A 144,179-nucleotide genomic window follows, 5' to 3' on the forward strand; every position below is an offset into this window, starting at 1 on the left:
AATCTTTGGATACTATCTTATTCCGTTTGTACGATCTGTATCAGACTTTATTTGTATGTATCTTTTAACATTTTAATTTACGGATTGTACATTTGCTTAGGGCTTGATCCTTAAAAAAGAGAAAACAAAAGAAGAGAGTACAATTAAACTAATACACGGTGTCATGGAATCTCATGGCTGTGTGCCTAGTCTACCTACATGCTAGGGCACTCTGATTGGTCTGTCCACTTGTTTGGTAATAAATGTGGGTATAACATTCCCGAAACATTAAAATAAACTATAACTTTTTCTTCAAAAAAAAAAAATAAACAGTAACTTTGTATAATATATATTGGTTATTAATACAAGTTAAACGAATGGTTGATCCATGTCATAAATTTGCGAACAGTCTAATTTACATGCTTTTAAAACATTAAAATATAAAATTTCCCCATAATAAAATGAATATCAAATTTTAGTCCGAATCAAGCAAATCAAAATCAACTTTCAAAATCCGAACAAACTTTTATTATATAATAAAAGTACACCACTACTCCTAAACTAATTCACAAAGAAATATTTCTCTAAAACTAAAGGCACTCTTTCTGACAAGCAGCATTTAAACTTTAAAAATTATGTTCTTGTTTGATAAATCCAAAAAATGTTTAAAAAAATTAAGCATTAAACTTGTAGTATGAATTTTTTCAATATCGAATTTGTATATGGTGCAAAATATAATTATGTTTTTTAATGATAATTAATCCTGATTTTATTTAAATTATTTACTTCTTAATTTTAAATTTTATTAATATAATTTTTTATATTATTTTAAATAGTTTTAGATGAAAATTAAATATAATAATTTTAACATTTTAATTTTTAACAAAAATAAAAACTAACTTATTTCAAATATAATATTTTAATAATAAATTCAACTTAATATTTTTAAGGATAAGAGATAAATAATTATCGGAAAGAGAGTTCTCCAGATCTAAATATTAGACTTAAGTGACAAATTCTTAAACTATAGGCTTGAAGTCAATGCAATTCTTTACTACTGCACTATAACTTAGTTATAAGTAATTACTATTTACGTACTTATCTTATTTAGTTATTTTTAAATTCTTGTTAAATAAAAATATAATATAGTTATTTTTTATACCATTCTTAGTACTACTTTACTTTTAAACTCATAAATTGAAAAAAATTATGTTTTAATATGTTGGAATCCACATCTTCTAAATTTCCACAACAATAAATCATGCCTACTGACCTAAAACTCTATTAAAAATATAATTACTAATCAAATTTAAAAATAAAATTTTCAGAATTTTTAATACACCTTTAATATCCTTTTCCCTTTGTTTTTTTTTCTCTTCAAAAAGTTAATGAGCGAATTAGAATCAAAATTTTACATCACAATGAGTAAGCAACATATCCACGTGGCAACTTTGCAGAGAATATCCATGTGTCAAATGATTAAAACCAATCTTAAGCAAGCTTCGTGATCTTGAAACGTCAAAGTTAAAAGAACGCTTTTAGGGTCTTATTTGAATGTATGCGATTTGACAAGAATCTTAGGTCTGCTTTAAAATAAACTACACTAGGATGGTGGTGGGGTGGGCGTCGTTATAAATTATATTTTGTTGAGAAAAAGCAGCCAATGCTTTAAGACTTATAGTCACTGAGAATTTCACTCAACCTGGGCAACGCGTGAACCCCAAGTACAAGGACAAAGTGATTGAGAAAATATAAACGTAATAACATTAAAACATATTGTTTTATAATATGATTACATTAATATAAATATTTATATGAGTTTATTCATTCATTAGGCTTAACGTAAGGAGATACTACAACAGTATGGTGGTAGCATGGTTAAATAGATTAGACGTTTATTCAACAAGAAAGCACATAAATTTGCTAGGTTGTCATTTTCTTTTTATTGTTGGATGTTGTTCCGAATGTTTTAGTTTCGTGATAGTAGTAAAATTTTGCTGTGTTTCTATAAAAATATATATAATAAGTTATTAATATTTATATCAATATCTAATATTTAAAACATAAATTATAATACAATACAAATACATATATATTATGATATCTAGGGAAAAAAGCCTTGGAATCTATAATGAGCGGTTCATTGGCTGGGTATAGCGTATGAAATAACAATAGCTACTGCTGAGAAAAGCACCCGGTGCTTAAAAGGCCTTATTAATCAATAAGAATTTGACATGCATTAAGAAGATAACATGATTAAATTATGCAAGTATTAATAAATTTGAGTAAGTATTTTTTATTTAATTTTCATATTCTTAAATTGCTACTTTAAGTTAAAATAAATAAAGAAGCACAAAGCCGTAGGTGACGCGTGAAGGGCAAGATGTGTGGAGAAAGTGACGAGCAAAAGCCATGGAATCTATCATGAGCCGACTCATTGGCTGGTTAGGGACTTGCGTTGCACTTAGCACATGAAATGACGAAAGCTGTTTCTCAAATTCCCCCCATTTAAGTACAACTCATATAACACACTATTAAACTATCGCACAAATTATGTTGTAAATCGATCTTACATCTTGGGAATGGGGTAAACGTACTTAACCAATGAATCCGATGTTGAGGTTCAAACATTACTAATTCTTTTGATAAGGGTAATTGTTGATGGATTAAATTTTATGTTACTTGAAAACTCAATATCAGTTTTTTTTTTATCACTATTAAAATGGTAGAAGAAAAAAACACTACTAATATTTGGGATAATTAAAGTTTAGGATTTAAAAAATTACTAAATTCTAACTTCAATAAAACAAATAAAATTTCACAAGTAACAAGGTGACGGAAGCAAAGAGATTAAATGTTGGAGAGCATCAACAACTTAGGACACTCCAAAAAAAATAAGTATCAAATGAAACCAAAACTCCCTTAATAACAAAATTTGGACACATCCCAAATTAAAATTCCTTATACCACAAACTTAGGGCGTATAAATGTTTTAAACGCCACTAATATGGTCACGTTCAAAGACAGGACACCTAAACTTGTAACAGTCTAACCATATTATAAAGATGAAAGTGATTGATGTTACAACCATGTGATAAAAATGTATAAAGGCTTGTTTGAATCTTGGCTGCGTAAACTTGAAATGTCCAGTTGTTGTTGCAACATTCCACAAGTCCGTTATTAATATTTTTGGATTCTTAATCAAAATAATAAATTGGAACTCCTTTAAAAAATTATAAAAAAAATTATAAATAATATAATAAAATAAAAACATATACTAGTAATAACAAAAAATAATTGGACCCCTTTTATTTTATTTTTTTTCCTACTTGAAGCGTTGATTAAAAAACTTAAAAGGCTAAATATTTTTTTTCCACGATAAAAGCTAAAGAAAAAAAATTTTTGAGCCCCTTCCAACCCTGAGCCTTGGACAGCAGCACTCCCAAATTACCCCCAGGGCCGGGCCTGACATTTCATATGATTAGGATATTGGTAGTTTTGACTTGTAATCTTTTATTATTTTTTATTTATTTCGACATTTGGTAACAAATATAGTATGTATTTTAGAAATAAATTAGATATTTTATAGAGTCCTTGTTTTGTGGGATTATCACTTTTCTTACTAAGGGATAATAAGTTTTGGTATTTAGGAGATAAGGAGGTGATTAAGGAATTTGATTTCATAAAATATGGTATTTATCTTGAAGATAATTACAAAGATATTTTGGAGGTGATGCAACTGGTTGTACATGCCTATTAAAGGTTATGAGGTCTTCCATGTTTTGTAAATGAGTGAATAGCACGCCTATAAAAGGTTAGAAGGTCCTCAATTTTATATTATTGATCCTTAGCCTTTTGTCCAAAGGGTTGAATGGAGAGTGAGGGCATATAAATTGTATTCAACTTAAGGCCACAACTATCTTTAAGTGAGTAAGGTTAACTGTAATAGTTTGACTTTCAGAGGTATCACAAAATGTGGTTTCGAAATCTTATTTTCGTTAACTGAGTCCATAAATATTAAATATGAGTATTTACGGGGATAATATAAAGATATATTAAAGATTGGTTCAATAATGTTTTCAAATTAATAGTTAATTAAAGCCAAATGACTAAATCATAAAGTCCAATTGCTATAGATTTTTAATTGACAAAAGGCTTGGGATTAAAATAGAAATTAGTCAAAGGTCTAAAATGGTAAATAAATCATTTTTCAGAATTACTGGGTGATAATAACATTTTCCACTAGATAAGTTTAATGATTAACTTAAGTTAATTAAGTTATGTTTAAGTTAATTAAACCAAATTAATTAAATATTAATCCTACTATATAAGTTAAATTGGTGGGTGACAAATCCTACCATTGTCTTCCAAACAGTGAGAAGAAGACCTAAGAAATTTCTAAAACATTCGACCATTATTTGGTAAGCAAATTCAAGTCATTTTCTTGTAATTTTTATGAGTTTGAGGTCATGGAAGTTTGATTTAGCTATCCCATGTATCAATTTGCAAAACTGTTAGAGTTTTAGAAAGTTGACATTGTTAATTTCTTGAATAATTAGGCTTGAAATTGATTGAATTTAAGCTTAAATTATGAAAATGACTAGATAGTATAGTTAATTTAGCTTGTTTGTCAAATTTGTTACATTAGGGACCAAATTGAATAAATATAAAACTTAAAGTGAAATTATGTTAGAATTGGAAAGTATACGGTTCTTAATGAGAATATATGAAATCATATTTTAATTTGAAGCTAGGAATCAAAAGTTATGCTTATTACGAATTCAGGGACTAAATTGCATAAAATAGAAAATATGAGGGAAACCGAAAAATAGAATTATATGAAATCATACATATCATGGTATAGTATGAAAATGTTTGGTATCGATTGGTGATATAAAATAATTTTATAGATCAAGAATTGAATCGAAGTGAAGTTAATCAAGGAAAAATTAAAATTTCATATTAGCGCCTAAAGTATCCTCTCTTTTCATATTTTGAACAGGTAAGTTCATGTGGAACTTACTATCTTATTTTATATTATGTGTGAATTGCATTTGATTTCATCTATATGTTTAGATATAACTAGAAATTTAGTGAATTTGACATGTGAGGCTTATAATGGATTGAATTGAAAAGTCATGTGAATATTGGCTATTATGAAATAGTACAGGGTGCAAATGTGAAAATTGATTGATTACAATACAAGTAAATGAAATATGTAATCATGTACAAGGTTTGGTAATGACATGTATACGGAACTTGTGCCCATGTGAACTTAGTAAAAGGTTATGATATGTTTGACATGTCATTAGGGTTATACACCCAATTAATTAGGGATTTTACAGGTTATAATGAGATCTAGCATTTGTTGCAGATCCTCGAGTTATAAGTATCATAGGTTCCCAAATGGGTAACCTTGATATAATACCAACTTGTGTGAGCAACTGTGATATAATATCAGCTTGTGTGAGGAACTTATTCCCGCGTATCCGAGCCCGTTTTACTATAGTTCCATCAAGCGATATTCAATGTAATTAAAATGGAGAACTTGAAAGTAAATTGAAAATGGACTGGTATATGCATCTAACTTAATATGTGTTATATGATGTTCCTAATGTTCATGATATTACTCTTAATATGTAAGTATGACTAACCTATTTGGTTGTTAATGTTTAACTGTATCCAGTTGTGCGAATAAGTGTAAAGGACAACCACTTTGAATACCAAAATGATTGGTAGTTTCGTTTGCTTAAAATGATTAAGGTAAGCATAGTAATTTCATTTAAACTTTCTAAGAATTCTTAACGCTTACTCTAGTTGATTCCTTTCCTTATAGATTGTCACCTTGCAGAACTTGTCGAGCCAGATTAGTGGTAAAAAGCACACAATCAATAAGATGGTAGAAATATGTTTATTTTGAGTCTAAATGTTACGGCATGTATATTAGGGTACCTTGTTATGCATAAGGTCATTTGGAGTTGATAGTTTAATACTAATGTTCAAATTTGAATGTTTGGCATGGCTTGTAAAGTAATTGGTACATGAATTGGCATGTTAAAGCTATCAATTGGACTAATTCAAATAATAGATTGATTAGTGATTTAGGAATGGTAAGTTATATGTTAAGCATGTTATATAGCATAGTACATGCTTTGATTGATTCATGTCAAACTCTTTGAAGTGTTTAGTTACTAATTGGTATAATAAAACTTGTTTAAGTTGGTAATAGAATTACTTTGATATGGATAGGTAAAATGGATTTGAATATGTCTAAATATTGAATGATTGGATTGTATGATAAATATTTGTTGGTTTAAATGGTTATATACTTGAATTCATTATTATTAGCATGGTTTAATGGCTTATTATTTGTAGAAGTTTGAATGCAAACATTTAGGTGAAGGTTTAAAATCAATTTATTAGGTATCAAATGTGCATTTTTACCAAAATAAGGGCAACATTGTGACCATGAACCCCTGATGTCGCAACGTTGTCCAACAATAAGTGGCGTGGCGATGTGGATATACATGTGTTCTGGGAATTTAAGGTGCCAAATCTATTCTTTTAGGAATGGAATACCAAGCTGCCAACATTAAGTGATAGTTTATTATAAGCAGAGGGAATAGAGATCCACCTTATGCTTTTCAGCCCCTATACATAATGATTAGGTAATATCGAACAGTCCCCCATAAAAAGTGATATTGTTGCTATGGTAAGGGCGACTGACTATGGTAAAACTATACCAATACGGTACAAATCCCAACTCCCATCTGACTGAAAAATGTCCTCTACCTATCCTTTTCGAAAGAGAACAAGATTGTCTTCGATTTGCTTGTGCATTAGAGACTTTCCTAAGCACAAACCAAACCAAAATTTCACAAGAGTACCAACACTAGTACACCATTTGCAACCACACTCAATAACCATTCATGACTTTAATAGTCCCCTTCAAGTTCAAAAAATAGTACCCTTCCCTCAACTTGTAAAAATTGCAATAAGCAAGATATATAGACTGAAACACACAACACCTAAGCAAGTTATGTTAACTGAAAATTCTCTAAGTAGATTTAGTGAGCATGGTCATATTATTTAAGCAAGCTTTCCGCAACTCGAGACCCTCATTAGATTTCACTTGAAAAACCAAGTCCCAATTCACTAAATAATTATAAGAGTAATCCATAAAACCACCCCAAAGGAAGTTAAGATTAAGCTAATCTAGTTTATCACAATTTGAGGTTGGAAGCAACGCAGTTTGCATACAATAAAAAGGAATAGCACATGTTGTCAAATGAATAAGAACCTTACGACCAACTAAAAATAAGGCCTTCTTTCCAATCATTGAGTTATTTCATAACCTTATCAATTAACGGGGTATATAAGTGTTTGTGTGCCCGTCTATGTATGATTGGGACCCCTAAATAAGTACCTAAGTCATCAGTACAGGGAAAACCACACCAGGCACTCAAAGTAACCTCAACCTCATTAGAAATGTTTGGTGACACAAACAACTTCCACTTATCCAAATTAGCAACCAATTTAAAAGTATCCTCAAATTCCTTTAGACAAACTTCAATCAAATTAACTTGATAAATAGATGCTTATGCAAATAACATGAGATCATTTGCAAAAATAAATGAGTCAAAGTTGGACAAGACACTTTGAAAGGTTTCCATAATCCCCTATATTGATTATCAAGTATCATATTAGAATGCCTTTCCATGATAAAGAGATAAGATGAAAGTGGATCTCTCTGTTGTAATCCTTCTTGAGGTGTTAATTTCGTTAGGACTTGTCTATTCCATAAAGGAAAATTCTTGCTTACCAAAACATAGAACATGATAAGTTCCACCATGGTACAAAGAAAACCAAAATCCAAAAGAATTAAACGTAAGAATCACCAATTAACACTATCGTAGGCTTTGTGTAAGTCAACATTTAATAACATAGCCCCTTTTTCGCCCTACATCTTCATCGTGGAATGTATCGCTTCTTCCATAATAAAGATATTATCCGAGATACTACACTTAGCCAGAAAGGTACTTTGGAAGGGACCAATAATTCTTTGAAGAATAGGATGTAACCTGTAGACTAACACCTCAGACAAAACCTTGTAGAAAGTGTTAAACAGGCTTACAAGCCTAACCAAACTAATACATGAGAATTTTTCAAAATAAGAACAAATAAAACCTTTGAAATTGACTCATTGAAAAAACCTGAAGTCAAAGAATCATGAACAAATCAAAAGAGAGTACCTTTAATCGTCTCTCAGTGTTTTTGAAGAAATATCAGTTGGATTCCATTAGATCTCGATACCTTTCAAGATTTCATAGATAATAAAGCTTTTAAAACTTCTTCTATATTCACCAAGCCAAGCAATGATTCCCACTCTTCCATATTTAAGAAAGGATGAAATTTATCATAACCATCTCTCATGCTCAAAACATTCCTTTCACTGAAAAAATTAGCACAGAAATCAGTAACATGTCTGTAACAGCCATCCCAACGAAGTCCTTATATCTGGTTACTATTTGACGTGTTTTGGTGAAATAAGGATATATGTTAGTAATTAAAGTGTTTTTTTTTTTACTAAGTATAAGATTTTGTGTGTTTGTGTCATTTGGCGAACTCTTTGTTTTAGCATGTTTTGCAATTTGGCGGACTCTTCCATTTAGTATCTGCCCAACTTAGATGTTTTGGCGAACCCAATAAGTAAGAAGTTGTTAGATTTTTTTTATTACTTAAGTTTGGTAATTTGGCTAGTTAAGTTGAGACTTGGTTAGAATGGAACTAGACTACTGTAGATGATAAGACTTAAATTAATTTAAGAGTACTTAATCATGGGAATCAAGAGAGTTAGTGGAATTATTTGATTTTTCCAGTAATCCTTGTCTCGAAGCTTAAATATTTAAGGTCAAGTAGTGGTCTTTCTAAGTACTTTTACGATTTCATTTTCTTCCCAAAATTTCTTTGAAAAACTCTTTGAAAACCTATGTTTAGAAAAACCTTATTAGATTAATAATTACTGATGAACCCTAGATTATTCTTTAAGTCATTTACGTGTTCTCTGTTATGCATGTATAAGTGCTAAAATGGTGTGTAAGGAAGGAAACTACCTGTTTCTTTGTAAGTGTTGTTGATTCTTGCATGCATGATCGAATTTGATGGAATGATGATCTAATATGTTAAATTATATTTATTTTAGCTCAAGAAGATAACGAAGGTCCAAATGATAAGGGCAACAGACCTGCTTTATAGATTTGTATTAGGATTTCTGGTGAGTTCCTTTTTACTTCCATGTGTTGTAGCTTCACTATTTTATATTTTGTGTAGGGTAAGTGTTCTTCCTTTGTAAAGGATGAAAAGTGTGAGTGTGTAACGAAAGGAAGTTGTTGTGTCGGTAATGGTTATCTAAAGTCATCAATCTAAGTGTAGTCTGTCTATGATATGAAGTAAACATCACTCTTCATGTTCAAGCCACTACCATTTCGTACTGATATGTATGAAAAGATATTATTTGATATGTCAAAAAGGAGATATTGAGATGTGTTTGTATAGCCTCCAATAGAGCAGATACATTCTAAACCGAATTGGCAAATCACGATAAAACATACTATTCAGAATAAAAATAATATGAGGAACTAAGGGGGAGAATGAATATGAATAAATATAAAAGATATGCTTTTGATTTTGAATTACAGATATGTGGCTGACATGAAGATGGATTTTTCTGAATTATGTTAAGTTGATGTTCAGTATACGCCCAAGTTATGAGTTGGTGTATTGAGTCTGTTTGTTTTTTGTATACGTCAGTGGGCGTACTCTGTGTGATATGTATATGATCTCTAAAAGAGTCTAAGTAATGTATTAAATGATTTTTCTTTGGAACTAACTAAGTTCGTGTGAACTTACTTTGTTATTCTTTTTCCTACGCTAGAGAGTTGTATAGATTGTGAGATGTTTGTTTTGAGTCCGTATTATGCATTCTTTAAGAGGGTGGGGCCTAGATGTATTTTGAAAATGATGTGTATATAAAACTTCTATTTATTAAGACCTTGTTTTGATGAAACTTATATAAAGTATTAATATTTGAGTTTAAGCCAATGTATTTAATTACTAAATTTGTCGTATTTAAGTTTATATGCCATATGCCTTGGATATTATTGCAAACCGATAATGTTTATTTTACTTTAATAGAATAAAAATTAAAATATGTATATAACTATAACCTTGTAATGATTATTCGAAGCTTCTGCTGAAGAGATTTTAAGTCTAAATGTTTTAAAGTAGTGACGCACATTTCTCGGATCTTATTGTCAGGTTAGGTTTGGCGTATTACAATGTCGGTGTACTATGGATTGATTCGAAACCCATTGATCATTAATGAACAAACTCATCACTCAATTCATATTTCTTTCGATGATGGTTGGCAAATGGAATAATTTAGTATTACACTCTCCCTTAACGATCCAATCCACTTATTATTTTTCAAAACTAAGTAATTCCTCATAGGCAAGTACTCGTTGATAATCCTTAGATAAATTCACCTCTAACTGTTCTAAAAAATGAAGAGAATTGATAGTTTGGGGAAGTTTGGATACCATTCAGTCTACGACAGAGGGTATGCTTCTTTCTAAAGTTGTTATTTTTTAGTATGCCACGTATTCAGTCAAATTTGAAAGATAATCTCCCAATTAAGTTCTGTTTATTTGTTTTAGTTGAACTCTGATTAGTCTAGATTATTTTATTATTATTTGACCTATGAATTTAGCCTATAAATAGGCTATTTTACAATCGTGAAAAAACACCCATTAAATACTATGACTCATAACACTTTTGGAGAATTTTGTGTTTACGTTTTAATGGTTCTTTGTTTTTGGGTTTTAGGATTTAATTTTTATCTCCATCTTTTGTACTCTTCGTTATTTTGTCATTATAGTAAAAATATATTTGCCCATGGTTTTTTATCCTTTTTAAAGGGGTTTTTCTATGTTAAATTTGTGTGTTCAAATTCTCAATTTCTTCTACTATTTTTACTTGTTTGTTGCTTAATAGGGTCCATCCCCACCAAGTGGTATCAGAACTAGTTCAATTATTTTAGATTAGCCCATTCAGATATGGCAGCAACAAGGTTTAACATTGGAAAGTTCGATGGTGTCCCAAATTTCAATCTGTGGCAAGTTCGGACGATGGCAATTGTTACCAGGAAAAAACCTGAGAATCTAGATCAAACAAAATATGAAGAGCTTGATGAAAATGCCCTATTTGCAATCTAGTTGTGCCTCGTGATTAGGGTATTACAAGAGGTATTGATGGAGAAAATCTCATCCACCTTGTGGAAAAGGTTAGAAACTCTTTATGCGACTAAGTCTCTAGCTAACCAATTAGTGTTGAAACAACGTCTATTTACGTTTCGTAAGAACAAATGTGAGCTTCTTAGAAATCACATTAGTCAATTTATTACTCTTTTGATAGATTTAAAGAATGTTAATGTTAAGATTGACTATGAAGATCAGACTATGTTATTATTGTGCTCTTTACCCTTTTCATACAAGTCTTTCAGGGAGACCCTGATTAATGGCAGAGACAAACTCTCGTTCAAAAATGTGAAAGGTCATTTGTTGAGTAAAGGCAAAATCAATAATAAATTTGGTTCGGATAGCAAGGCAAATAGGCAAGCTTTCATTTCAGTAGCATCAAAGAAGCAAGATAAAAGGTGTCGCTATTGTAATAAGTTAGGTTACGTCAAAGTAGATTGTTATAAACTACGAAATAAAAGGGCTGCTGAGAGTAAAGAGGAAGATGTAACTACTTCTAATTTGGCAGAAAAAAGTGATGATGATTTCTTGTTAGTGTCAATGAGTGATAACTTCGAGCTTACATCCGAGTGGATCCTAGATTCAGGATGTTCTTTCCACATGTGTCCCAACATAGGGTTGTTCTCTACATACAATTCGGTTGAAGGTGAAGTTCTACGCATGAGAAATGATTCATATAGTAAGGTAATCGATATTGGTAATGTTAAAATTAGGATGCAAGATGGGACAATTAGGACACTCTCAGATCTCAGGTATGTACCTTATTTACAAAAGAATCTCCTCTCCTTGAGTATTTTAAACTCGAAAAGTTGCATAATCAACATTGAGTCAAGCGACATTAAGGTGTCCCGTAGTGCTCTCATTTTGTTAGAAGGGAAAAAGACTACCAGTCTTTATATTCTGGAAGGTTCTACCGTAACCAGTGAAACCGAACGTCCCTCGTCCGTTAAAGAGTCGAAGTCAACTTTTTTGGAGCGAAGGCAACTTGGTCATAGGAGGGAAAAAGGAATGACCGTTTCCTTGCAGGTTTTGAAAAGTTATGGCACTATTTTGTGAAAATAAGACCTGAGTTAGTTTTTGTTTGGAAATGCATAAGTCAAAGGCTAGAAGTATTTCATCTTCTAAGCACAGATCTGACTTAGTTAATTCCCTGCACAGTTCAAGATAGGCCCGTGGCGGGCTTTGACAAAGATGGTGTTATGGAAATACGAGTCAAGGTGGAGATTTGTTGAGTATGCTATGTATTTCAGTCAAATTTGAAAGATAATCTTCCAGTTAAACTCTATTTATTTGTTTCAATCGAACTTTGATTAGTCTAGATTATTTTATTATTATTTGACCTACGAATTTAGCTTATAAATAGGCTCTTTTACAACCTTGGAAAAAATACCCATTACACATTAGAACTCATAACACTTTTGGAGAATTTTGTATTTATGGATTGAAGGTTCTTTGTTTTAGAGTTTTGTTTTTATCTCCATCTTTTGTTCTCTTCGTTTTTTTCCATTATAGTAAAATAATCTTTGCCCATGGTTTTTATCCTCTTTGTAGGAGTTTTTCCATGTTAAATTTGTGTTCAAATTCACAATTTCTTCTACTATTTTTACTTGTTCGTTCTTAATCGGGTCAATCCCCGATAGTTATCGAAGTGTATTTCCTTCCATTCCTTGACTAACTTAGTAACCTCGTCAATGGCTAACACTAAGGAACCAATATGAATATTGATTTATTTAATGCCTAGGATTTAAACATTGCTATGTTAGTATGGTTTTTTTTGTCGAGATCAGGGTGTCCACCGTTGGTAGTAGTGACTAATCCTCTCGTCTCGGGTGCTCTCCAAAAAAAGTAAACAACTAGTCATGAAATGTGCTTAATTCCCATGGGCGGAGATTGAATCCCCAACTTCATGATTAAGGGATGAGGTGAGCTATTAGAGTATGCCCAAAGACCAATCATGAGATGATTGTAATCACATACTCGTTTTACCTTGTCTAATAATATAATTCATTACCATTATTATTTTAGTTTCTTTTTCTGTGTATATAAATAAACTAAATTGTAATAAATTCCTAAGAAAATATGATTATTTTGAAAAGGTCCTTAGTCAAGTATTATTATGGGTTTGGACAACAATAATACATTGAGACTAATGTGTAGTTTATAGATGATAGAGTTGTCATTGACATAGGGATGTCAAAATCAATACATGAGTATGTGTTAGAGGGCAACATATTAGATTGACCCGCTATGAGTATGTTTCTTGGATTATTATGTAATAGTCATAATATTACTCATAGCAATAACTATGTAATGATCCTCAAACTTGAGATTATCATTGTCCCAACATCATGAGCCGTATATTTTGATACAATTAAAATATCTACCATAACAGGTACTATAAAGACTAATGTTGGATATACCACAATCCATGTAGTGGGATATGATTGATTAAGATAGGATTTATCCCTCCTACATAATAGGAGCAATATCTTAGGCCTCTTGATGGAGTGAGACTAGAAATGCATAGCCATGCTCGAATAAGTTAATATGTGATATCACACTTATTTGTTTTTTGTAGTCTGCTCAGAAAATCAAGAAATATGATATTGGATTATACAAGTGTTACTATTCCATGACTTGTGTCTAATCTAGATATTAAGGATAACAGGATATAATACATGAAAAGATTATTGTAGAAAGATTATGTTGAATCATGACTTCCTCTAACTTGGGTGGCAATGATGCATTGCTAGATGCCACTCATTGCTTGTAATGTTACAAATGTTCTAGTATTACTACCAGCGTTACAAGAGGCAACAGAGTCACACCCTACAGTTGAAATGAACAGAATCTAAATACATTTGGTATTGTATTTAGTTGTCACATAAATTAAATTAATTGTTGAATTAATTTAATTTGATAGTTAAATATTAAACACATTATATGTACAAACTTGTTATACACAAATAAAGAACATAGATAAAGCTAATAAATGAATTTAATTTATACAAAATATTAATTGTACATATTTTATCGAAATTATTAATAGAAAAAAATTATATTAATTAATTTCGGTCAAAATATAAAAGACATGGAAATTAATATTCTGTTGGAAAGAATATAATTAATATATGAATTTGATTCATACAAAATATTAATTGTATATATTATTCCAAATTTATTAATATAAATAGTTATATTAATTCATTTCGGTCAAAATATAAAAGACATGTAAATTAATATTCTTTTAGAAAGAATATAATTAATATATGAATTTGATTCATACAAAATATTAATTGTATATATTTTATCGAATTTATTAATATAAACATTTCTATTAATTAATTTCGATCAAAATATAAAGGACATGAAAATTAATATTCTTTTGGAAAGAATATAATTAATATATGAATTTGATTCATATAAAATATTAATTGTATATATTTTACCGAATTTATGAATATAAACAGTTATATTAATTAATTGCGGTCAAAATATTAAATACATGGAAATTAATATTCTTTTGGAAAGAATATAATTAATATATAAATTTTATTCATACAAAATATTAATTGTATTTATATAGAGAGTTGTATTAATTAATTTCGGTCAAATATAAAAGATATGGAAATTAATATTCTGTTGGAAAGAATATAATTCATTTTTCTAACTTTCCATTTGCCTTCTCTATTAATAAGGGAATAATTTTGATTTTCCTTTTTAATATTGTTAAGATTACCAACTTAATAATTTAAAAAGTCTAGCAACCATTTTTAATTCTCTCTGAAAAGTTCAAGAGAAAGTAGTTGTTCGTTTTTTACGGGATAGACTACGTAGAGGCCAGGACGTTTTCATTGTGGCTTGGAATCGGCATCGAATCAGTAGCATCCTTTCAACGTTTTCACTAAAAAAAGTATACTTTCAACCTTATTTTATCTCAATTCATTCCTCGTACATAAATCTATGATTGATGATCGCTGGAATAATTTTTCCATAAGGCGTACTGGTGATCCAACATAAACAATCACCAGAACACTACTTATGGTTTATATTATCATATTGAATTACAAGCTATATTACCCACTACCAAGAAAAATGAAAGAGGGGAAATGTGAATAAAATAAATAAAATTGATTATGCAAGCAAAATACAATGTCCCATGTTTTGAATTGATATATAAAGATAACTTATAGTAGATATTACATCCATTAAAATATTGAATAAAATTTAAAATGTTTGCCATGAAAAATCACTGTGACTATTTTTGTCACCATGCATGCAGCAGAGGCCAGAATTATAGTAATAGTTGCACTATTTATGCAGTTTTGATTCTTTTGATTATTAATGTTTACCGTAATTGATTGCCATAGTATTTTTCATGTTTATGATAACACGGTAATAGAAAATATATTCGATTTAAATGTATAGTGTAAGAAAAGCTTAGCAGGAATTTAAGTGGTATAGGAAATAAAAGAGAGATTAGTGAAGAGTGAAAAGGAAGGGTGTCGACTAAAATTTATATTTGAAAGTGGTAAAGTGAGCGAGGAGAATCTAAGGGGACAATATAAAGGTTGAAGTTGTAAAACCAAAGAGAAGCAACTGTTAGAGAGTTCTTGGGGCAGAGGGCTAAGTCCAAAGTAGTATTGCAACAACCTCGAAGCTAGTTCAAACTAGTGGGAGGTTGTCTGCATATAGGAGATCAGATCAGATTAGAAGAACATCAAAACATCAAAGGTTGAAGGTAGTTGAGATATTGTGATCGTTTTCGTCCGATGGGTCGTGGAAGAGTTCAGATGAAGCGCATTGAGAATCCGGTGCACAGGCAGGTTACCTTCTGCAAGCGCCGAGCTGGCCTCCTTAAGAAGGCTAAGGAGCTCTCTGTTCTGTGCGATGCTGAAATTGGAGTCGTCATTTTCTCCGCTCATGGAAAGCTCTATGAACTAGCCACCAAAGGGTCTCTTCTCGCTGCATCATCTTCATTTCTTGCTCTAATATACACACATAAAGTAGATGGACAAACATAATCTTTTTTGTCAGATTAACATAATAATTACACAAATTTTATTTAATATTCTACTTGGAGTTTGAATTAATCTTTTCTTTTCTTTTGGAATTAAGGACCATGCAAGAGCTTATTGAGAGGTATGGCAAGTACACTGGAGGACCTCCGGCTGATGAACCCATGGTGGAACCTATGGTAAGTCATACATTTACGATCATATATGTAGAATATTTCTTTACGAAGTTGCGTACAACTACAATCAAATAGCATATCAGTAACTGAAAACATCAAGCTTCACCATCTAATTGGTAAAAGTAGCATGTCAGTATTTATACTAAAATTTAAATTACATTTTACTTGTTCTACTTAAAAAGTATACAAATTAGTTCTTATACATTAGATCAGAGAGCAAATCAATCTTTTTTATTAAAATTTTATCTATTTTTATTGTTAAAAACTTGCGTGTCAGGAGGAATAACTAGACAGTGCCATGTGGCTGCCACATGTACCTCATGGTGATGTATATAGACCAGTTTTTAATAGTAGAAATAGATAAATTTTTTAATAGAATGATCAGTTTACTTTTTTTATCTAACTAATAGAGACTAATTTAATCATTTTTTTAGTAGAAGAGACAAAATGCAATTTGATCTTTTAATATATGGGTCTCTATAATATTTTTTTCCGCATGTAATTTAAATGGTTTCAACACCACTTGTTATTTGTCCATTGAGATACTTCTTTTTATTCAAGTTTGAATTATGATTCTACATTTTAAGCTGATTCATTCTCGACTTAAATGACTATTTATTAGTTAAAAATATTTTATTTAAAATTAAGTATAAAACTATTAATATAAAAATAAACTTTAATATCTTTTAAAGAATAATAAAAGGTTTTCGAACCAAGGAATGTAAAAAACTTCAAAAAACTGAATAATATATATTCGATATCATCGTGTTGAAATTTGCTGATCTCTGGCACAAATTATGTTATATATTAAAAAAAAACTATATTATCACCATAATTATCAGCAAAGTGGGTGTTGAATCAGATTCTTCTTATTCAACGTACCAATAGGATATATTGTTAGAATTGTGGGTTAATTAGCATGACCAAAAAGTTCACATTTCTTAACCACTAAGAAATTCTTTAAATAATTGCTTTCTCGTGATCTGGATGACCGGATAATATTAATTAATATTGACAACTTTTAAGGATGGGTGGAGATTAGGAATAGTGGTGGTCATTAGTCCAATTGATTGTATGCAATTTTTCGCAAAAATAATAATCTAGTACCATTGTGAATGTTAAAAGTCTTAGGAGTTGTGAAGTTTATTTTATTCTCTATTAAAATTTATACATTAATTCGTGGCAAGTATTTAGTTTTTAATGGACTTATAGAATGTGAAGAATTAATTATTGAGTTAATTTCAGTAGATATATTGAGAAATCAAAAAGAAAATTATACATTAAAAATTTATTCAAATCATGATAGCAATAAAATTTATATTTAGATAAAATATATCATATCTAACTAATTTATTCATGATCCGACTCATAAAAAACCCTTACCATCTTCAAAAAATTTATATAATTTTTTAACTATCATCTAGTTAGAAAAATATAAACTAAAAATAGATTTTTAGAAATGATTAGATTTTTTTTATAGATCAAGTCGAGTCATGAATAAATCAATTAAATATAATATATTTTATCTAAATTATTAGTAATTTAATGACAAATTATAATAATATCATACTCTGAATAATTTTTAACATACAAATATTAATCTTGAAAAAATTAGTAAAAAATTAAATTAACTGATGGTAATAATTTTCTTGCATTGGAATTTTATAATTGAAAACGAGTGCGATACGTTAAGTGGATAATTAAATTCTAGTACTAACATTGAAAAATTGTTTGAATAGACCGCTATCAATTTGCTAGCCTTGCGGAGTTGAGTTCTTCGACTTAACTTTCAATATCGTAATATTTTATTTTATTTTAATATATCATAGATTTACATCGCATAATAAAATTTATACTTAAATAATATATAATATTATAATATAAACATTTAAAAATTAATAAAATATATGTAAATTTTAATAAAATATATAAATTATTCAATTATTAAATTAAAAATAGCATAATGTTTTAAAAGTTTTAAAAAATAATCCATGCCTAAAACATATTTGAGTTTATCATTTATAAATATAAATGGAATTAAAAAATTTCAAAACTCATATTTCAAGCCACATGAATCAGACAAACATGAATTATGTTAATACCATACATAGATTCGATCCAACTATCTAACCCAATCCATTAAAACTTGTAGTCTTTACTGTACTTGTGCATAGACATTTTAATTTTACATTAATTAAAAAATATTTTTATTTAATTTTAACCAAAATATTATATAAATATTTATATTTAATATTAGAGAAGAATCTAGTTACACTAATATTTTTTTTAAAAGTAGTTAGAGTAATGTAAAATTGATTTTCATAACTTTAGGTAAGATTAATAAATTGATAATTTAATAGTCATACTTCATATATTATTAATGTAGACCATGTAAATAAAGTTTAAAGTAAATTAAAATTATCGAATTACTTATTTCACGTAAAATAGCTTTCAATCTTTATATATTTATAGACAATATTTTTAGATCGAAATAATAAAGATAACGAATTGATTAAAAAATTTACATGTATAACAAGCAATTATATTAAAAAATTTTACGAACAGAGTGTTATATAAAACTAGTTTAATTGTATACTAGAATCACTTGCCTTTTAAATTTTTTTATGGAAAAAGTGTTATGCACACCTAAAAAGGTTTTCCTTTATTTTAATTTTATGAAACATAAGCAGGATGCAAAAAAGGAGATTGAGATGCTGAAGCAGGAGATAGAAATACTTCAGAAAGGGCCGAGGTAAATTTTCAATTATTTTTTAGCAGGCAGGACAAATTGTTATTTTGTTTTTTGGTCTCTCTATCTATTTATGTTTTTTGAGAATCAAACTTTTATTAATAAACACAATAAAGAAGAGGAATAACTAAATTTTCCCGTTACACCTGTACTTAAATTCCACTTCATCATAACTAAAATTTTTAATGTTAATAAATCACAAATAATACAATAATATTTTTATAATAAAAATATTTAATAATTCTAAATATTTATATATTTAAAAATAATTTACAATTTTTCAGTAATGTAAAAATATTTAATAATATTTTTAATTTTAAATAAATTCAAAAAATACTATATTATTTTCACAATAAAAAATAGTAATTATAAAAGTATATAAGTTTTTTGTTTTAAATTGTTAACCGAATTTTATTCTTTTACAATTTTATTCAAAATATGAAATTCGTATGAGTCTATTAACTGTAATAAAAAATATGAAAGTATTCAATATAATTTAATATTAATACAATTAATTCGTGCATTACCAACATTTAAATAAATTTTTTTATCTGCCATAAATTTGTTTTTGTCTAATGAATAGTCATATTATTTGACACACTGCCATCTTTTATATAAATTAATATGAACTCTATTGTTGAAAAAATAATGGATAAATTATTTAAATAAAAGAATTTTAAGTAATTAATTACAAATTAAATATTTTATATTTTAATATTATGATATGAATTCATATTAAATATATAATATAAGAAAAAAATTGCACAATTAATTACACAGAGCTATTAAAAAATATTCTATTTATTTCTAAGCTATTTCATTCGAGAAATAATATGTATAAATTTCTTTACCATATTTTATAAAAAGGTTATACAAAAATTATAAAATAATTTAATATAGTGTAATTAATACATATAATTAACATGTGTATGGGACATAAAAAAAAACTTGTTTCCTAAATATATTTCTTGATAAGCCAACAAATTCAATTATACATGGTTTAATTTAAAGGAAAAATCTGAGAAAAATAATTAAGAATTTATGATTTATTAGTTATTACTTTATACCAACCCGATTAACATTTACATAAAATTTAAGTTGAAATTGTATAAATTAAATTAAAATTAGTTATTTATATATTTTAAATTTTAAAAAATATTTCAATGCTAAAAATGTACTCATTTCTTTAAGACTTTTTTCCCATTTTTCTAAGTATTTCTTTTCATGTCACTTTTTAAACAAAATTGATCTTGTCTAATTTTTTAACTTGTTTATTCTTTTAAAAATACAATTTTTAAGTTTTTCTACAACCTATTGAGCTAAGTCCTTGAACAAACAATCTCTTTAATAACTTTGAAACCGCAATGTATGCTTTGTTTAGCATTGCCTCTTAAAAGTACTTTTAACCCTAAAAGTACTTTTAAAGTCAGAAGCAATGCTAAACAGACAATTTTTGGAGTCAGAAATGCTTTTGAAAAGTGTTTTTCAACCCAAAAGTAAAAATAGTTTTTTTAGCTTTTGCTTTTGACAAAAGTATTTTTAGAAATAAATGACAATTTTAACCCTTATAATGTTTTTATATAATATTTATATGGTGTATGTAATTATTTTCTTTTTAAATATATAATATTTTATTATTTAAAATATAGTTTAAATATTCAAATTAAATATTATGAATAATTAATATTAATTGCTTTAAAATATTTAAAATTTATATTTCATTTATTAAAATATTAAAAATAAATTATAATAAATTATTTTTTTTATATTCTTACTAAGATATCATAATATTAACTAATTTGAACATTATTTAAATGCATATTTATTACTTTATAACACAATGTCTAAAATGAACATTTTATTTATCAGAAACACTTTTTGATAACAATACTAAACACTTAAATTTTAAACCAAAATTTTCAAAAGTACTTCTCAAAATCACTTTTCCACAGCATTTTTTAAAAGCACTTCTCAAAAGCAATGCTAAACTAACCTGTAGTCTGCCTCTATAGTTAATAAAGCTATTATAAATTATAAGATCGATTTTCAACTTGCTGGAGCATTAACAAGCCAAATCACCAGTATAACTGGAATCAACATATCTAACTAAACATTAACCAAACATATCTTTCTCAAAGATTAAACCGACATCTATGGTTTTAGAAGATACCATAAAATCCATTTCACAGCTTGTCAATGTCCTTTGCTAGGATTATACATATACTTACTCACAACTCCAATTACATGTGAAATGTTTGGCTAAGTACACACCATCACATACATCAGGCTTCCAATTGCATTAGCATATGGAACATTTGTCATATATTTTGTTCTTCATCACTCTTAGGAGATAATTGAGCACAAACCCTATGTTTGGATAAATAATTATAAAGGAAAAGAAAAGAAAGGAAGGTTAAAGAAAGGATATTATGTATGTTTATTTTGTTTGGATAGATAAAATTAATAAAGTAAAGTAAACGAACATTTACAATTTTTGTTTGGTTAAACTGTGGAAAGATAAGGAAATGATTGATTATAATGATTTTTCCAATTATATCCTTTTTGTAAAATAAATCATATAAAATCTAATAGGATAAAAAAATGTAATTTTGCATTTTACAAATAACCTTACTTTCCTTTCCTTAGCTTTTCCCTCAAATTGGGCTAATTAAAAACTAAGAACTAAGGAAAGCATGGGAAATTCAACTCTCTTTACTTTCCTTACTCAAATAAAAGGAACTATCTAAACAAAGGCAATTATATTATTTTCCTTTACTTTCGTTACCTTTCCCTAGTTTTAATACAATCCAAACATACTGTAAGTTTCAACCAAGAAACAAGTAGAGTACTTACATGTTTTGTATTTTCATTCAAAATAAAACATTGTAGTGCCTTCTTCAGATATGGTTTCCAAGTCAAACAAAGCTTGCCCTTCTTTTTATTTCTACGTTTCTCCATACCGAAAATTTTCCTAGCTTTACTTAGATCATTCATCTCAAACTCTTGCTTCAATCGAGCCTTCAATTCATCTATTTCTCTTTGACTTTTTGAATCAATCAACATATCATCAACATACAATAGGAGATAAATGAAAGATCAATCTTGTAGCTTCTGCAAATACACACAATGGTAATATTTTCTTTTATTTTACTTTTGTCTTCTCATAAAGCTATCAAATCATTTGTATCACGACCTAAAGGAGTGTTTCAACCCATACAATGATTTGTTTAACATATAAAAACCCAATTTTCTCCACCAGCAATCTTATATCCTTTTGATTGAGTCATAAATTTCTTTCTCTAAATCACAATGCAAGAAAGTTGTCTTTACAACAAGTTGAGCTAGCTCCAAATTCAATTGTGCTACCAAAGCCAGCAAAATTTTAATGGAGGAATGTTTTACAATAAGGGGAAATACTTTATTGTAGGCAATTCCTTCCTTCTAAGCATATGCTTTAGCTACTAATCTTCTTTTGTAGCGAACATTTTCTTGATAGGAAATCCCTCTTTCTTTGCATATATCCACTTGCACCCAATTGCTTTCCTACCCTTTGGCAATTGCGCCAGCTCTCAAGTATTGTTCTTCTGCAGAGATTGTATTTCTTCATACATGACTCTTTTCCACTTGTCACTTTCAAAGCTTTGTAGTGCTTCATAATAAGTGATAAGAGTATCATTATCTACAACTAGAGTGCAAAGGCCATAATATAAGCAAAACAAGAAATTATACAAATTTCTCTCCTTGGCCTTGTAGCTACAGGTGGTTCTAGTGTATTTAGCGGTTCTTAGGTTAGAACCTCTTAATTTTTTGATTCCTCCATTATGGTTGGAGAATCACGCTTATAAATTAAGCTAACCATCATTTCTTGAAACTCCACTTGTTGCGGAGTATCACTTATCTAAACATATTTATTTTTGGCATAATGACTTATTTTGCCTCCAACTTTACAAAAAAAAAAATCATTTTATCCCCCATTTAATTTTTCACCTCTTTTAGCCATTGAACTTGTATTTTTTGTCCAATCACCCTAAAATGGATGAATAAGTTAACATTAGTTAACTTTACTGCATGGATTGCCACGCGGATGAAATGTCAGCATTTAATTATTTATTAAAATATTAAAAATATTAAAAAATATTTTTAAAATTTTTATACTTTTTTAATAATTTTTAATTATTAAAAATATTTTTAAAATTTTTTTGAAAAATTAAATGTTGACATGTCATCCACGTGTGTGTCACATTAGTAGAGTTAAAAAAGTTAACTTTTCCACTCATTTTTGGGTGATTTGACAAAAAAACAAGTTTAAGTGCTAAAAAAGGTGAAAGTTTAAATAGAGGGCTAAAATGATATTTTTCGTAAAGTGAGAGGGCTAAAAATGTCATTAGGCCTCCATATTTTACCTTTTTCAACATGGCAAACTCATTAAAAGTAACAACTTTTCTATAATTTATTTTCTTCTTATCTACACACCAAAGTTAGAATCTCTTTACTTCAAAGGTGATTTCAGAAAGAGAATTTTATTTTCTCTTGGATCTAATTTTGGCTCATTGACATGGTAACACATAGTAGATCCAAACACATGTAAGGAATCATAACTAGTAACAAGTTTTCCAGACCATACCTACATAGGTGTTTTGCCTTCTATAATAGATTATGGAAAATGATTAATAAGATGGCCAACATATGTCACATCTTTAGCCCAAAATTACTCGCCCAACCAAGTATTGAACAACATACGTCGAACTTTCTCCAACAATGTTTGATTCATACACTTTTCCACAACATTCTATTGTAGTGTATCTTTAACTGTGAAGTGTTAAACAATACCATACTTTTAGAAAATGTCAAAGAATGTATCACTTTTATATTACCCTTCATTGTCCATCCTAAGTTGCCTTATTTTCCTTCCAGTTTGGTTTTCAATCATATTTTTCCATTTAAGGAAAATTTCGAGCACTTCATCATTAGTTTTCATTGTATACACCTAATCTCTTCTAGAAAAGTCATCCACAAAATTTACAAAGTAGTATTTCCCTCCCAATGAAGTTATCTTGGAAGGCCCTCACACATATGAATGGATATAATTCAAAATACCTTTTGTATCAAGGACAGCGGTGCCAAACTTCATTCTTTTTTGCTTCCCCAAAACACAATGCTCACAAAGTTCTAACTTGCAAGCCTTTGCACCTTTCAACAATCTTCATTGTACTAGAATTTGCAAGGATTTCTCACTAGCATGTCCCAACCACATATGCTACAACTTGGTTGAATCAAAATTGTCATCAATAGAGGCTACAACTGCTTCCCCCAATAATTGTACTACCTTGGAAGTAATACAAGTTATTTTTCCTAATACCTTTCATTTCCACAAGTTCTCTAGATATAACTTTTGAAATTCCATCTCTCATAGTAATAATAGAGCCTTTGTATTCCAAAGCTTCTAAAGAGATGAGATTTTTCTTCAAGCTAAGTACATATCGAGCATTCCTTAAAACCTTGGTTAATTCGACCTGATTCTATAGTCGTATTAAAGCTATCCTAATTGTTTTGCAGATGTTGTTATTGCCAATATAAAAAAACTCCTCCATTTACTTCCAGTAAATTGAAAAATGATTCTTGATTAGGGGACATATGATAGGTGCATTATGAGTCCAATATCCACTCGTCTGAATAGAATAATGATGGTGAAACAACCAATGATAGTTTAAATTCATTAGTATCTCGCTCTACAATACATGAATCTAGTGCACTTTTATCCTTCTTTTTTAGCTTCAGACAGTCTTTCTCTCAATGATCTTTATCATGACAAAAGACACATTCATATTTCCAAGTCTGACTTTTGACTTTGATCACCCTTTCCTTTTTGGCTTTTCAAATGATCGTGTGCTACTAATGCCTCTACTACATTATTCTTACTTTCTTTCTAGTTTTCTTCCTAAGCTCATAATTATACAAATCACTAGTTGCTTCTTTAAATGTTACTTTATTCTTTACATGAAGTAAGGTTGCTTCAAGATATTCAAATTCATCAGGAACTGATGGTGGCAACATTAAATCCAAATATTCATCTTTGAAGGTTTTATCTAAACACAGTAAGGCTTTCATTAGTTGATTAAAAGTCGTGATGTGTACATTCATAGTGGTGCCTAGTTGATAATCAAATCTAAACAATCTTTCTTCATGTGGAGATGATTCTGGCTATTTTTCTTTAGGAATTTCTCCTCCAATGCTTTCCTCAATGTATATAGAGAAGTTTCATTCTTGAACTTATACTTCTGCTCCCTAGAAAAACAAGATCAAATTAATACCACATGCCAATTGAATGATAGTATTCCATTGTTTCTCCTTCGTTTCTTCAGGTTTTTCTTCTTTGATATCGATTTCTAGGCCTTACTAAAACAATACATCTAGTATGTCACCTTGCCACATGTCAATATGACTAGTTCCATTAAACAACTCCACCGAAAACTTTGCATTTGACACTATTGTCCTCATTGGTACAGGTGACAAGCTTGATGACGACCTCAATGCCATTTCAACACCAATTAACAATATTCAATAGTAGGCTGTTGATACTAGAATAATGAGTGTAGTTTAAGAATAGTGCACCAGGTAAATTCCCAAGAAAGTGATGTGGGTCATAAAGACATTCTTAAATAACAAGTCTTTCCTAGACAAAACTTTCCTTAACATGCACTTTCACACAATCACACTTCTACCTAATAACCAATGAATCATGAATAATCTCTAATAGTGAAAATTTCTTTTCTAACGTGGATGACCAGACAACGCTACAATCACAACATGCTAAGAAAATTAGCATTTCTTCACCAAGGCTCTGATACTAATTATTGGGGACATCAGGTAATATTCTACATAGCTATAATTTAATATTGAACACCAAAACCGAATTAGGAACACTAATACTAAATTGAAACTATACAAGTGCAACGAATTAACCCAATAATATCTATTGAATATTAAATACAATAAAAAGACCAACTGATGCAAGTAAAATAAATAAATGAGAGAACACATCAACTTTATGAAGTTTAGCAAATTACTTACATTTTTGGACACCAATATCAAATGATAACTTCACTATAAAAAATAATTACAAACTAAACCTTAATTAAAAGATTTTCTTAAATATACTAAAAACAGATTATTAAGTGAGAGAAAAACTAATGTTGGGATGAAATCAAATGAAGGCATAATGCCCTCTTACATAATATATGCGAGGTGATGCGGGATTATAACTAGCCAATACCAACATAACAAATGGCCCAACTTGAGAAAATAAATTTTGATTAAAGAAGCCGAAATTTTTATCTTAAACCTAGGACACATAAATTTAAGAATTGGGAACACAAGATTCATGTAAACTCATGTGTCTTCATGTGGTAGAAATAGTTTAAATAGTAATTAAAAAGAAAAATTATTAAGAGTGGTAACAAAAATATCAGTGATGTTACTAAATTAGTTGATCTTTTACAGGTACATGTTTGGAGGGGGATGTGAATATATGTCCTTAAATGAATTGCTTGTACTTGAAAAGCATTTAGAAATTTGGATCAATCATATTCGATCTACCATAGTTGATTTTAATTATAATTTAATTCAATTTTTCCATACCATATATTCATTTTTAATATATATTTATATTAGTTTGTTGCATGAAATGCAGATGGACATTATGTTTCAAGAAATCCAAATGTTAAGGAACAAGGTTAGTATGACTGTTCGCATTAATCCATTTTGGTTTTATAAGTGTTTACATACAAACAAAACTTAAAACTCTAGCTGATTTTTGTGTAAAATACGAAGTACAACGAACTAATTTTTTTTTTTTTTACAAATACTTAAAGCATGTCCATTATGGGATAAAAAAAATACATTTTATAATACTAGCAAGTGGCTTTATAGATAAAATATGTTATCTTTAATATCTATACGTACTGACTAAACTTGGTGTCACTAATACCAATTCCATAGTAAAATTATTAAAAAGTTACAATTTAACTCTAATATAGCAATTTAAAATAGATATTTTTTTTTTGTAATTTACTCTTAAAAGATTAACCATTAAGATATGTTTTCAATTTAGCTCTTACCAGAAAAACTATCTGCTGATATTTTTTTCCATAATAATAATTATTAAAAATAATCATTCACTTAAATACAATTATGTGATATAACGCTTAATTATATTATTAATTCCGTAAAATAATTTAATTAATTGGATTGATGTTTACTTATTTTAATATAGTCACAATCTGTAGATGGTGAAACTTTTTTTCCATTATATGTTCTTGAAGAAATATTGCATTTAAAAATGTTGGTGTTTTTCAAGTAAAAGAAGTAGATATAATTTCCTTTTAAATAATTACAAAAACTTTTAATTTTATCCTAAATAAATGGTACATTGAACATGTGAGTGAAAAAAAATTATGGAATAAATTTATAAAATAATTTATATAAAAATTAAACATAATTTCAATTGAAATGATAAAACTAGGACAATATAAATAATAATATCTTAAGTTCAAATATTACTATGTGAGGTTTTTCTTTCTAAATTCTATATATAAATATAAAAAACTAAAAATATTTTTATAATAATATTTGTAAAATAAATGAATTTTTTTGTTCTTTTACAATTGAATTGTGATCTGATTGATGGGTGACATTAACTCACTCAAATTCTTAAATAATAGTATAGATTGTTTTTTTTTTTTGGAATAGTTTAGATTTATTAAAATAACTAAAATTTTGATAATTATTCGTGACAACGACTCATTATATATTGACCAGAATACATTCAACATAATTTATTCACCAGTGCTTGTAAATTTATGTCAAATTAAAATATCACAGATTATTGAAAGTGTATTAAATTGATGTAAATTAGAACGTTGAAGTTAATAAAAATAAATGTAAGATTTAACTATATTTATATGTATCAAGCAAATCCAATCCATAGGTGCGTCTATATATCTTTTTATATTAAAATTATTTAATTGAATGTTATATTTGTGTAATAACTGTGTTTCTTTTCTTGGTTAAAGGAAGGGATCATGACAGCTGCAAATAAATGTCTTCATGAAACGGTAAATAAGAACAAAAATAGCAATGATAAAATGCTAAGAGCATTTTTAGGATTATAATAACTTTTCTGTTGTTAGTTAAATGATATTATATCATTAAAATTGAAATAATTTATATTTTAATGAAATGATATCATTAATCGTATTGATTGATCTAAATTTATTATATTAATTTATGTACTATTAATACATTAAATATAAACAAAAATCATGCAAACAATAGCTGACTTTGTTTTTTTACCTTACTTTTACAGATAGAGGAGAACATCAGCTACACTGACTTTACTACAATGACCACTAATATTATGCATCCACTAACCATAGCAAATAATATATTTTGAGTTTAGAAATTTATGTATCATCATATATATATAAATAATAAGAGTTATTTGTGTTGTATAATAGTGAATAATCAAGTGTACTTGTTCAGGTGTTCCTGTTTTTGTTCATGTTGTTGTGATGAAATAGTGTGTAAGGGAGTTAATATGTAATGTATTTCTAATATTATTATGTTACTTTTCGTTTTGAGTTACATTATAAATTAGTTTGTATATTTGTGTAATGCATGAATTAATTTTACGTATTCTGACTAAAGTTTTAGTAATTTGATAATAAATTTGATATGTATTAGAAATTAGTATAATTATAAGATTTATCGGATTAGTCTTTGATAAAGTTCGATCCATTCGTTGCTATATTGAGATGGCAATGTGAAAACACCTCTTGAAGGTGAGTGGTGTTTCAATATGCATTTGGTGACAGATGCACTGAAAGATATGTTTTGAGTTAAGAAACTTATGACTGTATTGTGTAGAGCTTTGAAAAGACCTATGTGATTTGACATATATAATAAGTTGGATGTGTATAAGAATTGTAGTATGATAAGACCTTGGTTCATGGAGTAAACGTTGGAAAGCTTCGAGTATGTGTAGAGTTTGTCATATATGAATTAGGTGAACTTCGAAGTTTTTGAGACTTATGAAAAGATGGGGTATTGATGTTTTCTTGTTGGACATATGTAGCTAACTCTTGAGATTTTATGTACCATGCATAAAAAGATTTTTGTAACACCATAAATTTGGCTTGGGAGAAAGATCGAATCTGGAGTATCACAATAGTCGTCGGAGTAACCCATTCAATTAATTATTCAGTTACACACATTAAAATATAAAAATTTAAAATACAAATAAATAATCATTTAACAAAATTCATGCTTAATTAAAAAAATTAAAATAATTTATCACAACTCAATCAATTAATTGGTATAAAAGCAACCCACTAATCAGACCATCCTGAACACATTCCAAGGCTAGAACTAAGTGGAAACATCTTTATGAAAAATAGATTGCGGAGACTCTTTGGCAATGTTGTTAGATTATAAACTCACGAACAATCTTTTACATGCACAGGAAATTTAAAACACTCGAATATTGAGTTTTTTATAACTCAGTGGTGATCCAATACATTTTAAACTACAAATGCATGTAATTAAAATAAAAGCATTCTAATCAGAGACACACACACATATATATGCAATAATTCGAGTAGTGAAAGTCATGTTGAATAGAAATTTTTAAAGACACAATATAATTAATAATCAATCATAAATAACATTTAAAATAATAATGAAACATTATCAAAGCATTTAGTAAATAGCGATAGCGTTTATTTTGCCCATGTCACACAAGGAGGAAAGACGCTTATATACATGAGTGTCCAACCGAACACCAAACGGACGATGAAAATGGCACAAGAATCAACAATGACAAAACTCTATTGTGCGATGAACACAACTTAATCAATAACCAACCATCACACCAAATGCACAAAACGCAACAATGACAATACTATCAGATGTTTAATGCAGTCTGCCCAATGAACAATAACCAATGATAGGGACTCTTGCACTCTATGGCATGTTAACTATATCTAAAAAATTTCTAACTAATTTTATCAAGCATCTGATCTATTATTAAAATAGTAATTTTAGCAATGATTTTTAAAAAATAATCAATTAACAAAAATAGCAATTTAACGATAGTAACCATCATTAAAAACAATTTAATAAACTACTACACAAGTAACATTTCGAATACAAGGAATCGCAATCACTAAATTAATAATTTAACTATAACATTTAAAATAATTTAAAACGTAAGTATCACAAAATTATAATTCTAAATGTCGGTTGCTTAGAAACGTTCTATTCCCGACGTCATTCGCTATAAAAAATGTACCAACTCATATTAAAAATAAACCAATAGCTCTTGGCTCCCTTACAAACCAGTTTCTAAGTTAAACTAGTTTCTAATTCAATCTCATAAAAACTTCTAATCAAACAAATATTAATCATGAACTGTGCTAAGTTAATCCAACAAAATTTATTATTTAAACTCAAATTAATAGAAGTTCAATCAAAATTACCCTTATTTAGTTCACGTCCATAATTAATGGGATCTAAATCAATCTAACTGAATTTTAATCTTACTTATTTTCAATCAGACCAACCAAATAACATAAATGCGTGATGAATGGACTCCATGAGATTCTTAATCATTGATTCGTTGTCTAAACATATATAATATAATTCAACTCATACTCCTAACACTAATTGGAAACAACAATTAAACATCGATAATAGCAAATCAACAAAACAAATTAACATGACAATATACCTTAGAAAATTGCAACAAATGATAATAGCAAAAATGAATCAAATAGCAATGGCCTTCAGAAGCGAATTGGTGCGACAAAACATCAATAATTATTCAACCAAATATCTCTAGTAATGGCGGTTTACAACAACAATAAAATTGAAGCTGGTTCTCGATAAGCAACAGGCAGCTAGTATTTTGGGACAAATCAACACACGGTGTTGCATAATTTTACGAGTAAATTCCTTGGAAGTCACCGTAAAATACTGCCAATCCTATTTTAGTCACTCTAAAATTTTTATTCTCAATGTAGTCACTACCATTAGAAAAATTAACCATAATGGTCATTCAGTCGTTAAACCCTTAACAAATTCTTGATTGGACCTGCAAAAAAAGAAAAATTGTTCTTTTGGTCCCTTAAAAAATACAAAATTTTTAAGTTAATCCCTTAAATTCCTATCAAAAACCCATATTAAAACCTAATATTTACTTCCAAGTCTCTTCATCTTATTTGTGCTATTTATCCTCCTTCAAGTCCAGAAAACAACCTCCTTGATCCCTTTTGAAATCCCATTAGAGTACACCAAACATTGCAACATCGTCGTTCCGATATCTCCAATGGGGCCTACTACTTTTTTTTTAGCCACACCACCGTTTCTAACAACCTTGACTTTAAAATTGAGTATTTTAGTTGGGAAGAGTCCATTTTCCAATCAAATACCATTGCTGATGTGCCTAAAGTAGATACATTTAATGCTTATTTTTGTCATGATACCTTCGGTAGTAATAAAACCTGAATCTATAAAATTCAAGGAAAGCTCATTTTAAAAATTCCCAAATTATTCTCCTTCCTTCTTCTTCTTCCTATTCAAATGGTGGTATCTTAAATCCCCGTCATGGCTTATGGTAGCAGGTCCGAGTAAGCTTAATTACTCGAATAATTTCAATGTTCCTGGTACTTTAATCTCTAGGGTTCTTCCATTGAAAGGCTAGCTAATAGTTAATTGTTAATAGGTTAGTTGGTTAGGCAGTAAACTATTGATGTATAAATATATTGTGGCTATAACTTAAAATATACCTTTTTACCATTTTAATGAAAAGTTACCTCCAATTATTTTTCTGTTCTCTTTTTCGTGTCCTAGTTGCCGCCTTTGCTTCTCTACCTTACTTCTCTTGTGCTTATCACCAATGTACCACGAGTTGACTACGACCACCGACATTTCTCAACATGGTATCAAAGCCATTGCTGGTTGTCTTTCTCTAGTTTTTGTGATTCTCTCCTCAGCCCGTCATTCTCTTTTACAGATGTAGATCTCCTCTTTTGTAGATCTACTATGACTGATAGTTTGGTTTTGTCAATTAGCGTCCTTCATCTTATTTCGCAGATCTTTTCTGCTTGATTGTTTGCTAATGGGTAACTTTCTTGAACCAACAGTGTTGGTTGTTGGTTGCTAATTGTTGGCTGGTGAGAATGGGTGACTCCACCGGATTATACTATAAATTTCAACCATCCATTGTACTTACATCCCTCTAAAACTTTAGGTGCACAACTAGTTTCTCATTAACTTCTTAGGCCTGAGAATTATATTGTTTGGAGCCGAGCTATGTAAATAACATTGTGGGCAAATAATAAATTGGGTTTTGTGGATGGTACTGTTCTAAAGACTTGGTGATAGCCGATTTGTATCTACAATGCTATATTGTTGTCATGGATTTTAAACAATTTCAACAAGGAACTTTCAGTAGGAATTGTCTTTGCTTATAATGCAGCAATGGTTTAGACTGATCTTATTGAACGTTTCAACAAGCTTGATGGTTCTCGAGTTTTTTCTTGCATCGTGAGATTGCTTCTCATTGTCAAAGGTCTCCTCTAGTGCCTGTATACTTCACTAAATTGCGTCTATTGTGGGATGAATATGATGCACTCGTTCCATTTTCCTTTTGTAGCTGTTTTGGACACTCAAAGAAAAATGTTAAACATGTTGTTCAACAACGTTCATTCTAGTTTCTAATGGGACTAAATGATATTTATGCTGTCATTCGTAGTTAGATTCTGTTAATGACTCTGTTGCCTACATTCAATCAAACATATTCCATATTGGTGCAAGAAGAATCTCAAAGGCTTCATTCTTCATGGTCGATTGCTTTTGATCCAACAATGGTGTATTCAACTAAAGTGACTCAAAAGAAGCGATTCAATGGTGTTGGTAACCATTGCAAGATCAAGAGACACAAAAAGAAAAGTTGTTACAGGTTAATCGGATATCCTTCCGATTTTAAGTTCACCAAAAAGAAGACTTCGAATTCGACTAGATCTATGATGATAGCTGATGTTGGCCCATCCAATTTTCCTCAAGCACCTGTATTCACACAAGCTCAATGTAGCAGCTATTGCAAGTTTAGCAGAGACTAGTTTGGCATGTATGGTCTCGCCTTGTGAATGGATTTTGGACACTAGTGCCACTAACCATATGCTATCTAACTTTCAATGTTTGGAATCTGCTATTTCAAGTGCATCATCTTTTTCTTGTGTCTGATTACCTATTGGCTCCTCCTTGCCAATCACACACATTGGTTCTTGCACTATTTCTCCTGATGTTAAATTAGCCAATGTGTTGTGTATACCGGATTTTCATTATAATTTGCTTTTAATTTCTAAACTCGCTAAAGACTTGCATTGTTTTGCTTTATTTTATCCCTATTTTTCTATATTTCAAGATCTCTTAAGTGGAAAAATGAAGGGGATTGGTAAATAACAAGGTGGTTTGTATATCCTTCAATCTTTTCAAACTATTTCTTCACCAACGTTTGAATCAATTATGGGTAACATCTCATTTCATATAACTACCACTGTCGATTCATTCTTACTCTAACATTCCCTGTCACACCCCAACTCTAGCAGATTCAATTGGAAGGTATATAGTTGTGAAATTATCTATTTGGTGCATTATAATAGTGTAGTCAACCAATGAATAGATATTTTGGTGAACTAATGTTTGGCGCATAGAGTATCCTCCTATAGAAGTATTTAAGAATTTTCTTCTCGTCGCATCTCTCAATAGAAGAAAAAGTACGACAAGCTAAGAGTACATCTCAAAAGTTCTGGTTGAGTATAACATGCCATATATGAGTTATCGCCATGGTTATGGTACGCCGACTTTGTTCGAACGATATGTATGTGGGGTTATGTAACATAATTGGTTGAGGGTCAGATGAATGGTTTCACTACTCAAATAACATCGACATTGAATTTTTTTATATTTTCTTTGATTTTTGTAGGACATTAAAGGGACCACTTTAGTATACATTTGAAACTTGTTAAAATCCTTTAAGAGGTATTGGGTGTATATATATGGTAAAAAGGATTGTCTGGGTAATTTTTCCCCTTTAACCTTACTCTCTAGTTATTCTTCTTAAACTTAAATGTTCTCTTCTCTTTATTAATTTGGAATCTAAGGTTCTGAGTTAATCAGTGGATATTTCACCTTTTGGTAAGTCTGACAGTTCTGCATGTTAAGTGTTTGAAAGAGTAAGGATGTTAAGAAGCATAACAATAGCAAGTTATGAATAAGAGGCCCTTCATGGGGCTCGTCTATAGTTGAGATAGTAAATTATCTGTAAATGGTGTTTAATGGTGAATCCCTGTTCTTAAAGAATTTGTTGCTGCTAGTTCGTGAAGGGTGCTCGAGTTGGAACTTTAAGCTACAATATAGGTGAGTATCAGGTGAGTCCCTAGCCTCAAATCCTACAAGTCATTCTAGAAAGTCCTTTTTATGGTTGATGTACCAGTAATGATGCATGATTCATTGAGTGGTTACTAAATGTATATGTGTGAGTTTAAGTGTGAGAAGTGTTGTATGTATTTGTCCAAGTGATCCTATGAAAGAACAGTATGTGTGTACATGGAATATATTTTGTGATGCATGATCATGATAATGTGTGTTAAGCATTTAAAGATGTAAGATTCTGCTATGAATATGAGTATAGCCTACATGAATGTGTACTTATGTTAGATGTATGATGCATGATTGAAAATGTTGGAGAAATGAGGGTTTAACAGAGTGTCAGAAAATTACGTTATATGAGTTTTGAATTCGTGGTGGTATTCGACGTAGTCTGTCAGAACAGTAAACATAAATTTTAGTACAACAATCTTGAGAAAATAGCATGGCCATGGCACGTTCGAGAAAGGGAGGTTGAGTCACATTTATCTATTGGGGTTTTTGCATGTCTTAAGGCGATAGTGGGCAAATCTCACGTGATAATGAGTTTAGGCAAATCCATATCGCAAACACGACAGTTTTTGTGGGGCTTTGGTGGCAACCAAACAGGGCCTATTTAGGCAGGGTATCTATAACACCTTTGTGGCATAATCTATGAAGCCTTTGTGGTGTATTCTAAAATGCACTTGTGGCATATTCTGCAATGGCTTTGTGATACATGATATATGAATCCGCTATGGTTCCGCCAAAATAGAGAATTCTATGGGCTCGAAGTTATGGTTTGTCTTATGGAAGAGTTTGAATATGATTTAAGTAAAACTTCTGAAAGAGTCTTCAGAGGTATTATTTGAAGGGTGTATTCACCATAGTAATCCGCCAGTACAGTAAATTGGTGTATTCATATTTATGAAAGGTCTAAGTGTTCGCTGGACTGAGTTGTCTATGCTAGGTGGGAATGAAATCTGAGTTATTTGGTACCTGCCATATCGGAATGGTTTTCATGTCTCGTTTAGAGGCCAGAATCTAAGCCATTTGCCAAGTTGGGCGTTCTCATGTTATGTATCGTAGTCATTTGGGATTCTTCTAGATGATTTATAATGTTTCATTATCAATAAAAGTTATGATTTTGGGTTGATTCAAGATATGATCTAATTTGTAATTTGATAACTACCAGAATCAATATGAGAATCTACTAGAATTAAGATCAGTATAAAGTTCAACTTAAGAGCTCCACTAGTTTTCCTATTTCCCAATAGAAGTGTTTGTAAGGACCCATCCTGAGAAAAAGTATTCTATGTTTATTTGGAAGAGATTTCGACAAATGTATATTTAATATAGATATTTTTTTTAAAAAGTACCTTTATTATTTTAAGAAGGAATAAGATATGTATCGTTTGGTAAAATCTGAAGTTAGCCAAGAAGTGAAGTTAGAGTCGATACATTAAGTATGGTAGTTGGCTTTTAGGTATATATCAGATATTATGAAAGTGCCTACCAAAGATAGAGATGTAGTCTGAAATTTTCAAGATGAGGAGTTCAATTGAAAAGGCTCCAAGGTATTCTGTATTAAAACTCAGTAAGTTCGCGTGAGCTTACAAAGCATCTGTTTACGTTTCAAGTGCTAATGTGAGAGTATGTTCTTCAAGAGGGACAAAGTCATGAATACGCCAAGGAAAATGACAAGTTGGGATATTATGCATACAAAAGAATATATTAGGAGTATGGCATATAGTTCTCTACGCCAAGAAGAGTCTGTCTTTAATTAACTTTTGTGATGTTGTAATGTATTATATTATTTTAACAACCTATTGTATTCTTGAATGTTTTCTTTATCTATTTTGTTTAGAAACTTTTATTAAAATAATATGAAGTATGTTGAAAAGGGATTATATGCAGATGGTTTAGAAATTATTCTAAGTGTTTGTATGTTGTAACATTCGATATCCGGACTCAGTGATTCGGGTTGAGTAGCGGGTGTTACATTCTCGCATTGGTCATGCTTCTATTTCAAGGTTTAATAGGATGTCTTTGAAATCATGAATTTTTTCCAATAGTACTTCTATACTACAATGTTATGTATGTCCATTAGCGAAACAAACTAGATTTCCATTTCCATTAAGTAAAACTTGGGTTGAAGTAGTGTTTTCTCTTAATCATTTAGACTTGCGGGGTTCGTATAGGGTTTCATCCCATAGTGGGCATAGATATTTCTTGACTATTTTAGATGATTTTACTCTTATGAATTGGGTGTATCTTTTACGTTTAAAAAGTGATATTCTTTTACAACTCAAGCAATTCTTTGTCATGATCAAAAATTTGTTTTAGCCACTATTAAAATTATACAAAGTGATAATAGATGTGAATTTTTTAAGACTGAGTGTAATTAATATTTTAGTACCATGAGAATTATACACCAAATTTCTAGTACTTACACTCCACAGCAAAATGGGGTGGTCAAGCGTAAACATTGACATTTACTTGAAGTAGCTCAATCTTTAAAATTTTGAATCTAATATGCCTACTAAATTTTAGGGTGAGTGTGTCTTAGCAGCCTATTTTATTATTAATCATCTACCAACTCCTATTTTAGGTTGGAAAAGTCATTTTGAGGTTTTCTATAAGAAATTACATCATCTTTCTTGTTAAAGGGTTTTCGGTTGTCTTTGCTATGTCATCACACCTTATTATAGTGACAAATTTTCACCCAAAGCGATTTCGTCTATATTCATGCAATATTCCACTGTCCAAAAAGGCTATATTTTATTCAACCTCAACACAAAAACTTGTTTTGTTAATCGGGATGTCAGTTTTGATAAAACCATTTTCCTTTTAAATGTCCTGTTAAATCTCCTTTTTCTTTCCTACATTCAGTGGTACCAATTTTCTTAACATTGATAATTCACTCTCTCCTCTACCTAATATCATTGCTTCACCACCCTACTCACCATCTGTCATTCTCGTTCCTATGCTTGATGACGTCGTACTTTGCGTCTCTCTAAACAACAACAATGGATGAAAGGTTATGTTTATTCTAACCAATCCTCTACTTCACTTGAATCAGGTCAATATGTAATTTCTCATTTTTATTCTTCTTCCCATTTACCATATCATAATTGTTCTTTTGCTGCTAACATATTTGCTATCACTAAACCACAAAGTTATCAAGAACCCATTTTGGATTTGAGATGGATTGATGCGATGAGACATGAAATTCAGGCTTTGGAAGAAAATAGCGCCTGGAAGGTGGTGCCTTTGCCTCCTGATAAGGTTTTCATTAGCTGAAAATGGGTTTATAAGGTGAAATATAAATCTAATGGCTCTATTGAGCGGTTCAAGGCACTAGTTGTAGGTAAAAGTTATCGGTAGCAAGCTGAGTGCATTTTCAAGAGACTATTTCACTAGTGGTGAAACAAGTTACTATTCTCACTGTCATTAGTTTTTTTGCTATACATGATGGGTCGCTCTCTCAAATGGATGTTATAATGCATTCCTTCAAGGATATTTGTGTGAAGAGGTTTACATGGACCTTTTAGAGGTTTTTCGTAAACAGGGGGAGCATAAGGTCTATTGTTTACTCAAGTCCCTTTTATGGTCTGAAACAGGCTTCTTGATAGTGGAACATGAAACTAACAGAAGCCTCCTTACATGGTGGATATGTTCAGAGCAAGCATGATTATTATTTGTTCACAAAAAATAATGTGATAATATTATTGTGTTACTTATTTATGTCGATGACTTGTTGATTACAGGAAATGATATTGGGTTGATTGATAAGTTAAAAAAAGGTTCTCCATCAAAGTTTTAGGATCGATGAATTTTTTATCACAGGGAATGACATTGGGCTTATTGATGAGTTAAAAAAGGTTCTCCATCAGAGTTTTAAAATGAAAGGTTTAGGAGAACTAAAATATTTTCTTACCATTGAGGTAGCACAATCGAGCAAGGGCATTATTGTAAATCAAAGGAAGTATGCCTTGGATTTGATATCAAATGTTGGGTTAGGAGAAGCAAAATTGGCCAGCACACCGCTTGAGCAAAATAAGAAGTTTACCACAACTGAATATGATGATTTTGTGCATTTGGGGTGTTGTAATGATGAGTTTCTATTAGAGGTGTCAGAATATCAAAGGCTTATAGGTATATTATTGTACTTAACAAATACAGAACCATATATATCATATGTGGTTCAACACTTGAGTCAATTTATGCAAAAACCCAAGAAATCCCTTTTTAAAGCAGTACTTCAGATCGTTCGATATATAAAGAAGAATCTGAGGTAAGGGATTTTGTTGGCTATGATAAACAAAGAGTAGCTTGTTGCCTAATGTGATTTTGATTGTTCTGTGTGTCCTATTTCTAGAAGATCAATCACCAGGTTTTGTATTATGCTTGGGGATTCACTTGTTTGCTAGAAGTCAAAGAAGTAAAGCACAGTTTCATGTTCTTCAGTTGAAATGAATATGGGAGTATGGAATTGACAGTTGTGAAAATAGTATGGTTGAATGACCTATTAAAAGAAATATGTTTTAATAAGTTTGATTCAGCCTTGTTATTTTTTACAGCCAAGCAACAATTTGGAATACATCCATTCCTATGTTCCATGAGCAGACTAAACACATTGAAATCAATTGCCATTTTGTAATAGAAAAATACAAGATTGGTTGATTCAGACGCAGCATGTGCATACTAATGAGAAACTTACAGATGTGATGACAAAGGCACTTAGAGTCTAGCAACATGATTATTTGATATCCAGGTTGAGGGTTAAGGATCTTTATCACCCTCTAACTTAAGGGGGAGTGTTGAAAGGCTAGCTGGTAGTTACTAGGTTAGCTAATGTTTTAGTTTGTAATCTAACTAGGAATTTTTAATTGGTTAGTTGGTTAGGGACTAAACTGTTGATGTATAAATTTATTGTCACTGTAGTTTAAAAGATACCTTTTTAACTTTTTAATGAAAAGTTACTTCTAGTGATTTTCTTTTCTCTTTTTCGTGCCCTAGCTACAACCTTTAATCATCTTTTTTACTTTTCTTGTGTTTATCACTGGCGCATCACAAGTTGGTTACAGTTACCGGTGTTTCTCAACATCTTCAAAGTGTGGATTTTGAACATAGTTCGAGTTCTTTTAGCGTTTCATATTGGGTGTTAGAAACCTTTAGAATTGTGAGTTTAGTTTGGTTGATACTGGAAAGGCTAGTGAAGGAGAGAATTTGGACGTTAGTAAAGCAGATGTGGGATTTTGTTCAGTGATTGTTCAACGTAATATTAGGTTTGAATTGGATTATGGAAAGGATTGTGATCCAATTAATTGTAGTTTTATTACTAAAGATGTTAAATTTGATCCTAGTTTCATGTTTTTTAAGTAGACTAAGTGTGCGGATTAATGGGAAATATAAGTTTTTTTGGAAAATGTAGATGGAGTCTCCATCGCTAAAATACCATATTTTAAAGTTGAGGTTGTTAGAAATGGTGGTGGGACTGGGAAAAAGATTGGCATGCTCCACCGGATATATTGGAACAACACTGTTGTAGTGTTTGGTGTACTCTAGTGGGATTTTAGAAAGGATTTTTAGGAGGTTTTTGGAGCTTGTAGTAGGATAAAGAACACAAAGAAGAAGGGAATTCGATGTAAATATTGGGTTTTAGTATGTATTTTTTACAGGGATTTAAGGGATTAACTTAAAATTTTTTTAAATTTTTAAAGGGACTAAAATAATAATTTTTCCCTTTTTGTAGGTCCAGTTAACAATCCATTAAGGGTTTAATGGTTGAGTGACCATTTAGGTCAAATTTTATAATGGTAGTGACTAAATTGACAAAAAAAATTAGGGTGACCAATAAGAAAAATGCTATTTTAGAGTGGTCTCTAATGTAATTTACCCTAATTTTATTTTAAGCACTTACAAAAAATTTTGAGGCAAACAGTGAGAAGAGAGGAACAAGATGTCACGTTTCAAAATTGGGCCTAAAAGTTTCGAGGGTAATTGAGGGATTTTAGCTCAAAATGTGCTTGGAAACTTTGAAATATTGTAAACAGAATATATATTTTATTATGGCTTTTTGAAAATTAAATTAATATTTTAAAAAGATGTAGAAAAGACTTCCAATTTTAAAAAGAGGACTATTTAGCAAAAGGGTTAATTTAAGAGTAGTTTTAAAGAAAATATACCAAATTTTAAAATCAACCCAATTTATCCCCCATTCACCTTAATATTGACATGAAAAAAAATGAGAGAATAGAAACATTCCCTTCCACTTCTTCCCGTCAATTGAATCCCCAAAACCCCATTCACCGATTTTGATTCTCAAAACTCTAATATCTTGTTTTCTATCATCTTCCAAACATTAAACCTCCCTAGAATTACAAAAAAAAAAGAGCATCAAGAACACCACTGATTTTTCTATCGATTAACTTGTGGGTTTTCTTGGGTTTACACCAAACATTCATTTTTCTCCCAATGAAGGTAATGTTTCGTTTTCCTATAAGTTTTTTTATGATATCTAGCATTTTAAATTGATTTTTTATCTATTGAATCAAAGGTTTTGAATAAATGTCAAAATTTGGATCGTTAATGGTGAAATTCAAGATTTTGAATGAAATCAATGTTTCAAAGTATTTTTCAATTCGTTTTGATGTGATTAGAAGGTTTCTAAACTCTCTGTAAAGTTTCACTAAAAGATTCTAAGATTTTATTCAGTTTTCGTGAAAGTGGTCATTGTACATTGAAATTTTAGAACCACGAATCCATGTCATTTTGTGTAGTTTGAAGGTTGATAATTATTCATAGATATATAATTAGATGATTGAAATTGATTTTAGGAAAGGGGAATGTGTAGAGATTAAGATATTTGAGTTTCGAATTTACAAGTCTAAAATTTCAATTCCAAGAGGAAGGAACCTTAGACCTATGCTTTTTATTGTTTGGGTGTGTCTATAGTTGTAAATTAATTATGTTTGTTGTCTGGTTAATTTTGGTGAAGATTCGAAACCATTGGAGCCTTCAATGAGTAACGGAAAAGGAAAGGAAAAGCTAGTTTAGACTTTCGACGACAAGGCGAAAGTGCATACGGTGAGTGTTTGGAATCGTTGGTTGTAGACATGATTCATAGTGTTAATTTGGAATTTAAGAGTAGCCTAAACCCATACTCTAAGTTCTGAGTGTAAGCTTTCTCATACCCTTATTTAATTTCTATAATATGTGATTGTGGATTGTGGAACTATGAATTAAGATGTGATACTGTGACATGTGAAATATGCTTGTGATGGCTATTGTGAAAGTGTTAATTGTAGGCATGTTGTACATGCCAATTGACTGTTATAATGTGGTGCTTATAAAGTGAATGTGCAGTGAAAAAGTGCAGAAAACAATAAGTAAAATATGTGTTTAATTGCAAATATTTTGGCTTTGTGATGTTTGAGACCGTTGGATATAGTTGGCATGCCATAGGATTTGTGACTACTCACCCTTGTGTTGTGTTTTGGGGCATTAAGGCCCAGCTAAATGCTACACTTTGGGGATATGTTCGATTCAATAGGATATGTTGGTGTCTTGGAGAGTGTTAGCTAAATGCTACACTTTTGGGATATGTTCGATTCATTGAGTCATTGGTGTGTTGGCGATCCGTGTATCTGATGTGTAGTGATTAGAGCCCACTTTTTTGTTTCATAGCCTCAAGTGTCAAATTATTGTTTAAATGTGATTTTATAAAGTGTGATATTACAATATGTGATGTATGCGTATGAAAAATAAGCTAAATGAGTTTATTAATATTAGCTGAATATGTCAGTATGTTCTCATAATAAATTGCGTATGTAATTGAGCTTTAATCATTTTCGTTTAACATGTGAATGAATGTCTATTTGGTGGTTACTCTGATAATTCATTGAGCTTGTTTAAGCTCTCCCACTCTTTCTAACCATTGTAGATATTTAGCGTTTGTGGTGTGAGCGGTGCGAAAATACCAATGAAGTGATCCAAGTTAGACTTAGTAATTGAGAAGGTGATTTTATAGCTATTATTTTGAACTCTGAGAATAAGGCAATGTGGTAGATTTGTTGGTTGATTATTGCCATGAAGTTTAGACGATTGCTTGATTTTACTATTCATAGAACTTATGTACATTTGATATTAGTTCATTGGTTTGTTTAGCTTAAATTATTGATGACACATTGAACTGCAAATATGGACAATTTGTTGATGAATATTTTGAGGTTTTATAAATTGTTGAAGTAATATGTGTCTGATTGTGTTTAATGCCTTGTTTTCGTGTTATTTATGCTGTTTTATGCAGGGGTATTGATAATTAGGTATTTTTTATCGATACATTCATATTAATTCATTTATGTAGGGAGTCAGTAGCTTAATTTGGTATCAATACCAATACTCGAGTATCGATACTCGTGATAATAAACCGATACTTTTCGATTGGTATCGACAGTTTACTGGTTTTTAATTTTTGTAGGAAAACAAAACGCTAAAATTTTACCGATTTTCTAAACGGTATTAATACCATCTATGAGAAATATCAATACCATCGAATGAGTATCGATACCTACGTGACCTTTTAGAAATTTATGACAAATGGACTTTAAGCATGCTTCTAACTCATGATATGATTGTTTAATGCATGTTTAGTAATTTTAGCATTGCTTAGGGTATTCTAGACTTAAAACTCCAATAATTGTTTAATTATAATGATGTCCGCGTGCTAATGAAACTTGGTGTAAGGTGTGATGATGTGACGTTGGTGTAATGTCCTATTACTCAGGCTCAGCGACTGGGCCGGGTATAAGTTGTTACACAACAACATTAATAAAATATAATACGATGGTGGAGACTTGATTTTTATGAAAAAAAAGGCTTAGGGGTTATTTTGGGCCCTTGGGCCAATCCCATCATAAAACCTTCCTAATTCCTGCTTTGTTCAAATTAGTCCCTAAGCTATTAAAACTTAGAGTTCACCTACAATTTTGAATTCATCTTTAGCCAAAATTAATACCCAATAGTTTCTAAAGAAAATATTTTAAAAAGAATTCTAATAAAATACAAATAAAAACTCTAATAAAATTTCTATTTAATGTAAACTATAATTATCCTAATCTAATTCTAATAATAATAGATTATTCTAATAGAAAATCCAAATTAGCTAAGCTCATATTCTAATTTAATTAATGGCTAAAATAAATAATAACCATAAGACACAAGACATACGACACTAATATACCAAATGAAAAAAAAATACAATTTAATTAATAACAAAATATTTTAAAATTTAATTTAATCTTGAACTTAAAATTTTCAAATAAATTTTTGACGCATAAAAATAAAATAAAAATAGAAACTAAATTAATCCTTTCAATCAAAATTTTCAAAAATAATTTATTCAAAACTTTTAACCAAATTTATATCGGTTCAGCTCAAAATTCGAAACCAAAATTTCTGGGGCATTACAATTTTGATAACTCGATATGTAGATATGAATTTGAGAATGTATTTTTAATTCGAAATGTGTTGAAATGTATCATATATATATATGTAAGATATTTGTGAGATTTTGTGAGCTATGACTGGTAAGAACTCAAATTCGTAGTATATGTGTGACAATGCTCGAAATATTGGGGATATGTGAAATGAACCACTTATCATTTTGCTATATGTTTGAATGTTTAAAGGAGGATAAACTCTCACTGCAAATAGTTGCCTCAAGGCTCTATTGACATTATAGAGTCAGTAGGATTGGAAAGATTCATTCCAGTCTAAATCTAAATAAGGGTTGAAGAACTCTTCTAAAATGTTCACCGAGCTTGACACTTCGAGCGGTCAACCTTGTCTCCAAGAAAGATCTCAAAGATAGTTTGAGAATTTTAGCAACTTTTAAATGCTCCTTTGTTGATTACGAATATGATGAGTATGAAACCAAGCATGATTAATGTGGATACCTAAAATAGAATATAAATTAGTGTAGTTATGGGATAAGTGAATTGGTATGAACTTTGATCCCAAATTTTCTCCAAAGAAGGAATCAACGCATGTGTATAAAAGTAAATAAGTGTATGTGATTAGGTTTATGCTTTGATAATCGAAAAATGAATTATAAGGAGAAAGTATGAGAATGTAAGTCTAGATATGGTGAGAAGAGGATAATTTGATTTAAGCACTAGTTGAGGATTTAAAGAAACGTTTGATGTGACTGCGATGGACAAGAATTTGGTCTAGTAAGAAATTGTGTAACCTATCAATGAAAGAAAAGCATGACCAAAATTGGGTTTGAGGCTTGGAATTTGGCAACAAAAAGTGATTGATTCAGTGTCGTAATAAATGTAATGGCCCAATTTTCATCGATGCTGGAAAAGTCTTTTCGATAATAAATTTGTTAAGTCAAGCCATCCAAAAAGTTTAACTGGGAAGTTCACAATATGGGATTAAGAAATGGAATTATCTAGTAATTAAATCAATTAAGTTATTATATATATGGTATAAGAACTAAGTTACAAGGGGAGTAAAATGAAGAGATTTGATTGAAGCTTTCAACAAGTCCTTGTTAAGAAATTTATCATACCCTTAAAAATAATTATTCCATAATCAATATAGGATTAGTGGCTTGTAATGATCCAAACTATTTCTTTCAACTAATGATATCATGAAAGCTTGGTGAACATTGATTATATTATTTATATTATTTAATTAAGATTAATTGGATTCATAAAAGATAGTGGGAGAGAGAAAGCCTTAAACCATGTGATTTTGATTTTGATTTTAATTCTCATTCCCATCTTTTTCAACCGTCTAAACTATGAATGTTTCTTCTTTCATTGTTGCAAGCTTCAATCACCATTTGGTGAGTTTTTCTTTTAATTTTTAGTTGGATTATTAATTAATGGTATTAGATATTAAAAGCCGAAGTGTTGGATGTTTTAATTGATGAAGTTGCTATGATAGCTAGAGAGCATCGTATCACCTGGTGATTTTATAAAGTTGTTTTCTAAATATTAAAGTGTATTTTTGTATTATATTAGTGCCATGTATACTAAGTTTCGTGATGAATATAAATGTTGTAATGTGAATGGCATGTACTTAGGGCATCAACATGTATAAATATGCTTATTTCATATGTTAAATAGTAATTGAGACATGGGTTATGGCGTAGTGATTGAAGGCTTAAGAAATTAGCTGAAATTAAAAAATGTGAAACAAATTATAAATAGATGTAGTATTGCCTGAATGGAAGCTTCTGTCGCCTAGGTAGCAACTTAATGCAATTAATATTAACTACATTACTGCTTGAACGGCTCCTTAGCAAAAAAAAAAAAAACTCCAGTATCACCTAGGTGGGAGTTTTGAATACCTGGGCGGCAACTTAATGTACTGTTACTCTTTTGGGTTTTAATTGATTTCTTATAAATTCCTTAAGAATTCAAGTAACCTTTAACAAATTAAGTAACATTTTCATGTTTTACAGATTACCTAGTTCTTTTGTTTTAGTTAAAACTATAAGATTTTTGAACTTTGTTTTGAAAGCATAAAATACATTTTGAATAGAATTTAAATATTTTTCTATAATTTTATAAAAAATGTTTTATCACTTTATTTTCCTAATTAAAGTATTGGTTTTGCACCGAAAATGTCCCATTAGCGTCTCACATTCGTACCGGCCATCCAAGATCGGAAAAGAGCGATACATGTATTTTCTATTATTAAATTATTATTTAGTTAAATCTTTTTTTGAACAAAACTCTTGTACTAATTCTCTATAAATAGGAACCATGTCTTGAACTATTAACATATTATTTACTTAATTTTTTGCTAGAAAATAAAGAAATTTTATTTTCCAGAAGAAATTATATTCTTTGAGAAAAACACATAGTTTGTTGTTAATGAAAGAATTAACTTTTCTAAAAGTTAATAAGGGTTTTTCTATTGAAAGTTAATAAAGTTTTCGTTCTATACAATTGGTTTGTTATTCTTTGACCGCCACTCAAAGCAATTTATGGTTCAAGAATAGTGGAGATGGTCGTTCAAAAGAAAATCAGGATCAACTTAGCTGCCTCGTACAAAGAACATGTATAATTTTGGTTCATATTTATTGTTATAAACATCACAATTGTTCAATTTTAAAGAAAAGTTTTAAACTTCCATTTTGCCTAAAAAGATTGTTTTCTAAACTAATTTTTCTAACAAAGCCATGATTATTATAGTAATGATACCATGAAAATATAAAATCACCCTACTAAATGATGCTAAACATAGTTAGGTATAGTTGGCATGTCATAAGATTCGTATATGTTGTTGATGATATATAACATTATGGCACTTTGGTGTGTGATATTCTGTGCAGTGTTACTGAGATCAATGCATTTATGTCTGATCAACACTTCGACACTTATTATGGAGCGTTAGGGGATTTATATGCATACCCTTGTCTATTAAGGGTGTTGAAATGATTGGTTTGGTTAATACCCAGATCAAACTACCATTAACCGAATTAACCGAAATTTTGAAACACGAACCAAACAATTTTTTTTGAAACCTATTAACTAACTGATTTAATTTTAGTTAAACTAAGTGGTTAATCGAATTAACTAAAATTTGTACATATTTTTTGTTCAAACAAGTTTAAAACATAAAAATATCCATGAAATTTTTTTCTTTATTTTTAATTCAAATAAGTTTAAAAGAAATAAAACAATAAAACAATAACAACAGTATATTAAAAATATAATAAAAAACATTACATTATTATTATTTTTTACTTTTCTTTGTTTAAATTTTTTACTTCTTCTTGTTTATTTAAGTTTAGTTGTAGTTTTTTTTTCAAATATTTTTAGTTTTCATAAAATTTTTAAACTATTATGAAAATATTTATAAATACATTAATTTTTATATATTGGGCTCATATAATGTATTGGACCTATCTTAATGTATTGGGCCAATAATATATTATTATTAATAATTTTAACTAATTAATTAATTATCCTGTTTCTAACCAAATTAACCAATAAAACAAAATTTCAAAAACCTTGAACCAACCCTGACCAAAATGAATTTGGTGACCGACCGATTAATGCAACTATCAATTAATTCTGTTAAAATCGAAAAAAGCACACATCTAGTGTCTACATCCAGTTAATAAAGGCTAAAAGTAAATAATGGTATGTGATATTAATCATGTTAATAATGAATGCTTAATGATTTAGAACATGATATGTGACAATGATCATATTGATAATGAATTGAAATGTTTATGATAATGAGGTCCACAAAACGAAATGAGATAATGAATTTCTTTCATAATGGTGTGAAAGAGGATATCATGTTGTTGATGAAATATTAGACGGTAGAATGGATTTAATGATTTGTTGTAATGAATTAGTAGTATGCTTATTAGCTTAATGTTTCATGTTTTGATTTCAAATTATGCTAGTATCACTGAGTATGCAATAGTCATCATGCGAGCATATTTGTTTCTCTGTACAAGCTTTATTTAGGCACTTGAAGTGATTGTGAGTCTGATAACATATAAGACATCAACTCTCAGCTTATCTAACCTTTATAATTTTCTTATAATGATAAGTTATATATATCATGTACCTAGTTCATCTTGTTGTATTTTAGAGTCTTTATGATGTATTAAATTGTAAATATTGCAATGTTGCATGTGTTAAATGTTTTGGGTGATTTGGTATCACTTATCTTATGGTGAAATGGCTAGTTTTGCATGAGTTGATAATTTGTTCAAATAGGCTACATTATAATCCATTGAATTCCTTGATTTAAGATGTTTCAATGTGTTTTATATACCAAATGGGTGAGCATTGGTTTGGTACAACTTTGGTGTGAATTAGGTGGTATTTAACATCACTTACGTGCTTAAAATATTGCACTTTGGAAATTTCGGTATGATGGTCTTGAGACACAATGATCTTGCCTCAAGACACAATGAATAAAAATGATCATTTCATGTATTTGTAGGTAATAGTCCTGAGACTAAGAATGCAATTAAATAATATTGAGATGATGAGAATGAATTTTACACTACACCAAAACAGGCTTTTAGCGGCATCTATAGCGGCGTTTTAACACAAAACGCCGTAAAAAATCGAGCAATAGCGGCGAGTGTTAAAAAACGCCACAAATTATAACCAATAGCGGTGATTTCCTAAAAGCGCCGCAAAAGAGTTAGGTAAACAGTACCGTTTTCTTGGTCAGCTTCAAAGACATTAGTGGTGCTTTAAACAAAACACCGTAAAAGTCAAGCATTAGCGGCGCCTTTACAAAAGCGCCGCAAAACTGATTAACAAACGACACCGTTTTGATTTAGGTTTGGAGACATTAGTGGCATTTATAAGGAAACGCCGCAAAAGGTCATGTATTAGTGGCGCTTCCACGAAGCGCCATAAAAGTTTTTACAGAACTACGTCTTTTTCTTGTTGAGTTTTAGACACAATAGTGGCGCTACAAAGAAATCGCCGCTGAAGTTAATCATTAGCGGCGCTTTAGAGGAAGCGCCGCAAAAAGTTTTAAGCATACGCTGTCGTTTTCTGTTGTGCTTAGGGACATTAGTGGCGCTTCGCGAAAAACGCCGCTAAAGTCAAGCATTTTCGGTAATAGTTTTAGGCAAACTACAACGTTTTCTTGTTGACTTTTAGACACAATAGTGGCGCTTCGAAGAAATCCCTGCTGAAGTCAATCTCTAAAGCGTCGCAAAATTTTTTAAGCATACGCCGTCGTTTTCTATTGTGCTTAGGGACATTAGTGGCGCTTCGCGAAAAACGCCGCAAAATGCAAGCATTATCGATAATAGTTTTAGGCAAACGACAACGTTTTCTTTTTCAGATTTAGAGACATTAGTGACAATTTGCCAAAAACGTCGCAAAATTCAATATTTATCGGAGCTTTTATAGTAGCGCCTTAAAAATTTTTAAGCAAACGACAACGTTTTATTGTTAAGGTTTAGGTACATTAGCGGCGCAACTGTAAAAACGCCGCAGAAATCAAGCATTAGCGGCGCTTTCTGTGAAGCGCTGCAAAAAGATTTAAGCAAACAACGTCGTTTATTTCTGGAGGTGTATAGACATTAGTGGCGCTTTGTAGAAATGCCGCAAATTCAAGCATTAGCGGTGCTTTTTTGAAAATGCCGCAAAAAGTTAAGCAAAACAATTTTTTTTTGTTGAGCTTTAAACGTATTAGTGGTTTAGGGATTATGGATTTAGGCCTTACGGTTTATTGTTTATTGTTTAAGGGTTGAGGTTTAAGGTTTATATTTTATATACGTTTTATGATTTAGGGTTTAGGATTTAGGGTTTATATATGTTCTATGATTTAGGGTTTAAGGAATATGGTCGGGTTAAGGGTTTAGGGATTATGGTGCAATAGTTGGGATTTAAGGTTTTAGTGTTTGGTTAAGGGCTAGGGGTTTAGGGGTTTACAGTTAATGTTTTATGATTCAAGGTTTAGGGGATATGGGTTAAGGGTTTATGTATTATGGTTTGTGGTTTATCATTTGAGGTTGGGGCTTAGGGTGTAGGTGTTAGGGGTTAAGGGTCATGGTTTATGATTTACAGGTTTAAGATTTAGGGTTGAAGGGATAAGAGGGCCCAGGTTAATTTAGGGTTTTGGGTTTATACATTATTATTTGGGGTTCGTGGGTTTACAGTTTAGGGTTTAAGGAATAGAGTTTACGATTGATGGTTTTCAGGGTAGCGGTTATGGTTTAGGGTTTAGGTTATTTAGTATTTTTGAAAAATACAACCTGACTTCTCCGAATTAAATTTTTAAATTGAAGTTTTAGAAAAATACAAACATTATATACGGATTAAGTTCTTACCTTAAATTTTAAGAAAAATACCATCACTAAAAATCAAATTTCCCCTTTAATAGAATGAAAAATATATTGGCATATTGTTGTATGATATTTTAATTTTTTAAAATTATTAAATATTTGGAAATTTTTTACAGTAGTGGCGTTTGGGCCAGAAACGCCGCAAAAATGTGTTTAAAATTATGTAAAACGGCGCCGTTTGGCTACAGGAATTTGATTTTAAAAACGCCACAGAAGGTATGCAATAGTGGCATTTTTTATAGAAACACCACAAATCCATAAGTTATTGTGTGTATGAAAACGGCGTCGTTTTCTTAAATGATTTTAACTCTTTAGTGGCGTTTTTATTTAAAACGTCACAAATTGTAAGCTTTAGCGGTGTTTGCTCTGAAAACGCCACAACTATGTATTAAAAAATGTTCAGAACGTCAGCGTTTCTTTTGAGGAACAATTCACTTATTCAGAACGTCGTCGTTCTGCTTGGCGTCACATATTTTCCCCCTTTCCCGCACCCAGCCCCTAAACTCAGCTTTCTTCCCCTTCCAAATCCCTAATTCCCTTTCGAAATCTCTTCCACTTCCCTAATTCCAGACATTCACTGAGTCTTTTAGTTTATTCGATTCTTCATTTCATCGGTTTAGTTATTCAGTTCTTCACAGCATTTAGAGGAAGACAAACAGTGGGGATTATGTTTTTTGGGTAAGCATGAATCGGTTTCATTTCCCCCTTTTTTTCGTGTTTAGGGTTTGGGTTATTCATGTTTGAGTGAGCTTTTTCGTGGAATTTGCTAGTTTATATTGTTAACATTGATGTTCGTCCATGGTTTTAAGGTTTCCGAACACATAAAACAATCTCATTTTTGAGTATCGTGGAATCTAATCCGACCCGATTTACTTTCTCTCCGTCTTCGTAAAGGTATGAAATTCTTTTCTCTTAATTCTAGCTTTACCAATTTAGTTTGTTTAGGGTTTTAAGCAATTACCGTCTTACATTTTGACCATAAATTGTATGCTTTCGAGTGCCTAAGTAATTTTTGTATTGATATATATTTTTAATTTGTTTTTGGTTAAAGTTATTTTCGAAATTAAAAATGATTTTAAAGCATATTCTAAACCTTGTTTTGTATTTCTAATTGTTTTTGTTTAATGGATTCAGGACGTTTGTTTTGTCTTTCTATTTAGGGTTTAATCAGTATAATATAGTATACAGTTAGTACTCATATAATTTAAGAAAATTATATATATAAAATACACTATTATAATATTTTGATTTAGATAATTTGACAGTTGATTATTCACTTAAGTTCATGTAAATTTGTTTTAGTGATGAAGTTGAACAAGTTTAGTTTTTTCTTAGTTATTTTTTTCTTTCCTTTGGTTGCAGCAATTTAGTTTTAGCAATCTAGTTTGGAAATTTGGTACCTTTCACTGGTTTGAAGCAATACATAGAAAGGGTAGATAACCAGAAGGTTAGTTTATCCTTTATTTTATTTGTTTTTTCGTTTTATAAATTTACATTTGATTTTGGACTATTTTTATATTTGGTATATTTGTAATTAGGATTGTTTTAATTTGGTATTTGGTTAATGCTGCTGCAAGTTCTTTTTTGCTGGAAGTTCTGCTTAATGTTGCTGGTTAATGTTAGGGGTTAATGTTGTTGCAAGTTATTTTTTTGTTGCACGTTGTGGTTAATATTGCTGCTTAATGTATTTATTTCTGGTTATTGTTCTGGTCTTCAAGATGTTTTTTGCTCCATCTTTCTACTATGTGTTTGAATTAATTTTGGTTATGGAATATAATTGCAAATATTATACAGTATTTTTGGTTTGTAATTTTGGTTATGAATTGATTTTTTTGTTGGTTTTCCTTTCAAATATTGGATCATTTTACTTACTTAAAATTGCCATCTAGTTTTCTGCCTTATATTTTCTGCTATAACCTGGCATCCAGTTTGCCATGTTTTGGTATTAAATTATTTTGGTCCTTCACAAATCAAAGACAGTATATTAATGTATAGGCACTAATTGATGATACTTTTACTAAAGGAATCTAAATATAATGTTTTCATATGTCCTACCATCACCATTGCCGTTAATTATAGCATAAGTTACTGCATAGGATTCTAAGGACCCAAATATAATAAATAATTAAATTACATAATTTTATAAAATTGAAAGTATCCTTTTCCAATCTACTTTCTTCTCACACTTAACTTTCATTAATATCAATTATGATACCCTCTTTAAATCTTCTTCCATTTCTCAAGTAATTCATTTCCAAAATCTCATTTTAAATGTGTAAATAATATTAACATGGATAAATAAATTGGTCCAAACTATACAAATATTTATATGTTTTCCTTTTTCATTATATTTTTTATGCTATTTTAATCACGAAAAATATATTTTATTTTATTCTCTTTTATTTTTAATTTACCTAATTAAATAAATTGTATTTAAAGTTATATTTTAAATATTTTATTTTATTTTAATCACGAATTTTTTTAAATATTTATTTTTTTTAAAAGTTCAAATTTCATAACTTACGTAATTTACATAACTTACATAATTCATAACTTACATAATTTAAATTTATAATACATAACTTACATAAATTATTAATATTTATATATAGTTTTAATATATATATATTTAAAATTTATATATATTTTTAAAAATTGATACATTGCATAACTTACATAACCTACATACATAAACTTACACATAATACATAACTTATATAACTTAAATTTGTAATACATAATAATACATAACCTACATAAATTAAATAAGTTACATAATACACAAAAAAACAAAAACTTACATAACTTACATAATATCCTACATAATAACTTACATAATAATACATAACCTACATAAATTAAATAAGTTACATAATACACAAAAACAAAAACTTACATAACTTACATAATACATAACTTACATAACCTACTTAATACATAACTTACATAACACACACAACTTACATAACTTACATAACTTATATAAGACAACTTACATAATGTACTTAATACATAACTTACATAACCTACATAAGACATAACTTACATAAGTTTCATAATACACAACTTACATAACTTACATAATACATAACTTACATAATTTACTTAATACATAACTTACACAAATATATGATGTGGATAACTCACATAACTTAAATACACTTATAAGTTACCCTGATATACACTTCAGAAGGTACAGGATCGAGCTGCTTTGACTTTATGCAACTTGGAGAAAATCTTCCCACCTTCCTTCTTCACTATTATGGTTCACTTGATAATCCATCTCCCGCATGAAGCAATTCTTGGCGAACCCGTTTTCTATCGATGGATGTTCCCATAAAAAGGTGTTAATTTATTTTTAAAATTTTTCTTCATTCACCTATAGTTGTTTTAGTTACAACTTTTGATAATTTGTATATCGTGTTTAGGTTCCTATCCAAATTAAAGTCTTATTGCTGCAACAAGCGTTATCCAGAAGGATCGATTGCTGAAGGCTACTTGGCAGAGGAATGTATGACCTTCTGTTCAAGATATTTAGAAGATGTTGAAACAAGGTTGAACAGACCAAGTAGAAATGCTGGACTCACGGATCATAACTTTGCCGATACTTATCTGTTCCAAAGTTTTGGAGAACCAATCAGCAAAGTTGATATTGCAGAATTAGATGATTTATCGTGGGTACAAGCACATCGATATGTTCTGTTTCACCACGAATCAATGGAACCATTACGGAAGTAAGTTGTAGAAATTTGATAATTATTCATCAATCCAAAATTGTTTATCTTCTAACAAAGTGAACATTTTTTAACATAGTGAGTACAAAAAATATTGAGATCTCGTTCGCGCTCCCGAAGAACACAACATCGAGATATCAATAAGTTGTTCACATAAACTTTTCATGAATGGTTAAGCCAAACGGTATGCAATTGGAGCTTCATTGACAAATACTAATGTTTTCTCATAACATTTTTAATTACTCAGTTTACTTTCCATTCAATAGGTTTGGAGTGGGAAGAACGTCAATGACGAAGTTAAATGGCTTTCCCAAGGTCCAAATCGAGTGGTTAAAAGATATAGTACGATCCTCATCAACGGATTCAGATTTCATACAAAATATCGCGAGAGATTGAAGAGAACACAAAATTGTGGAATAGTTGTTAATTCCTCAATTACAAGTTATGCTAGTGCTAGGGACAATAATCCTGTCGAGGGAAATGTGGAATATTTCAGACTTCTTACTGACATAATTGAGTTAGATTACTACGGCAAATGGAAAGTTGTCTTATTTCAAGGTGATTGGGCTGATGTTAATACTGCTCATAGAATTAAGCATGATCAATTTGGTTTTACAATGTTGAACTTCGCTCGATTGATTCACACAGGACAACAACTGATAGATAAGCCGTATGTATTCTCATCTCAAGTCAAACAAGTTTTTTACTCAAAAGATCCAACCGATGAGGGTTGGTACGATGTACTCCGTAACATCCCTAGAGACTTGTTTGACATGGGCAGTGGAAGTAGAGATAACATCGATGACAGATCAGAAACTTTGTCCTTTCCGGAACAAAACTTAAACGAAAATATCCCTAGTACTAGTTCGCAATTTCAATGGGTTCGCGAGGATACGGATGAAGATATTTATGAATAATGATGTAGTTAGAATATACGATTGTTTAATTATATGTAATATCATAATTTAAATCTTGGTCTTATTATATATTTCAACTATTTTATATGTGCTGTTATTGTTGTAATTAGTTACTAAGTTTTCAATTATTTTATATGTATTGCAGAAAAAATGCCTAGAAGAAAAATGCAAAATGTAAGCATTGTTCAAAATGCTCTAAACTCGACAGAAACAAATAGTGAACAACAGACAGCTATTGGATCTTCGAATGTTTCGATTGCATCTGAGGATCCTACAGAAGTTCAAAGTAATTTTATATTTAATTTACATACGTGTTGACTTCTAATTGATTTATTTTTCAAATCCTTATATTATAATATACCATTTTTCAGCTGAAAATGGTGGAACGCGCAGAGGTCGATGACGTATGCTACTTAGAGATTTGTATGAGTTAGATCCAGTCGAGCATGTAAAAGTATGCAGAAACAGTTTTGGTCAGCCTGTTGGAACAGAAGCTCGACTTTTAGCAGGATACTTGGGCATTTTAGCACGAAATACGAATATGTTGCCTATCAACTACGAGTCATGACATCAAATGCCCGATAGTAACAAAAACCAAGCCCTCAATAATATTAAGGTAACAAAACGTTAATGTCATCTGTAATACATGAGAATTAGTTTCATTTATATTTACTTTCTTAACTTGTGTTTTTTGTAGGCGAGGTTTGCTTTAGAGGTCTCGGATACTTATGTAAAGAAGGCATTGGGAAAAAGATGGAGAGACCATAAAAGTACTTTAAAGAGAGATTATTATAAGACAAAAACAACCCTCGATGAGAAATTGCAAAATGTCCAGCCGGGTATGCTGAGGTACTAATGGGAAGATATGGTTAGATTTTGGCATTCGAAGAAAGGCGAGGTATGACGTACTTATAAACTCATGTAATTATTTTTGTTTATTTTATTTAATATTGACATACTAATAATTTCATAATGTAGGATCGTGAACGAGTTGGAAAAAACAGTAGGCAGAAACAGAAATTCACTCACACAGCCGGGTTGAAAAGTTTTGCTTGTGTAGCTGAGGCGGAGGTATTTTTAATTTTTTAATACTGTCAAATATGTATTACTTTCCATTAAATAATGCCGTAACATCCCTATACTGTAGGAACTGTTGTCCGGTCAAAAAGTTGGACGCCTTCAACTTTTTGAAATTACACATAGGAAGAAAGATGGATCTCTTATGACTCCTGAAGCTGTAGAAATTATGGTATGTTTACTTAATACGATTTTTTAATAGTTTAATTCATTTCCTATAATGCAACTATTGTTATGTTGCATTTGTTTTTTTAATATATATTGCGTTTCTAACTATGTGATTTATTTATTAGGAAAAACTAAAGGATAAAAAGGCGGAGTACGAAGCGATTGCTTCTAGTGATAGTTCTGTTCAACTTGAAGACATTGATAATCGGATTATTATTGAAGTTTTGGGTCCTGAAAGGTATGGTCGGGTTCGATTTCAAGGATATTTTATTAGCCCAACCCAATATTTTGGATCCAACTCACAGCAATACATGGCTTTGGGGAGTCAGACTCAAGCTGAAGTTTAGAGGTTAAAAGACCAGATGGCTCAAATGCAAGCGAACACATTTGAGGTTCAAAGGAAATATGAAGAACTTCAGCTACAACTTAAAGTAAAGGTGGCAGCGAGGGAAGCAAAGGCTGCAGCGAGAAAAGCAGAGGTTCAAAAGAAATATGAAGAACTCCAGCTACAACTTAAAGCAGATGCGGCATCGAGAGAAGCAGACGCTGCAGCGAGGGAAGCAGAGCAGAGCAGAAAGTACGACAAACTCCAACAGCAGCTTCAGAATATGATAAAAATGTTTCAGCAGTCCCAACCTCCGCCGTCATAGTGTATTGTATAAATATTTTTATCATTTTAACTTTTAACATTTTTGTGAAAATAATATGAATTATATTTCATTTATTGATATTAATATTACATTATTCGTTTAATTTAAAATATTATATAAATTTATTGCTTTTGGCTGGTTTAGATTTGGTTGCTTTTGATTTGTTTCTATAGGAGGGCAGAAAAAATTTAAAATTTTATTTTACAAAATTCCCAAAATTAGTGGCGTTTTTAAAAAAAACGCCGCTAAAAGCAACTAAACAAATAGCGGCGTTTGTGGAAAAAGCGCTGCTAAAAGAACATGACCTTTAGCAGCGTTTGTGGAAGAAGCGCCGCTAAAGAACATGATCTTTAGCGGCATTTGTGGAAAAATCACCACTAAGGAGCATGATCTTTAGCGGCGTTTGTGGAACAAGCGCCGCTAAAGAACATGATCTTCAACGGCGTTTGTTGAAAAAGCGGCTCTAAAGAACATGACCTTTAACGGCGTTTGTAGGAAAAGCGCTGCTAAAGACCCTGACTTTTAGCGGTGTTTTTTCTGTAGCGTCGCTAAAGAACATGACCTTTAGCGGCGTTTATAAAAATAAACGCCGCAAATGTTACCGGCATTGTCAATAGCGACATTTTTTGCGGCGCTTGTGAAAGCACCGCAAATACTTTTAGTGGCGCTAAAAAGCGCCGCTAAAGGCCTGAAAAAACGCCGCTAAAAACCTGTTTTGGTGTAGTGTTATTATTATCATTACTTCACTTTTTTATTTTAGCTTCAAATTCTTACTCTACTCATGTGAAAACCCCAATGCTTAGAGATGAAAAAATGATAATAAAAAAAAAGAATATTGGAAGTAAGTTATTGATTCCACAAGAATCGTTAGTAGTTTGCAATGTTATTGATTTATTTAAATATTACATTTCTTACAAAAGTTCAAAATAAATAATATAAAATAAGGTAAACTGCAAAAATAGTCACTTTGTTTGCCTCAGATTACATTTTAGCCACTTATGTTTGAAATGTTACACTTAAGTCATTTATGTTATTGTTTTGTTACGAAGTGGTCACTTTGTCGTTAAACTTTGTTACCTACCTAATGGCAATGCTACATGGCAGTTCAAATGGGTTTCAAATGACACCTTGGATGTCCAGCTTGGATGAGAATAAATTTTTAATTAAATAAATTTAATTAAATCAAAAATTTTAAATTTATTTTACTTTTTGAATTGGAAAAGAAAAACCCTTCATCACCTTTTTCTTTTAATTTTCTTTACCATTTGATTGAAAAAAACTATTGTCACCTTTGTTAAATCAAAATAGGAGAAATCCAATTGAGTGTTTCATTAATTGATTTGATTTTTTATTCAACATGGAAAAACAAATGATGGATTCAATGACCATGTATATCTTCTTTGCACCCTTCTGTCTCTTTTACTAAATAAGTAATTTGACTTTTAAACAACATATTGTTTAATGACAACCCTAAATTAAAAACCTTCATATTTTCTTCCTTTGCATCCATATGTCCTTTCTTTTTGATATTTTCTAAACAAAAGAAGAAACCCTTAAAAAGAACCCTAAAAGATCCATTCTTTAGTAAGTATCCATGTGATCTGAATACTGCAAAGTTTAGAAGGATGTGTAGTCATGTCTTAATTGACTTTGTTTCATATCAAACTGATTCCAAAAGGAAAGAAAAAGCTTTTTTATATTTATTTTTTATTTTTGAGTTTTTCAACTTTTCAGCTTTTTAACTTTTTATACAATCTCATCATTTGAGTTCCCTTTTCCTTCTCATTTGTTTTCAACTTTGTAGGTTCTTTTGTTGGAAAATATGTGATGATTAGAGTGTGATTTTAAAAATATTTCTTTCCCTTTAATGGTGTAAATAAGATTAAAAAACACAGGATTCTTCAAACGCGTAGAGGTCAAAGTTGGACAAGATCAAAGGATCATATAGTTTGGTCTAGTCATTGACGTGGGAAGCAGATTTATGTGGGTTAGTTTGGTCTTTAAAATTGGTAGGTTTTATCTAGCTTTGACAAAGACCAATTCACCATTTTTTTGGGGTTAAATTTTCCTTATTTGGCTCAAAGCTGATGGTTTGATTTGTTTAAAAATGTGATAAATTTATTCTTTTATGGATTTAATTTAGGTGATATCAAACTTACACTACACCAAAACAGGCTTTTAGCGGCGTTTGGATAAAAAACATCGCTAGAGATGAGCATTAGCGCCGCTTTTTGGAAAACGCCGCTAAAGGTCAAGCATTAGCGGCGCTTTCCAGAAAGCGCCGCAAAAAACTTAAGCCCAACGACGCCGTTTTCTGAGTTTTCGGGGGCTTTACCGGTGTTTTTGAGGAAGCCCAGCTAATGCTCAGGCTTTTAGCGGCATTTTTGAAAAAGCGCCGCTAATGCTCAGGCCTTTAGCGGTGTTTTTGACAAAGCGCCGCTAATGCTCAGGGCTTTAGCGGCGTTTTTGAGGAAGTGCCACTAATGGTCAGAGCTTTAGCAGCATTTTTGAGGAAGCGCCGCTAATGCTCAGGGCTTTAGCGGTATTTTTGATAAAGTGCCGCTAATGCTCAGGGCTTTAGCGGCGTTTTTGATAAAGCGCCGCTGATGCTCAGGGCTTTAGCAGCGTTTTTGGGAAAGTGCCGCTAATGCTTAGGGTTTTAGCGGTGTTTTTAAGAAAGCGCCGCTAATGCTCAGAAGCGCCGCTAATGCTCAGGGCTTTAACGGCGTTTTTGATTAAGCGCCGCTAATTCTCTATTTTTAGAGGCGTTTTCTGAAAAGCGCCGCTAATGCTCAGGGATTTAAAATAAATTAATATATTTGTGAAAAATAGAAAAATTAAAATACTATTATTTAAAATAATTTTAAAGTTTTTTGGATACATTACTGATTTTTTTAATTTATATATTAAATAATTTCTTATATAATCGTAAAAGAGATTGTATTAATTTTAAAATATTGAATTAATTATCACTATAGTTTAAGGTTTTTGGTTTAGAGTATATGGTTTAGAGTTTAAGACTTAATTGTTACCATTTTAAGGTTTATGAATTATGGGTTTAGGGGTTATGGTTACAGTTTAAAGGCTTGGGTTTAAGGTTTAGAGGTTATGTGTTAAGGGTTTATGGTTTAGGGTTTAGATTAACTAGTATTTTCTAATTTATATATTAATTATTTTCTTATATAATTGTAAAAGAGATAATATTAATTTGGTTCTTCAAAATTGTGTGAAGATTTGGTTCTTCAAAATCGATATAAGCTATATCCAAGGATATCCCCGTCTTATCCCATCTCGATTTAGTATTTTTAGTGCTCGGTTCAGTTTTTTTTATCTAGTTCAGTTTTTTGCGTGTTTTGCCTTGCCCCCGCCGTGATCAAATAATTACATATGGATTTAGGGATTATGATTTAAGGGTTGGGATTTAAGGTTTAGGGGTTAGGAGTTAGGGGTTAATAGTTAGGGATTTAGGGTTTAGGATTTAAGGATTCAAGGGTCGAGTTAGGGTTTAGATTAATTAGTTTTTTTAATTTATATATATTAAATATGTTCGTATATAATTGTAAAAGAGATAATAATAAATTTAATATATTAAAATTTTGAGTATAGTTTATATTATTTAATAGATATATAATAGATACACTTTATGTATATTGAATGGCTAATTTAGGGTTTAAGGTTTATTTGAGATTTGTTAAATGATACAATTTTATACAATTAATTAATGCTTTTATATTTAAAAATATTTAATCTAAACCATTTGATATATTTGATATGGATATTTAGGTAATTATTTTTTAAAAGATTTATATAATTGATATGGATATATTTTGATATGGATATTTGATATATTATATCATTGTAAAAGATTTATAAAAGTTATAAAATTTAAAAAATTAAAAGTAATGTCTTAAATCTTATCAAAATTTTAAATAATATTATTTAAATAATATTAATAATGATATATCAATTAAAAATAATGTCTACAAGAATGTATGAAATTCATAAATCTATTAAAAAATTGAAAATTTATAAATATATAATATTATTTCAGAGACATATATATTTAAAAGTGAAATCATTAGCGGCGTTTGGTCAAAAATGCCGCAAAAAATATATTTAAAATTTAACCAAACGGCGCCGTTTCATTGACGAATTAAATATTAATGGTGTTTTGTATACAAACGCCACAAAAAATATATTAAGAATTTAACAAAACAGCACCGTTTTATTGATGAATTATATATTAGTGGCGTTTTTTATAAAAATGCCGAAAAAATACATTAAAAATTTAAAAAAATGGCGCTGTTGCATTGACTGTTTAAAGGAAAAGTTGTAAAATTAGTGGTGTTTTTCTATAAACGCCGCAAATGTTGAAATAGAAACTGGCCTCGTTTTAAACATAAATTGGTTTTTTTCTCCTGATTCCCGCTCCCAGCCCCAAATGCCCTATCTATCGAAATCCCTAATTATCAGTCAAAGCCAGAGAGATCACTGCTTTGTCGATTTCTTACCCCCGATTCCTTGGTTGCTTTTTTTACTTACAAGGAAAAGGTTCAGTGTTTGGGTTTCTTGCAAACTTACGTAACCCATATAGAGAAGACGAAGAAGGTGGCATTCGATTCTTGTTTTTGGTGAATTCGACTTTTAAGGTTCGATTTCTTTATTTTTCGTATAAAAAGTTTGGGTTTCACATAACCCACACAGAGAAGACGAAGAAGGTGGCATTTGGTTTCTGTTTTTATTACAATCGATATTCAAGGTTTGATTTCTTTATTTTGTGTATTTAATCTTTGGGTTTTCTTGTTCTTGGTCTTGGTCTTGCACCAAATGCACTTTCCTCAACTCTCCATCCCAAACCGCCGCTTGCAAAGTCTGTCTCTCACCTCCGTCACCGTCACCGTCTTCGCCATCTAAATAGGCTTGTAAAGCTTGCACTTTTTTGAACCTTTACAACAAATCCAACTGTGAAATATGTATTCAACTTCATTCCCCTTCATTCCCCTGATATCATTTGTTTTCAAGAGGTTACTCTGATGCTTTATGACCTTTTTCGTGGGTCTAACTGGTGGAAAGGGTACCGGTGCTCTATCTCGGACAACACGGTGAGTTTGAGAGCTTACTTTTGTATGCAGGTATGTTTTGATTGCCATAATTTTATGAAGCTTTTTATGCAAATGTGTATACTTACTATATTGTTTTGCAGTTAAGCAAATTGCCTGTGAAATCCTTAACAGTCTGAAACATATTGTATTGATGGAGGCCAAGATGAAAGAACTCTCTGATTTACTGAGTAAGGTTAGTTGGTTGCTTATATTGTGATGGTATGATTATAGTTCACTAACCCTGGTCCTAAGCACCTTGTATGGATGGCTATAGGTATCATTAGCTTCTCTATTGACGGGTCCTTCTCATTTCTATCTTCTTTCAATTATTTCTTTAAAAACAATATTTCTAAACTTTTTTTTGTCTACAATTCATTTATTGTTCAAAATTTTGAAGGGTTTGAGGAAGCAGCAAGCAATGGCCCCAAAAGGTATTTGGATTTGGATTTTAGCTTTTACTGATTTTGAATCACTTTCGCTCTCACTAAATATGAGTTAAGTTAACTTTAGTTTCATGGACGCAATTATGAACTTGATGATGTTTCTCATTTCCAATTCTTAATTTATAATTAATCATTTTCGAAGATTTCATTTGACATACTTTCTATATATAATTAACTGCAGTGACATAAGAAACTTTGAATAGCATATTTGATGTCTGGGGGTAGGATTAGGTGGTGATAATATTTTGCTCTCTTTTAAATATGGACAATATATGAAGGATGAGAAGAAAAGAAACCTAACCCAGATTGTGATTTTATCCTCCTCCTTTATCTGTATTGACTTTCACAAGTAGTAAACCTAGATTGTGTTTTTCTTTTCCGATGAAGATAAATATTCTGAGAATTTTCCTATTTGTTTCCGACGAGGAGGGCTTTAAATTTTTTTTTTTCAATATTGTAGAAGAGAGAAAAATTGAAAATATAGTGATAAAATAGTAGTAAAGGAAATGGGAAAAGGGAAAGGGGGAAGTAGTAATAATACTCTGTTACTTGTTTACTTCTCTTTCAATATATTCCTTATCTTTGCCTTTACTTTTTGCACTGTCTGCTTTTCTATTCGGTCATCGGCTTTTCTTCTTGTTGTGCATGCTAGCCTTTGTTTTCTTTTAGTTTTGGCTTGGTAGGGTTTCTTTTACTCTGACTTCATTCTAGTTCAACAGTGTTGTTTGTCTTTGGATATTTTTTTTCTTCGCAGGCATTTAAGTCTATAAAGCAGTAATAAAATGACGGCTAATGGTTGATATTGTTGGTGGTTTGAACAGTGAAGGGTTTGTCAAGGGTGGAATACTGAAAAACAAAAGGAATATAGTCAATGGCGTCAACTTCATTCGCCAAGCAGACTTTTGTGCCTATGAAGGAAGCAGTGTCTAGCTATACTCCATATCCACCTCCTCTTGCAAGATATGAAGATGTTGTAGCTAGTCCAAAGCTTTTAATAAGCTTAGACTAAAACCATATAGCGAGTGTCTAGCTATATCTAACTTAATGTGTTATCGAATTTGCATAAGTTTTAGTCTAAGGCTTTTACCATAAGTTTAGAGCCAGTGTCTAGCTAATTTTATCTAATTAACAGCCATATAGCGAGTAGTTGGAGTTTCTAGTTTTATAGTTTCTAATTCTAGTTTTATAGTTTCTAATTTTACCCGTCCCTTTAGCTCTGTCCCTGGTTGATTCCTATATTTTTGTCATCCAAATTATATTTTAAAGTATGGATCAGGATAAAAAAATTAACAATTAAAAGTGGAAAACAGTAGAAACTAAAATAATACATTAGAAATTATTAAATTATATTTGTTTACCCATTTTTGAAATTCTAATTTTTTTTTCAAATATTGAAAATTTTAATTTCAAAACATCAAAATCAATTAAATAGATTATTATTAATGATTTGCTTTCTTTGATCTCAGTTGGCACATGATAGAATCAGTTTGATTTTATGAATAAATAGGTAGCATATCTAATCTTATAGCATAAATTAATTTATTTATGTTCATCATAGTCCAAACAGAAATCAGCTTCACTTTCCGATTTTGATATAATCAGCTTTCACTTTCCGATGAAGATTATATTTTGATGATTAAAGAAATTGCTTGAGTTGTGCTGCTGCCCTTACTGGTAGTGATTTATTTTGCAGGTAATTTAGGGTGGCAGTACATGGTCAGTACAGTTTGACTGATATATATATATAAGAAAATTGTAGACATATATGGCGTTTTAGAACAGTAGAGATTTGCATTTTGTTTGAGTTTGGATTGTGAAGTAGAGATGATTGAGTGAGCTCATAATAATCCAAATTCCACATGCTCTTCGCTTTGCTTTGTTCGGCCTTTTATTATTTGATCCCTTATGAGGCCACTTTTTCGTATCCATGAAAGCTAAGTTCTCTCTTTCAATGTAACTAAAGTCTTCTTTGCTTTTTCTTATTTGTTCTTTTTTAATTTTATTTTTTTCACAGTTTTTTTTCTTGCTCTGCCTGTATTTATTTGCAACAAGAAAAGAGCGAAGAGGAAAAAAGAAATATTGGAAAAAAAAGTTGACAATCAAAGTTCAAAGATTTATAACAATAAAAATCCATTTTTCCAAGTTGGTTTTGGCACGTGGGTTTTAACGTTCGAGTTCTTCTATGAAGGTTAGACATGTGTTTTTCTTTTTCTTTTTTAAAATCTATTCTTTTGCATGTTTATATACGTTTCTTATCAACAGTTTATTAGTTAATGTAGTTTTTTCTCACTATTTTCTAGCTAATTTTTTTTTATTTGTAATAACTTTAATGAAATGGAGTGACATGTTTTCTTGATTGATTTCATTCAAATGTTGGCATCCACATGATTACTAGAAAATATAAATGTCAGTATTGACTTGAGCTTCATACTTAAGGGCTCTCGTTTCTTTTTTCTACTTGGAGATGTTAGTAAATCCTTTTGTTTTCACATGTTGGCATGCTAAACTAGTAGCACTATTATCTTAATTTTGCAGTCACTACTCAGAGGTAGGTTCTTGCATGAAAGACCTGTTGAAGAGGAGAGACCACCTTCAATGGCACTGAGTGAATTAAATCAATTAAGTCACTACTCAGAAGTAAAATATCCATTAGCCTGTTACTTTATCAGAATGTGTTATATTTCCTCAACAATGTCTAATTTGAGTTTATAGAAGCAGTAAACTCATGTAGTAAACAGTGGATGTAGTAAACCCATTTCAGTCTAATTGCAAAGGGTTTTTGAATTTACATTTTAGTCTATAAATTTTCAAGTTTATTACTATACATTTTGAACTTGTGCAATTTTTTTTTGCAATCAATTAGATGCACTATTTGAACTTGTAATTTTGCTATTCAAATATTAATATGATTTTTCAATATTTTGACAAAAAATTTAATTTATTATATGATTAAATACTATCTTTTTGACTAAAAGTATATATTTAATACTAATTAATTTTTGATATTAATAAGGTTTGATTTTAATATTTAATATTTTTAAATGGTTTTTAAAAGTTAGTGGCGTTTTTCTATAAAGACCGCCAAAGAACGGTATTTTTAGCGGCATTTGTAACCAAAGTGTCGCTAAAGGTCTTGAGCTATAGCGGTGTTTGTAGGAAAACTGCCGCTAAAGGTCTTGATCTATCGCGGCGTTTGTGGTAAAAGCGCCGCTAAAGGTCTTGAGCTATAGCAGCGTTTGTGTAAAAGCGCCCCTAAAGGTCCTGATCTATAGCGGCGTTTGTGGGAAAAGCGCCGCTAAAGATCATATCTATAGCGGCGTTGACAACAGCGGCGTTTTTTGTAGCGCTTTCAAAAACGCCGCAAACACTTTTAGCGATGTTAAAAAGCACCGCTAAAGGCATAAAAAAACGCCGCTAAAAACTTGTTTTGGTGTAGTGTTAGGACCTTTAATTGTTTAATTATTTACGAATGATTTTAAAAAGTTGTCTTCTAATATTATTCGATCAAATTTGGGTGTGCACAGAAAGTAAATTTCACCTTCTTTTTGTTGATCACTATGACAAAATTTTGTGTTCATAACTTTTATATTGAAGTAATCCATGTGTTTTTCCTACTGCATAAGTTATGTTTAATTATAGATAACTTGAAGAACATCGCATAAGACTTTTCCTTACTAATGTGCTATCCCTATTATTGTAAGGCAAGGTTCAAATAAACCTGGTAAGCATCGGTTGTTCTTGGAGGAAATAAATAGTGAAAATTTTGGTTAAATGTCTTAAGTTGTATCATTTTATATGTTGCTCGTATATCCCTTATACTTGAAATTTTCCAGCTTGATTGTATGTAATTGTGTTAACATTACTGACCATGGAGCTACTACCAATGTTGTTTGCTGCATTATTTCTACATTTATGTTGTCTTAATGTAATTTATAGATGTTGTCAAAATGTCTCTTAATGTGCATATTTATGTAGTCCAAATGGAATTTATAGATGTTGCCATAATGTCTCTTAATGCACATATTTTTGTTGTCAAAATGTGAATAATAGTTGTTGTTTCGATGTCCTAGATTGTGTATTTTAATGTTATCCAAACGTGAATACCAATTGTTGCCCTAGTGTATTAAAATGTTAATGAATTTGCCAGTGGTGTTGTTTAAATTTGAATTGGAGTTGATATAATGTTGCTTTTAGGTTTGAATTGTTGTGGAACCTTTTGGTACTAATATATTGTTTTATTCTCTTTTTCTGGTTTAGGGTTTGATGTTGAACAAAATACTTTAGGGGGAGATTTTGAAGGGGAAGCATCTAACTTAGATGATAGTTCATATAAAGCATATGAGTCATATGTTTCTTATTTTGATTCTTTTGAGTCTGATGGTGATAGGGTAGATGAACCAGAGGTTGAACTAGTAGGTGAAATGATACAGAAAGAGTTAGGCCACTTACTTGCTCAGATTTTTGGGGTTTAGGAGATGATTTTGATAGTAATAGTGATGAGGATTTGAATAATGACTAGAATTTTGATGAAGATGGGAATGAAAAGTACCCTCTATTAAATCCTCAAATTGATATGAGGAACCCTATATAGATAAAGGGTTTGGTTTTCCCTAGTAGAGACATTTGAAAAGATGCAATCAAATACTATAAGAGGATAAATAGCGTGGTAACCAAACTAACTAGGAATAACAAGCTGAGGGTGAAAGTAGTTTGTGTATCTGGTTGTCTATGGACATTGTGGGCATCCAAATTAAGTCCCAAGGATCCAATGGATGGCAGCTGGTAGATTAAGACCTTAGTCAACCACCATAATTGTGGCAAGGTAATGAAAGATAGGAATATTACTTCAAAGTTGATGGCTACACACTATTTACACAAATTTCAATTTGATCTCAATTATTCCTTAACATCTTTACAGAATGATATTAGGGTGGATTTTGGAACAATAGTGTCTTGGACTAAATGTATGAATGCTAATATTAGGGCCTTAGAACTAGTTCAAGGGAATCACAAATCCCAATATGCTAATATATATGATTTTTTACCTAAGTTAAGGGGAAGCAACCTTGGTACAACCATTTGTAAATTAGAATACAGGCTATTTCAGAGGCTTTATATATGCCTTGAAGCATGAAAATTAAGTTGCTTAATTGGTTGTAGGAGAATTATAGGGTTATATGGGTTTTAGCTAAAGGGATATTATGGTGGAGATTTTCTTTCTGCTGTTAGGGTTGATGTCAATGATTGTGTATATCCAGTGGCCTTTGCTGCTGTTAAGAGTGAAAACAAACAATTACGGTTTTGGTTCCTTGAGCTATTATAGATGGACTTGGAGATCAACAACTCCTACAATATATGCTTCATGTTCGACAAAAAAAAGGTACCTCAATCTATACCGTTCCTTGAACTGTTTATATAAAAATTGTTGTTTATCGTTTTTAACTGTTTTACAGGGTCTAATAGAAGCGATTTATGTGTTTTCCCTAATGCTAAAGTAAGAAATTGTGTCAAACATCTTTACAACAATTTCAAGAACATGGAAGGATTTAGAAACCAAGTTATGCGTCTTATTTACAAGAAAGTTGCTAAAGCATCTTTTCCAAGAGATTTTGAAGAAGCAATGTATGAAATGAGCTCACCATCAGAATCTGATGAGGCTTGGTTGCGTAATAAGGATCCAAGGTCTTGGTGTAATATCTCGATTTCGAGCCTAGTTAGAACAGTGGTTTCGGGACCACAAATTCGATGAGGAAAAAAATTGTAAAAAATTTATTTTATTATATTTTTATGGTCTAGAATTTCACAGAATGAATTTTTGAAAATTTCGTTCAAAAATTTTGACGTTTGGGCACTAAATTTAGTCAAAAGGACTAAATAGTAAAAAGTGAAAAAGTTTAGTTTTACATGTTAGATGTGTCCAATTGTTATGAAGTTTTAAATTGAAGGTCCTTAAATGGAAATTAGACCATTGGTTAAATTGTGGACAAAAATGTGTATGAGATAAGTGAAATAGGATATTTTTAAGTGAAGGGTATTTTAGTCATTTAGTAATAAAAAGAATTAAAAAGGGGAAAAGATGGAAAAATATGCTCATCTTCTTCATTTGGCCGAATTTAGCAAGGGGAAAGCTATAGTTAGGGTTTTCAAGCTTCCTAACTCCATAATAAAGAAGAATGAAATTCAGAGTTTAGACAAGGGAAAGAAAAAGGTTGAGGACTAAAGTGATAGATTTGATCATATTTTGTACTGAGGTAAGTTTATGGTAAATAAATGTGATATTTTGATATTTATTATTAATGCTGTTATTTTTCAGCAATTATGTATTTATTTCATGAAAATATTTAATGTTGACTCAAGTATGAGATGATAGAGAATCAGTGATAAAAGCCCCGTTGAAACATTGGGAATGTAATGGATACAAATGTCATGACATTAAGGGAATGAGGTCCCATGTAAGACCATGTCTGGGACATGGTGTTGGCACCGAGATAAGAGTTCCCATGGAAGACCATGTCTAGGACATGGCATTGGCACCGAGATGAGAGGTCCCCCATAAGACCATGTCTGGGACATGGCATGGGCACTGATATAAGAAACATCCCATGTAAGACCATATCTAGGATATGGCATTGGCAGTACAAGAAACATCTCATGTAAGACTATGTCTGGGACATAGCTTTGGCATCTTATATTCAGACAAGAGACCCAAGTATCCTTAGTATTCCAAGTGGTTTAATGGGCTAGTAAAGAGACGATGTTACATGAAAGTTTAGGTAAAAGCCTAATAGACAAGTTCAGGTGAGTTAATAAGATTAAGAGTATCTCAGTTATCAATTGAGAAAAGAAATTTCAGAAAGGAAGGAGTAAGTTATAATTATGAGTTGTTTAAGCAAGCAAGTAAGTAAGCATGTAAGAGAGTAAGTAAATATCTTAATGCTTAATGAAAATTTATGAATATAATTGTTTATGATAAATGTTGTTATTTATTTATTTGTAAACTTACTAAGCTTTATGCTCACTTTCTTTAATTTACTTCTTTCTTTTATAGTATCGCTAAGTGAGTTAAGGGATCATAAGAAAGTCGGAGTTCGTCTCACACTATCCACGGACATATCAGTATTATGTAATTTCGAAACGTATAAAGTTATGGCATGTATAGGGACTTAGTCATTTTGAGTGTGTTCATATTATATGGCTAATGATTTGCTATTAAAATGGCTAATTAAGAACATGTTTGGTATTATGGATGTTTAAATGTGGGTTAATACAAAGAAATTATAAAAGAGTAAAAATTTGCAATGGTTTAGTTTTCGGACAGCAACAGTGATGTGAATTTGAAAAATCATCAAAATTAGTAGAAATGTAATTAGAGAATGAATAAGATATATAATTAAATCTTATTGAGTCTATTTTCAAATGAAAGAAACAGTGCAGATAAAGGAATTTTATATTATGAGATATTAGAATTTTAGTGAGTCAGGGTTAGAATGGTTTCTGAAGTCCCCTATTTTGACTTTAGAAAATAATTAAAAATTGTATAGAAATAATTAGGAGTTATAATTTATATTTATTAATTCCTTAGTGAGTCTATTTTCAGTAGAAACAAGTGGAAGCACCATATGAAGTCTGTATAATGAGATATTTAATTTTTAGTGATGGGAGGTTAGGACTGTCAAACAGTGAAACAGGTGAGACTTTAACTAATAAACTGTACTAATTGACCAACCCAAAAATTCTGAAAATTTTATGATTAGAAGGTATATGAGTCTATTTTTAGGAAAAATTTACGGATCTAAATTTCAAGTTTTGTAACTTGATTTATAATTAATTTAGTGATTGTTGAACAGGTGGACAGTTTTATTGTGAATAAAGAAATAAATTATTTTGATTTGTTTAAGTAATCGAAAAATTTTTAATATTCCCGGTTTGGACCTGAATCATTTTCATTGCATGTTTTAGGGTCTTGAGCATCCTTTTTAGGGACATATTGAATGAACATGAGAGAATTAATTTTAAAAGCAAATTTTTATGCTCCAAATTAGTAAGTTATGTCAGATAACGCTTCTTACTCGATTCCGGCAACGGTCTCCGGTAAGAGGTGTTAGACTTGGTCAAGAGCCCACTTCTCAACCAGATGCAAGTTTGATTTGCTACTAAAAAACAACAGTGAATGTTTCAACAAGGTTAACATTTGTTTTTTAATCTATCTGTTTATCACTTCATGTTGTGTAACTGTTGGTGGAGCTATTTAAGGAATTTTTCTCCTTGCAGATCATTTTAGAAACCAGAGATAAATTTATCCTAACGATGTTGAAAATAATTAGAAGGAAAATCATGACTAGGTTGGTTTCCATGAGGGAGGTTTTTGAGAAGTATCCTTGACTTTTATGTCCAAGGATACAAAAGAAGTTGTCTGAAATTGTTATTCAATCCAATAAGTAAGTTTAGCTGACTCTTTTTTACTTAGCTTGAATTATGTTACTTGGATGCAAAAGTTTTAACTTTAAAATGTTACTTTGTTTATAGTGTGTAGCCAGTATATGCTGGAAATGAGAAGTATGAGGTAGACTATGAATTAGGCAACAAGTATGTTGTTGACCTCCCCAACTCCTCCTATTCATGCAGAAAATGGGACTTACCAAGAATCCCATGTAAGCATGTTATTTCTTGTATGCAACTACTTGTTCTGAACCCTAAAACTTATGTCAATATATGCTATACTGTCACCACCTAGTTGAATGTTTACAGTCACTTGATTAACCTTATTAAAGGTAATAGCCCTAAGACCTTAAACCTTTATGACATATTATTTCTATCTACAATGTGTTTGACATCTTTAATTTTTTTTTTGTATAGGTCTTATGTGATGGGAACAAGTGAGGGACATGGAACCCATTCTTCCTCCCATGATAGAAAGGCCCTCAAGAAGACCCAAAAACAAAGGAGAAAGGAAGTTGATGAAGCAAGAAATAGTTGACCAAAACTAAGCAAGACAAGACAACAAGCTAACTGTACCACATGTGGCAAACCAGGCCATAATGCAAGGACTTGCAAAGGGATTGTTACGGGAAACCAAATGGCAAATCAATTGATAACACTTCAATTGATAATACTTCAAGCCAACCACCCTTAACCCAAAAAAGCTCAAATCGTATAGCAAATTTTATGGCCAAATTACCTTTCAAAAGGAAGGATCCACTTGGTCAACGAATAATAGGCAGATGGATGCTAACTCAACAGATCAATGACTCCACTCCGACACAACTATCACAATCTGAAAAATGTCCAAGGATGGATCAAATGGTTTGAATGAATTGGATTTAATTTTGTTGCATAGTTAGGAATATATTTTGTTTGGGGAAATCTGTTTTTTTGAAAAAGACTATATCCTTTTGGAAAGGTTGTTGAACCATCTTAACAATAGTCAAGATGATACATTTTGTCTTAGTTTAGGGTCTACAAGCAATATGTTTTCTTGAAATGTTAAACTATTTAAATGATTATCTAAAATAAACTTCTATAGTCCTAGCTACTTGAGAAATGATTAAAAAATTCTCCATTTAGAGATAAAAACATCTAAAATAAATTGTTGTTTCCAATTCTCTTCACTCCATTTCTCATTTAGAGATAAAAACACTTTCAAGGACTATCAAAGGGCTACTTCATCAAATGGTGATGCTATCAAATGATTGCAGCAAAGGAATCAAATAGTTAAAAAACCAAATAAGCTGGTTTCACTTGGTTACAGGTACAAATTACACAAAACTGCTATAAATGCTATCTAATCAATGCTTTCCAACTTTTAGGGGTATAAAAGTTACAATATCCGACCAATCAATGTAGCTTCAAACATTGTTTTCAGTTCTCAATTCACATAAATTTTAAACGGGGAGTAAAATAGTAAATAGTATAGATAAAAAAATCAACACCCGATGAGATGACAGATACAATTATCAAGCAAAACAAGTTTAACTTAATTTTTTTTTCTTTTTCATCCAAAAGAAATACCAAAGCATAGAAATTTATCCCAATAAAATAACCATCCAAGCATGGAAGCATGGATCATCGTCGAATAGCCTTTCAGCTGCCAAACAATAGTATTTTCTTTGTTCTTTTGCAATAATCATTTTCTGCTCCAAAAATTCTATTCCAGTAAACCTGACAAAATAATAACATGAATTCATAGAAAAATATATAACATGGAAATGAAAAGGAAGCAATCGAACTTACCTGTCTTATCATCAGTTCCATTACTAGAAAGAATAGGTGGCGAAAAAGTTGGAACAAAAATTACATTCTTTTTTTCCAAATGTGAACTTAGATTCTATAATAAAGTAAATCAAAGGTTATTGTTTTTTCTAATTTTACAACCAAAAAGCAAAACAAAACAAAAGTGCAACTTTTAATTAATCAGTAATTAAGACTTGGAATGAGAAAAAGGAGCACCTGACTTGCCGAATGAGTGATGAAATCGATGTTGTAACCATTCTGGTTCAGAAAAAAAGCTACAACAAAGGCCTGGAATCACCAATAAAAAAAGTGAAACATAAAATTGTTTGCTTTACCATGGAAAATGAAACAATTATGAGCGAAAAAAAAATCAAACGAGCTCGAAAAAGTTGCATTTTTCTATTAAATTACAACAGTAAGGTAGACGTCTCCTTCGGTGCCGAAAGCCATGAAAACAATGATTCCTATGATGTATGGACAACAGCAAGAGGCAAGAATTGCCACATAGAAACTCCGGGATAACTGTAACACCCCAGAATTTGGGGTTAGAAGTTTTGTGATTTGTAAATAGGGTCAGTGGTTAGTTTGGGTATTTGAAGTCGTGTCTGTGTTTTAATGGCAGAATGGGTTTTCTAGTTTAGTGTCTTGTTGTGTGTTAGTGTACCTCTGGGTTCTGATTTCGAACTGTCATATGTGTGGTTTGGGGAAATAATTTTAATTTAGTTTTGTTTTAAAGTCCAAAATAACTATTTTAATTTTAATTATTTTTTTGGATAAAGCTTCCCAAAATCACTTTCACATTCCCTTGTTTCTCTCCCCACTCTCTCTTGTCAGTTTTTATTTTTCTTCTCTTCTTTTTATTTTTCTTCGGGTTTTAAAAATTATACATTTCTCTGCCATTAAGTTCTCCTATTTAATTTTCGTTGATGGTTTTTGGGTAGTTCAAGGTTTTGAGTAGAGGTAAGTGTTGTTCTTGGTTTTTGGTTGAGCAATTTTAGGTTTTTTATGTGTTACATTGGTATGGTGATGATATTGGTTTTTGTTTGTGTAATTGAGATTTCAGAATTGTGTTGAGGAGACGTTCCGATCTTCTTTCGTGTTTGGAATCGAGAATTTATGTGTGGGTTCGGTAACTCTTTCTTTTTGTTGTCGAAATTTTGATTTAGTTCAATAAAATTTGATATATTTGGTGTATCACTGAAAAATTACCATTCGAAGTGTCAATTGTAGTGATTTAGCTTGAAATATTATGGGTTTTTGGTGTGTTATTGGATTAACAGTGGTTGGGTAGCGTCTCGAGAGCAAAGTCACGTTCTACAGCTAGTTTTGGTGTGGTTTCTTGACCACATGGGTGGCCACACGGGCATGTGCACCAACATGGATGGTTCATACGGTCGTGTAGATTTGGGAATTAGGGTTTCTGGGCAGGATTAGGTGCCACACGGCCGTGTGGCTAATTTGAGAAAATTAGTCGATTTTCACACGGCCATCTCCCTTGGGTACAAGGGCGTGTGTGTTTGGGAATTTAGGGTTTTTGATGAATTTTGGTGCCACACGGCCTGGCCACACAGGCGTGTGAGATCTCCACACGGTCATGTCTCCTTTGCTCTTAATTTTTAGCACTTTTGGACAGTAAGTTACACGGGCTGCTCACACGGACGTGTTCCCCCTTCATACGGGCGTGTGTGGCCTTCACACGGGCGTGTGTGGCCTTCACACGGGCGTGTGTGGCCTTCACATAGGCGTGTAGACCCTCACACGGCCTGGGCACTTCCACACGGCCGTGTGGCCTTATGTCGCAAATTTGTGTACTGTGTCTATTTTTGACTTATTTGTGATCTTGTGTGTTCTGGCCCTCGGTTAGGTCTTAATAAGGGTTGTTGGGACTCTGTTTGGCTAGGACTTATGAGTTATTTATAATCGTTATATGAGTTATTTATAATCGTTACACTAGGATAATGATTTGTCATTGCGATGTTGCCTAATAATTCTGTATTGTGATACTTGATTTTGAATTTAGAGTGATTTGAATGTGTGCATTTCTGATTCTGTACTCTGTTTCTGTAAGTCTTTCTTCAAAAGGTGTTCATTTTTCCTTTGTATTAATCTTTTTGGGTTGAGTTGCGAAGAGAAGGGAGTCTGATCTGTTTTGGCAGTTTCAACTGTAATACATCTGTATAGCGGTTTACCGCATAGTACGACATATATGTCAGCTCTGCTACATATTAATATTTGAGTGGCTTAGTCCACATACTTGGTGTGTAGGGTTGGATGGGCCTTTCGAGGTCCTATGTGGTGTGCATGGTTGGATGAGCTTAATTAGCTCTTTTTGGGGTGTGATCGGGGGATGGAGAGGTGTTTGGCTAGATGGGTGGGATTACTTTCTGACTTGTTACATACCAATTGAATTTGTTTACATGTTGTTTGTCTGAACGTTGGGGTGCATGTACTATTTGGTATCAACTAAAGTACTTAGGGCCAGTTCTTCATTGCTTAAAAAAAGTACTTCTGACTCCAAAAGCACTTTTGAAAGAAAAGCTTTGAAGAACAAGCTGCTTTTGGCTGAAATTTTTAACCTTTCAGAAGTGCTTTTCAAAAGCACTTCTGAAAAGGAGTTGAAAAGGAAAAGTTAAAAATTTTAGCTTTTTCTCTCCCAAAAGCACTTTTGGTGCTTAATTACTTTTTCACCCCTCCAATAACATGGTATTTTTATTTTTTTTCTTGGTGCTTAATTACAATTGTGTTAAAATCATTAATGAAAAATAAAAAATATTTTTAAAATACTAATTACAAATATTTAATGGTTATATTTAAATGTTGAAATATTAACAACAAGTTATAATAATTTTTTTATATTCTTACTAAAATATAATAATATTAACTAACTTAAATATTATTTAAATGCACATTTGTTACTTGATAATAACATGTCTAAAACGGACATTTTATTTCTCAAAAGCACTTTTTGACAGCAATGCTAAATACTCAAATTTTAAACCAAACTTTTCAAAAGCATTTCTTAAAAGCAGTTTTCAAAATTAATGAAGAACTGGCCCTTAGTCTTGTGTGGGTAAGTACTGTGTGTGATTGGAACTTTGTAAATGCTGCTTGTGAATTTTGTATCCATATTTTGTATTTCTGATCGGTTGTTCGGGTAATGTTTTGAGAGCATTCTAGTTTGTTTCTTCGTCCTTTTGCTTCTTATGTTTAGATTCAAACTCACACTAAGCTCGTGTAGCTCACCCCCTCAGTTTCCCTTGCAGGTACATTTCTAAATTCTGACGTTGGACTTGATATGCGAAGGTCTCAAATAGTCTCGGTTAAAAATAAATTAACGGTTCTTTTTTTCAATTTCCATTTTGTTATACGGTCTTGAACAGTAAGGTTTTATAAAATCTGTGGTACAAGTTCAATTTTTTATTTTTCTCGTAAATCTTACTTTGTTCATAACTTAAACTTATCTATTTTATTTTCTGATTGAGATCCAAAAAATTAAATGTTCTTGGTTCGTAAAGGGATAAATATGTATGTAATTGAATTTGAGATAATTTGTTTGTAAAACTTTCCTACGATCACTTCGGTGATCAATGTAACCTCCAGAATTTGGTTTAACTTCTAGACTGGGTTTTGGGGCGTTACAATAACCAACAAAAGGCACAATTTCCCGGCAACAACTTAGTTTGGGGTAAAAAATGGAGTAAGAATAGCAATAGCTTGATGTATGAATCCTGGATGAAAACCTAATGACTTGCTGCTCAAGATTATCTTTCTCCGTCTTTAGCCTTTGCTTCTCATCACGAAGTTCATTCTTTTCAGCCTACAAATAGAACTTAGCTCATTATATACAAGAAGAAATGGATACTCAAGCCTGATACATGAGAGAGGCAAAGTAAGTGAAAGAAGGATTGAATTCAAGTTGCTCGACTCGAAAAAGAAAGATTTGGATGTGACCTGAAAAGAAAAAACCAAATAAATTTAGAAAATAAAAAAGGAAATAAAAAATAAGAAAAATTCAAAAAAGCAATAAAGGATAAATATTCAAAATAATAACTAAATAGAGAAAAGATATATTAAAGTAAAGTGAAAGATGGTACGATAAACCGATGGATATTATGGATAGAAGGATAAATGTCTAATTAAATCCCAACAAACTCAATTAATGACTCTAATCAACCCTCTAAGAAATAATCCTTGGCAATTGAAGGGTGAAGAATGAATTCTCGCGACTCCTTGAAGACAATCGAGAAGAAAACTACTTCTAAAACACAAGAAATCTTGCATAAAGAAACAAACTCCCAGAGTTGAAACTTTATTAATGAAAACCAAATTTTGTCCACTTAATAAATAATGAAGAGGCCTTTATATAGGCTAGCTAAATAAATCTAAATAAAATCTTAAGTATACTAGAACTCTAATTAACCTAAACAAGAAGTAGTTTTAAACTAAAATTTCATGTTGACATAAAACTCTTAAATAACTTAAAATAATTAATAAAAAAATTAAAATAATAAAATAATAAGAACTGATAAATGAAATATTTGGATAATATATAATAAAAATTAAGCCTAAAAATCGAACTCAATATGATTTAAACTCGAATTAAAAGTCTGAAACTTGTAATTCTCATCATAATCCCGTCTAAAAATTCTATCTGCGCAGTCTTCACTGAAATGGTCATAACTTGAGCTCTTGAACTTAAAATTGAGGGATTCAAAGTACGTTTCAAAGCTAAAAGATAGATCTTCGAATGCCATGAAGACATCTTAACCAAGAAATGCTTGGGTCCCATCCAAAAAGTCGTCTCAAGTTTGAGAATTTCCCAAACTTGAAAATTGGCAGCTTCAATGAATGAAATTTAATAAATTTCATCTCATCCGTCCATATGTCAAAACCAGTTGGAAATTTTAAGCAATATTGATGCATCTAAGAAATAAAACTCAGCTTATTGTATACAAGAAGAAATGGATTACTAAGCAAACCAAGTACGAAACCAAGCAAATTTCAAAAATTGTAAAATATAAAAACTAAAAATAAGCATATTAAACTACATGAACTAAATTCATAGGAACTAACAGTAAAAAAACCCCACATATTTCAACTATCTGATTTTTTTTTAAAATAACACATTTAATATGGGTATACTAAGGTAATCCTCTAAAATATACTGAAATATTTCAAAAATTGAATATGCTCATGTTCCACATGGCTACATCCAACACTTCTCAAATTTGGGTAACATAAATGACTACTATCTGATAGGAAACTAGTAGAAAGTATATCATGATAATGAAATTTATATAAACATAAATGAATCTCAAGCCTTACCATGAAAAAAATATGAATAGAAAAAGAAAGTTCTTTAACTATATTCTTGTCCAGTATAGGTAGGCATCTATCAGAGGTATGTTCAAGCTTTTTCAATCTTTTCCATGGATTTGAAGGACGGGTATGTTAGATATGGATGTCGAAAATATGTACTTTGACAATAACAAAAAATTAGAGCAATCAATAGTCATTGACCAAAAGTAATGGACTTGAAAATTTAGGGTGTTCATCCATAAGAAAATATATAAGACACAAAGAATCCTTTAGAACACAACAAAGGGGATAATTAAACCCAGAAACTGCACAACATTGGAAGATCTTTTGATTAGGCAAAGTCATAACAGAAAAAAACTATTTGTTTAGTTGAACATCAAATGAGTTAAGCGTCTTTGAGATGTTTCTAAATAAATTACATTTAAAAGGTAGTTTTCCACAAACAATGGCAGACAGGTCCATATTCATCATAAGCAACCAAAATTCCTAGTGAATTACCCCAGAGCATCATGCCCTTTTCCATCCATCGAACACCCATATCAGACCAATGAATTGCTTAGCTGTAGAAAACAACAAAATTACATCAGAGTTAGATGACGGTCGATATGTGACAATAGTAAATGAACGGCTTGGAAAGGAAAAGAGATCGTATAATTTGATAAACCAATCCTCTTTGAATTTCCAAACGATTCAGTGAATTCAACACTGCAGAAGCATGAAGAAAGGTTAATGAGCAGGTTTCAAGAACAGTGAGAAATATAACGTAGCCTAACTTGAAGGAGAAACTGGGGGCCTTGGTAGCTTGTCAACCACTTAGGGCATGTTTAGTTTGCTGTAATGGAATAGAGCTGTAATTGAATAGAGTTGTAATGGAATAGAGCTATAATAGAATAGAGCTGTAATAGGTATTCTTGTGTTTGGTTGAATGAAATGATGTTGTAATAGCATAAGGGAAAAAACTAAAATGACTAGAATACCCTTAGCAGAATTTTTTTAGGTAGATAATTATTGTAATTGTTATTAAATTTTAATAAGATTATTAATATAAATAATAAATAATTTAATCATATTTTAACATAATTATTATTAAATATAATTTAATAAAAAATATATAATTTAATAAAATTCTTAATTTAATTATTCTTATATGAATTTACTAAAATCATAATATATAATAATATAAAAATAATATATAATCTACTTTATTATTTTTAAACCGCAATACATATTTAATGTGCTAAAATATCATTAGTGAAATAAATAATTTAATTATTCTACAATAAAAAAATATTAGAAATAAATAACTTGAGAATTATATTTTGCATAAACATAACATTCATATATTAACAAAATGTTACATGATTTCATTAGTTTATAGATAAAATTACAGAATGTATACAAGGTTGCTCTTTCCATGTCATTCTTTTTTCTTAAAACTATAAAGATGTCAATAAAATAGTAACGTTACATTTTAACTCTCATAAAAATATATAATTTATCTTAGTCCCTGAAAAAGTTTCCAGCTTTGCCCTTGAATTGGACCTAAAATTTGAAATCTGATAAGTAGTTGAACTAGTTTCCTCAAAATAAAAATGCAAGGACTGAATTTTAAATTTGTGAATAATGCAGGGACATATGGCATATTTTAACCCGAAGAACAATGGGGGAAAAGGGGAAACAATGAGAACCCATTTTGTAAGTTAACATTAAGGTAACTTTACAGTATACAATGCTGAAATATCACTGTAACTATGGATCAATTATCTCAAAGAGTTGCAACGAGTTCAGCCATAGTTAAACCAGAAAGTCAAAGTGGTTTAGTCTATGCTATTTCACTTTTAACCTAAATATGGTACTAGTGATCCGAGTCTGGAATCAAACGCCCCCGGAAGTGACTTCTTCAGACAAGACCAGCCAGAAACACGAAGTTAGAAGTCCAGAAAAGAACAAAAGATTTATTGCTGGGATTTTAATTTACAACAGAGTTCCACAAGTAGTGGTTTGATCAGTTAATATAATAGACAAAATGCACTAGAGCCTGCAAATAGTAAATCAACAGACAAAAATGTTAAGTTTATTCAAATAATAATAATAGAGCGAGTACTTAAATAATAATAATGAGTTATCTTTAAAATTACATTGTATAAAAAGATTTTGAAATAATTTTAAAAAGATTTCATGGTCTCCAAATGAAAACTAGATAAAATAGCTTAACTTTGAAAGTCCGTTATGTAGAGGAAAGCTGTGCATCAATTACGACATCACAAGCTAATTTTTGTCTTAAATCTTTGTAATAGGCCTAATTTGCCCGGGCCCGATACAGATATTAAAAACCAATATAAAAGCAAAAATGTCCAAAATTCCAATTACAAAAAAACAAGCCCAAATTCCACTACCCTAATTACAAACCAGCTAACCCTAAACCCAAACCAAATCGGCCCAAATGGCCCAACATAGGCCCAAATCAGAAATTACAAGCCCAAAGCTAAGAAAACAAAAACCCTAGGGCATCTGCAAACCCCAGCCGCCGCACGTGGAAACCAGTTTCGTCTGCGTGCGCGTGCTAGCAGTCACGGTCCCTCCGCACGCACCAGGTGCGTCCTCCCTCCAGGCTAGCTGAGCACCATACACCTGCAACACACATACGAAAACGCAGCAAAGAGGTAGAAAATAGGGCAGAAATCGAGAGAAAATCAAAGAAAAATAGAGAAAATAAGAGGAAAAAAGAGGGATTCGACGAGAGATTTTTCTTTTTGTTTTCTGTAAAATCCGGCTATATAAAAAGCCATTCATTTTGTATTCGAGAGGGGAGAGGCATATTGTATCACAAACTCAATACACAGAAAAAAAGTTTTTGAGTTTCAAAAAGGTGATTTTTTGATTTGGTCTGATATTTGATTTTTATTTTTTCTATTTCGGTTTCCTTCGATTGGTTCTTACTTTAGAAACGAAAAATAAAAGAATGGAGCAAGAGAAACGAACCTGTTAGCCGGACCTGGCCTTCTCCGTCGTCATCGGAGCATAGGCTAGGTTGAGGAACCGTTCGTATGCCTTCGGTGGAATGGCGCAACCTTCACCTGATTCGCTTTAGGTTTTCAGAAAATGAAAGTATTTAGGGTTTGGCTTCTTAACGTGGACTCACACGACGACGTTTGGAGTCAGTGCAATGACTTCGATATGACACCGTTTAAAGGTCCAGACCCGCGTGTGTGACCCAACTCGGGGAGATTCCGCGCATTCTGACTTATGGGTTTATTTGCGCTAGGGGTCCCTTTATGTTTTGTTTAATTTCGATCTGATTTCCTTGTTTCTTTCTTAATCTGCACCACATATTTGTTTTTGTTTATACTTGGATCCCATTTTAAAACTACGTCGTTTTTATGTGTTAGGTTCTGCCTATTTATTTTTGCGTTTAATTGCTAATTTAGTCCCCGCAATATTAGGTCAGATTTCAATTTGGTGTATGTTGGTTTTATTTTTATTTTTATTTTATTTATTTTTAATATTAGATTTTAAATATATTAAATCCTATTTTGACATATATATCAAAAATTTTAGTATTATTTTAACATTTAGCTTTTGATGTTTTTTAAATTTTACTACTATTATTGTTTAAAATAACAAGTTATTATTTTATATTATTGGTTATACTATTTTAATTCGTCATGCAATAGCATTTTTTTTATATATACGTTTTTAGGAAAATGTTAATATATTATTATTTAATTTATTATTCATTAATATACATTTTTCATAATTTGATATAATTTACATGTATATTTTGATGTTTTATCTTTGTTTTTTTAATTTTATCCTTTTCATATATTATATATCAAATATTTACATAATAATATTTTTTTATATACCATTCTTCATATACGCATAAATTATTAATCATTTTAAAAATATGTGTTAGTACTAAGATATTAGATATTATTAAGATTATGGATTTCAAGAGTTTTAATATGTTTATGTACGTATTTTAATTCGATTTTACTTATATGTAATTCATTTTTTCTTTAAAAAGAAAAAAATTTACTTATTTATGAAATTTATATATTTATGTGTATGGTATATTTATATGGTTATGTTGTATACTATTTTTGTGAAATTAATAAATGTATATGAGTTGTTACGAATTCGTTTTAAAATATTGTTCTATAATGCTCTTATCATTTTTATGTCAAGTTTATTTTAAGTTCATGTATAATATAGGTTTGTTGCCCTTATGTATGTTGCATTGTTTATTTGTATTTTATTGATTCTTTGTAACTCATTAGTATTGATTTTAGTTTGTAAATTAGCTTTTCCTGATGTACAATATTATTTCGTTATCCATTCAAAAGACTACAAGTGTCAAAGTTATTTCATTCAAAAACTTTCAAAAACGTATTGAGTTCCAATTTTCCTCGTCGAATCTAAATAATCTAAATTTTCCAAACATACAAATTTCCAATAAAAACCCATTCTCGAGAATTCGACACATTGTATCCTAACGCATTGGATATGACATGTTATTTTCTCAAGACGAGGATTTTAAAAATAAAGGCAATGTTCGATTTTAGGAATTTTGTGAAAACGAACTCTAACTTAGTGGGTTTTGATTTTTTCATTTGACCCAGATAATCGGATATACTTCTCAAAATGCATAGATTTTAAAAGACGAGAGATGAATTTAATTTTGAGGATTTAAAATGTCGCACTCTAACTTACTGAATGTGACAATTTATTTTTTCGAAATAAGTGACCCTTACCATCCAATTCATTTTACTTAAATTTTCTTTTCAAAGGATTGAATTTAAAAATCTTTTCAAAATTTCGACATTAAGACATTAAAACAATCAATTCAGTACCAATTTTGGGCGTCACGGGAGTGCTAATCCTTCCTCGTGCATAACCGACTCCCGAACCTATTTTCTCAGATTTCGCAGACCAAAATTATTTTCAAGGTGAGCCGATCACACCTCAATAAAGGATCGGTGGCGACTCCCGTTTTCATTTTAAAAGTCGATCACCGTTTTTTTTAAATTTAAAAATGGTTTCGACAATCTTCATATATTTCCCCAAAGCAGTCTTCCATATCATTTGAAGAATCCCATTCAAGATATTGAATATGGCATGTGAAAAAACCAACTTATTTAATTAAAAGCACCAACATATACACTTCACATAGTACTTTTCACAAACACGAGTAAAACCAACTTGTCTCTTGTCACTGCAAACTTAGTAAAACCACAAAATAGAAGAAAAAGAAAAGTAGCTCAAAATCCAAATACGATCACAAAGAAACATTTCAATAATCTCTTGCCGAAACAGTTGCCGAATATACAAAACCAACATTGTTAGCAAGTCAAAATCTATGACCGAAATATATACAAGACGCCAACAAGACACATAAAGAACAGAGGGAATCGATTTAATAGATAACTATGGATTAGATATGAAATCATTAATAGTACTTGTCGTTTCTTAGAGCAACCAAACTTGCAACAACATCAGCTGAAAGAGCATATATTGGACCGTAGCTGTGAAGAAAGTACTCCTTGCCTAGGAGAAAGGATAATGGCTCATACCTGCATGTATTTAGTCAAATAATGCAATAAGATAAATCTTGTACAACATAGTTCACAAAAGAAAACTATGATGAACATTTCAAAACCTTAAAATTATATCCTCGTCACCCTTTATGTGCGCATACAAGAGACAAAACATAAATGTAAAATCCTACAGATGAATTAGAACATTCTACGCAACACATTTGCTCGCCAACAAAAGAAAACTATGGTTTTGTATGATCCTTACAAATGATCATGCAATTATAGCCAATAGACGTTAATAATTTCCTGAGTTTTTCTTAAAATTTGGTGATGTCAGTAGATGTCATTAAACTCTTTCCATTCACCTCCTAAATCAAATTGCCAATATAAAAAAAAGACCAAAAAAAGAGAAAAAGAACACTATATTTCTTCCATCAATTTACAGCAGAAGCACTCCTATCAACAAACCAAAAATGCTCACCAAAAATATGAACAGAAAAGGCAGTTAAAACAAATTTCGAAACCATAGATTAATATAGTAAATACTACAACAATACTAACCATGCTTGCCTGCCTTACATCAACTACAGCTTAGCTGACATCAAATGACTCGACCAATCTCACAACCCATGCTTGCCTGCCTGCCTGCCTCTTCAAAACATATGGATTTTTTTTCCTTTTTCCCTTTTCCAATTTAGCTTCTTTACTAGTGGCTTGTATTTAAAGCCTATATACTTACAGGTAAGAAGGTTTTTAGATGTTACTCACCCTCAAAATTCTACTTTTGTTTGGTCCAAAATTGCTGAGCTGATGTATGGTTCATGTTACAAAGATGCAAACAAACCATCAACAAAAAAGAAGACCATTTTTTTATCATCCGTCTTTATGAAATGAAAACATTCTTGTCTTATATAACCATAACTGTAACCATACTTTGTGCTTAAGTTTTGATTTCTTTACAATAATTAAACATAAAAGAAAAAGAAGCAGTAATTTAATAGTATTACCTTAAAGTCTTGGGCAATTTCACGAACGAGCGTTTAGAAAGGCAATTTCCTGATAAGGAGTTCTCAGTACTTTGCTGGTACTTCTGGATTTCACTGCATCAATTTGTGTAAACAAGAATAAGAAAACGTGACAGAAAGGGGAAAAGAAAAGTTGAGCAGAAAACATTTCAACCGAACTTACAATATTTGGGGAGATGAAGATGAAAAAACTTTAACTAAAATGAATAGGAAAAAAAGAGAAAAAGAAAATGTAGGAGATGAAGATGAAGGGCGAATGGATGCTTGATTTGGGGAGGAAGAGAAATCTGGAGTGAATTTTGGGAAGAAGAGAGGCAGGCTATTTTGGTCTAAAAACCTAAACGGTAGGGTGGTGAATAGGTATTCAGACCCCAACCCCTGTAGCAATTCCATGAGCTGAGGGAATGCCCCTGTAATAGCAATTCCGTGGAATCACCTAAACGGTGAACCAAATGGCTGCTTTACTGTAGCGCGCAGAATTAGGGTGGAATGTAATAGCAATTCCATCCAACCAAACGTGGTGTTTGTCCATTGTTAAACATAATGATAAAATATAAGGCTAAACAGATAACAAACTGGAAGCAAAACTACAAAAGTTCTAAAAAGATCATTACTTTTGAGTACTATAATGTTAGAAAAATCCTTCCTTAGAATTTTTGCCCACTTGAATGCTGAGCTAATCTAACATGATGTTTACAACTAGTAATGAATTCCATGCCACTTTAAAGTTCATAAGCAATGAAGAAAAAGGGAGAAAAGAGGAACCTAAGAGGAGTAGAACAAGTAAGGGAGGGAGATGACCAGATTAGGGTAGAAGGGTTAAGTGAGGGAATATGAATGTCATCTAACAAACCATAATCATAAAAAATCCAAGCATTGGTATTGTCAGAGGAGACTAGGGCTTAGTTTGGATGGGCGGTGTGTTTAGCTCCGGTGAGGTTAAAAACAGCGGTGGTAGTGAGATTAGTTACTGTAGCGGTGAGATTGGATACTGTAGCGGTGAGATTAGAAACAATGGTGGAGTGTGTGTTTGGATTCAAACGCAGCTGTAGCGGTGAGGTGAAAATAGAAAATGACTTTTAAGGACATTAGATTAAAAATGATATATAGTAGAAGTTTTTTAAATTATTTAACAATTACAAAATTAATAAATGATTAAAAATTATTACAATTATATTTATTTTTAATAATAAATAACTAAAAATGAATTAAAACTAGAGACAAATTCAAAAATTTATTTTATTTAATATTTCAAAATTAATCATATATTTAATTATAAGGGCTCAATTCATTATTGAAAGATTATTGAAATTATTGAGCCTTTAGAAAAATAAAACATTATTGAAAGATAAAATAATAAAGCAAATTTAGAATAAGGGTCTTAATGCATGCTATTTCAAATGTTTGTCATCAGTAACTCAATACAAGACATTGCTAGCACCAAATAACTTTAAAACTAAAACCAATTGTTGGCTAGTAACTGAAATAGCCTATGGCCACCATGTAGAACGTGCAATGTTGAGCCTTGAGCTGGTCATCAATGCTAAAGGGAAGAGTTAAGAATCACATCTGTTGGGGTTTTGACAGCAGAGGAAGAAAACAGAAGCAAGTAACCCGGATGATGTAAAGATTAACTTCATTACTTGAATAAGCAATATGCAAGAAAACAGAAGCATTTATGTTACAATGAAATATGGCGGTTAACTAATGTATAACTGCTCCCACTAATACATGACTAAAGCCTAGATAAAATTACAAACAAAATGTAGCTGACATACTGGCTATAACATCAAACATAAATCAACAACTACTCCTACTAACTTTAAGTATAAATTACATTGCAATTAAATCAAGTTACAAATGAACAAAATAAACAAAATGCTGCTGCTTATCTGGTTCAGCTTGGATGATGGTCTGCATGCTGGTTTGCTGCTGGTTTCTTGTTGCATTGCAGGCCAAAGTTCAACAACGTCCTGTACTTTGCTTACTAACAAAGTAGTGCATATTGCAGGCCAAAGTCAATACAACTATGAACTTACAATGAAAAATATAACACCATTTTTCAGAGTAAATTTATGCCAAATGCTAATTGTTTATTGAAAATATTGAACCCTGATGAACACAAAACAGATGGCATTAGCATCAGAAATTAATGCACCAATGGTTCTAGCAAAGCAACAAAAAGAAAGCAATGGATATTTTATAAACTTAAAAGTGATAGAAAGACCATCCACCTGTAAACTAACAAATTAATGAACGTGAAACCAAAAGTGTCCATAGGATACAACACAACGCATTCTGCTCATATCAGACAATGTCTACATGCAAACTGACTACATAAAGCTTGAGGATAAAAATATTGAGATGGATTGGAAATATAACAACCAACAAAGCAGGGTAGCTGGATTAAAATTGCAGAAAGTTGACAACCTCTGCAGTGAGAGAAACAGGAGCAAATCGACGAAGTTGCTTTTGTAGTATTAGACTGCGTGCTTCATTGTTCTCTTTGTACCTTTAAGCAAGTATTTGAACCGTTAACCACAACATGAAATGTCAACATGAATATAACATCTAGATTAATTTGACAATTATTTTGTTCAACAACATGGTCGTAGTTACTCAGCTTAACTTTTTGTAATTATATCAAAGAGAAGACCATATTGTTTATTTACATCATAAGGAACATATTTAGGATCTGCTTCAGCTAGGTGACTTCTATATTCCCCAAAAGAAATGTATTTTACATCAGAGACTTCGGTATCCTATCATAAAAAAACCTAATAAAAAACATTCACATTTTCAGGTAGTTTTGTAGCGGGACAAATCACTTATCAGTATTCCCTGTTTACCATTCACCATTCACATTTTCAAAGCATGACTTTCATATATAATTGTAAAGAAAATGTATAATGAACCATTCACTAAGCACCAGGCACAATCAATAGCCTTAAATTCTGAGACTAAAACCAACTTAAAAGGAGGACAATCATGGTAAAGATGAAAGTTTAGAAGGATGAATCTCATCCATAGAATGAATACCAGAGAGCTATATTGATATACTTCAGATTCAGGATTCTGCAGCAAATCCATGCAAGCCTATTAGGTTCAAAAACAAACCATAAAAAATGGATTTTCTAAACAAATAAATGTGATCAAACATTATAGACTTTTAGCCTTCTCATTTGTCTTTGTGCAAGATGTTTCTCTTTCAAAAAAAAAACCCTTAAAAGAGGCACCAAAAGTTGAATTGCACTTATGCTTTGGCAGTCCAATATTTTTTGGAAAATTTTAGAGAGAGAAAGAGACAGAGTTGTTCAACTTGTTTCCATAAATTCGTCACCGACAATGGCATTTTTCTTTCAGTGCTCGCTTTAGATCAGAAAGGGAACTTCCAATCAAATAAGAGTAAAAAGTTTACAACATGAAAACAGACTGAAATACAACCAAGAGTGGAAGGGCTTAAGATCTAGAGTTGAATTCCACTTGTTCATTCAGTACAAGCAATGTTTAAACTTAAGATGATAAACCATACCCACACCAGATGTTTCATTGTAGTCAACTTTGTCACTACTGTAGACAGGTTTGGAATATCAAGAAAATTAATCCATACTCCACCAGAAAACCAGTAGAAAACAAAATCCATGAAATTTTGAATGATAATTCCGACTGTTATTGACTATTGTTCATCTCAACAATTTTTGGACAAAGAAAGTACTTTGATATGGAAAACAAATACAGAATTTTGCATATTATATATAATCAAATAACATTGAATGGGTTGAAATTTTCAACTCAGAATATCTGTTAGGAAACTATCAATTAGATATTTAAAAGAAATGTATTAACCAAATCTAGCAAGTATATAAAACAACAGAAAGTAGCAATGATAAACAAGAACATGGGGAGAATATCTGTGCATGGCACACATGGAAAGATTAAAGACCAAACAATTTTTTCAAATGCCCTATGAAAGAAGCAGCACTGAAGACTTGTGAAATTGGATTCACTTACTGTGCTGTTATTAGCGATGAGTCACCAGCAGATATATGGCCAGCACTGGAGATATCCCACAACCCTGGCCACGAGTCCTTGCAGTCTGCACGTTTTTGGAGAAGTAATTCTTGTGTCCTTTCGGCAAAATTCCAGACATGGACTGCTTTATGGTAATCCCCATCTCGATGGACATCTCCCCTGCAAAGAGATCACAATGAGTTACATATCAAGAAACTACCATTATAGAGAAATGCTAGTACAGAAATCATAAGCAACCTCTAACACACAATAATACTCCAAATGAAATATTTTATATCAAATGTATGCCTCCCTAGCTCTAGCTTGCAAGTTTTCCATTCCCAGTTCCAATTTCAAGGACCATAAGCAGCCTCCCCCCCAACTCATACACACACTTGAAAACTTTTAGTTCTATAATCCAGATTTGAGTACCAAAAAAATTAAGGGTTCATTGAAAGAAATTACAAACCAAATCAACAAATGAAGCTATTACTACCATTTTCAAGGAACTAGCTTAACTAATCTCAAAGGTTCTATCAAACCCAATTTACAGAAGCTGCAAATAACAAGTATAGCTTAAATGAAATTGTCCTATAATTTTCCAATTTGATAACTGCAAAAACATGTTTTCTGCTAAGAGTGAGCAACAGGCAGTATAGAAAATAAATAAAAGAACCTGTTGTAAAGTAATCCTTTATGTTGAAAGATCAAAAACAGATAATCCAGAAATGGACAAGAATGAAGGGACGTGCCTGGGCTTGGAAACGTCGATTTTTTACCGATTTTAGTGAGAATGTCGAGATACTCTACTTGTTCAACGTAAGGCTCTGCCATTGTTTCTTTCGGTGAATCGGACTTTGTCTTCGTTGACGAATTTGGTAAATTGCGTGCTTCTTTATTTATAGCTGAAGACAGATTATGCTGAGAAGAGAAGATGAAGAACGGAAGAAGAAAAAGGAATGAAGAATGAAAGAGAAGAAGCCTTACCTGGATGAAAGAGGAACCGGAAGAGGTCATTGACCAAACTGATTTGCAACCCAAAGGGAAGGGGAAAGGGGAGAAGAAGGGTAACCAAACATCAGAAAAGCTTGAAGAATGCATCTGAAGAATATATGGGTAAAAGAGGAAAAGAAAAAGCAATTGAAGTTGAGAAATTTTTACTGGAACAAAAGGCTCCAGTCTGAAATTAAGGCTCCGGTGAGGTGAAATGCATTTTCAACGCATTGAAAAATGCTTTCCAAACAGCCTGGCGTTTGCTAACGTTTCAGTTGTAATTTTTTAGCCTAAAAAAGAAAACGTACTGAGATCCAGTTGCATCCAAAGGGGCCCTAGGTCCTTCGTACTCGGTTGCCGTCAGGATATCTTTTTTCCCGGCAAGGATTTAGTTATGCCAGACACAGGAAGATGTTTGATGCAAAAAGTGAAGAAAACAAAACAAAAGAGGAGAGAGAGAGAGAGAGAGAGAGATTGGAGATATGGAACGAGTGATTTTCGTTTATTTAGGGGAATTTGTGTGGGAAGAATGTCATGGTGAGGAAAGGTGGGGAATACTAATTTGTGAGAAAGTCGCTCCTTATTTTTTTCCAAATTTATTTAATTAAAAATTTATTCTCATCTCAGTTTGAATATTTAAGGTGTTATTTAAAACTCATTTGATCTATTATGTAGGATTATCGTTAGGGAAGTAACATAGTTCAAGGCAGAGTGGCACTTTGTAAGAAAATAAAAAAATAAGTAACTAAAACATAATATTTCAAACATAAATAACTAAAATTTAATATGAAGCAAACAAAAATAACTATTTTTATAATTTATTTTATAAAATAAGTTATTATTTATGAATAAATAAATAAGTTAAGTGATAAGCCCATTGGATTAAGCTTAGTTAACGGGCTTTTATATATTAGATGTCAAACGATGGACACTAAGGTTTGATATTTTTAGTGCGACTATTTTATTTAGATTAATATTTTATTTATATTTTTCAGAATATATATTTTTATATTAAAAAATTATGTTGAAATGACGCATCTTAAATAGTAGTGTCATGTAAAGACTTAACAGGTATTATAATTCCAACACAACCTTTGAAAATACCGCCTTGTTTGGTTAAAAGATAAAAGAATTAGCACAACACCTGATATTTTATCTATCATGTGATTGATTTGTAAAAACACGAGTATTAAAAGTTAAGCTCAGTCGAAGTCAGCTAACCTAGATGTTTTACTTTTGATTTTTTTCCCAAGATATTGACTCATTGAGTCCTATCGAAAAGAAATTAGAGAAGTGGATTCCATCCATACTAATACCAAGTTTGTTTTGAATTGCTTTGTAGATGGACTTCGTTAAAATGGGGCTTTCTCATGATCTTGCTTGGCTCTTTAATGTTCATTTTTTTTGCTCCTTTCATGGATGTGTGATGTATTTTTTTGGCTCACTGATCTTTCTAGCTCACTGCCTTCGTGTATTCTTTTCTTGAGCATGTGTGGTATTGTGACTCATCTACGGTGTTCACATTTCTTGCTCGTTGGTTTGTGTTTTTATTTGAACTTTTGTTTTTAATTTATAATAAAATCATTTGATTGAGCTAGAGGTGATCATGGACCAGGTTGGGCCGGTTTCGGGCCGGACATAGACATTTTCTAGGCCCGGACCGGCCCGAAATATGGGCCTAAAATTTTATCCAAGCCTGATCCGAAAGAAAATTGCTAAGCTTGAGCCCGATCCGGCCTGGCCCGGCCCATATTAAATTTTACAACACCAAAATAGCATATTTTAAAAAGAAAATAGCATATTAAAATTTAAAAAATATATATTTATTTAATAAATAATTCAGGTCGGGCCTGGCCGGGCAGGGCAAAAAAGATTTACTTGAGGCCCGACCCGTTTTTTAAATGGGCCTCATTTTTTTGCCTAAACCCATATTTCGAGACTATATTTTTACCCGAATCCTCCTATTTTTCGGGCAGGTCGTCGGGCCGGGCCGGGTAGCCCAACCCATGATCACCTCTAGATTAAGCAAAAATGAGACTTTTTTTTTCAGAATTTACTTTTATTACGGGTAAAATAGATATTTAATAAAATAATACTTACGTTTTATTTGTCTAATACTATAACAAACAGAGTAAAATATTTAATTACATGCCTTTTAATTTATCTACCAAACATTAGACTATTTATTAGTTGTGTTAGTACATTAATAAATATATATTAAAAAAAGTTTTTTCTCGTGTTATTATACCATTAATTAAATGCGAATAATGTTATTTAATACAATTTATGTCAATAGTTATGCTGTAAAAAGACATGATATTTAATGAAAAATATCATGTAATGACGCAATTTGGGGCGATAGTTAACTATTTAAGAAACTTATCATTATAAATAAATTTACTACTTTGAGTGGATATTTTAAAACTTTATTATACCCTAAAAGCATAAAAAACTTTAAAATACATGTGTCACACCTCAAAAATTTATTATGATTATTTATCGTAGGTATATGTAATTTTATAACAAGAATCTCACCTAGTGTTCAAATGGGATGAACGGAGATGACAAGGATGAAAGAAACCGGAGAAAGGGGGAGTTTTTCTCTTCCAAATTGTTGCTTCTGATTTTTACAAGGGAAATGGGGAAACTTCTCCTATTTGCATCTCATAATATGATATATAAGCTCCCATTAAAGCCTCCACATCCAATAGCTCATATTTAGTCAATAGTCAAATTATTTAAGGCTATAAATAATTCTTCAAAATTGCAAGACTTCACCTAATTAAGGGTTAAGATTACAAATGAAATTTTAAATCCAATAATCTAGATTAGCTTTTACACCCACTTTCTTGTGAAATTACCACTTCGCCATTAATGAATTTCAAGGGTCGATATTAGAGGTGTTCATTGGCCGGGCAACCCGACCCGGCCCGATGCCCGCCCGAAATATGGGAGGGTTCAGGTAAAAATATAGGCCTGAAATATGGGTTTGGGCAAAAAACGAGGCCCATTTTCGAGCCTCGAGCACCATTTTTTTGGCCCGAGCCTGGCCCGAATATAATAAATATATTTTTTTTATTTTTTTTTATTTTAAAATATTTTTAAAATACTTTTTTTTGTTTTTAAAATAAATTTTTGGTGTTTATTAAAAAATGGGCCGGGCTCGGGCTTAGGAATTTCCCCCGGGCCGGGCTTGAACAAAATTTCAGGCCCATATTTCGGGCCAGGCCGGGCCCGGGACTAGGACGCGGGCCGAAACTTTTTTTACGCCAGGCCCGGCCCGACCCATGAACACCTCTAGTCGATATTAAATCACAAGATTTAATCCAAAAACTCTTATCAATTATTATTATCACTTCATAAATCCTTCTACCATCCTTTTCATGGCATAATTACACTTTTAATCCCTATAGTTTTCACTTTTATTCATCTTAACTCATTCCTTAATTTTGAAATTTCAAATGCTAATATATCTACTCTATGTCTCGTTTATACAAAACAATAATTATTAAACCAAAATTTTCTTCTTATAGTAATTTTGCATTATGAACCTCGTGTTTTCTCTAAATCTTAATTTATTTTTTTTCGAAATTTTAAATTCATTTATCTTTACGAACTTTCTTTCCCAAATATCTTATTAATTCCTTAAGAAAAATTCATTTAACAAACTTGTTTTGTATTTTCTCAAAAACTCCTCTATATACACTCTTAGAAAAAATGTATTGTACTAAAATTTTAGGGTGTTACAAGTATCGTGAATTCTTTTTATCGTACAAATATTTGCACAAGCATAGATTGAGTCTATTCATGTTATTTTTTTCCCATATCCTCACTAATATTTGGGATATTATGTAACACCCTAAACCCGGCCTAGACATTATAACCAGATCTGGAGACGCTATCATGATTCTCTTTGAAAACCTAGAAATTATTTAGGCTTGTAGAAATAACGCCAGATTTTAACGAAAACTATTTCAGATTATTTTAAGTGAAAATATCCTTCTTATTTAATTTGTTAATTTTGTTGACTAAATTTATATTTACAAAATGCTCTTGTTTGCTGCGGAAGTCTTAGTTAAAATCAGTTTGAAAAACACGAGTCATATTTTGAAAATCCAATGTTTTGTTGATTGTGAAATTTTGATTTAAGAACGATAAATGGTTTAAAACATCAAATGAAAGTCCAAAACCAAATAGTCCCAAAATGTTCAAAACAGTCCAACAAAAGAAAAACAAAGTAAACCAGATTTTAAAATAGCATAGTTAACAAAAGAAAATGTTTAACTGAGCTCTCATTGCACCGATCTATCCTAAGTTTGGAGGTTACCTGAAAGTAAACAAACAGAGGTGAGCTTTTGAGCTCAGTGTGTAACTTATATAAACAAAAAAAACATAACCACATATTTTAATTTCGGACATGCTTTCAAATATCATTCTGACATACTTTATAATAAAGCAAAAATAGAACATATCATATGCAGAATCACAATCTTTCCCCCATTTGCTACACACCATCTCTGTCCATCCCTACACACCATATAGGGTATTAATTACCCATCCAGCCCTACACACCACTTAGTGATTGTATGTCACTTTTCAGAATATTTGCAGTCTAGCTGCCAGATCATTAGGTGTTAATCCACCAGAAATAGATATATGTGTGGTTGAGCCACCAGATATGGCAGATAGATTAAACTGCCCACACTTCCTCCATAACCATATTTCCCATCCCAATGCACATGCATAACTAACATATGTTAGAAATGTATATGACATACATGCATTTATAAAAGATGTAGATCAAACTTATCATAATACATGTCATACTTATCATAACACAGTTCATACTTATCATAATACAGATCATATTGAGCATATCAAATATTAGTCATGCATAAATAAATCGAATTTAATACAAACAGAACATCAGAAATCATGCATTATCACCTAGTTTGTATCATATGGACACTGCAGGAGGCCCACATTCAATTCATACAACGAATGCAGCTCTAGGGAAAAATTTTAGAATTTGGGACTACACGGCCAAATTGACCCAGACCGTGTGGCATACTGTCACACAATTGTGTGTCACATACGGCCTGGCACATAGTCGTTTGGTATCAACAATTCCAAAATTCAGCTTTCATCGTTTTCTTGGGTTTTCATTACACACCTGATCTGATTTTGATGTAAATGCAACCATGAGACTTCCAAAACCTAAAAATGTCATTCAATCGATCAATTTAGCAATGTAAAACTAATTCTCAAGAACTTATTTGGTCATAGATGCTAAAATACACATGACTAAACCGAAAATTAACCTTTCGAGTGTTCAATCACTTACCCAAGCGATCTCAACAGTTCTCCAAAACACCCAAATCATTTGTAACACGTCGTTCACCTCAGCAACTTCTCCTACTAGAACACAAAACGATTAACCCAAAGACTCTACTTCGAAATAACCACAATAAGATTCACAAATAACACAAAATCTTACTGAACCACTATGCATATTGAGAATGGTACCCAACACAGGAGTAACCACGAAGAAACCAAAAGAAAGATTGAAGAAAAAACTTGAAAAAGAAAGAACAAAGAAGAAAAAGAACAAAACCTCCTGATTGAAAAAAAACGTGAAAAAGCAAAAAGAAAATTTTTGGGGAAAATGAGATAATGGACGATTGAGTGGGTGAGTAATTTGGAGAGGGATTTTCTCAAAAAAATAAAATAAAATAAAATAGATTTAAAATAAATAATCCTAACTTAATAGATTTCCTATTACTTATCGACTAACCAAAGTTTGACTTTAATCCAAACAGCAACCACATGGGCGACACACTAAGGAACTAGCAAAAATAATTCTATTTTGCTCCTATAAAGGTTTGAACACAAAGCCATAGGGTAAGCTAACACCTTACCACTAAACCAGCAAGCTCATTTTGTCACAAGTTTAATGAAATTAATATTTAAGCCAAATAAATAGATATATGGCTAGGAGCAAAAATAACAAAATTTTCCAAGAGTGAGATTTGAATCCATGACCTCAAACACCCAATCAAAACATTTAACCACTAATGTAGATATTTAGTTATGGTAAAATTTTGCAAATTTAAAATTTAAAATTTTGAGGCATTACAACTCTCCACCTAAATGAAATTTCAGCCTCGAAATTTTACCTGATTTAAACAGATGCGAGTATTGTTGTCGAATTGACTCGAATCTCAGTGCCATGATTCTTCTACAGAACCTTAACCGAAGGAATGGTATTCCTCCTTAAGACCTTAACGTCTCAATCCAGAATCTAAATCAGTTCTTCCTCGAAGGTAAAATCTGGTATTACCTCAATCTCCTCAACCGATACAATATGAGATAGGTTAGACTGATACCACATCAACATAAAGACATATAACACATCATGAATATAATTTAACACTGAAGGTAGCTCTAACTGATAAGCGATCGATCCAACACATTTCAAAATCTGATATGGCCCAATGAACCTAGGGTTCAACTTGCCTTTATGTCTGAACCGAAGAACTTTCTTCAATGGAGATATCTTAAGAAAGACTTGGTCACCTACAGAAAAAACTCGATATCTTTCATCTTCATATCCGAATATGACTTATGTCTATCACAAACTACCTTAAGACGATCCCGAATCAGTCTAAAATTGTCCTCAGTCTTATAACCCAACGCAGGACCCAAAATTTGCCTCCTACCCAACTCAGCCCAACTGAAAAGTGCACGACACTTACAACCATACAAAGCTTCATAAGGTGCCATCTGAAAATTGGGCTGAAAGTTGTTATTATAAGCGAACCTAGCCAGTGGCAAAAACTCATCCCAGCTACCTCAGAAGTCGATTACACAACTCCGTAACATATCCTCTAGAATCTGAATCTCTCTCAGATTTCCCATCAGTTTGAGGATGGAACTAAGTACTAAAGTCCAACCGAGTACCTAGAGCCTCATGAAGTTTCTTCCAAAACCGAGAAGTGAAACAAGGGTCCCTATTAGAGTAGTCGAGACTGGAACCCCATGTAGTCAAACGATATCGAAAATGTATAGCTTAGCCAGTTTTTGCAGAGAATAGTCAGTCCAAACCCAAAGGAAGTGAGCAGACTTGGTCAAACGATCCACGATGACCCAAACAGAATCCTTTGTAGTGGGTGTTAAGGGCAACCCACTAACGAAGTTCATAGTCACGTTTCTATTTCTAAATGGTAATCTTAACAGATTGAAGCAAACCCAAAGGCAGTTGGTGCTTAGCCTTAACTTGTTGGCACGTCAAACAATGAGAGACGAAGTCAGTTATCTCACGTTTCAAATTGGGCCACTAGTATAACTCCTGAAGATCCCGATACATCTTATTTTCGTCGGTGTGCATAACATAGGGGCTACTATACGCTTTCTGCGGAATAGATTACCTCAACTTAGAATCGTTAGGCACACAAACCTGTCATTGGAAACATAGAACCCCATCATTATTCAGCCCAAAATCAGAAGTACTACCTTCCTCAACTTGATAAAACTACAGAATAAGAGAACCATCTACTAACTGTTTAACCTAAATCTGATCAATCTAAGCCAGTTTAGCTTACAACTCGGCTAATAAGCTTCCATCGTCAAACAGACTTAAGCGAGAAAACATCGCCCTCAAATCAAACATTGACCTATGACTAAGAGCATTGGCCACAACATTGGCCTTACTAGGATGATACTCAATAATGCAGGCATAGTCCTCAAACAACTCAACCCATCTACATTGCCTAAGATTCAAATCCTTTTGAGTAAGGGGTACTTGAGGTTATTGTGATTAGTGTAAGTGATACACCTCTCACCACATAGATAGTACCTTCAGATTTTTAAAGTGAAGATAACTGCAACCAATTCAAAATCGTAACACAACCCAACCCGACGTGAGAATCATCACTATAAACCATAAATTCTTTACCAGATTCAGGCTATATCAGAACAACTACCTGATTCAAAATAGACTTGTGCTTCTCAAAGTATGATTTCTGCTCATTGGTCCACACAAACGGTGTATTTTTATGCAACTTAGTTAGAGGAGTGTAGTAAATGAGAATGCCTCAAAGAATCTCTGATAATATACTGCTAAACAGAGGAAGCTGCAGATCTTAACACATTCCTAGGTTGTTTTCACTCAAGCACAGCCTTAATCTTTTTAAGGTCGACTCAAATTCCCTTGGTAGAAACCACATGTCTTAGAAAAGTTACCTCCTTTAACCAGAACTCAAATTTGCTCAACTTAACATAGAGCTTTCTCTCACGGAGTATATGCAGAACTACTCTAAGATGTTCATCATGACCATTCTTTATCTTAGAGTATACCTGAATATCATCGGTGAAAACCACGACAAACTGAGCTAAATACAGTTGGAAAACCTGATTCATAAGGTTAATGAATACAACCAGAGCATTCATCAAACTGAATGGCATGATTAGGAACTTGTAGTGACCATAATGAGTCCTAAAGGTAGTCTTATGTACATCAGCCTCTTTAACCTATAGTTGATGGTACCAAGAACGAAGATCAATTTTTGAGAATACAGAATCCCCATAAAATTGATCGAACATGTCGTTAGCCCTCGAAAGTGGGTACTTATTCTTTTCCGTCAATTTATTCAGTTGATGGTAATCTACACACATCCTTATAGTACCATCTTTCTTTTTCATGAACAAAACTGGTGCTCCTCACATAGACACACTAAGTCTAATGAACCCTTGATCGAGAACTTCCTGAAGTTGTGCTTTCAATTTCATAAGCTCCTTCGGTGCAATGCGGTAGGGAGCAATGGGCATTGGAGATTTACTCGGTAAAATCTCAATACTGAACTTAACCTCCCTATCCGGATGCAAACCTAACAATTCCTTAGGAAAGACATTCAAGAATTCTCTAACTGTTCGAATATCCCTAACAAGTGATTCAATGGAACTCAAATTATGCACAAAAGCTAGAAATGCCTCACACCCTTTTCGAACTAACTTTTCAGCTATAAAAGCGGAGATCACAGTAGAGCCATATCATTCTCAGATCTTAGAGTTACCCTTTTAGTAGCACAGCCTAAGCTGACTCGATGCTCTACGAGCTAGTCAATTTCCAGTATCAAATCAAACTCTCCGAACGGTAACTCCATCAGATTAGCCAGATACACAACACCTTTTATCTCTAGCAGACACCTATAAATCTTATTAACTCGTATCGACTAACCCAATGGACTAATTACAAAAACCTTACTAGAAGTAGTCTCAACAAGAATTCCAGGTTTTTAGAAATAAAACTAGCTATATATGAGTGTGTTGAGCAAATATTTATCAATGCAATTTATGCAACATGATTAATAAATAACATACTGGCTATCATATTAGAAGTGTCTTTATCCTTATAGTGCCTTACTGCATAGACTAAACCAAGCTGCCTAGCCTCAATCTAATTTGCACCTTTACTCAGTGCTTTCTAACCCTTACCAAAACCATTACCACCTCTGGCCTACCCACGACCTTCAGGTGGCTGTTGAACTCCCATCTAAGGCTAAACCAAACTCAAACCGAACAATCCTTAACGCGGTGCTCCATAGACTCATATTGTAAACAAGCTCTCAACCTCCTCCAGCACTCGCTCGGATGGGACCTACCACAATCCTTAACCCGTAGAGGCTCATCAAAGTTGGCATATTTCTTAGCCCGTTGAACAGAGCTAGAAGGACCCGAATCACTCTTTTTCATACTCTGAACCCTCTCTTTCTCTCTCTTTTCACGCTTCATATGCTTTATATCGTTAGTGATGTTAGCATTTTCCACCAGAGTTTCGAAGACTCGCTCCCTCTTAGGAGCCACCAATACCTTAATGTAATAACGTAAGCCCTCCTGAAACCAAATACTCTTATTGTAGTTAGTCACCATCAACCCATGAGCATATCTTTCCAACCTAAAAAATTTTCCCTCATATTCGGCCACAGTCCTATCTCCCTAGGTTAGCCCTATAAACTCGCGTCTACTGACCTCAACATAACTCATCCCCACGTACTTGTTCTATAAGGCATTCCAAAAGTAATCTCAAGTAATCCGCTCAGGCTGAATACCCTCCTCAATGGTCAACCACGGAATGATGGAATTGTGCAAGTGTACACAATTGCAATAAGTAATAAAGTGACAAGTAAATGTCGAGTTATCGTACCCACAGGGACTGTGAAAAGAATTATTTATGAATGCTATTTAAAACACTTTGGTGAAGAAATATTTTGTTTGAAGAGGGTGATTAAAAATTAAGATTTTAAACTAAGTAAACTAAATAAATAAATCTCAAATGCATGATTTCAAAATACGATTTTAATCAAGATGACATAATTGTGCTAGATTAATTACATTTCTTAACTTAGAATTATTAAACTCATGTTTATATTGTTGCAAATAAGTTCACAGCAACTCGGTAATTTGCTAACTTATGAACATACTTACCTACCAAAATCTATTTATCTCTTGGCTATATCCTTATTTCAATTCAACGGATTAAACAAATCTTAATAGGCAAATATGTTATTGCACATACATACTTATTAAATCTAAATAATCTCTTGTACATATCCCTATGTCAATTCAAACAATTAACTTGATTTAATAAGCACATAAAAGACTATGTGAGGTAACAAAGTATTCTTACCTTGAAACATTTTAATCACAATAATCTTACAAGTTATGCAAGGCAAATGTATCCTCAGATACGTTGCTAATCTAACCCTCAGCTACCTTAGATGATTAAACATGCACTGATTAAGTACTGTGTCCATTAATTACAATTTCAATCCATTTAAATAATTAATTCATTAGTTACCTAACAATTGTAATGCAAGAATAACTTAGTCATGATTTTACTTAATCAAGCATCTTACCGAGGCCTATAACAACATAAACACAATTTTAATAATTTTAACAAACAAAATGCAATCAACCTAACACAAATTAAATTCAAGCTAAATTGATTAAATTAACCATTCCAACAACATAAATATTCATAGATATGTTCAACATAGCAACAACAAAAATAAAAAAAAAATAGGGAACAAGAATCAAATCCGGTATTTTTTCGTGGCTTGACTAGTTGTTCCGTTTTTCCTTCTCCGTTGTCCTCGTCGACCAAGGCTGCTATGAAAACTCAATTGCTGCACCAAATAGCTTATTAATGCCCCTTTCCTAAGAGGAGAAATTAGCAAGAGAGCAAGGGAATTTTGGAATGGAAAAGAAGAGAGAAAGTGGAGAGAAGAGAGGAAAGATGTGAATGCTTAAGGTTTGTTTTTAAAATGACCAGCCTAAGGGGGTTTTTATAGTTGAGGAGGGCTGCTAAAAATAGCTAAAATTATCAGCCAAAGAGCCCTCCCTTGGCCGGCCACACATGTGGCAAGGTCGATAGTTTCAAATTTGCTAATTTAGGCTTGGGGCAAATCTATAAAGCCACCAACTGTGGAGGGGTTTGAATGCAAGTTGAACAAGCCTTCAAGGACCTCTTTGCAAGCTTAAATAATCAGCTAATAAGCTGATTTGGGTAGGCTCTTGGGACTGTTTTTGGGCTTTCCATTTCTTGGTTGGTTCGGTTCACTCGGTTCAGTTCAAGTGGACCACATTTTCATAATTAATTAATAATAATTTATTAACGCAAATTAAATTTCATATAAATTAAAATTAATTATATGATGAATTAATACATATAATTTTGGACCGTCTTAGGCTAAAATTTAGTTTCCCTTGATACTTCAAATTGCTTCTCGGTTTTGTGCTTCTTGCAGTGTCTGTCGAGCTATTTTTCGCCTTTTGTGCAAATGTGTCGGAAATAACCAAAATTCATCAAAATTAATTATAAAATTAACTAAAATTCAACATGTTCATATTTTAAGTGTACTTTAATTATTTTGTAAAAATTAATTATTTTGTATGATTTTAAGTTAAAAAAAGGTATGTAAAAATGTGTAAATTTTCGTGCTTCCAAACCACCATTGGTAAACTTTATCGAGAAGTAAGGACAATACATCCTTTAATTTATACTAAAGAGTGCAGTTTATACCATTCATAATCCTTACTGTGGCCACCAACCAATACTCAGCCATGGTCAGGACGACCCCAATGATGCCCCTAAATATCTCTGCTTCATTGGATAATATTCGTTCAATTACCGACCTTCTGCTACCTGATCCAGAATGGGTCCTAGCCACCCTCTCAAGCACTCTCAACATTGCTTGGATAATGTGTCATCCCTAGCTGTCTAAGTCTGAGCCATTATCTCAGTAGTAGGCATACCCTAAGTCTCGCTCGTATCCAGATTGGGCATATTGCCCACCGAGGATGAGTTAGTTGGAGCCTCTCTTCGGCACCCGCTGCACCCTCGAGTACCTCTTCCATATGTTCCACGTGTACTTATTGTATATTATCTACATTACCAGAATATTATATATCAGTTTTAAAGTTTTGTTACTAGATATTTTATGTCTAAAATTTTATTAGAAAATTTCACAGAGTTATAATCTTTAACTATAGTAAAGTACTTCTAATATCATAGTGTTTTTCTAAACTAAAAGTTTAGCTAAGGTAAAAGTACTTATAAGATCAGCGCCGAAGACTCGACATTCTATAAACTTCTTTTTAGATTTTAAACAGAAATTAATTTTTGTTCGAAAAACACCTTCCATGTAACATCCCAGAATCTAAGGTTAGAAGTTTTGAGGTTTGTGGTTAGGGTCAGTGAGTGGGTTGAACGTTTTGGTTCAGTTTCGCATTTTAATGTCAGAATGGGCTTACTGGTCTGGTGGTTAGTTGTGTGTTAGTGTATCTCTGGGTCTCGTATTCGAATCCCTACTAGTGTTTTTGATATTTATGTTTTTATGTTATTTCATTTTATTTTAAAAGGAGAAGTTATTTTTTTAAAATTGAAAAATAAAGCTCACGTTCTTCTTCACTTTTTCTTTTTCTTCCCCATCATTCCTTTTTTTCTGTTCTTTCCAATTTTAATTTCATTTGTTCTTGCTTCTTCTGTTTTACGTAATTTTTTTTATCGTTTCGCCTAAGGAGATTGCCATTCGTGTTTCGTGTAATCAAATGTGAGTCAGAATAGTTTTGTGGAGGTGAAGCGGTTAATCCTTATTGTTTGCAATTTTGATTTAAGCTATGTTTCCAAAACTGTTGATTTTAAGTGTTAAGTTATTGATGGATTTCATGATATTCTGCATATTTCAGTATATTTCTGGATTTCCAAGGTATGGGATCATTTTGGTGTCAAAAACACGAATTTTAGGTTGTTTCGGTATAGTTTTGTGGCCACACGGGTGGGGACACGAGCTTGTGCCGCACACAGGTGGTCCACATGGCTGTGTGCAATTGGGAATTTAGTGTTTTCGATGGCTTTCTGTTCCACACGGGCATGTGTACCTACACGGGCGTGTGAGATCTCCATACGGCTGTGTCTCATCTACTCTTTATTTTTTGCATTTTTGGACAATGAGTTACGCATGCTAGTCACACGATCATGTAACTTGGTCACACGGGCGTGTGTCTCCTCCACATGGGTGTGTAGGCCTCCACACGGCCTAGACACTTCCACATGGTCGGGGCACACGGCCATGTGGCTCTATTTTGTAGAATTTATGTTTTGAGTCATAAACTGTTTGTTTTATGTTTCTGTGTAATTTGACCCTCTAGCAGGCCTCGGTAAGTGTGTTTGGGACTCAATTTAGTTTGGTTCGTGTATATATATGTGTTTATGGACTTTAATTTATTTACTCGTTTATGTGATGAATAAGTATGAGTTTGTTATTGTTGTCGTAACTGAATATTAGAATACAAGAGTAATCAAATTTGAATCTATTCAACTGGAAATGTTAGTCCATTTCTGAATGTTGTCTATATAATGTATGCATTGTTGCATAGCATAAAAATTTTGGGATCTGGCTATGAAGAGAAGGAAGACAAACTTAGCAGTTTTAACTACGATACTTTTGTATAGCGGTTTACCGCACTATCCTATAAGTATACTAGCTCAGCTGTATACACTTACTCAAATGGCAAAGTTGCACGTTGTGGTGTGTAGGGTGGATGAACCTATTATTGTTCAATGTGGTGTGCATGGTGGACGGGCCTACCATATCCCTTATGTGGTGTGCTGGATGGACAAAGTGATGTTTGGTTGGCGGGATGGGACTTTGACTTGTGCATTTGTTCGCATATGAATATACGTCTGTTTGTCAGAACATTCTGTCTGTTTGTGTGAACTTTTGGTTATTGACAATATAGTTAATGTCATGTAAAATGTTCTAATTATTGCATATGGTTGGATCATCATTTCTGTGGTTCGATATTGTATTTGACATACCAATTGAGACATTCGTAAGTGATATTTCTATACATATGCTTGTCTAAAGTATTTATGGTGTCAATCCACCTTTTACGATCTATTCCTGTTTTGGATTCACACTGAACTCGTGTAGCTCATCTCTATAGCGTCTTTCCTTTCAGGTACTTTTCATGTTTTGGAGTTGGACTCGGCATACCAGAGGTTTCAGAAAGATATGGTTTGCTTCGATTTAAGTAAAATCTCATAAGTTTTATACAGTTAATTTTAAGTGGGTTTGTAAAACGATTATATAAACTGTGGTAAAAGTTTTTATGCTGGACTTTTGTAAGGTGTTATTTGGACTGAACTTTAAAAATTGTAGATTTTATTTCCGAATGTTCGACGATGGTTTAATATTGTTTCAAACATAATAAACAAAAAGGTTTTCTTGGTTTGAATTAAAGTTTTTGTCTCTGCCACTTTTGGTGGCCAATGTAACCTCTAGGATTTTGTCTAAACTTCTAGGCCGAGTTTTAGGGTGTTACATTTCACAAAAATCTGAACAAAAAATCACAGTCTGAGTTTTGAACTTAGGCTCTGATAACACCAAATGTAACACCCCAAGCCCGGCCTATACGTTATGGCCAGATCTAGAGAAGTTATCATGATTCTCTTTGAAAATCCATAAATTATTTAGGCTTGTAGAAGTAATGTTATATTTTATCGAAAACTATTCCAGTTTTATTTTAAGTGAAAATATCCTTCTTATTTAATTTGTTAATTCTATCGACTAAATTAATATTTACAAAATGTTGTTGTTTGCAGTGGAACCCTTAGTTAAAATTAGTTTGAAAAACACGATTCATATTTTGAAAATCTAATGTTTTGCTGATAGTGAAATTTTGATTTAAGAATGATAAATGGTTTAAAATAGCAAATAAAAGTCCAAAACGAAACAATCCCATTTTCAAAAAAGTCAAACAAAATCAAAATAGAGTAAACTATATTTTAAAATAGCATAATTAACACAAAGAAAAGTTTAACCGAGCTCCTGTCACATCGACCCATCCTAAGTTTGGGAGTTACCTGAAAGTAAACAGACAGAGGTGAGCTTTCGAGTTCAGTATGTAACTTATATAAACAAAAAATAGAACCACATATTTAATTTCAAACATGCTTTCAAATATCATTTAGACACATTTAATAATAGAGCAAAAAAGAATATTTGGATGCAGATTTACAATCTTACCTCAATACACTACACACTATCTCCAACTACCCCTACACACCATATAGGGTATTAAATACCCATCCAACCATACATACCACTTAGAGGCTGTATGCCACTTTTCAGAATATTTTTAGTTTAGCTGCCAGATCATTAGGCGTTAATCCGCTATAAACGGATAAACGTGTGGCTGAGCCACTAGATACAACAGATAGATTAAACTACCCACACTTCCTACATAACCATATTTCTCATCCCAATGCACATGCAGAACTAACATGCATATTGAGAATAGTACCCAACAGAGTAGTAACCAAGAAGAAACCAAAAGAAAGATTGAAGAAAGAACAAAGAAAAAACCTTTGAATTGAAATAAAACATGAAAAAGTAAAAAAAGAATTTTGGGGAAAATGGGATAATGGACGGTTGAGTGAGTGAGTAATTTGGGAAGGGAATTTCTCAAAAAAAAGAAAATAAAAATAAAACTAATTTCAAATAATCCTAACTTAACAGATTTCCTATTACTTATCAACTAACCAAAGTTTGACTTTAATCCAAACACCAACCACATGGGTGGCACACTAAGGAACTAGCAAAAATAATTCTATTTTGCTCACGCAAGGGTTCAAACAAAGAACGATAGGGTAAACTAACAGTTTACCACTGAACCAGCAGAATCATTCTGTTATAAGTTCAACGAAATTAATATTTAAGCCAAATAAAAAGAGATAGGGCTAGGGGAAAAATAACAAAATTTTCCAAGAGTTAGATTTGAACCCATAACCTAAAACACCCAATCAAAGCCCTTAATTGGTGAAGAAGATACTTAGTTATGGAAAAATTTAACAAATCAAAATTTTAAAATTTTAGGGTGTTACGTATTGATATAACAAAAAAAATATCAAGAACGGTTCAATTTTCATTGAAATTCTTTGTTGGTGTTTGAACTTGAAAAAAAGTCATAAATTGTAGTTGTTTCATATATATACATTGTTATTAGAAACTGTTAGAGTGGTGTGACCCAAATCCTTTTTTAATAATAACAAAATACAGTGGCAAAATAAGGAAATATGTAGGGGCGAATACATATAGAAGTACACTTCTTCTATTTGATATTGATTGTACAAGTAGAATACATATAGAACTTCTCTCCTTCAGTTCAACATTGATTAGAATAAGGTTTTTCAACCTATAAATAGAAGTATTCGAAACTCCTCTTGTATCATTCGAATTCGACATTAGTGAATTTTCTTCTCTTTTGCTTATGGTTTTTTTTCGAAAAGGTTTCCACGTAAAAATTTATGTGTTTTGTTTTGTTTTCTTATTCTTTTGCTATCGTTCTATTGCCATTATCAATGTTTAGTTTTTACAAACTAGTATAAAAGCTTTTCAGGTTTCTTACTTCGATCATGGTAATGGCAACACTGAAGGATGATATTTTGCTATTGGATGGTAATACCATATTTGGAGGATGCATATTAGGGATAGATAAGATGCCTTCGACATTGAAGAAGGAAGAGAAGAAGTATAAAGATCGAAATGCTTTAACGCGATTACATCTGCATCTATCGAATGAAATTCTACAGGATGTGATGAAGGAGAAGACCGTTATTACATTATGGAAAAAGTTGGAGCAGTTATGCATGTTGGAAACCCTAACTAGCAAGCTCTATATGAAGCAGTGTCTTTATGCTTATCATTTGGAAGAAGGTGTGTCTGTGCACGAACACTTAATTGCATTTAAAGAAATTCTATTAAACCTAAAGGCCATGAAGTTTCAATATGATAAAGAAGATTTAGGGTTAATTCTACTTTATTCATTGCCCCCGTCTTATTCAACCTTTAGAGATACAACTTTGTATAGCCACGAATGTCTCACAGTTAATGAAGTCTATGCTTCCACTACCTCGTATAACAAGATGAAACATCTTGTGGTTGGATCCGACACTTAGGGTGGGTCTCATGGTTCGTAGGAGACAAGAACAAAATACTGATGATAATCATGAGAGGACACATGGACGAAATCCTCGCAATAAATCTAAAGGTAGATCGAGATCTTCAAATAGAGGTAAAACCTGTAAATTGTACAAGAAGAAAGTGCAAATTAAGTTTGAGAGCTATAAGTTGTAGAACAAGATCAAAAGGGAGGTTGCAAGTCAAAAGGGAAAACAACCAAAACAAATCCATGAAGCTGATGTTGTAAAAGACAATAGTTATGGTCAAGTCCTAGTTGCTTCTATCTATAACTCTAAAATGAGTGAAGAGTGGATCCTCGATTCTGGTTGAACCTTCCATATGAGTCTCAATTGGGATTGGTTTAAAACATATAAAATAGTGTCTGAAGGTTTTTTTTATGGGAAATAATGCTTCATGTAAAATCACAGGTATTGGCACAATTAAAATTAAGATGTTCGATGGAGCCGTTAGAGCACTTAGTGGCGAACGACATGTACCAGAATTGAAGAGGAATTTTATTTTCTTATGTACCCTTGATTCAAAAGGACACAAGTATGGGCACAAGTACATAGCTAAAAGTGGGGTTCTAAATATTAGTAAGGGTTCCCTCGTTGTGATGAAAGGGTAGAGAAAGACTGCCAAGTTATATGTTTTGCAAGGTTCTACTTTTACTGGTGATGCAGACATCATTTTCCCTTCCTTATCAGATAATGATGTTACTAGAATTTTTTATATGAATCTAGAGCATATCAGCGAGAACGACATGGCAAAATTGAGCTAAAGAGGACTTCTTGATGGACAAGGTATTAGTAAACTAAAGTTTTGTAAGCATTGCGTTTTTGGGAAGCAAAAGAGCATTCATTTCACCAAAGGAATCCATAACATGAAGGGAATGCTGGATTATATTCTTTCTAATCTTTGGGGACCATCCAAATTGCCTTCGAGGATGGCGCTAATTATATGTTGACGATCATTGATGATTTTTCCTAAAAAGTTTTGGCATTCTTCCTGAACCAGAAAAGTGATGTGTTTCCCGCATTTAAGGCTTGGAAAACTATGATCGAAAAATAGACAGGAAAATAGGTAAAACACCTCTGCAAAGATAATGGCTTGAAATTTTGTTCTGATAAGTTTAATAAATTGTGCAAATCAAAAGGGATTATGAGACACTTGATAGTTTGCCATAGTACAAAGTAAAACGACATTGTAGAATGGATGAATAGAACAATCATAGAAAGGGTTCAACGTATATTGTCAAATGCTTGTTTATCGAATTTTGTTTACGCTGAAGTAGTCTCTACTGAATATTTTTCTATTAACCTGTCTCCGTCCACTACCATTGAAAAAAAGACTCCATAAGTGGTATGGTATGGTAATCTTGCTGATTATTCTTATTTGAAGATTTTTTGATGTCTTGTGTATGCTCATGTTGATAATGCGAAATTAGAACCTAGATCCATTAAATGTGTTTTTCTTGGTTATAAGGCTGGTGTTAAAGGGTATACATTACGGTGTCCTAAAAACTAAAGAAGTTGTGATTAGTAGAAATGTTATTTTTTATGAAACTAATATGCTACCTAACTTATCTCTTAAAGACTCTTCCAATAAAAACCAATAAAAGTAGGTGGTGCTTCAGATTAATCTAGGATCTACAACAGAGTCTACTTCTCAAGTTAGTACAAAAACTCAGAGTAGAGTTGCTTCTTCATCATAATATTCTATTGCCAATAATAGACCTAAAAGAGAAATTAAACCTCCAAAGAGGTATCCGAGGCTGATCTAGTTGCTTATGCTTTAAATGTGGCTAAATTTATAAATGCAAATCAAGAACCATTTACTTATTTCGAGGTAGTTAGCTGTGAAGATTCAAGAAACTGGATAATTACCATACAAGAAGAGATGAAATCGTTCCATAAGAACAAAACATGGGATCTAATGAACCTTTCTAAAGGTAGAAAGGTTGTTCATTGTAAATAGGTGTGCAAAAAGAAAAAATAGGACTCCAAGAGTTGAAGAACCCAAATATAAAGTAAGGCTGGCTGTAAAAGGTTATAGTTAGGTTCCAAGTGTAGACTTCATAAATGTGTTTTCTCTAGTCGTGAAGCATAGTTGTATTTGAGTCTTGCTTGGTATTGTTTCCAAGTATGATTTGGAGCTTGAGTAGTTAGATGCAAAAATAGTGTTCTTACATGGAGAACTTGAGGAAGATATTTGCATGCAACAACTAGAGGGTTTTATAGTCTCAGAAAAGGAGGACTATGTTTACTTGCTGAAAAAGTCCCTTTATGGCTTGAAACAGTCATCAAGGTGGAGGTACAAGATGTTTGATTCTTTTATGACTACTCATGATTTCCAAAGAAGCAATTTTAACAGTTGTGTTTATTTCAAGAAAAACAGTGATGGTTCTTTTGTGTATCTACTCCTCTATGTTGATGACATCTTGATAGCAGCCAAAGATAAAGGAGAGATAAGAAAGGTCAAAGCCTAGCTTAGTAAAGAATTTGAGATGCAAGATTTGGGAGCAACAAAGAAGATAATTGGGATGGAGATTCTTAGAGATAGAAAAACGTGTAAATTGTACCTAAGTTAGAAAAGGTACATTGAGAAAGTTCTTTGCACGTTCAATATGCAGAATGCCAAGTCTGTTAGTTCTCCATTAGCAGCTCATTTCAGGCTTTCATAAACTTTGTCTTCCCAATCAGATGATGAGATTAACTACATGTCACGTATTCCATATTCTACTGCAGTGGGATATCTCATGTATGGTATGGTTTGCTTACGTCTAGATTTATCATACGTAATTACTACAGTTAGTAGATACAAGTCAAATCCTAGTAAAGAACACCGGAAAGCAATTCAATGGATTTTCAGATGTTTACGAGGTACTATTAATGTTTGCTTACAGTTAGGAAGAACTAGAGATAGAGTCATTGGGTATGTTGATTCTGATTTTGCTGGAGACCTTAATAAAACAATATCTCTTATAGGGTATGTTTTTCATATTGGGGGTTGTGCAATTAGTTTGAATGTCATTCTGTAAACTACAGTTGCTTTGTCTACTACTAAAGCTAAGTACATGGCGATTACTGAGGCTTGTAAAGAGCAATTTGGTTAATGGGACTCTTTGGTGAACCATGTAAAGACCTCCAGTTCAATACAGTGTTTTGTGACAGTCAAAGTGTCATCTTTCTTACAAAGGATTAAATGTTTCATGAGAGAATAAAGCACATTGATGTTCGATATCAGTTTGTGTGTGATATTATAGCTCGTGGTGATATTGTTGTGAGAAAAGTTAGTACTCATGATAATCCTCCAGATATGATGACTAAGTCACTTCTTATAACTAAGTTTGATCACTGCTTGGACTTGGTTGGTGTTTACTATTAAAGAATACCTCTTAAGGGGTTTCGTGGAAGAGGTGGAGAACTTGTTCGTTTAGAGTTCATAGTGAAGAACCTGCTTGTTGAGAATTTGTGTCAATGTGGAGATTTTTAGAGTGGTGTGACCCAAATTATTGTTTAATAAAGAAAATAAAATAAAATACAGTGGCAAAATAGGGGGATCTATGGGGGCGACGGTTGCACAAGTGGAATCCGAATAGAAGTACACTTCTTCTAATTGATATTGATTGTATAAGTAGAATCCATATAGAACTTCTCTCTTTCTATTTGACATTGATTAGAATAAGGTTTTTCAACCTATAAATAAAAGTAATCAAAACTCCTCTTATATCATTCGAATTCTACATTAGTGAATTTTCTTCTCCACTTCCCATGGTGTTTTTTCCTGAAACGGTTTCCATGTAAAAATATGTGTGTTTTGTTTTGTAATCCTTTTATTACCATTATCAACGTTCATTTTTTACAGAAACTATATTATAAAGTGCCATAAATTTATCCGTTTAGTTTTGTGCACATTTAGTAATAAAGCTTGAGATGATATCTGAAAGATTGGTTGATAATTTGGGCTTGTTCAATACTTCTTGTACGCTTGGACGGTAAATTTTTTTCATCATCCCGCCTTTTGAAAAAAAATAAGAAATATTGAGTTTTTCCATGTATAAATGAAAAAAATAATATTTATGGTAAACTATATTATTTATCATTTAATTATAAAAATTTTTATTTTAGACACTTAAAATAAAAAAAACTTGCAATTTAAGTACCCATGTTACATAGTTCGGTCATTTTGGTCACTCTTGTTAAAACAAAAAATTGCAAGTTAATTTGATAGTTAAAATATTGTATAACAACAAATTTAGCCCTCAATATTTACATACAATATCGATTTAGTCATAAATTTAAAAAAATTAACACTCAAAATTTACAAATATTCTCAATTTGATCCCAATTCTAAAAAAATCAAAGAAATATATAAAAACACATAAATATTTCCAAAAAATATATTAACTAAATATAATTTTATAAATAATAAATAAAATAAAAATTCCCCACTAGAAAATACGCTTTTTGTTTCTACATTCCTCCTCTTTTGCCACAAAAAGAAAAAAAAATCGTCCACATACAGAAAATAGATATTGTCGGACCACGACCACAAGCCTTACCTCTAGAAATAATACATTGATGCTCTACATCATTAATTAAAAAAAGTCCTTTAACACATAAAATAAACAAATACGATGATAGTGTATTTCCTTGTCGAAGACCGCATTGAGGTTCAGTCAGTCCCATTTCATCACCACTAACCAAAACTAAGTAGGTAACATCTGTAATGCAAAGTATAATCAAATTTGCCCAAGTAGGATTAAAACACAAAGCAAGCATGATTTCCTTTAAAAAGCACCAATTAATCCTATCATAAGCTTTGTTAATATCAATTTTCATAGCAATTTCACCCGAAGATCTACCCCTCTATCCTTTCATATTAGAATTAATTCAAAATCCACTACCACATTTTTTGTAATAAGCCTACCTCATCCAAATTCAAATTGATTCTCAGAAATAACATGCAATAAAACTTTCTTCAATTTATTCACCGGGACTTTTGACATTACCTTATAAAGAACATTGCATAAAGAAATAGGTCACAAATTTTTAAGAAGCGTAAGCTTACTTACTTTTGGAATGTGTATTATAAGAGTATATATGAGAGTATTTGGGAAAGAACCTCTAGTCAAACAACTTTGACAAGTCGGTATCACATCATCTCCAATAATATTCCAAAAATTTTAAAAGAAAGTTAAATTGAGCCCATCCAGACTTGGTGACTTGTATGAATTCGTCGAAAAAATTGTCACCTTGAACTCATCAAAATTTAATGGTTCCATCAATATAACATTGTCCTCATCTAAAAATTTTATCCTACCTGTAACACCCTACACCTGCCCTAGTCAACAAATCCAAATGCAAGACAACACATTCATTGTTGATGCAACTTAGACAATAGTTAAGCATTACATCGAAGCTAAAATCAAGTAAGCATGACATATAGTTAATGAGAAATAAAATTGTTAAAAAAACAAGCAAGAGATGTTAATATGGCCGACATACAAAATTTGGGGTTAAGGTTGATGGAAAATGGGCTCAAGATATGAATCCTTGGTCAAATCATCTATATGTAGGAAAATGACTCAAGCAAGGGTATCATGTCTTGAGACATAACCTTATGTCTCGATACACTAGACTAAATATAATTACACAAGTAAATTATAACATAAAACTATGCATATACTGTAACGCCCCACACCCGACCTGACCATCGGATCTGAATGTGTGATGTCACATTACGTTGCCTAAACAACTCAGGCTATCTTATTATATAACTACAAAATCTAGTTCATAATTATCAATCAAGTCAATTTAAACATCAATCATGCTCACGCATAATATTATGGGGTTATGCAAGGTAAAATTTAGAGCTTGGAATCGAATCCAACAAAATTGTCAAATTTCAACATAGTCTCTCGAGACAGAAACTTTATGGTTCAAGATTGGTCTTATTTTATTTTTGAAAATTTTAAATTTGATGTTAATATGTATCGAGACACTAGTTTCTCAAGATAAGGTCCCTTATATGGGTCTCTAATCTATTGTAATTTGATATGTAAAATTAGGCTTCTATAACATCTCGCTCGGTGAAGTCCTGATTATTTAAGTGTCATTTATAAAAGTTAGGCTTAAGGGTAAGTTTCAAGTTCTTAATGTTAGGACTCAATTAAGTGTAAGGGCTTTTTGAATGCACTAGCGATGCCCTAGTCTGGCGGATTCTGAACGAAAGGAAAGGAACCATGGTGAACTCTGGTATGTATAGTGTATAAGATATTCTGAAAGAACAAAGCTTATGACTAACTATGAAGAAAGGTAAGTATGATGAACCAAAGAGTTCTGGTAAGAATACATATAGATGAATATGGCGCATAGTATAAAAAAGTACTATTGTTGAAGTAGTGTTCACCCAAAAGCCCTTTTCAGCTTATAGAATGGGTGGACTCTGACATGAAAATAAATAGACAATGACTCCTTATTAGGTTACGATGATAAGTGAAATAGAAGTGGTAATTACGAAAGGAATGGTTATAAGGTACGAGTCCAAGCCAGTGATATAGTACATCTAGTGACCAATGTGGTCCCATGCTAGCTAAATTGTGAGAAAAGCTGGTTAGGGATTAACCGAATGTGAACTAGAAGGGTTAAAGGCTAAAGGAGTAATTGAATAAGTTCCTAGAGGTGGCAGATTGTGATAAGGCCACTCAGTCTTGATATGACATTTACCAAGTTCCCATAAAGACTTGAGTTAAGTTAAAAAGACTCTTGAGTTAAGTTAAGCGAGAGTTATCTTCCTTCTTGAGAACTAGAGCTAAAAGCTAGTGGAAACAACTCTCTAAGATAAGTCTGAAACCGTAATTTTTGTTAGTTATTTTCCCTCCCAACAAGGTAAGTTTCATGAATCTGCTAGTCAAGGGAACATATATTTCTAAGTATGTTTTAAGAAATAAGGCTTAGTGATACGCCTGGATTTTAGAGTGATGGTAAAGGTTATCCGAATATATTCTAACAAAGTGTCTCTGTTTATCAAGGTAGAAGAGGTTGTAACATCTCGCTAAATGATGGGTCTTGAGCGTAAACTATTGATTTCACAATGAAAGGCTAGATTTAAAGTTTAAATTGCCTTTGAGATTATCAGTTGAGTCCCTAAATTAACTCTTGCATTTGTGTTATGCTTATCTAGAAACTTCTATGATAAGTGGCCAAAGCATGAGATTGAAACTAGTAAATTATAATGTGACCAATCTGATAAGAAATGTAAGACCTATGATTTTGAATGACTATGGTATGGTTATGTCTGAAAGTAAGAATGAGTCTGATAAGAAGTGAATGTGTGTTTGATAAGCATAAGAATGTTTATCATGAGTGAGTCGATGCATGATGAGTTTCTATTTATTTCCGGAGTTGTCAAAGGGGTCCGTCGGGACTAAAAACACGAATCTTTGAAAGGACAAGTCCATGAACATTAAACTGAAGACCATATCGTGTAAGACCATAACTGGTGGGTTATGACATCATATGGAAAGAATACCAGACTGTGTAAGATCGTAACTGGTGAATTATGGCATCATATGGGAAATTTAATGAAGGTTATTACCTAATGTGGTTCTCTATGTATCCTAGGATGCTGAGGGAAAAACTCACTAAATGTGAGTCTAGGCAAATCTTTATCACCTAAATCACCAGGAGAAGAAAAACTTTTGTGGCAAAAATCTGGAAAGGTAAGCCTATGTGGCGAACCGGTTAAAGGACAACCTTTGTGGCAAAACTCTAAAAGGGTAAGCGTATGTGGCGAACCTATTAAAAGACAGGCTTTGTGGCAAAAATCTAGAAGGGTAAGCCTTTGTGGCAAACCTCTTAAAGAATGACTTTATGGCAAATCTATGAAAGGACGTCCTTTATGGTGAACTCTGTCAAAGGAAAGCCTCTGTGGTAAACTATGGGCAGGAAAGCATTTGTGGCAATCTCCATAAAGAAAGCCTTCGTGGCTATATCTGAAAAAGAATGCCTTCGTGGTGCAACTTAATGACAAGATGCCTTGGTGGCAATTCTATAAAGGAAAGCCCGTATTGCAAATACGAAGGAAGCCTTTGCGGCTATTTAAATGAAGGAATCCTTCATGGAAATTTTTGAATGAATAGCGTGTAAGGAATTAGGAAAGAATGGCATGAATGGTTCTTTGAAGGCAAAGTAAAGATAGGAATCTAAAGGTATGGTAATTGTAATAGATGGTATTTAAGGATTATCTCACTAAGTTTTTATGAACTTACTAAAGTTATTTCCTGATTCAAGTTGTAAAGGAGTATGCATCGAGGGACGACGCCAAGTCTACGTCAAGGAGTTGCAAACTGGGCTATTATGCATATAGAGGAAGTTAAATGGTGTGCTTAAGTCTGGGCATAAGTTTATTAAGTAGGATTCCAATATGTATACAGTAGGTTGAGAGATAAAATAGAAATCGATGAAATTTTATTATCACAAATTGTATATATAATCCATACAATGTACACTCACATAGATAGAACTTATACATAGGAAAAACGTTTAAGTTTCATTTGTTATAGGACGTGACACCCAATACTTGTATTTAGTTCATCGGGTCGGGTGGAGGATGTTATAGCTTCCTCGTTATACTTAAGGAGCTTATTTTCGAGCAAATTATTGTTTTTTTCTATAGTTTAATGTAGTTTGTAAATTTTCTCTTTAATAATTGTTTAATGTATTTTTGTGCTCATTTTGAGACACAAATTGGCGAAATGCACCATTTGGACCCTAATGATCAATTGAGTGATTTTATACTTGGTAAAATTTTGATGATTTTATACTTGGTAAAATTTTAACGATTTTGCCCCCTGGCAAAATTTCGAAAAAATATGTTCAATATTTCACAACTCAACATTTTCATTATGACCAAATGATTTATTTCATTTCCAAGCTTCAAAATAGTCCAATAACATAAACTTATTCTTCTGATCATTTTTTAAGTAATCCATATAGGATTGCAAATTTCCATTTCCATTTCAATTTTTGGAAACCTACATTCATTTCAAAATTATTTTATTTCTTCATTTCAGAGAAAACCATAATCATTAATGAATGTTTCCCATTTCTCTTTCTCTATTCATTCCTATTCAAAACACGCAATTCATTTTTGGTTTCAAAAAGTTAGCAGAGGGACTGATTGGATATATGTAGTTGAGGATCAAATAATTATAATTTAGCTATGACTTTTCACCTATTAATGATAAAATCATTTACTCACAAATTCATTCCACTTTAGCATCGTGACTGAGCTCTTCGTAGTGACATACAATTTCGAAAGTAACTACTCAGTGCTCATCTAATGACCTTTTCATTAGTGTGTTACCCTCATAGGATATCCTTGATCTCTTTGGGATAATATCCGCTCTCCCAATATGATTGATAGCACTAGAAAGAGCATAGGTTTTCCTCCTTACTTATTGGTTAAATTGTTCCTATTTAGTTATCCATAGCATATATTTTAGCAATTTCTGTTTAGTAAATTGCATTTTATAACTCAATAAATCCTAGCCTATTTTCTCCTTAATTTTTCTATCTTTTTGCATTAATGTCGCTGCATGAATTAATTCAAGATTGCATCTAGAATTGTTGCTGCACCTAATAGTTATCCGAATAAGAACTAAAAATGCCTGAGTTGTCCAGCTAGTATAACCAACCTGTACGTCCAAGGATAAAATAATTCTGAGGAAAGAACACCTGTATTGTTGGAGGAGCACATAAAAGGTTGACGTGCGATCAAAAAGGAGAGCTTTTTCTTGACCATCATCATATTCATCCTACCTAAAAGCTTGCGGCTATGGCAGCTTAAGCCTCTCTCGGGTGAACCAACGTGAAAATTGATGCAAAGTAGCTTCTGACGAGGAGACGTAAGTGCAGGACAAGAGGGAATAGAGAGATTTAGTTGAGTTGTTTAGGAATAGTATTCTCCAGTCAATTTTTTCTTATTTCTTTCTAAATGCTGGTGATTACTCTCTATTTCATTTTGTATGGAAGTACACATGAATTCTTGGTTAAATGTTATCTTATTCAATCTTGTTTTTATTGTTTAATCTTGGGGTTTGAATGTGTCTAGATACAAAAGTGTTATTGTTGTCACTGACACTAGAAAGTGCAGTGATAGTTTGTGCCAACAAGTATTACAGTGGAAGTTGAGTGAAGATTAGATGAATTTTTTCCACTTGTTTTTAATAGTGCCATATTGCCATCATCAAAAGGTGGAGTTAATGTGCATGTTTAAGTATCAGATTAAATAGAGGAGTGGTGCTTGGCAACATATACATTGAAATTTATTGCCTCGACAATCACCTATTCTTTTATACCTTGTGAGCATTTTGTATTCTGCTGAAGATTCATGTTGGGGATCCCAATTTATCATTTTCATATTTTATTTTATGTTTTCAAATTGTTGCTCCGAAAACTATCCTCAGAATTTATCTCGCTTCTATCTAGTTATTGCAATGACATTAATAGACAAAAGACAAGCATCCCTATGGGATCGATATCCGACAGACTCACATCTTTCTACTACTTGCATCGACAGTGTACACTTGAACATCATTGCTGTGACGATAAATAGTCGATCAAGTTTTTCCGCCGTTGTAGGGGATGTAATTTTTTTATGTTTATTTTTGTTTTTGTGTGTTTTTGCACTGTATTTTCCTTATATAATATTTAGTATTCACTAACTGATTTTTTCTTTGTTGCTATTTCTTAAACTTCGTTTTAGGTGTTTTATGACCCGAAGCAAGTCAAATTTTCTTCCTGATTTTGATCTAGAAATTGTAAGGACTGTTCAAAGTAGACTTTGCGAACAAAGAAATATGGCTCTAATAGGGAACAATGCAACCATACCCCAGATGCAACAGCAAAATGTTAATAACTCATTGTTGCCACAAGATGCTCACATACAAAATAGAACTATATGAGATTTTGTAGTACCTGTCTTGGACGATTTACAACCGGGAGTTGTTAGACTAGCAATCCAAGTTGGGAATTTTGAACTCAAGCCAGTAATGTTTCAAATGCTCAATTCTAATGGAAAATATGTTGGACTACCACATGAAGATGCGAGAGAAAATTTTAAATCTTTTTTATTCATCTGTGCTTCCTTTAGTCAACATGGCATTCTTGATGATGCCTTGAAGATGCAATTATTTCCGTATTCCTTACAGGGAAGAGCCCGTACTTGGTTTTTTGGGCTACCTGCCGAATCACTTACTTCTTGGGATGCACTAGCAGCACAGTTTGTTTTGCGTTTAACCCACCAATATTACTGGTTATCATCAACTAGATGATGAAAATCTTCACACCACATGGGAATGTTATAAATCCTTACTTTGACATTGTCCCATGCACGACCTTCAACCAGAAACACAAATTAAGATATTGTATAATGGTTAAATTCAATACAAGGAATCTTGTCGACACATCAGCTAATGGACCTCTGTTAGGTTGTAGTTATAATGATGTTGTGAGAATTCTTGAGAGAATTGCTTAGAATGATTATCAATGCCTTATCTCCAGAGCTGCACAAGCAAAAAATACTCCAGGAGTTATTGAGTTCTATGCAATAACCGCACTAAGTGCTCAAGTGTCTTCTCTCACAAACATGATTAAAAATATGCAAGGGGCTAGTGGCATTGCATCTATACAAGTCGCTCAGCAAATTGATGTTCCTATTTTTTGTTGTGAGATTTGTAATGACAACCATAGCTATGAAGATTGTCCACAACATGCAGAGAATGATTGTTTTATTGTTAACATCCGCAACAATTCTTATGGTAACTCTAACAAAAACTCTACACGCAACCAACCGCTTTAGGGAACTCAGAATGCTGGACAAAATGCTGCAACATTCAGATATGAGAATACATCTATTCAGGGTAATTATAATTCAAGATAAGGGAATTATAATCAACAACAGAAAAACTAAAATTAGCACATTCAGATGCATCCACAACAAGGCCAGACACATCCACACCAAAATTCGATGCAGCCACAACACTTTTCAATACCGAATTAGCATGTTCAATGACATCGATAGCAATCGTACACTCAAGCTTCTACTTTTGACCCATTAGCAACTCTTGAGGTGTTAACGCGGGAGCATATTACTCGCACGGAAGCTATCATACAAGGGAATTCATCTTCTATTCGAGCACTAGATATACAATTAGAACAATTTGCTTCAAATATGAATACTCGACCACCAGGCTTATTACCCAGTGACACGGAAAATCCCAATGTGAGGGGGAAAAAACATTGGAAGGCTATCACTCTCAGGAGTGGTAAACAAACTGGTGAACCATTTATAGACTCTACTGTAGCACCTCAAGATACGAATGGAGTGATCACTGGTGAAAAGGTTGAATCTGAAAAGGTTGCTGCTGCATCAGAAAAAGAAGTTCCACAATTTGTCACTCCTATGCCTAATGTTTGACCTTCATAACTTTAAACGCAATCAAAGGTGTCGGTGCAAGCAGATGTACCTTTACCTTTACCTTTCCCACAAAGATTCTATAAGAATGAGCATGACAAGCAGTATCAGCAGTTCCTAGGTACACTAAGCAACTGCAGATCAATATTCCTTTAGTTGACGCTCTGGTACAAATTTTGAGTTATTGAAAATTTTATGAAATGCCTTTTCTCCAAGAAGAAGAAACTCACTGATATTGAAATTATTGCCCTCACAAAAGGCTTTAGTGTTGTGTTGACAAATAAGTTGCCCCCTAAATTGAAAGATCCTGGGAGCTTTACCATTGAAAGATCCTGGGAGCTTTACCATCCCATGATCGGTTGGCAATCATTATTTGGGCACGACTTTATGCGACTTGAGAGCTAGCATTAACACCGGCAACTAGTGCCTGAAACACACTACTGACATGACATTTGTATCCTAGCTATTCACTAAGTTTACACGGGCTTTAACTTGTATACTTTAATCTTTTCATGACATTAACCATATAAGAAGGTTAATTTGGTACCAACTCTTCATAGCATAAATTGTTTCAATTCAAACAAATACAAAAGCCATATTTTGTCAAACAAGTCTTTGATCACATTTACAACTACCTTGAACAACCATGTTTATTATACACATACACATATACAAATATATATATACAACAATGATTTCAACAATAATAAGCATAATAACATCTAATACGAACTTACCAAAACACTATAGTTACCGACACATCGACAACTACTACTCAATGACTTTTCCTTTCCCGCGTTATCAACTGACTGATCTGTTTTTTCTTATGCAAAACAACAAGCTTGGCCAAACCATTTAAACTTCAATAATGGTGTTTTCATGTTTTTATTTCGGTAAGAAGACCAAATGAAAATTATAGCCTTTTTGTTTTGTTATTTTAACATATTTTATTATTAATTTACTTATATTATAAATTTGTTCTTCACCTAAAATATACATACAACCGTCCACTATAAGTCATAATGGCGTAATTTCCATTCCAAGACTTGCGAAAACACTTTTTAGCTCAATTAACCAATATTAATCAATAGCGATTAAGTTTTATGACTTTTACAATTTAGTCCTTTTTCTTTAATTAACTAAAAAATCACTAAAATTTCTAGACCAAACCTCAATACATGTATATAATAACTCCATAAATATTTAATAAAAATATTTACAGACTCGGTTTACTGAAACAAGGTCCTGATCCTCATTTTCCAAAACCACTTGACTTTAGGGACAAACCACTTGTACTTAACTATTTGTTCAAATAACAAAAATTATCACATCAAAATTCAATATAATACTATATTTGACTCGTAAATATTAAAAAATAAAATTTATGGTTTCACTCGTCGAATTTGAAACCCTAAAACCATTATTTTTGACATCACTAAAAACGGGCTGTTACATCTTATCTCTAGACAAGCCTCATTTGTTGTTAGGTATTTTTTTGTTTCGATGTCAACATGTCTCGAGGCAAGGTCCTTTATGTCTCAAGACCGGGTCTCAAAACCAACCTCCCTATTTTCTTATTTTAACTTTGATGTTTGGTTATGTCAAGATAAGGGGTTCTTGTCTCAATACCTGGAGCAAGGCAAGATTAATTTAGCTTCAAAGTTTATTTTTGTCAAGACAAAGGTCGTTTGTCTCGAGATTTTAATAGGATTGTCTCTAGATAAACATCCAAAGTCTCGAGACACTAAGCATGTAGGTCTATATACAAGGCAAAATTTGTTCTTATGGTATCAAAACATGATCATATTATCTCAAGACACAATGGTAAAATTAACCTAAATGCACATTTTCAACAGTCCAAACTAAAGCATATGGCACCTTAAATGTACCTAAACTTTACATTAAAGTGACACCATCAACGTAACACATCTAAACACAATCAAACATCATAAAATCATAACCACCAATGCATCAACATTTAAGTATCTATTTCTCATAATCAAACTTATATAAATTAACATTGTTATCAACTATTTAAAATTCAACGTATAAAACTTCATAGGCCAAATATCAATATACCAAATTGACCTTTTAAACAACATGACCAATGTAATAACCTATTTTCCCAGCCCATAACCAAATTAATAAAAACCAAAATAATAAATTAAATGTCTAGTCCAGATACAATTTACACTGGCCCAAATTCTGATTGAAGCCTATATGTAAGAAAAAATATACAGTAGCCTAATTTTTGACCCTTATGGCCTAATACCCAATTACATACTCAAACCCAAATACATCAAGCCCAAACAGCCCAGGTTTTTTTTACATTTTCAAAAACCCTAAGGGTTTCCAACCTCAACCGCCGCATGAAGAAACCTGACCGTTCCGCGCGTGTGTGCCAGCATTCACCGAGCTTCCGCGCAAGTCGTACCTCCACGTATACCTCCACGCCAGCTGTACCTGCAACAAACACAAGAGGCAAGCAGCACACAACTAGGATAGCAGAAAAATGGGATAACAGACGAGATTTTTGGGGGATTCATTTTCTTTTATTTTGTATTTTCGACTAGAAAAAGAGCCGACTGATTCATTGTAAAGGAGAGGACGAATCAAATAAAAAAAATAGAGAAGAAATTGAGATCAAGAAGAGATTTTAGATTTAAGGCAAACATTTGCTTCTTCTTTTTTTTCCTTTTTTTGTTTCAATTTATTTTTTTTTACATAAAACAGTAGATAATAAGCGAAAGAAAAGGAGGGCCTACCTGTTTGCTTTGCAATGCCTAACCTTTAGATCTGCTCGAAAAAGGGCTAAAATTGCAACTTCGATCGCCGTTCACGGTGGAACCACTGCGGAGGCGCGATGGATTGCTGGCGGCTAAAGCAAGGTATGAAACCCTAGCAGAGGAAAAGGGGCAGTAACCTTTTTTTTAAAAACTATAAGATGCAAATGTTTTTTTTTAAATGAATTTTTGTTTAAATAATGATACAATACGGCGCCGTTTTGAGCTGAGGCCCTTAATGCCAAAATGATGCCGTTTGGAAGCCATACCCGATGACCCGACCCAGAGGCGGCCAGATCCGCATGTTTTGGTCATGGTAGGGATATTTGCGCCACTGGTCCCTCTGTTTTAGTTCATATTTCTAATTCTATTTTTTTTAAATTTACCCATTTTGTTTCGGATTCTTTCGTTTTGGTCCATTTTGCAACGCAGCGTTTAGGCGGGCAGGGAATATTTCCCTTTTGGTCCCGTTGTTATTCTCACATTTTGCTTCGGCCCTTTTTTTATTTTATTTTTGTTTTTTTCTTTTAATTCCGTTTTGAGTTCAATTTAATCCCTACTAATTTAATGTGCTTGATTTTCTTTAAATTTTATAATTCTGTTTTGATTTTCTTTAATGCTTAAGCGTAATATTTTTCATCTTATATTATTATTTTACGTTTTATATGTATTATGGTTTTAAGTATTTCTTTTCGCAATTTTTTTGTATTATTATTACTTAAATTTATCATATTTTCTATTTTTTTAATGTAAATTTGATATGATTTTGTATATATTCTTTGATGTTTTTATTTTGTAATAATTTTTAAAATTCACTTTATATATTTCTATATTTTAAAGATTTATGTGAAAATGTTTTTATATAATAATTTTTTATATATACATATATGATTTATATTAAATTATTTTACTCTCTATATATTATTGATCTCATATTATCATAATAATTAATTTTAAGTTTTCTTTTAGATGTGTTTATATATGTTTTTATTATATACTTTGTTTACCTCAACTTTTTTATATATATTGTTATATGCATACATTATTATTTATATTACGTTTTCATGAATTATTTATTTAGGTTGATATATGTATATTATTTTAAGTATTCTGATTTTTCTTCTTGTATAATATTTACTTTAAAATTTATTTAGATGCTATTATTTTATGAAGTATTTATTTTTAACGCTATTTTTTATTTATTTCAAACTTTCATATATGTATTTTAAATTTATTTTAATGTATAATTTATCAATTATAATTTACTTTCTTTCATGCTATTCATTTTTTATTTATGTTATTGTGCTTGGTATTTCTTTTAAAATCGACTATTAATTCATTTAGCTTTCAAATGTTGATGTTGATATTTGCATAATGTGTGATATGAGATTATGGCTCTCATGTGTATTGTATTGCTTACTCGTTTATTGTTTTTTTGTCATTCATTAGGGTGCATTTTAGTTTACGAATCATCATTTCGGGTTGTACATTATTATTCCATCGTTTTTTATTCATTCAAAAGATTACATTTAATATAAGGATCAAAATTATTTTACGCAAAAGTTTTCAAAAATAATGCAATACTAGAAATTTGGGGTCCTCAAGAAGATTGTACCCTAACTCACTGGGTTTCAATTTTTCTTGTTGGATTTAAGAAACCGAGTATCCCTTTTTAAATCAGAACGTAAAATTTCAAATAAAAGCCTATTCTTAGGGATTCAATTTGTTGTTTCCTAACTCATTGGATATGATATTTTGTTATCTCGAGACAAGGATCCTTTCTTTTTTAAATAAAAGCAAACTCATGTGTCGTCTTTGGAACTTTGAAGAATCGTGCTCTAACTTATGGGGCTTCAATTTCCTCATTGAACCAAGATGGCCAAACATTTTTTGTTTTTAGATACACAAAGTTTCAATAAAGGGTTTTAAAGGTTAGCTTATGCTCGAAAATTCAAATGTTGCATCCTAACTTACGGGATACGACATTTCGTTGCCTCGGGATGAGAAGGTCTATCTACATATGTTCAAATTTATACAAATATTTAAAAATATATCATTAATAAAAGGGGGATCGTTTTTAATAATTTTGAATTTTCGACATTTGACTTTAAGACATTAAATAACCAATTCGTTACCAATTTTGGGCGTTACGAGGGTGCTAATCCTTCCTCGTATGTAACTGACTCCCAAAATTAGTTTAGGATTTAGGGTTTAAGGTTTAGGACCAAAATCATTTTTAAGGTGATTCGATCACACCTCAATAAAAGATCGATTGCGACTCAAATTTTCATTTTTTAAGTCGACATTATTTTTGTCTTGTAAAAAAGTGGTTTCGACAGCTTGGCGACTCCGCTGGGGACTAGTTAGAGAGTCGAGCCGTAAATTGATTAAGTTTTGTCTTTTGGTCGAGAAATCAAAATATTTTTTAAAATCACGACTCCCCCTTATGTATTATTTTCATGATTTTGATTATAATATCTTTGTTTGGTTGTTCCAAATATGTTAATGTGCATTTGCATTTTGCAATTCATAGGTTGGTCAATTTTACCCCTTTAAGTAAGAGTGAGAAACTAGTCCTTCGTGAGGTTTTCACCTCCGTGCAGGATAGTGTATCGCTTTCGGGATACATTCGTACCTATGTCTTCGTGAGATTTTCATCTCCGTACAGCCATAGGTTAATGTATTCCCCTACATTGAACTCGGTCCATATGAGCCTATAATGGGTGAGGATTGAGGAATTTGCTAGTTCAGGTACCTTTTCCCTAGAAGTCAAACCTCATATATTGAACTTTAGGAACTAGCCCTAGATAGAACTATGCCAAACCCTTAGAGGTTACTCGAGTAGGTACTCTATTTATTCCCTTGTTTGCTTTTACTTTGTACTAACTTGTTTTTGTTTTGTTCTTATTATGATTGCATTACATTGTCATTTGAGAAAAGAGGTGTTGATTCAAGTTTGATTACTGAATTAGAGAGCTTATCATGGAAAGTGAATTTCTCGATAAAGTGGAAGATAATACGGTTTCCTGAATATATTTCGAAAAACACAAGAAGGGTGATAGAGGAATACATGACTTTACTTCGTAGCTCGAGGATTCAAGCTGATTATTCAAGAGTTTTTGATATTCCAATTTCCTTAAAGAAGTTAATGAGCATTACAAGGATAAGTGGACAATGGAACTCAACCAGGATCAAGCAAAAAGAGATAGATGAGTCACCCCTTTTGAAGAATTCGCAAGGTTTATCATAGCATCCGGATGAAGAAAGAGAAGATGTCTTTGCCTGGAGTATGAGGGCAAAACCGTATATATATCCGCTTTATATAAAGAAATTTGTCTTTTAGTAAAGTTCTCTAAATGTAATTGAATCAGGATCAATGTCTCTTTAGGCATTCATTTCATACATTTGCATTACGTAACATCATATGCATTAAAATCCATTGAAAGATTCTAATTAGGTAAAATTATTTCAGTTAATTTGGAAAACCAATACCCTTACGGTATCCAAGAAAAGACTAGAGAAATGGAACAAATGTTGGAAAATTAGAGCGAATGCAAATACGGATGCAGGAGCAACTGACCAAATTTCAACAGGAAATGAGAGGTATGATGATAGAATTACAGAGGACTATGACGAGCCAGTTTCTAGCTGGAGAGTTAGAAAAAGGGAAAGACTTGGTGGTCCACTGTGGGATTGATAATAAGGATCTTGCCTATTCCCTAGGTTGTACTCCGATAAGTGTCTAGGTTTAGCCAGATGCACGTCCACAAGGGGCACTCTTTACTATTAGACCCCAACAAAATCAGACTGGTACATCGACACCGATGAATTACTCGACAGGCTCAGGTTCTAATCTAAAAGGCAATCTAACCAATCTTGTTGCCCTTGATGATCCAACAGAAACAAAACAGGCAAGAATAGAGCACTCATATACTGTAAAAGCCCTAAGGAAGAAGGGGAATAAGGTGGATAATGCAAGTAGGTACAACAAGGGCTACTCAAAACCAATAACTATGGGGCAGCCAAAGACAAAAACCACCAGCCATCAGAGCTCTTTAAAGCGAGAATCTTACATGAAGACAAGTACAAAAAGGCCCTAGTTCACGCCTATACCGATGTCATATAGCGAGCTATATCAAAGCCTATTTAATGCACATGTGGTGTCCCCTTTCTACTTAAAACCCATCTAGCCCCCATTTCCTAAGGGATACGATGCAAACACCCAGTGTGAATACCATGCAGGAATTACGGGGCACTCGATAGAAAATTGCATCGCATTCAAAAAGATACTTGAAAGACTCATCAATATAGGCGTTGTCAAATTTGATGAGGCCACCAGTGCAAAAAAAAAACGGCTACCCAATCACATTGATAATGGGATGAATACGATATATGAAAAAGAGTTGGAAAGCGTTTATATCAATGCCATATATGAAGACACACTTGAAAAGGGACCTTGTTAGATATCCACCCTTATAAAATGGGGAGCGTTTAAATAATCGGATTGTAGAAGAAATCTCTGTAGCATCTAGGGCTTACTTAGAGTAATGTTCAGAACACACTTGTTGCTTTTAGCCTAGAGGCAATAAGAATTCCTTTATGAAACAGGCTCATTTCTGAATGTCATTATTCTAATAAAATACATCTTTGCATTTATTTTTGAGCCAATATTCTTTCATTCTTTTCGAATAATTATTTTGGATTTCCTTCCGCATCATTCTTTTATTCGTTCATAATCATATTGTACAAATAATTATTCATAAATTCATACATTCTTTTGTATATTCTTTGGTACTTACTATAGGTCCCGAAATATCAATTACATGAGTGATGCTGCTACAGACTCAAAATTTCCTTTTGAGCGAGGCATGTGTTTAGAGAGATCTCATGACTTTTAAAATGACATAGATTGTAGCCTATCTCCGGACTTGTTGAGGATGGTAGAGTAGGAAGGAAATTTTACCTCCTAAGTAAACAATGGAGATTGTGACCTTAAGGTAACATGCATAACCAAAGAAGCAAAGCAAGACCTTGTTAAGTTACTTCAAGAGTTCAAGGATGTCTTCGCATGGTCATAATAGGATATGCCCAGGTTAAACACTGATATTGTAATCTGAACAATAGTACGATATCAAAATATGCAGTATGTTCAAGATTAACATCATGAACGATGCAGTGAAAATTCTTTGCCGGGACAACGCCTTTCTCTTTAACTTTCATAGCTTTGCCCATTGAAGTCGAGTTGCCATCTCTCCGTATTCTTTGTTGGATTTTACCCTAATTGAAGAGGAAGATCCAAAGTTTTCCGTCATAGTCAAATGCACCAAAAGTAAATCTCGCCCAGAAAGCTCTATGAAAGAAGCTTGACACCAAATAAGATCATTTGCATACAAAATAGAAGTGGATGTGAATGATCTTGTATGAAAGATTTTATTTGGAAAAGCATTGATTCTGATCGAAAGGGATAGCAAGGACTTGCCTAATCATATGAGTTTTAAAAAAATCAAAAAAATCAAAAAAATGAAAATAATGGAAAAAGAAAAGAAAAAGAAAAGGAAAAAGAAAAGGAAAAGGAGAGGCCAAGGCGAAAACCCGCAAAGGGAACTTTGTGACCAAAGGTGGATTTGAGTTGAAAACCCGAAAAGAGGGACTAAAATTTTGAGCAAAATGGGGCCTAAACGTCATCATCATCGAAGGTTTCTAATGGGCATTCCTTCATTTTTTAGATCATTAATTGCTTCATCAAATGGATAGAGGATGCTTTATACACCAATATCATCATATTCTAGAGAAGATGGTAACGAAAAACGCATTGAACTTGAATGAAAACGCGGTAGTTGAGGTCTGTAATCAATTCAAAACCAGACCCTATGATTCATCACTGTATTGCCTAGAAATGAATATTAAGAAGATTGCAAAAAAATGACTTAGACTTACAATAACTGGCATGAGAAATTACCATTTACCTTTCTTACTTACTGAACATCTATCAAGACTTTCACTGGGGTAACACTTTTCTATCTGGTTTATGGGATGGAGGTAATTTTACCCATTGAAGTTAAAATCCTTTCTCTCCAGGTGTTAGCTGACCTAAGGTTGGATGAAGCAGAACGGATCCAATCACGATGTGACCAATTGAACCTAATTGAAAAAAAAAGGCTAAAAGCTATTCATCACGGTCAGCTGTACCAGAAACGAATGATGCGAGCCTATAACAAGCAGGTTCACCCTCGAGAATTCCACGAGGGAGACCTAATGTTGAAAAAGATTCTTCCTACACAAAAAGATTGTAGAGGAAAATGGATGTCAAATTGGGAAAGCCCTTACGTTGTAAAAAATGCCTTTTTCGGAGGAGCTTTAATCTTGAATAAGATGGATGGCCAGATTCAATCAAGAAGTACTTCACCTGAAGAAGGAGAAGGGACCAGGGTGAAAACCCGCAAAGGGCGCCTTAGGTTCAAAAAAAAGCCAAGGCGAAAACCTGCAAAGAGCTCCTTGAGTCCAAAATATAAAAATAAAAAATAATAAAGAAAAAGAAAAATGGAGAGGCTAAGGTGAAAACCCGCAAAGGGTGCCTTGAAACCAAAGGAGATTTAAGTTGAAAACCCGAAAAGGGTAGCTCAAATATTGATCAGAATAGGGCATGCAGTGGTCTTGCTATACTTGAATCAGTAGGAAAGGGTATGCGACATCTTAAGGCATCGACAGAGTACTATAGATCTTCTAAACACATGTTAAACTCAGAATGATCTTCAGAAAGTTTGTATAGAGAAGTTCAAGCTGCGATATTTGGGGCACCTAGTCTCCATACTATTTATATTGAACTTGTTGTTCTTAGATATGTGTTCCCAACTAATTTCTTTGATAATTTCGGAGCCATGCTCTAAATCAATTCTATTCTTACCCAATGTTACGATCTCTTGCAAGCATGTTGCACTGGAATAATGATTAATGGACTAACAAAACTTTCACAAGGGAAGTTTTGCATATTACTCTAAAAGTTTCTAAATAATACGGGAATCTGAAATGGGACTATTGTTTAGAACGCACCAAGCTTAAAGGTTGGAAATCTAAGAAGGAAGAGTCTAAATTAAGACTTTCTGTTTGGATTTTGTTGTCAAAAATATTGATTGAACAAAATGGAAAGATGTCAGGTTGGTGACAAAGCTTAAATGAACAAGCAAGCAATAATCACCAAGCAATAAGAAGTGGTTTCCTTAGAGAAGAAAATTCATTTGTGCATTAGCATTTGGTATGACACCCTAGAAATGGTGTAAGAGACCAATGAGTTTCACATTCTGTGTCCTTGAATTGTGATAGCAGAGGATTGAGAAAAGACCAAATATTTTTACCCTTGGGTTACAACGGGAGAAAGATGGTACAAATTTTGCATCCCAGCAGATCGAACTTGGAGGTTTACAGTGGGGGCAATATGATTAAGTGTTTCTTTGGCGATGCCAACAGAGCAAGAAGGCATTGTAGCACGACAGTGATAAAGCCTTAATAAACTTTGAGCAACAACAACCTAAGCGATAAAGAAAGATTGTTCTCAAAAAATGACATTCTGTATTCATGCAAACATCATTCGTACGCGTCTAGTTAGGAGCATTTGATTCATTTTGGTCATGACATCCTAATCACTAGGCATAATTAGGTTCATAAAATGAATTATACAAGTCATGTTCCCTAGAGAACAGATCGGTGAAATCACAAAGCCTTGTCTTCCTGAGCAGTAGTGGAGTAGGTTAAAAAAATAGCAGATCTTGTCTTTCTGTATTGGCAGTGAAGTAGATCGAAGATAGCAGATCTTGTCTTCCTGTATTGGCAGTGAAGTAGATCAAAGATAATAGATCTTGTCTTCCTATATTGGCAGCAAAGTAGATCGAAGACAACAAATCTTGTCTTCCTATATTGGTAGCGAAGTACATCAAAGATAGCAGATCTTGTTTTCCTGTACTGCCAGCGAAGTAGATTGAAGATAACAGATCTTGTCTTCCTATATTGGCAGCAAAGTAGATCAAAGATAACAGATCTTGTCTTTCTGTATTGGCAGCGAAGCAGATTGAAGATAATAGATCTTGTCTTCCTGTATTGGCAGCGAAGTAGATCAAAGAGAATAGATCTTGTCTTCCTGCATTTGCAACAAAGTAGATTGAAGATAATAGATCTTGTCTTCCTGTATTGGCAGCGAAGTAGATCGAAGATAATAGATCTTGTCTTCCTGTATTTGCAGTGAAGTAGATCAAAGATAATAGATCTTGTCTTCTTGTATTGGCTGCTAAGTAGATCGAAGATAACAGATCTTGTCTTTCTGTATTGACAGCGAAGTAGATCGAAGATAGTAGATCTTGTCTTCCTGTATTGGCAGCGAAGTAGATCGAAGACCCAAGCCTTATCTCCCTAAGCAGTAGTGGAGCAGATCAAAGACGGCAAATCTTATCTTCCCAAGGTAGTAGGGAAACAGATTTAAGCCACCAGTCCTGTCTCCCTGAGCAGCAGTGGAGTAGGTTGAAGATTATGGATCTTGTCTCCCTAAGCAGTAGTGGAGCAGATCAAAGACGGTGAATTGTATCTTCCCAAGGTAGTAGGAAAGCAGGTTTAAGCCATCAGTCCTGTCTCCCTAAGCAGCTGTGGAGTAGGTTGAGGATTGTACATCCTGTCTCCCTAAGCAGTAGTGGAGCAGATCAAAGACGGTGAATCTTATCTTTCCAAGGTAGTAGAGAAGCAGATTTAAAACACCGGTCCTATATCTTTTGCATTACAGTGGAACAGATTGAAGCTACAATAGCGAATCTTACTTCCCAGGCACTGTAGTGGAACAGATTGAAGCTACAACAATGAATCTCGTTTCCCAGACATTACAGTTAAATAGATTGAAGTTACAACAACGAATCTTACTTTCCTAGCGTTGCAGTGGAACAAGTTGAAGATAAAAGCCTTATCTCCTTGAAGTTACAGTGGAGCAGGCTGAAGATAACGAATCTTTTGTCCTAGAAGTTACGTGGAGCAGAGTGAAGATTGCAAGTCTTATCCCCTTGAAGTTGCAGTGGAGCAGAAAGAAGATGACGAATCCTATCCCCCTGACGTGGCAGTGGAGTGGATCAAAGCACCAATTCCTATACTCCCGAAGATGCAGTAGGATGGAATGAGGCTACTTGAAGAAGAAGAACACAAAGGTCAAGTACGAACGGGCAAGATTGGTTATTTTTAAAGTCTTTGCTTCTTTCCCGTTTCACGACAACGAGCAAAGAGGGGCAGCTGTAATAACCCATTTTTCCCAGCCCATAACCAAATTAATAAAAACCAAAATAATAAATTAAATGTCCAGTCCAGATACAATTTACACTGGCCCAAATTCTGATTGAAGCCCAAATGTAAGAAAAAATCTACAGTAGCCTAATCTTTGACCCGTATGGCCCAATACCCAATTACATACCCAAACCCAAATACATCAAGCCCAAACAGCCCAGGTTTTTTTTACATTTTCAAAAACCCTAAGGGTTTCCAACCTTAGCCGCCGCATGAAGAAACCCGACCCTTCCGCGCGTGTGTGCCAGCAGTCACCGAGCTTCCGCGCAAGTCACACATCCACGTATACCTCCACGCCAGCTGGACCTATAACAAACACAAGTGGCAAGTAGCACGTAACTAGGATAGCAGAAAAAATGGGATAACAGACGAGATTTTTGGGGGATTCATTTTCTTTTATTTTGTATTTTCGGCTATAAAAAGAGCTGACTGATTCATTGTAAAGGAGAGGACGAATCAAATAAAAAAATAGAGAAGAAATTGAGATCAAGCAAAGATTTTAGATTTAAGGTAGATATTTGCTTCTTCTTTTTTTCCTCTTTTTGTTTCAATTTATTTATTTTTACATAAAACAGTAGATAATAAGCGAAAGAAAGGAGGGCCTACCTGTTTGCTTTGCGACTCCTAGCCTTCAGATCTGCTCGAAAAAGGGCTAAAATCGCAACTCCGACTACCATTCACGGTGGAACCACGGCGGAGGCATGGTGGATTGGTGGCGGCTAAAGCAGGGTACGAAACCCTAGTAGAGAAAAAGGGGCAGCAACCTTTTTTTTAAAGTTATAAGCTGCAAATGTTTTGTTTTAAATGAATTTTTGTTTAAATAATGATACAATACGATGCCGTTTTGAGCTGAGGCCTTAATGCGAAAACGACGCCGTTTGGAAGCCATACTCGATGACCTGACCCAGAGGCGGCTAGATCAGCGTGTTTTGGCCATGGTAGGGACATTTGCGCCACTGGTCCCTCTGTTTTAGTTCATATTTCTAATTCTGTTTTGTTTTTTTTTAAATTTACCCATTTTGTTTATGATTCTTTCATTTTGGTCCATTTTGCAACGTAGCTTTAGGTGGGGAGGGAATATTTCCCTTTTGGTCCCCTTGTTATTCGCACATTTTGCTTTGGCTCTTTTTTTATTTTATTTTTGTTTTTTTCTTTTAATTCCGTTTTGAGTTCAATTTAATACCTACTAATTTAATGTGCTTAATATTTTCTTTAATGATTAAGCTTAATCCGTTTTGATTTTCTTTAATGATTAAGCTTAATATTTTTTTATCTTATATTATTATTTTACGTTTTATATGTATTATGGTTTTAAGTATTTCTTTTTCTCAAATTTTGTGTATTATTATTACTTAAATTTATCATATTTTCTATTTTTTATGTAAATTTGATATGATTTCGTATGTACTCTTTGATGTTTTTATTTTGTAATAATTTTTAAAATTCACTTTATATATTTCTATATTTTAAAGATTTATGTGAAAATGTTTTTATATAATACTTTTTTATATATACATATATGATTTATATTAAATTATTTTACTCTCTCTCTCTCTATATATATTATTAATCTCATATTATCATAATCATTAATTTTAAGTTTTCTTTTAGATGTGTTTATATATGTTTTTATTATATACTTTGTTTCCCTCAACTTTTTTATATATATTATTATATGCATACATTATTATTTATATTAGGTTTTCATGAATTATTTATTTAGATTAATATATGTATATTATTTTATGTATTTTGATTTTTCTTCTTGTATAATATTTACTTTAAAATTTATTTAGATGCTATTATTTAATGAAGTATTTATTTTTAATGCTATTTCTTATTTATTTCAAACTTTCATATATGTATTTTAAATTTATTTTAATGTATAATTTATCAATTATAGTTTTCCTTCTTTCATGGTATTCATTTTTTTTATTTATGTTATTGTGCTTGGTATTTCTTTTAAAATCGACTATTAATTCATTTAGCTTTCGAATGTTGATGTTGATATTTGCATAATGTGTGATATGAGATTATGGCTCTCACGTGTATTGTATTGCTTACTCGTTTATTGTTTCTTTGTCGTTCACTAGCGTGCATTTTAGTTTACGAATCATCATTTCGCGTTGTACATTATTATTCCATCGTTTTTTATTCGTTCAAAATATTACGTTTAATATAAGTATCAAAATTGTTTACACAAAAGTTTTCAAAAATAATGCGATACTCGAAATTTGGGGTCCTCAAGAAGATTGTACCCTAAAAGTTTTCAAAAATAATGCGATACTCGAAATTTGGGGTCCTCAAGAAGATTTTACCCTAACTCATTGGGTTTCAATTTTTCTTGTTGGATTGAAGAAATCGAGTATCCCTTTTTAAATCAGAACGTAAAATTTCAAATAAAAGTTTATTCTTAGGGATTCAATTTGTTGTTTCCTAACTCATTGGATATGATATTTTGTTATCTCGAGACAAGGATCTTTTCTTTTTTAAATAAAAGCAAACTTATGTGTCATCTTTGGAACTTCGAAGAATCGTGCTCTAACTTACGGGGTTTCAATTTCCTCATTGAACCAAGATGGCCAAATATTTTTTGTTTTTAGATACACAAAGTTTCAATAAGGGGTTTTAAAGGTTAGCTTATGCTTGAAAATTCAAATGTTGTATCCTAACTTACGGGATACGATATTTCGTTGCCTCGAGATGAGAAGGCCTTTCTACATATGTTCAAATTTATACAAATATTTAAAAATATATCATTAATAAAAGGGGGATTGTTTTTAATATTTTTGAATTTTTGACATTCGACTTTAAGACATTAAATAATCAATTCGGTACCAATTTTGGGCGTTACAAGGGTGCTAATCCTTCCTCGTACGTAACTGACTCCCGAACCGAGTTTTTTTTTCTGAAACTCGTAGACCAAAATCATTTTTAAGGTGATCCGATCACACCTCAATAAAAGATCGGTGGCGACTCCAGTTTTCATTTTTTAAGTCGACACTATTTTCTCTTGTAAAAAAGTGGTTTCGACAACCAAAACAACCTAAGTGTAACATCTAGATACCTAACCCCATAACCGGGTCTGAGCTACAAGGAGCCACATTTGTTGCCGGAGCAGCTACATTCAACAAAATTCAACCTAACATCTTTATACATTTAAATATAAATGATTCGCGGATATGATACAATATGTTATTAGCTTTGATCTTATATGAGTATACGAAAGCTCTTTTTCTTGCTCGAGATAAAAAATGGACCAACTCATAAAGAATGCAAAGTTTTGAGTTGACATCGCAACTTTAGGGTTTTCTCGTCTTGATGTGAATCCATGGCTAGGCTGGTCATGACCTTGAAGTAACGACGTCGCCACAAGAATCTTGCGTTGTTCCTCGTCATGAAGCCAATGTTTGTCATCGCGACGTGACAACCTATTACATCTAAATTCGTCCTGTTGCAAGTTAAAACAACCTAGAAACACTAATAAAATATTTTCATGCTATCCTACCAAGGATGCCAAGTAAAGATGTCCTTAAAAATGATTATCTCCGAAATAAAACTATCAACCCAAATTTCAACCATTGTACTTTCAAAGTAAACCAACCAAAACACATACAAATGCATAATTACTAACTTAAAGACTCCAAATAAAATTTAGAAGCATATTCAAACATGATTTCTAACATTTACATAAGGTCACAACTTAAATAACCTAACTATCTGTTTAGCTCTCATGAGCTTAAGTTCAACCTTCGGGCTTCTGAAAACGATGTACTCATATCTGTAAGTTGTTCTTTGAAAGGTAAAATATCGGGAGTTGTCTTGAATGGTAATATAATTATTTATATGATGCATTGAATTGGTAAGTATTTAAGTAAAAATATGCAACTGCTCATGAAAAAGTATTAAGGTTTAAATTAAGCAATTTTCTTATGAAATGACTTATCATGTGGTCAGTTCGGGAAAGGCTTTGGGTAAATGCACTAGCTTGTGGCCATGGTTGAATGATATGTTTATGACTTGTGTGACATGCATATGGAACAAGCATGGAAAGTAAAGAAATGCAAATGAAAATAAACAAATTATCAAGAGTTAAAGTTATATAAAATCCTACTAAGCTTGGGATAATATGTTTAAGTGATACTGTGGATTTATTCACCTTGTAAGTTTCTGAATATAACTTCATGGGTATTGTGGTATCAATAGTGGGTTATCCTTTATATTTGTAGATTTCATATTTTAAAAAAACTAATATGATTAAATACTACACAAGCTTACTAAGCATTCATTGCTTACGTATTTGTTTTTTTATTTACCCGACAGATTATCTGAAGCTCGATTGGGTTGGAAACTTGTTGGAGATATATCACACTACCATTGATTTTATCAGAAATTTTGGATGATTTGATTCTAGTTATAATAGCATGTATAAGTTAATTTAGCCAACGTTGGCTCATTAATATTTTAATTTTGGTTGGTTTCAAATATGAATGCTAGATAAAATGAAATGTTTGAAAATTAATTTATAAATTTCGGTAATTCTCCATAACCCTATTCCAGCGACGGATTCGGGTTAGGGGTGTAACATTTATTAATTACTTACGAGACTTACACTAGGACGAAAATACGAATTCCTCACTCAAAGGATGACACCACAACAATAATACACTAGGAAAAAATAGTAGAGAAACGAAAAAAAAGGAATAAAGTTTGAAATTGCAATTATGAAAACCAAACAAAAGAGAATGCAAATGAAAAAGGGACAAATGACAGAGGGACTTTACAGAATTTTTAAAGAGAGGAAATGAACAAGTTTACAAATATATAGAGTTTATCAAGAATTGCTAACATAATGAAGACCTATATCAATCCATATTAAAAGTAGCTAAACTAGTTGAATACAATAGAATAATAATAAACAAGGTAAAGGAAGACTATTGGAAGTTAAGTCTTCAACATTCCAATTCAAACCAACTTTCTAAATCTAAGGGATTAGATATGCTCAAATCAATCTTATTTGATTCTCCAAATTTGTTAATTGTGTGCATTTGATTTTGGCTTTTGGATTTGCTGTCCTTCAATTACTATTACAAATAAGTCAACTAATTATTTCCAGTTTATTGTAGGAATCTTATTTCATATTATTAAGAAAAAATTTTATTAATTAATACATTCTAAAAGTTGCATTAAAATGGATAAATTTCCCTTTTAATGGAAAATTCTGTGGTAATTTAAATGAATTTTCTTTGTGAATGCCCTTTGAGATTTGTTAATTGATTGCATTTGATTTTGGCTTTTGGATTTGCTGTCACTATAGAGAGGTAAGTATGTACTGACGAATAACTACTATTACTAAAAGATTATACAGAGATAAACCTATAGCAATGACTTAATTTGAAAGGGTATCCAAATTAATCGTTGGTATAGGTTTTTTTGGCCTATAGAGATTTTTTTATGATTTAAGTGACTATTTTGCATCCGTCAATATATGATTTTCTTAAGGGCTATTTGATTCTACTTTTACGTGTTCTAGAGACTATGTGCTCTCCTATTTTTTTAATTAAACTTATAATATGATTATTCATTGTTTAATGGAATTGTTTTTACTTTTCTTTCTATAAAAATAATCTTTCAAAATTATTAGATCTTAAACGATTAATGTATATATATTCTTTGGACATGTTAAAATTATAAATGCGTTTGCCATGTAGACAAAAAAATAAAAAATAAAAAACCTAGGTAGCATACGGAGGCCTGTTGAACAAATGGTTTTGGTTTCTAAAGTCTTTTGTTTGTATACAGTAATATTACTCTACTGGGAGCTTTAATATTTCAGATTTTTGCAAAGTTTGGAATGCAAGACTTGTAATCATGGTTTGGATTTGTTAGTTGGTTGCATAAATAAGTTATTTCCATGTTTTAGCTATTTAAAAGAATTTCTTCGGGCAAAAGACAGTCATGAGATAAAAGAGATATTGCCATAAATTTTATTTAATTAGTCATGCATTACTTTACTATAAATAATACATGAACTTAGGCTTTTCCAGCAATACCATTCCTTATTTATTTATTGCCCTTTTCACTTGAATGCAGACCAGCAAAGTATCCCTGAGGGTTGCTCTCGAATGCGCCCCTCGATATAATGGCCGCACCTCCACTCCCCGGAGCTACCATCATTCCCGAAGCCCCACCTCCGCCTTTGGATGTGCTTCCTCCTCCAACATTTCCAGAGCCACCACCGCTGCCTCCGCAACCACCTTTGCTGCCACCGCCACTTCCACCTTTGCCACCACCCATTTGAATGCACAAGTTATAACAATGAATGAAATCTCAAAAACTGCGATATGATGAGCCAAGGAAGTGTGAATCGTTTCAATATTTATACCAGTAGTAGTGGAGTAGTCAAACTCCACTTTAATTCACCTTAGTTATTATCTTCTTATATTAATTAAGCATGCTGTTTGCATAGATTAATGTAGCTTCATTTATTGATAATTTGGTGATTTTGACCAACTTTGGAACTACAATTTAATATTATCATCAAAAGTAAATACATTCATCAGCATTGAATTTATTTGATATTTTCCATTCAATTAAATAGGATTTTATCAATTTTAAAATTACACTATTAATCAGTAATTTTTATTTTAAACAATTCAATCCACCAAGTTTTAGCATCACGATTGATGATATTAGTATGTAAGCAGAGCGTTGATCCTCAAGTTCATCTCTTTAGCATTCATTAATTTTATTTTTTTAATTTCTTCAATGGTTTATTGTAAGCATTCATATTCATGCTTTAATGCACACTCTACAAGCTTGACCTTAAAACCGAGGCAGTTAGTTGAAAATTCTGTAAAATTAATGAAATATACATTGAATCTCCAAATTCTTATTATACCCTATGTTTCTTACTTTATTATATTCGGTTCAATCACCTACTTAACATTATAGTAATCATATTTTGTTTGGGTCAATTTTGGATTAATCTCTATTTAAATTTAAATATTATAATTTTTAGTGGAAATTATTCCATAATGTTTGCCAGTCTGATTTATTATTTGTTATGATTATTATTTTAATTATTGTGATATAGTACTAAACAAAAACAAAAAAGAAGGAAAAAGAAAATTCACAAAATGCTATCTATATCTGTGTTTGCAATTATATGTATACAAATATTACATACTGGCCAGGAGCGAGCCGACAGAAACCAAATCACCTTGGGGTGTCGGCGGTAGCGACGGCGGCAATCCGACGACCGAAAAATGAGACTCTATCAGAGAATTTGATTTCAGATTAATTATTCAAAAATATAGACTTAATATTAAAGTGATTATCTTAATGTTTAGTTTAATTTAATGTTTATCTTGTACATAAATATTCTATTAATTTATTAAGATTTAATATTTATCAAGATAAATATTAGATTGAATTTAATATTTAAGTGATTAAGTTTAATCATAGTTGAACTCTCTAAACTCTCCCTATATAAAGAGAGTCTTGGGTCATTATTTTTCACACACTTGAATTCGAGAGGAAGTTGTAGAGACAAAATTCCCTGAAGAAATTATTTTAGAAAATTTCTAGAGATATTTTTCTAATTTACAACTTGGCCCAAAAGTTTAGAGAAATTGTGAAATTACCCCACTGATATTTTTTGTGTGAAATATTCTGATTCGAAGCGAGCCCATACTCGACAAACATGAGCTTGAAGGTAGCGGAGAAGACTATTCGGTCGAAGCGTTCATCCTAGACGAATCGAAAAGGTACAATTTTGATTAAATGTTTATCACTTTAGATTATCATAACCAAGTTCTTATTCTTGAAAAATAATTTAAAACTCTAGTTCTTCCCTAAATTTATTTGATGTTGCGTTTTCCAAACCCGATTGTCCAACAAAGACAACATGTGTAGCGCCCCACACTCGACTCGTTTGTCGAATCCAAATGCATTATATCACATTCATTGCCAAAGCAAATTTAGCTATCCCATTACATAATCATAAAATTTAAATCTTAATTATCATCCAAATCAGTTTAGCCATCAATCATGCTCATACATATGCATTTGAAATGTTTAGATTTCAAATTCTCCATGTCACGGGGTCATGTAAGGTTAAATTTTTTAGTTAGGATTCAAATTCGAACTCAACTATCAAATTTCAATGTTATGTCTCGAGGAAAAAGACTTCCTGTGTAACACCCTATACCTGGTCTAGTTGTCCGACCCGAGCTAGAAGGTATTCCAACTATAAAACTTTAACATCATTCACAAAATTAATTGAAATAACCAAATAATTTATTTTACAATTATTTTCCGTGTTATCCAATAAAAACGAGACTTAAATCGAGCTTAGAGAACATTTAAAATAAACTGGGAACAGTTACGAATTGAAATGAAACTTTTACAAAATTTTGAGTAAAAAGTGAAAACAGGTGTCACACAGCTGTGTAGCTAGGTCGTGTGATAGAGCTCAGCCCTTGTGGCTCAAGAATATGGCCGTGTGTCCAAACTGCGTAACAAATGTGGCGTCGTCTGCCAGTTTCAAATTTTCATAAAATTTCCTTATTTTCGTGACCTTTCTCAGTATCTACGGGTTATAACACACACCTTACCGCCTCTGGGATGTCAGCACTGAAGCAGCAATCCAAGTTGCTGCACACAACATCCACGACCAACCCAATTAGAAACAAATATCGAAAACGAAACTTGAATATGGTATTTACCACTTAATAAAACCAGCCCCTAAACTAGCATTTGGTCATTTACCCAGAAAAGAATTGGTTTCACTAAAATCGACTTCTTGAAGTAAAAACCGTTGCAGGATCCACCGCTGATAGAACAAAAAAAAAGGATCAAAATTGAATATTAAAGAATAACTCAAACCCCCATTCGTCACACAAAAATGAATTAATTAACCTTACCACTAAAGAATGCACTTACGAGACTTACACTAGGACGAAAATACGAATTCCTCGCTCAATAGACGACACCACAACAATAATACGCCAGGAAACAATAGTAGAGAAACGAAAAAAGTGGAATAAAGTTTGAAATTGCAATTATGAAAACCAAACAAAAGAGAAAGGAAATGAACTGGGGAAAAAGGACAGAGGGACTTTACAAAATTTTTAAAGAGAAAGGAAATGAACAAGTTTACAAATATATAGAGTTTTTCAAGACTTGCTAACATAATGAGGATCTATATCAATCCATATTAAAAGCAGCTAAACTAGTTGAATACAATAGAATAGTAATAAACAAGGTAAAGGAAGACTATTGGAAGCTAAGTCTTGAACATTCCAATTCAATCCAACTTTCTAAATCCAAGGGATTAGATATGCTCAAATCAATCTGATTTGATTCTCCAAATATCTTTCCCTAAATGATACAATATTAATTGATGGGCTAGATACAATCCACAATATCAACACAACCCGAAAATTTAATTCGGTAAATTGTCAATCAGCTAAATATGAAAATTGTTCAGTCTGTCAGAGTGCTTCAGGAAGTGGGCACTTCTTTAAGCACATCTCAATCATTCCATATTTTTTAACAACACAACCCTATAAAAGGGTATCTCATAAAGAGATGCATCCTTATGAAAGGGTATCTTATGGAAAGATACATTTATTTAGCATCTATATAAAGAATGATTCTATTAACCATTTTTACTATTGTGATTCGAATGTTATGGATTTTGTTGTACTTTTGAGGCATTTAAGAAAAGTACTCTGCACGACTCAAAGCCATCAATTTTTACGAACCTTATTTTGTTTTTTTTTCTTATTTCAATGTTTTTTATTTATTTTTCTAACAATCTTAAAGCTTTTATATGATTTCATATGAAATTTCAATCTAAGAGTGTAATGATAGACAAGAGAAGAATAATAGGCTGTGTAATGGCCTTCAATTACTATTACAAGTAAGTCAACTAATTATTTTCAGTTTATTGTTGGAATCTTATTTCATATTGTTAAGAACAAAACTTTATTAATTAATACATTCTAAAAGTTGCATTAAAATGGATAAATCTCCTTTTTAATGGAAAATTCTATGGTAATTTAAATGAATTTTCTTTGTGAATGCCCTTTGAGATTTGTTAATTGTGTGCGTTTGATTTTGGCTTTTGGATTTGCTGTCACTATAGAGAGGTAAGTATGTACTGACGAATAACTACTATTACTAAAAGATTATACAGAGATAAACCTATAGCGATGACTTCATTTGTGAGGGTATCCAATTTAATCGTTGGTATAGGTTTTTCTGGCCTATAGAGATTTTTTTTATGATTTTAGTGACTATTTTGCATCCGTCAATATATGATTTTCTTAGGGGCTATTTGATTCTACTTTTACGTGTTCTACAGACTATGTGCTCTCCTATTTTTTTAACTAAACTTATAATATGATTATTCATTGTTTAATGGAATTGTTTTTACTTTTCTTTCTATAAAAATAATCTTTCAAAATTATTAGATCTTAAACGATTAATGTATATATATTCTTTGGACATGTTAAAATTATAAATGCGTTTGCCATGTAGACAAAAAAATAAAAAATAAAAAACCTAGGTAGCATACGGAGGCCTGTTGAACAAATGGTTTTGGTTTCTAAAGTCTTTTGTTTGTATACAGTAATATTACTCTACTGGGAGCTTTAATATTTCAGATTTTTGCAAAGTTTGGAATGCAAGACTTGTAATCATGGTTTGGATTTGTTAGTTGGTTGCATAAATAAGTTATTTCCATGTTTTAGCTATTTAAAAGAATTTCTTCGGGCAAAAGACAGTCATGAGATAAAAGAGATATTGCCATAAATTTTATTTAATTAGTCATGCATTACTTTACTATAAATAATACATGAACTTAGGCTTTTCCAGCAATACCATTCCTTATTTATTTATTGCCCTTTTCACTTGAATGCAGACCAGCAAAGTATCCCTGAGGGTTGCTCTCGAATGCGCCCCTCGATATAATGGCCGCACCTCCACTCCCCGGAGCTACCATCATTCCCGAAGCCCCACCTCCGCCTTTGGATGTGCTTCCTCCTCCAACATTTCCAGAGCCACCACCGCTGCCTCCGCAACCACCTTTGCTGCCACCGCCACTTCCACCTTTGCCACCACCCATTTGAATGCACAAGTTATAACAATGAATGAAATCTCAAAAACTGCGATATGATGAGCCAAGGAAGTGTGAATCGTTTCAATATTTATACCAGTAGTAGTGGAGTAGTCAAACTCCACTTTAATTCACCTTAGTTATTATCTTCTTATATTAATTAAGCATGCTGTTTGCATAGATTAATGTAGCTTCATTTATTGATAATTTGGTGATTTTGACCAACTTTGGAACTACAATTTAATATTATCATCAAAAGTAAATACATTCATCAGCATTGAATTTATTTGATATTTTCCATTCAATTAAATAGGATTTTATCAATTTTAAAATTACACTATTAATCAGTAATTTTTATTTTAAACAATTCAATCCACCAAGTTTTAGCATCACGATTGATGATATTAGTATGTAAGCAGAGCGTTGATCCTCAAGTTCATCTCTTTAGCATTCATTAATTTTATTTTTTTAATTTCTTCAATGGTTTATTGTAAGCATTCATATTCATGCTTTAATGCACACTCTACAAGCTTGACCTTAAAACCGAGGCAGTTAGTTGAAAATTCTGTAAAATTAATGAAATATACATTGAATCTCCAAATTCTTATTATACCCTATGTTTCTTACTTTATTATATTCGGTTCAATCACCTACTTAACATTATAGTAATCATATTTTGTTTGGGTCAATTTTGGATTAATCTCTATTTAAATTTAAATATTATAATTTTTAGTGGAAATTATTCCATAATGTTTGCCAGTCTGATTTATTATTTGTTATGATTATTATTTTAATTATTGTGATATAGTACTAAACAAAAACAAAAAAGAAGGAAAAAGAAAATTCACAAAATGCTATCTATATCTGTGTTTGCAATTATATGTATACAAATATTACATACTGGCCAGGAGCGAGCCGACAGAAACCAAATCACCTTGGGGTGTCGGCGGTAGCGACGGCGGCAATCCGACGACCGAAAAATGAGACTCTATCAGAGAATTTGATTTCAGATTAATTATTCAAAAATATAGACTTAATATTAAAGTGATTATCTTAATGTTTAGTTTAATTTAATGTTTATCTTGTACATAAATATTCTATTAATTTATTAAGATTTAATATTTATCAAGATAAATATTAGATTGAATTTAATATTTAAGTGATTAAGTTTAATCATAGTTGAACTC

The 144,179-nt window shown here is 32.0% G+C and overlaps 2 protein-coding genes and 1 long non-coding RNA gene across 8 annotated transcripts; 2 read left to right on the forward strand and 1 right to left on the reverse strand.

The window, feature by feature from the left end:
• The first annotated feature begins 15,782 nt into the window (after positions 1–15,782).
• On the forward strand, positions 15,783–28,927 carry LOC107919016 (agamous-like MADS-box protein AGL12). 4 transcript variants are annotated; one of them, XM_016848556.2, is made up of 6 exons: positions 15,783–16,248; positions 16,413–16,491; positions 19,176–19,240; positions 26,928–26,969; positions 28,313–28,350; positions 28,602–28,874. In XM_016848556.2, exons 1-4 carry the CDS (start codon positions 16,067–16,069, stop codon positions 26,959–26,961), a joined length of 360 nt encoding a protein of 119 aa, XP_016704045.1. In that variant the 5' UTR covers positions 15,783–16,066; the 3' UTR covers positions 26,962–26,969; positions 28,313–28,350; positions 28,602–28,874. The 4 variants fall into 4 exon arrangements, 2 of the variants coding, with proteins under 2 accessions (XP_016704045.1, XP_016704046.1); XR_001690337.2 differs by having other exon boundaries at positions 15,784–16,248; positions 28,309–28,350; positions 28,602–28,872; XM_016848557.2 differs by having other exon boundaries at positions 15,790–16,248; positions 19,179–19,240; positions 28,602–28,865.
• A 32,503-nt stretch (positions 28,928–61,430) lies between these two features.
• Positions 61,431–68,472, forward strand: LOC107920636 (uncharacterized). Of its 3 annotated transcripts, none has more exons than XR_001690713.2 (5): positions 61,431–62,242; positions 62,314–62,405; positions 62,610–62,643; positions 63,477–64,843; positions 65,191–65,443. It is a non-coding gene; the product is annotated as an uncharacterized lncRNA (long non-coding RNA). The 3 variants fall into 3 exon arrangements; XR_001690712.2 differs by having other exon boundaries at positions 61,474–62,212; XR_005922684.1 differs by adding an exon at positions 68,109–68,472 and having other exon boundaries at positions 61,481–62,242; positions 63,477–68,035.
• A 60,252-nt stretch (positions 68,473–128,724) lies between these two features.
• LOC121224967 (loricrin) lies at positions 128,725–138,164 on the reverse strand. Its single transcript, XM_041108623.1, has 3 exons — positions 137,963–138,164; positions 128,960–129,039; positions 128,725–128,832 (listed from the first exon to the last, which is right to left on the reverse strand). Exons 1-3 carry the CDS (start codon positions 138,162–138,164, stop codon positions 128,725–128,727), a joined length of 390 nt encoding a protein of 129 aa, XP_040964557.1.
• Between the last annotated feature and the right edge of the window lie 6,015 nt (positions 138,165–144,179).

This window comes from Gossypium hirsutum, chromosome D13, assembly GCF_007990345.1.
Source record: "Gossypium hirsutum isolate 1008001.06 chromosome D13, Gossypium_hirsutum_v2.1, whole genome shotgun sequence".
In the NCBI taxonomy this organism is placed as follows: Eukaryota; Viridiplantae; Streptophyta; class Magnoliopsida; order Malvales; family Malvaceae; genus Gossypium; species Gossypium hirsutum.

What these genes read in the sequence shown, in the direction of transcription:
- LOC121224967 (XM_041108623.1), bottom strand. Translation starts at nt 138,164, where the DNA reads ATGGGTGGTGGCAAAGGTGGAAGTGGCGGTGGCAGCAAAGGTGGTTGC. An exon ending in CCCTCAGGGATACTTTGCTG is followed by an intron (nt 129,040 to 137,962) that starts GTCTGCATTCAA and finishes AGCTCTTTGCAG; the next exon opens with GTTTTCGCCTTGGCTTTTTT. An exon ending in CTTCTCCTTCTTCAGGTGAA is followed by an intron (nt 128,833 to 128,959) that starts GTACTTCTTGAT and finishes CTTTTTGTGTAG; the next exon opens with GAAGAATCTTTTTCAACATT.
- LOC107919016 (XM_016848556.2), top strand. Translation starts at nt 16,067, where the DNA reads ATGGGTCGTGGAAGAGTTCAGATGAAGCGCATTGAGAATCCGGTGCAC. An exon ending in AACCCATGGTGGAACCTATG is followed by an intron (nt 16,492 to 19,175) that starts GTAAGTCATACA and finishes ATGAAACATAAG; the next exon opens with CAGGATGCAAAAAAGGAGAT. An exon ending in ATACTTCAGAAAGGGCCGAG is followed by an intron (nt 19,241 to 26,927) that starts GTAAATTTTCAA and finishes CATGAAATGCAG; the next exon opens with ATGGACATTATGTTTCAAGA.